General features: G+C 39.1%; 5 pseudogenes; 4 read left to right on the top strand and 1 right to left on the bottom strand.

The window, feature by feature from the left end:
• The first annotated feature begins 5195 nt into the window (after positions 1 to 5195).
• On the top strand, positions 5196 to 6208 carry LOC142433490 (tubulin alpha-8 chain pseudogene; annotated as a pseudogene).
• Positions 6209 to 13807: 7599 nt separating this feature from the next.
• On the bottom strand, positions 13808 to 85964 carry LOC142433489 (bromodomain and WD repeat-containing protein 3-like; annotated as a pseudogene).
• Positions 22730 to 38528, top strand: LOC142434704 (tubulin alpha-8 chain pseudogene; annotated as a pseudogene).
• A 667-nt stretch (positions 85965 to 86631) lies between the features above and the next one.
• On the top strand, positions 86632 to 87599 carry LOC142433487 (tubulin alpha-8 chain pseudogene; annotated as a pseudogene).
• Positions 87600 to 109602: 22003 nt separating this feature from the next.
• LOC142433486 (tubulin alpha-8 chain pseudogene) lies at positions 109603 to 110696 on the top strand (annotated as a pseudogene).
• The last annotated feature ends 12200 nt before the right edge of the window (positions 110697 to 122896 follow it).

Genomic DNA, 122896 nt, shown 5'->3' with positions numbered 1-122896 from the left:
TGTTGCTACTGAGCTAGATGGCGCTTGTTTACCTTCAAGCCTTTAAGACTCCAGATGCTATGCTATATCTTTTGATAGCCAGGCACCATCAGATCACCTTTCTTCACCACAGTAGCCCATGCACACATCTGTCCTGAGTGATCAAATCTGGAAGGTGAGCACACAATGATATGATTTTTTTCTTCCTTGAAGCCTGAAACCTGATCCCTTGAGATCACACAGGCTGGTGTTCTATAACTCTCTTTCGGAGTAGAAAGCCTCATCTTTCTCCCATGGAACTGCCGGCAGTTTGAAACTACTAATCTTGTGGTTAGCAACCCAATTCTAACCCAATAATAGTCACATAATAAATTCACAATTGATATCAGAGCCCACATTATAAATATACTTTAAAATAAATTCCTTAAATAATTTATTTCTAGAGATCTTAATTTTACTGAGTTATAAACACCTTTCAAAGCAAACCAACATAGCTCACTCAGAAATTTTCAAAAATTTATTAATGTATTCCCTGAGATGACAAAATCTATACATTTTTATCAGTCTAGTCAACAAGTAATGCTAGCAAGCCTTTGACTCTACTCAGTTAGGAATTCCCTAAACACTTACTTTTGCATGTTTTCTCCATTTCATCAGTTTCCCAGTACTATTTGTTGTTTTATTTAGATATCGAATAGAGTATTGTGCATTTCCCAATTAATGCATTTAGTTAAATAACATATGTGAATACATATTAAGGGGCATCCAAGTGGGATGACATCATTTAATTCAATTTTTCCATAAACTTTCTGAAACCCCCTTGTATAAAGCACAATCCACATATAAGAAACTATTGTGCAAGGAGGGGGTGGTAGATACATAATCTGGTGTCAATTTGAGAGGATTATGAGAGAAGGGGTGGAATCTGGCATGTCAATCAAGACATAACCATTAGGCCTCTGTGTGGGCATGGCATTCTCCTGAGAATTCTGGGAGCTCCATTATCCTTCTTATAGATGGGAGACACTTTCCGCTCACTCCCTTGGAGACTCTACTGACAAGGCTGACTTCCTGTGAGACATCCCTGAGAGAAGCCACATGACTTTCCCTGATGCAGCCCTAAGACCTGAGGAGCCACATGGAGACCCCTGCCAGCGCTGAGATGCTTCTACAGCCACTGACTTTGCACCCATTTGCCTGTGATCTTCCTGCGTTCAGCATCATGCATGTGTTTCATGAGTCTGAAGAGTACTTTATAAATTGGTATCAGATATATGGGCTATAGTTGGAACTATGGACTTGGACTGAACTGGGCTGGGATGCTTTCTTGATGTACAATTGCCCTTTATATAAAACTCTCCCATATACATGAGTTTCTATGGATTTGTTTCTCTAGTCTACCCAGATTAACAAAGGGGGTTCGAGTTCTGATTCATTATTTGCATAAAAATATGACAGGCAATTCCAGTGCATTACCAGGAATCTTTTCCCCAGTTGTGAATGGCTGATAAATGAATAGAAAGAAACAACAAAAGGGCTCATTTTGACCAATATCTGAATATTCTAATAAAGAGAAGTAGATCTCATCATTCTGGCACACGGGTCAGCAAACAGCAGCTCTCAAGCCATATGCAGCTCTCGCAATGTGCACATGAGGCTCTGAAGTGAAATTGAAAATGAAAATAAATCTAACATAGTTTTATTTATAACATTTAAAAGGATATTATCAGATAATGGTGATTTCATTTGTTTTTAAAAATATATCTTTGGCTCTTGAATAATTTTTAAATTGGTGTGAAAGACAGGATTGCCTCTCCCGTCTCAAAAGGTTGCCTACCAGCAGAATTCTCCTGTCGCTCTTTTGTGGATTGGGAGTGTTCAAAGCTACTCTTTTTTTCTCAAAAGGAACAATAAATGCACACGCACTACAGTGCGTAAGAAATTCTCCATCAAATGCTCTATTTGAGTGACTTGTTTCCTCTTACTTCTACTGTAACCATAATTCACATGGAGACATATAATTTATCTTCCAACGTGTAGCACAGGTAAATGCAATATTCAAGTATGACAACTATGTGTAGGCCCAAGTTACTAATGTTCAACTTACATAGCTACAAACACCCCTCCTAAAACCTGTTACTTAAAAAAAATGAAGTTACATACATTGGTTCATAATTAAAAATGGTGCTACTTTTTGATATGCATAAAAACATTATATTTACTATATTATGTTTAGAATGTTTCAATATATCTGAAGATGTTTCTTTAATGTTTGTCATGCATAGGAAAGTACCTCATTACCTCAATTCTGATGCATGACTCATTCACTGCCATTAAGTTAATTCTGACTCATCGAAATCCTAAAGGACAGGGCAGAATGGCCCCTTTGGGTTTCCGACACTGTAACTAATTATGAGAGCAGACAGCCTTCTCTTTTTCTCAGGAGCACCTGGTGATTTTGAACTGTTGACTGTACAGTTAGTAGCCCATCACATAGTACACTACAACTCCATCATAGTAACCTTATGTGATTTGAAGAAGGGCCCCTTGATGGTCAGCAGTTCAAAACCACCAGCTGCTCCTTGTGAGAAAAATCAGTCTTTCTACTGCAGTAAACAGTTATGTTCAGAGAAATCCAAAGGGGCAGTTCTACTCTGCCTTATAGGGTTTCTATGATAGAAAGACAATATACTAAGACAACAAACCACAATGAACGGTTCTGACTTAATGTACAAACTCAACTTCAAAAGACAGATTTAGGACAGTTACTTGTTCATAACTGAAGCACTTTTTGTACAAATAAATGAGAACATATCAGTGCAACCTTCTGATCTACTTTTATTTCATTGTACTTTTTTATTCCTACTATGAAACCAATTCATATTCATTATAAATATGTGTAGTTATGTAATAAGTTTACAATTTTTGTCGTTAGTTTAAAAGTTTTCTTATACAAGGGGGTACACCCACATAGCAAAATCCCCTCTGCCGAAGCTATGTATTTAAATTTGTTTACAAAACAACCTTATCACCTTCAATGTACTTTCCATCACACTTAATGCAGCTGGAAAATCTAGTATTTGATACTTGGAAGTATTTTTCAAACTCATCAGTTTGAATGACTGACAGGACACCCCCTTGTTTTTTCCTTCATCTCTTCTACGTCGTCAAATTGCTGACCTTTCATGTTCCACATCATTCACAGAAACACAAAGAAGTTTCACATAGCCAGGTCAGGGGAGTACAGTATGTGCAGTATGAGAGGCATAGCATTGAGATGGCTGATTGAGCAGGTGCATTGTGCATTGTCGTTGTGGCAGAACCAGTCCCCCATCTGCCACAAATCAGGCTTTTTTGTCATACACGGTTAGGAAATCTTTTCAGAACCTCGAAATAGAAAGCTTTATTAACAGTCTGACCTGGTGCAACAAACTCTAAATGCACTATGAGTCAATATTTTCATTTATTCGGGAAGTTGGCGGACCTCCAAGATGAGATTTATCATCAACTGCCATTTCACCTTTTTTGAAACAAGAAACCCACTCATACACTTGAGTGTTTTTTTCCCCCATAGCACTGTCCTTGCAAGCTGTGTTCAACATCACAACAGTTTCTGCAGCATTTTTCCCAAGCAGGAAACAAATTTCACAGCCACTTAATTTGGCTATTACAAAAAAAAATGAGGTTTGAGCAAAACTGCTTTTGCGAAAAAAATAAATTCACTGTGACCAGAGAGAACCTTCCCAGGCAACACCACAGAGTGCCCTAACTCAGAGGGATTTGCTTGATGTTAGCTTAGTGGGAAAAATTCATACTCAGAAAGCTCTGCTCCACCCAGCACAATTCCATTTTGGGGGGTTACCAACTCATATGTACACCTCACTGCTATTTCAAATTCCAACTTTGAAAAAATTCTGAAGTAGATCCTCCAAATGGACTGGGCCCTGTGTGAGGATGCCACAAGGCCTGGGGCACCATGGACAGGCTACCCCAAATAAGCCAGGGGCCTCAGTGACAGCCATACCATATGAGGGACAATAGACAACCAGCCACAGAATGCCCTCTCTAGTTCTTCCATGATGCCCTGGTCAGACAAAGAGGGTACAGGGCAATGGTGGGATGATAAGACCTCATTATGCAGACAGGAAGAGGGCAGGTGAGTGCCTAAAGGTGCCTGAGTGAGGCTGTGAGGTTGAAGCCACGGCACAGAGAAGGTGAGTTTACTGTCCAGAAAAATTGGTAGGCAATATCTGACTACCACTACCACCGATAGCCCTTACAAATTACACAGTAGTAGGAAGGCATGGTGGAGACGGAATGCACACCGTCTCACACACACACACACACACACACAAACACACACAGACACACACACACAGATGTAACTGGGTTGCATGACAGGTTAGTGAGCAACCTGAGTAGGGGTTGGAATGTTACTGGGTAAGAGTGTGGGTGGGTGTGCGCATGGACACTAAAGATAAGGACAAACCCCAACTTGGGCATAATGCTGACTTTGTCCAACAACCTGGTCCTTGGTACTTAAACATGGTCATAAATGAGGAATGGGTGTATAATTAGTGACTGTACAGGACAAGGTAGAACTGCCTCTGTGATTTCCCAAGACTAACTCTTTAAGGGAATAGAAAGCCCCGTCTTCTCCCATGGACCAGCTAGTTTCAAACCACTGAGATTACGGTAGCAGCCTACCGTGTAACCACTACACCGTCAGAGCTCTTTATGGGAAATACACAGGCTGTGTATTAAGAAACATCTTCATTGGGAAGATGGGGAAATGCTATGTTTGAAGATTAAGCTTGACCTCCCTCCAGTGTACCAGTGACATACATATGTATCCACTAAGGGAACCATGACTTTCTCAGGCAACTTGACATGCAGTTATTAGTGATTCTTTAGAACCTTAATGGACAGATGGGTGGATAGTTTTAATGTACAGAGGTAATTTTCTGCGCAGTCTGTTAGAATGTGAAAGTCTCTAGTTAAAACCACCTCAGGTCTCACCATAATTTGATTTTTCCCCAACACTGCCATCTACTGGCAGAAACTTTGGCTAAGAGAAAACAAACCACTTTTTCTGAGCAAATTGAATTTTTTATTTCACGACTGCCATCTATTGGCACTACGATTGTCAAAAAATTACAACCTACTACAGCACGGGCGGCCGTATCTGGAACGGTTGAGACAGGAAAGCAGTCGCGATGCGGGAATGCATTTCAGTACATGTGGGCGAAGCAGGAGTCCAGGTTGACAGTGGCTGCTGGGAGCTCTTCTGTCTGGAACAGGGCAACCAGGCAGATGGCACCAGCAAGGTCAACGATGCTGAGTCTTTCACCACTTTTCTCTGGGAGAGGAGCAATGGCAAAGATGGACCCCGGGCCGTCACGGTGGACATGGAGCCGAGCGTTGTGGATGAGGTTCGGGCGGGAACCTACCGCCAGCTCTTCCATCCAGAGCAGAGGATCACAGGCAAGGAAGATGCAGCTAAGAACTATGCCCGGGGCCATTACGCGGTGGGCAAAAGAGCATCTACATGGTTCTGGACCGCAGACGGAAACTGACAGATACCTGGTCGTGCTTGCAGGGCTTCCTGATCTTCCACAATTCGGGTGGGGGCATGGGCTCAGGCTTCACTTCTTTACTGATGGAGCGCCTTTCCCTAGATTACAGCAAGAAGTCCAAGCTAGAGTTTGCCATCTACCCAGGCCCTCAGGAGTACACTGCGGTGATGAAGCCCGACAACCCCATCCTGACCAGCCAACCCACGCTGGAGCATTCCGATTGTGGTGTCATGGTGATCAACAAAGCCATCTATGACATCTGCTGCCGAAACCTTGACGTCAAGCGCCAGACCTGCACCCATGTCAACCGCCTCATCAGCCAGTCATGTCCTCCATCACTGCCTCGTTTCTCTTCGACAGGACCTTCAATATGGACCTCAGCAAGTTCCAGAACAACGTGCTTCCCTACCCCCACATCCACTTTCCCCTGCTTACCTATGCCCCATCATCCCTGCCAATAAAGCCTTTCACGAACAGCTCTCTGTGGCCGAGATCCACAGCTCCTGCTTCCAACCCAACACGCAGATGCTGAAATCTGACCCGAGACATGGGAAGCACATAGCCTGCTGTCTGCTCTACCGGGGGATGTGTTGCCCAATGATGTGAATGCCTGTTCTATCAACACTGTCTCTAACCTAAATAAAAAAACATAAAAGAAATATCTTCTCTGTAGCCAGGCAGATGAAAGATACCATGATCTATCCTCAACAGTTCTTTCTTCTATGGTCAAACAGATGTAGAATGCAATAGCCTATGCCCGAAAGCTCTCAATATATAGCATTATCAATCAATATTTGCAGGGGACCCTAGAATTGATATGCTTGAGAAAGTTATTTTAAAAGTAGATTTCCAAAAACCATATACTCTTCTTGTCCTGTGAGTATCCTGCAATTAACTAAATAGCACATAATTGCAGCTATGTGTGCTTAACCACTTGTATAACCATATATATTAGTCCACCAATCCCTGTTAACCCCCCCCCTTCTGACTATTCAGTCTTTGCCTCAATGACTGTCATTCAACAAATCATGATTCGGGGCTTGAATTCCTGTTTCAGCTGAACTAGAATGCTTGCTGCTTCACTGTCCATCAGAATAGCCTCCTTCAGTCTCTGAATTTGGTCAACCTTCTAGTCCACACTATCTGTAGATTTTTAATAAATCTCTTCATGTTAACTTTATAGAATGTGTGCTTTCTCTCTAGGACAAAATCTACTCAGAGGAGTGCTGGCAGAATGACCTGGGGATCTACTTCTGAAGAATCCACTCTTGGCAACCCCAGGGAGCACAGATCTACTCTGACACACATGAGGTGTATGAATCATACTCTGTAACTGGTCTAATATTTGATCCTTAAAACTTCTCTCAACATGTGATTCTCTACAGACATAATATCCTGGAACCTCTCTGTCCTACCACTCTCTAACAAAAAATACCCTTTACCAAATCACTGCTGTAAGTATTGTCTTCTGAAAATTCTCTAGTTCATCAAGCACCGAGTCTCTTAAAATTACAATAACAACTGAGCAAAATGTTCCCTTGGTATGAACAGCCCCGAAAGTAGTAAATTATCTCCTTTGATCGGGAAACTATACTTCCATGAACACAGCTCAAGGTTTTAGACGTTGCATTAGGTTTCTTAAAATAGCTGCCTTATAGCATTCGATTATAAAGAGGAAACAAATTTATTTTGACATGACCCTAAGGATGTTTACTTCATTAAATTTGACAGCATTCAGAGACTACAGTTTTGTAAACTCACCTTTGTCGGCATTGACTGCTACCGGATGAAGTTTTGATTCAAGGACACCCAGGTAAAAGAGTAGAATTGTCCCATAGGATTTTCTGCGCTGAAGTCTTTTTAGAAGCAGATTGCCAATTCTTTCACCAGCAAAGCTGCTGAGTGGCATGGAATAGTCAGCCTTTGATTAGCAGTCAAGTACTTAACTATTGCACCATGTGGGTCTTATGAATTTATCTTTAACCCAGACCAAAATTTTAATGTCTAGAAAATGATGATGGCAACATATGTAGATATCAAAATTTGTACAAATATACTTGATAAAATTGATGTCTGGATTGTTATAAGTGCTGTTAGAGCTCCCAATAAAGATTTTCTAAAAGAAATTTTGAACAGGCTAATTTAAGAGGTAGATTGTGTGCTCAGTCAAAATTCCAAATATAACTTTAACTCCCTCAAAACTTTACTAAGAGCCTCTCACTGACCAAAACCTTATGAAGCATATAAGGAATTAACACATTTTGTATATTATATGAATTAAACCTACTGCAACTACATAGAAGCTGCATTTTCAATATGAGATACAAAGGTTTTTCACTGAAAGCAGAAAGGTTTTAATGTCTGATTCTTAAAATTCTTCTTCTGTCATTAAAAAGGGTTTTCACTAGCTTCAGTTATCTTGACATGGCAGGCAACCACCGATGCAGATCTCAATCAAGAAATTTAAATGTCATGGCTTTTCTCTACTTCTTGGGAGCATTTCTAGTATTAGTGTCTTTAGGTGTTCTTCAATAATTGCTTTACCCTCCTAATTTTGATAACCTGGGTGTTTTACAGAAATGTAATCATTTCCTTATTTTATTCATTTCTTTATCGTCCTTTACAGGAACCAACCTACTGTAAAATGGCAAACTTAGCTGCGCCAAGGACTCTGAGGCGCAGTGCTGCACCATGAACCCCTACCTCGTGGCACTTAAGCTTTCTCGATTTGTAGACCATGAAGCCTTCATGGCTGTCTCCTGGATCTGCTCCGCTCCTGCGCTGCTATTCTGAAACTACTACTCATCATGTGTCCAGCATTACAGCTCTTCCTCCTCACTAGTGGTGGTTTCCAGTAGAGATTCTGGGCCAAAGGATGCGCTCCATCCCTAGTTCTTCTTCCTTTCTGCTTCTGGGATGGTTCATTTGAAGCCTGGCAAAATGGTAAGACTGACAAATCCACAAGTCAGGGTCCATAAACGCTATTTGTGTTGTTCCACAACAACAAGGATGGTAGGTACCTTGATTTACATTATTAGCAAGCTATCTCATATCTGGCGGGCCACAAGCACATCACATATGCATCGCCCTACCCCATCATTTGGTGGGAGTAATAAAACTATAGGTAGAAGTGTCATATTAAGTAAACCACTACACTAAACCACTCCATAATTTTAAGACCTGCTAAAATGCTACTGATAGAAAATTTACAACTACTATAGAGCTTTGTCCAGTGTGGCAAAAAATGTACTATTCATATCTTGACTTAGGAGCCTAGTTCTAGACCTTCAAATAAGGTACCCTTAAATAATAGTAAAAAGATAAACGCCTTCCATGAGATGGAATAATGCAATAGCTAACCCCAAACATTGCAACAATTGTGCGGATGGCACATCATCAGGCAATATTCATTCGATGGCAACCTAACAAAGAGAAGGAAGAACATAGCCTATAAGCTACTACGGTTTCCCTTTCTAACTTTTAAACTAGTAACCATTATAGAATTGTGCTAACATTCCAAGGGGCTTTGAAGAGTAATTTTTATCCTAATGCCCAATGTTACACATAATAAAACTAAAATTCATGGTGTTGAAGCAAGTATTTCAAAGTCATAGAGCTAACAAGTGACAGAGAATGGGTTTGAACTTGGGTCCAATGTTCTTTTATCCCATCATCTGCCTCTCAATACTCCATGTTTAACTATGCTGGCGATGTTCACCTCCAACCAAATAAAAGAACCTGATTACATCTAAAGCAGTCAGCCATCTTCCTTGTGTTTCCAGGTGCCACATATTTATCCATTATCCGAATGTCACATGCACACAAACATTTCCATATGTGTGTGGAGGGTCAGTAAGGTAGGGAAATTAAGAGGTAAAACATAGTGATCATCTGGGGAAATTAAAGGGCCGGGCAAGTAGCCCCATAGGTAGAGTGCTAGCACAGCTGTCTCTAGCTTTACTTTGGGAGGATAGTGTGAAAACGTAACAATAGCTCAGAGAAAAGGATAAGTGACCTCAGGGTTGATAAATATAAAAGAGGGATAATAGCACTTGACTTGAGAATTAGGTGAAATGAATTTTGTAGAAAACACTAGCATAGTAGGTACTCATTCAGAAAATCTTATTACCAATTCCTCTTTCCTTTCATTTCCTCTGTGGTCTCAGTCCTCTAAACTTTGAGCATGGAAAGGGATAGAAGGAGGAGAGACAAGGGAGGGAAGGAGGTCTAGTATTAAACTGGTGATCTTAATGGATAGTGATTCTTACACTAAAGAAAATAAATTAAATTAAATTAAATATTTAATCTACTACCCTTCCCTCCCAGGATAGGCACTCTCACCGCTGGTCCTGAGGGGTTCATCTGTCCTAGATTCCCTGCGTTTCTAGTTCCCATCTGTACAGCTGTGCATCCTCTCTCTGGTCTAACAGGTTTGCTAGGTAGATTTGGAATCATGATAGTTGTGGGGAGGAAGTATTTACGAACTAGAGGAAGGTTGTGAATTTCATTGTTGCTGCAGTGAACCTAGAGCGACTCATCTCCTCCCCACTACCCCTCTGCAAGGCAGGTCCAGTTGTCTACAGATGGGCATTGGGTCCCCATCATGCGCTCCCCACATTCACGGTGATATCATTTTTCCCGCCGCCTTTGGTACAAGAAACCTGGTCCCCTGTGCCTTTCATGGTCACACATATTGGTGTGTTGCTTCCATGTGGACTTTGTCTCTTCTGTGCTAGATAGCTACATGTTTACTTTCAAGCATTTAAAACCCCAGACACTATATCTCCTGATAGATCCAGCAATCACACTACTAAGCATGTGTCCTAAGGAAAATATAGCAGGAATACAACCATATATACATGTATCCATGCTTGTTGCAGAATCATTTATAATGGCAAAATGAGAGAAGCAGCTGTGGTAGTTATATAATCTGTCACCAATTTTAGAGGTTACAAGTGAAGGGGTTAAGTCTAGTGTATCAATCGTTAGATAGCCAATGAGAACTCTTCGTGGGCATGGCCTTCCCACGAGGATTCTGGGAATTCCCATATTTCCTCATTGGGGCGGGAGACACACTCTCACTCTCTGCGAACTCCCTGAGAGATGCTCTACTGATAAGACACATGGCTAAGCTGATAGAGCCTGTGGCCTGGGAGCTGGAGAAGCCTTGTGGAGACCCCTAACAGCGCTGAGATGCTTACAACGCTACTGGAACTACAAGACTTCCTAGGTACTGGCCTGTGATCTTTCCACACTCGATGTCATTGCATGTGTTTCGTGAGTCTGAAGAGGTGTTTATAGATTGGTAGTGGACATATGGGCTAATATCAGATTTATGGACTAGATCTGGACTGGACTGGATTGTTTTATCAATATTCAATTGCTCTCATTTATAAACCTCTTCATTAAAGACATATGAGTGCCTATGAATTTGATTCTCTAGTCTATGCAGACTCACACAGCAACCCAAGTGTCCATCAACACATGAATGCATAAACAAAATTATGGTGCATAGACACCATGGAATACTATGAAAAGTTGAAAATAAAGTAATGCTGCATCTCATAATGTGAATGTATCTGAAGAACATTGTGTGAATAACATTAGGCAATCAAACGGACCAATATTATTTCACTATTATATTTCACAGAAAGCTTATACAAAGAAAATACTACTGTTTGATGTTTACCAGGGATAGAATGTAAGAAAAGGGAATGTCATAACTGGATAATGGACACGTATTAACATGGGTGAGTAGAAAGACAATATACAATAAGGGGTGATTAGCACAGTATCACTAATGAAAGGGAAAGTAAGGCAAGGAGCACAAACGTTACAGATAACACAGGTAAATACAATTGTGTACACAGCCCTGCAATGTAAGTAATAATACACATTCATATACAAGTGACTGCATAGGCACACAGCCAAAGCAAACAGGGAGGACCGGACAATAAAGAACTATTAATGACCATATATAGGTTTGGCAGATGATATTTCTATATACATATTTTTATTTACTGAAAATGTGCCGATGTATATAATAGGGCAAACAGGCCATAAAAGTGGATCACCTGGTTAGCCATAACCAAACATATCGAGCTGCTGGGCCTTGGGGCTTGGGAACCTATTCTTGAGGGAGACATCAAAGTCAATTGGTAAAAAACAGTCAAGCAAGAAAATGTTCTACCACATCATACTTTGTTATGTAGTGACCGGGCCCTGTGAGTAGCCATCTAAGGTGCAACTATTGCGCTTTCCATCAGGAGCAAAGAAAGGTGAAAAAAATTAAAAGCACGTGGAAAGTATTAGTTCAAAGTACTAACCGACCACGTAAACCTCAGCTTCCAGACGCTGAGGCCAAAAGAACTCAATGGTGCCCAGCTGTTACTCTGAAAGGGATCACAGTAGAGGTAGTTCTGAATAGAGTAAGAAAAATGTGACACAAAACCCAGGAACATAAAAAGAACCAGCGTTATTAGCCTGAGAAAGAATGGTGAAACCCCCAGTACTGTAACTCTTAATCATAACTCTTCAGGTCCGTAACTGAATTTGCCCCACAGGCTCAACTTTCATTCAAACAGTAGGTCTTTAAAAAGAAGTCTGAAACCAGGGAGATATGCACTCCTTATTACAATCAACCATATGGAATCACAAGGGATTAAAAATTAGAAAATAAGCACAAATGGAAACAGTAAACACTGAAAGGAAGTGGTAAGAGTGAAGTTGCATGGTGGAACTAACCATAAATGCCATGTAACTACATGTGTGCAAGTAGTTGAGTAGAAAACAACTTTAATTTGCTGTGGAAATTTTCACAGAAATCACAATTAAAAGTGAAAAAAGCGAGGGAAGGGGATATACGTAGGTAGCTATTTTAAAAGACTACTACTATCTTGATTGGTGCGATAAAGCCATTATCATACAGAATTCTCAGGCTTTGATTCTCAGTATTTTTATACCTCATCAGAAAAGAATCACAAAGAAGGGAAGAGTCACCAGGTTAATAGAATTTAAATGCAATTTTAATCCAAAGCTAAAGAAAAAAGAGAAAATAAATCCTCTGCCATTGAGTCTATTCTGACTCTAGAGACCCTACCGGACAGGTTAGAACTGCCTCCATGTGATTCTGAGATCATAATTTTTACAGAAATAGAAAGCCTTGTCTTTCTCCCATGGAGCGGTTGTTGATGTCAGACTGTTGATATGGTTGCTAGAAGCGTGATGTGTAGCTGCTATACCCCCAGGGCTCAGTAACTAAAAGAAAGCTATCACTAAATATTAGATATCACTAAATATTAGATGTCGGGTTTTACTTAGTTTTTTTGTATGAAAACACACTCTAAACATCGTGGACCTGACTCCAAACTAACTGCGCATTAAGTCATTACAGTAGAAACAACTCAGTACTCAGGTAGCATACTTGTATTTTCATTTCTGATGTAAAAGAACCCTACACCAAAAAGTGTAATGCATAATCCAGGGCAAAAGTTTGCATACCCAGGTTGCTCCCTGTTTAATTGAATAAAGTCTCATTGGGACAGTCAATGTTTTATACCCATTTCTTATAGCTATTTTTGAACTGTATGTTGCAACAGACTACAAGTCCTAAAAAAGTCTAAAATATAAATTTATCTTGACAATTAAATATAAAATGGCATAATTTTACTAAGTTTCAAGAAATTCTGAGACTTTATAACTTCTATGTCTCATCAATCACAAGGGGTAGTTTAGTCCATTAATAATAGAACCCTAATTGCGTTGACTCCAACTCTTTGCAATATCATGCATGAGAGAGTAATAGGGTTTTCTATGGCTGATTTTATTTTTAAGTAGGTCACTTTTGCAAAGCACCTCTTGGTAGACTGCAATCTCCAACCTTTTGTTTTACATGAACCAGTGACTGACTCCTGGCCTATTAAAATGTACCTTAATTGGATGTTTTTAAAATGAAAAATCATGTTGGAAATGGTGGTTGGGCTTTTATATCTAATGTACAATGTAATATATTTAATATAGAAAATTTATGAAATACGCAATAACAAGTAAAATTACTTATTGATAATCACTACAATTATATGATCTCAACTTTGTTAAGAAAGGAAGTGATGTGAAAGGTAGGAAAGGGAGGGGAAGAGGTGGGAACTAACGTGGGAAGAAAAGAAATTTGGGAAGACAATATCCAATAAATTATAGCCCGTCAATAAATAATAAATAAATAATGTGTATAGTATGCAAAATACCCATCATTGCTATGCACAAAAATAAAACTAAGAAGGAGAAAAAGAGAGTTATAAATTGAAACACGAAAATCAAACAAATAAATTCACTACCATCAAGTCAATACCTAAATATATTTACCCTATAGGACAGAGTAGAATTGTCCCTGTGCTTCTGAGATTACCACTCTTTATGGGAGTTGAAAGTCCTGATTTTTCTCCCAAGGAGCTTTCAAATTGCTGATCTTATGTTTAGAAGGCCAGTGCCACCACGACTTGTATAAATTGAAATATGTTGCCGAAAAATATTTTTTGTAAATCCTAACTTCTATGTCTGTGGTTTTAATCTGATCTGGGAATGGATAGTCTGTGTTATGTAAATCAATCAAGATTAGTATAGGTATAGTGTAAATTAACCTCTTTTGAGATAGATTAAATAAGATTAAACAAATCAACCAAGCAGAGATGGGAGAAGAGAGAAACTAACCATATAAAGATCAAACAGGAACAGAAGCTGAAAGAAAGAAGTACCTTATACCAAGAGCCAAGAGAAAAAAAATGCCTTCCTGTAGAGCCTACTCCCTGATCTAGATTGTGATTTTTACCCTCTTAAATGATGAGTCAATGCATTGATTTGTTACAGCCATCCACTTGGGTGTTTTTGTTAGAGTAGCCAATCAGGCGTGGTGTGTGGCTTACAGTTTCAAGTCGAGCACTAAGATGATCTCAGAGAAGGTGTCCCAGAGGCAACACTTACACAAAGTACTTATAAAGTGAAGGGAGGTCGGTGGAAAGCCACGTGGATATTTAAGGATTCTAGAGACAGCAAACAGCCAGCCAAATGGTAGGAAATAGCTAGCGTGTTCAAGATAAAGCAGAGAGGGTAGCAGCTGAAGGAGATTAAGAAAGGGCAAGTGAGTATTGATGAGGCAAGGTCAAAAGGAACAAAGTTTTCTAGGGCCTTGTTGGTCATTTTAAAGACACAGGCTTTAACTCTGAGAGTGGAATCTACAGGGTTTCTGAACAGTAGTGGCATGATCTCCTTTCTCTTTTAAAACCAATCTGACCTCTGAGGAAAGGCTAGATAGAGGCAGGAGCTAAGACAAGAGACATCTTAAGATCACTTAGAAGCGTATTTCAATGTAAAATCTCTAATGGAAAGATTGGTAGAGAAAATATCCGTGAATCTCTACTACACTCCAATATCCAAAGTGTGCCAAAGAAAATGAGAGAAAATTAGTAAACCAAACTATAAAGCCATCAGTTTCATAAATATTTTTCAATGTAACCAAATAGTCATTTTTTCTGTTTTTGAGAGGTTCTCCAGGTTCTAGAAATAAGCAGTCAGATTACATGGTAGGAGCAGAAGAAATTGGTAATCTCCACAAACAAAATCCATGACATAACCTTGTCTGGTCAAATTGTGACATCAATGTTTTTAATTGAATACACATTCAACCCAATTCTTGCTAACTCATCACATAGGTGAAATATTATTTAAGTAATATACAAAAAACATTAACTTGTATACTAATAGGGAAAGTAAATGAAAATTCTCTCATTCCCAAAAGTGATCTTTATGACTTAGATGTAAAAGATCATTTCAGAAAGATTCTTGTTTTGCTCCCAATATCACAAAGATGATGGCAAAGTTCTACTTATTAATTTTATTAAGGGAAATTTTATGTGGTGGTTCCTAAGACTTTTACTATCAATATCTGGTAAAAATATTGTTTAAGTTAGACTCTAAATCTTCTCCAAGAGCTGTTAGTGTGTTTCCTAAAGCATTTATTTACTAGACGGCTCTCCTTTTTACAAACTGAAGAGATATAGAAGTTGTTTCATATTGTATTTGAAGAAGCTCTCTAATCCATTTTCTAATTAATTCTAAATGAATAGATTCAGTGAAAATATTTATTTAAAAATTTGTCTGCAGTCTAGGAGGAATTCTCCTAAGAGAGGATCTTTCTGATGTTGTTATCTGCGCAATGTTTGTGTGTATGAATGTTCATCACATGTTCGAGGTATGGTTTCATTTTTCTTACCTGTATGGAAGTAATAGAAGCTGAATGTCCCTAAAGCACTGCCACTGGTGCACACATTCAGAGACACCACACTCTTACAACCTTATCACAGCTCCCTGCGGCAATCAGGGTATTTTCATAGTTCACAGACATGTCTCAGATATTTTAGCAGAGTGACCTCTAAGTGTAGCAAGGAGACACCCATCATCTGTGGCCCAGATTTTGACCAGTCATCTGAACCCTATAGTAACACAAAAGCACCAGTTTACAGTGAAGCAGAAATTGGCCAACACAGACACACACAAGATACGTCCAACATCGCCCTCAAAATCAAAGAGAGTATTGTATTAAGTTGCATCAAAGAATTTCAGTTGAACTTTCTTCTCTGTATAATATGGATAAAGTCATAAAAATAAACAAACACTAGATGGTAAAGGTGCTATTCAAATTGGCAATGGCATTTATAAAGACTCCTCAAAAATATCACTAGTCCAGATAATTCTAAATTGTTTTAACTAAACTTTAAGTGATTTGGCATTAATTGACTGATCTGAAGTAGTTTTATTTTCATTGCTTGAATATTTGTCTCTATAAATACTTTAAAATGTAAGTAAAATCTACATGCATTTAACAAACCTGAAGCAGTTAAGTAATGACTGTTGAAAATTCTGAATTAAACTTCCTACTGAGATTCTCAAAAGTGTTTTTTAAATTGTAAAAAGCAATTCTCTTCTCATGTGATTGATGGTATTCTATAGTTATCTGTTAAGAAAGAGGGCAATTATCATCCTCATTTTGATCATCAACATGAAAATACTGATGTAACACATTTAGAGTCCTAAAGTTCTCAATGGATGAATTTGTAACGAACTTTAAAGCTACACTTTCGCCAAGTACAAACCACTTATGATATTGTAGCATACCATTGTAAAAAGAAAATTATGACATGTGAACTTCTTTGTTAATTTAGTACTTATGCATTTAGATTAAGCCTCTTGGGAAATGTTAGTGTGCTACAATTCTTTATTCAAAAGCATACAATATTATATGATAAATAAAAAACTTAATTTAAAAAGTAACTCATACTAAAATAAAAATCAATGAAACAACTATAATATTTATAAGTACATAGGTTCAGCTACTCAATAAGAATAATGTAGTTAATTATAAGTAAATTTGGTGGAATTATGCTAAGTGAACTCTTTTTTAATAAACGTTTGCTAAAATGGAATAAAATTCAGAATCTAAACATGTTTCACATAAATTAACAACCTCTATACTATCAATTGATTATATATAGAATATAAAACCTGAAGATTTAATTTTCTTATATTGCTCCCCCAAAGATAGTAGGCATTGTATTATCATTCACAAATTTAACCATACAGTATGAGAAAAAGATTTTCAGTTTCCTGTCATCTTTTTCCACATTCATGTATCCAAAAAGGATAAATTCCCTACCAAGAATAATGCAATGTTATGAAGTATAGATCCCATTGCTACAAATGTCCAATATACTACAGTATCAAAAATGTTAAACTCACTGTGAAGATTCTTCTCCCACTGCAGTCAAAGGCTACACTGTAGACAGACGATAAGTGACCCAGAATTCTCTTATGCATCTTAATGTGCTGGTAAGCAAATGATGGGAAAATATGGCTGAAGCAACTATATCCAGTTAATTTCCTGGCAGAAATGATATTCACTGAAAATAACAAAAGATTCACTTCTCAAAAACTAAAATTTACTTTATAAAGTTAATTAATAAATATTAAGATGAGACAAAACAGGGAACACAACACAGCAATTCTAGCCCATGAAAAGTCTAAATTTCCTTGTTTTATAAATTAAGTACACTATCCAAAAACACTAAGCACAGACTTCTTTTAAATCCCAGGGGTCAGACCTATCATTTTATCTCATTATGTTTTCTTAAGCGCACTCATTTTCTTGATACACTCTAGTATAAAACACTGTCAGTTCAAATGCATAGGTAAATCTTAGTGTACCATGAGAAGTTTTAAAATTAATACTGAATTTGGTTCAACCTTATACAAGGATGTTTTAGTGAACTTGAGCCTCAACCCTGCACATCGGAGAACTACACTTACAGCTTTCCTTAAGCATTACAGACTAGTACAAGAGATCTACACCTTGACAAGGAAGAGAACCCTGGTGGCATCATGATAATGTGTTGGGCTACCTACTGCAAGGATGGCAGTTCAAAGCCACCAGACAGCTCAGAAGGAGAAAGCCAATTATTTTCTACTCTCCTAAAGATTTACAGTCTGAATAACTCACAGAAGCACTTCTACCCTGCCCTATCGGTTTGTTATGAGTCACAATTGACTTGATAGCAGTGATTTCTTTGGTTTTATGATGTTATTTAGGTTTTAAGTAGTGAACAATCCTTTCTAGGATTGCCCATGTGTGCTCCACTTTTGGGTTTTTGAATCTGTAGATATTCTTCACGTTAACAATGAACTTCAGAAGCATCAACTCCTAAAGAGCCATCTTGGGTTCTGCCGCATTATTTTGTTTGCTTTGCCTTCTTCCTCATTTTCTTAAAACGCCACTGAAGTAAAGCATAAGTCTACACAACTCTCCAAATACAGCCTGGATTCTCCTCACTCTCCTGAAATGAAAAACTTCATCCCCATGTCAGGATTTACAACCACCCACTTGTACCATAAAATTTCTCCAGACTTCCCTCATACAATGAAAATATTTAACACCCAACATCTTCTATAAGATTCCCCTAAATTCAGTCACTTTAAACTAAGATCACACCGCATAAATATGATACAAGTGATAATAGCTTTATGTTTAAGCAAGGAACATTAAGGCAAGAGTTGAGTTCTAGCTAGATTAGTACAATCAGAACCATGCCAGAATAAAAAACTATGAAAACTTTCAATGTCTCACAGTCCTAAGAGCAATGGAGTCTTTCTTGCAGGCAAAGGTAGAGCCACTGGCCACTTTAAACTGACAAAATGAAACAATGAATGGTGAATAGCAAAATCAGCAACCCCTTGGGCATAATTCATAAAAACAAGTTAGAGATCTGAGTATTTATGTGATATTGAGAACCTGAGTAAGTAGAATGTGCATAAGAAACAGTACTATCTAAGATTTTCTTGGTAGTGGCTACTCATCTCAAGCCCTAGAAAATTCTATAGCTATAAGGTGAGAAGTGCATGTATCTCACTTTGGAACTTTAGAAATTCTCCTCTCATCAAACATATCTTACTTTTGATTTTCTTTTCTCAGTCTATACTTTGCAGGTGGATGGAGGAAAAAAAATATGTTACTTTAAGTCAGAGTTTCTCAATCTTGAACCTGTTGTTATTTTGAGCTGGAATATTCTTTGTTTTAGGGCCTATATGGCCATTGTATGGGATTTAACCATATTTGAGGCCTACACACTAGATTCCAGTAGCAAAACCCCTTCTCACGTTAGAACAACCAAAATTGTTTTCAGACATTGTCAAATGTCCCCTTTGAAGAGTAAAACTAGCCAGGGCTGAGAACCACTACTTGAAGGTATAAAATAAACCTAAGAAGAACAGGAAAAAGAACACAACAAAAGAGAAAACTTTCAGGAAAAGAAAGAGCGACAGGCAGGAAGGAAGTAAGAAAGGAAGGAAGGAAGGAAGGGAGAAAAGAGGTAAATAGTTACCAGTGAGGAAAGTCATTCATTCATTCACTCACGCATTCATTCATTCATTCATCCAACAAATAACTTGAGTTTCTCAAAGGAGTATAAATTAGCATGTAAACACACAGCTTATAAACTTAGTATATAAACATGAAGATTTTTACCCACAATAATTAGGATCGCAGACTTTCAAATAAGGAACAATTGTTGGGTATTTTGTACATGTTTATAGTACATTTAATTTAGCTTGACTTTTAAAAAATTCCTTTACCAATAAATAATAAATAATTGAAATGAATATTGTGAAATATTTGAAATAAATATAGCAAAATCTTGATATTTAAAATGCCTAATGACTTCCTGGGAGACATCCCTGAGGAGATGCCGCATGACTTACCCTGATGCAGCCCTGAGAACTGGAGGAGCCACATGGAGACCCCTGGCAGCGCTGAGATGCTTCTACTGCCACTGTCTTTGCACCCACTGGCCTATGATCTTCCTGCATTCAGCATCATGTATGTGTTTCATGAGGCTGAAGAGGACATTATAGATTGGTATCAGACATATGGGCTAATGTTGGATATATGGGCTTGGACTGAACTGGGATGGAAGGTTTTCATGATGTACAATTGCCCTTTATATAAAACTCTTCCATATGCATATGAGTTTCTATGCATTTGTTTCTCTAGTCTACTCAGTCTAGCAAAGGGGGTTCGAGTTTTGATTCATTATTTGCATAAAAATATGGCAGGCAATTCCAGTGCATTACCAGGAATCTTTTCCCCAGTTGTTAATGGCTGATAAATGAATAGAAAGTAACAACCAAAGGGGGTTCATTTTTGACCAATATCTGAATATTCTAATAAAAAGTAGATCTCATCCTTCTGGCACACGGGTCAGCAAACAGCAGCTCTCAAGCCAAATGCAGCTCTCGCAATGTGCACATGAGGCTCTGAAGTGAAAATGAAAATGAAAATAAATCTAACATAGTTTTATTTATGACATTTAAAGGGATATTATCAGATAATGGTGATTTCATTTGTTTTTAAAATCTATCCTTGGCTCTTGAATAATTTTTAAATTAGTGGAAACACAGGATTGGCTATTCCGTCACAAAAGGTTGCCTACCAGCAGAATTCACCTGTTGCTCTTTGTGGATTGGGAGTGTTCAAAGGCGCATTTCCTTTTCTCAAAAGGAACAATAAAAGCACATACACGGCATTGCGTAAGAAAGTCTCTATCAAATGCATTATGTGAGTGACTGGTTTCCTCTTACTTCTACTGTAACCATAATTCACATGGAGGTATACAAGTTATCTTCCAACATGTAGCAAAGTTGAATACAATATTCAAATACGACAACTACATGTAGGCCCAAGTTACTAATGTCCAACTTACAAAACTACAAACCGCCCTTCTAAAAACCTATTACATTAAAAAATTAGTCACATACAACGTTTCATAATAACAAGTGGTGCTACTTTGTGATATGCATAAACCATTATTATATTTACTGTATTATGTTTAGAATGTTTCAATATATCTGAAGATGGTTCTTTAATGTTTGTTATGCACAGAAAGCTTCCTCATTGCCTCAATTCTGATTCATGACTCACTTACTGCCATCAAGTTGATTCTGACTCATAGAAATCCTAAAGGAGAGGACAGAACTGCCCCTTTGGGTTTCTGACACTGTAACTATTTAGGAGAGTAGCCAGCCTCTTCTTTCTCTTAAGGAGCAACTGGTGATTTTGAACTGCTGACCTTGCAGTTAGTAGCCCGACACATAGCATACTTCAGTGCCATCATAGTAACCTTATATGATTTGATGAGGGGCCCCTTGGAGGTCAGCAGTTCGAAACCACCAGGTGCTCTTGTGAGAAAGATCAGTAAAGAATTTTAGCCCCAGAAACCCAAAGGAGCATTTCTCTTCTGCCTTATAGGGTTGCTATGATAGAAAGTAAGACAATATACTAAGACAACAAAGCACAAGGAACTGTTCTGACTTAATGTACAAACTTAACTTCAAAAGACAGATTTAGGACAGTAACTTGTTCATAACTGAAGTGCTTTCTGTACAAATAAATGAAAACATATCTGTGCATCCTTCTGATCTACTTTTATTTCATTGTACTTCTTATTCCTACTATTAAACCAAGTCATATTCATTATAATTCTTTGTATTTATGTAATAAGTTTACAATTTTTGTCATTAGTTTAAAAGTTTTCTTATACAAGGGGGTACGCCCCAAATCTGGAATCCCATCTGCCGAAGCTATGTATATAATTTTTTTTAAAAAAACAACCTTATCACCTTCAATGTACTCTCCATTGCACTTAATGCATTTATAAAATCTACTATTTCATCCCTGGAAATATTTTTCAAACTCATCTGTTTGAATGACTAAAAGGACACCCCCTCGTTTTTCCTTCATCTCTTCTGCGTTGTCAAATTGCTGTCCTTTCATGTTCCTCATAATTCATGGAAACAAGAAGAAGTTGCACATAGCGAGGTCCAGGGAGTACAGTGTGTGCAGTATGAGAGGCATAGCATTGAGATGGCTGATTGAGCAGGTGCATTGTCGTCGTGGCAGAACCAGTCCCCCATCTGCCACAAATCAGGCTTTGTTGACATACACTGTTATGCAATCATTTCAGAACCTCGTCTGGAGTGGTGCAACAAACTCCAATGCACTATGAGTCAATATTTTCATCTATTCAGAAAGTTGACGGACCTCCAGAATGAGATTTGTTATCAACTGCCATTTCATCTTTTTTGAAACAAGAAACCCACTCACACACTTGAGTTTTCCCCATAGCACTGTCCTTGTAGGCTTTGTTCACCATCACAAGAATTTCTGCAGCATTTTCCCCAAGCAGGAAACAAAATTTCATAACAGCTTAAATCGGCTATTTACAAAAAAAATGAGGTTTGAGCGAAACTGCTTTTGCAAGAAAAAAAACTCACTGTGACCAGAGAGAACCTTTCCAGGCGACATCACTGCGTTCCCTAACTTCAAGGGATTTGCTTGATGTTAGCCTAGTGGGAAAAATTCATACTCAGAAAGCTCTGCTCCACCCAGGACAATTCCATTTTGGGGGGTAACCAACTCATATGTACATCTCATTGATATAAACTTTGAAAAAGTTCTCAGGGAGATCCTCCAAATGCACTGGGCCCTGTGTGAGGATGCCACCAGGCCTGGGGCACCATCCACAGGCTACTCCAAATAAGCCAGGGGCCTCAGTGACAGCCATACCATATGAGGGACAATGGACAACCAGTCACAGAATGCCCTCTCTAGTTCTTCCATGATTCCCTGGTCAGACAAAGAGGGTACAGGCCAATGGTGGGATGATGAGACCTCATTATGCAGACAGCGAGAGGGCAGGTAAGTGCCTAAAGGTGCCTGAGTGAGGCTGTGAGGGTGAAGCCAGTGCACAGAACAACTGGCAGACAATATCTGACTACCAAAACCACCACCAACAGCCCTTACAATTTGCACAGTAGGAGGAATACATGGTGGAGAGGGAATGTCCATTATCACACACAAACACACACACACACAGACGTAACTGAGTTGCATGTCAGGTTTGTGAGCAAGCTGGGTAGGGTTGGAAGGTTAGTGGGTAAGGGTGTGGGTGGGTGTGTGCATGGGCACTAAAGATAAGGACAAACCCCAACATGGGCATAATGCTGACTTTGTCCAACAACCTGGGCCTTGGGACCTAACATGTCAATAAATGAGGAATGGGTGTATAATTAATCATAGTTCTGCATCCATTAACACCGGCGGCATGTTCTGTGAAATACGGCATTACATGTTTAAACACTGTGCAAGCACCATATCTAACTAGATCTAGATCTACATGTAGTCCCTGGATTACAAATAATTTCCTTTCCTAAATGTGTCTTCAAAATGAAACTGTATTTAAGTTGGGACAGATCGGAAACCATTGTATCTAACTTCAGTTAGGCATATGGTTGTCTTAGTCTGTAGAATGTAGTGTACCATTCTATGCACAAATATCAAAGGAATATGTCCAGAGACATAAACATTTTAACATAATAATGCAACAATAATGCTTTGAGGCCCACACAGAGTAGTGCCATTTATGATTACAAACCATATACTGTGATTTTTTAATGTAATGGGCTTTATGGGGGTTGGGACCATGGATGTATAGTATATGTGTTCTGACACTGCCTGGATGGAGGTTATAATGCCCATGGTTATATTTCACTATTTCAAAATTAACATAAAGGGTGTAATCATTCAGTCCTCTATTTAAGGAATGTAGTTTTATTGTCCTAAAGTCAAATGGCAAACCAATTCCAAAATTACTGGTTACAACAGGGTAACCAAGTACCCTAAGTTTTGTTGCGTTAAAAAAAAGTGTACTTCTCCATCCAATAGTGTTAAGGATCAGGCAACTCTTTTTAAAACAGAGTACATTAAAATTATGAGTTTCTAATAAGGGGTAAGAGATGGTCAAAGTCAACCATCTTTATAGAATATATTTTTTGATGTGGAGATATGAACATAAGTTTATCTTATAACTTCTTTGGAACTTTGTTTTTGACAGAAACTTGGCGTCTAAATATACATTTTTTTGTATATAACAATGTGGACAAGTTTAACTTAGAAAAGCTAATCAGAAGATGGCCGACAGGGACACCGGCATACTCTGAGAGCTCCTCCAAACAAAGCGGGATTGGCGACCAGGTAGCTGAATAGTAAGAGTCTGGTGAGTGAAATATCCCCCTGGGACAGCACCCCAGTCCTACCCCACGTATTTGTCCTGAGCAGGGGTCTAGGTGAAAGAGGACCGGACTAGTGGGACATCTCTGGCCACTAAGCTGCCTTGAGCTCACTGGCGACCGGCCTAGGCTCCATCCCCAAACCGGACGCCAGCCCAGAGCCGCTTGCCTGCCCTGCCTAGACAGGCGCAGCAGGTCACGCTCCCCTTCTCCAGCGGCCCACTCCCCACTCACAGATCCCCACTGGGAGAGAAGCTTTCCTCTCCCGCAGTTCCCCTCTCCCCGCAGGGCAGCGATCTGCCTTCGGGCACACGTCCCTCCCTCCATTCATCCAAGCTCAGGGGAGAGGACCCGCGGGTTGTCTGGCGACCCCCATGGGGGACCATCCACCCACACCGCTGCCGCGGACCTCTCCACCTGCCCTCCGTGCGCCGGCCTCCCACCCCCACCCGCCCCCGCCAGCCCCTGGCAGCCTAGCGCCAGCTCCACTCCTGGCGGGGACCCTGCGCTGAGCACTTCCCGCCAACAGGAGCCATAGCCCAACCCGCGCCTGTCCCAGAACCTGAGCTTCCGCGGAGCGCCGCGCCCCGCGCTGCTGAGTCTGCCCACCAAGGGCCCCTCCCTGCGCAAGGCACAAGAGTAGGTGCCCTCCCCAGGGTGCTGCGGGGACCCCAGCGGCCGCGACTCTGAGCCTGAGCGGAGGAAGGGAGCCATTACCCCCTGCGGTTTCGCGCCAAGCCTCCTTTGCCGGCGCCATTACCCCCTGCGGTTTCGCGCCAAGCCACTACGGTCCGCGGGGTTCTGAGCTCAGAGCAGGGCGGAGAGCAAACACCATTGTTCCCTGCAGTGTCGCGCAGCTGCCTGCGCAGCTATCCGAGGGGCCTCCCCGCGCCCGCTCACAGCCCGGGCAGATCAAACATTCCACCTGCAGTGGAGCCTGGGTCTCGGCTTTGCAGTCCCTGAGGAGCCGTCAGTGAGCTCCAGCCAGCTCTCACCACCTGGGGCCCTGTTGGGTACCCAGTGCCAGCCCTAAGCCTGCCGCAGCCCGCCCCAGCCACCCCAGGAGGCAGCACAGTGGCCTGAGCCTCCACACAATAAGGTTACTCCTGTCTCCCAGAAGCATGGGGCCTATTAAAGGATCAAGGAAAAATCAACAGACCACATCACTCCCAACAAAAAAATCAGAGAAACGAGGCACTTTAACAGACCTAACGTCACTCATAGAAGAAACAGATATAGATCAGCCACAAAAGGAAATCTTCAGAACTCTGCTTGCAGTAATACAGGAGCTAAGAGAAGCAAACCAAAATAAGGATGCAACAATAGAAGGGATGAAATGCACAATAGAGGGGATGAAGTCCACAATAGAGGGGATGAGTACTATCCACCAAAAGGAACTGCAGAAACTAACAGAGGAGGTAGCAGAGGCCACACAAAAGGTCACAGAAGCTATATCTAGGCTTGAGGAGGCTGAGAACCGTATCAGTGAACTCGAGGACACTCAAACCAAACGAAGCAAGCGAGAAAAACAATCAGATAGGAAAATTAAAGAAACAGAAGACAGCCTGAGATCAATGACAGATGCTATGAAGAGGAATAATATTCGAATAATCGGTCTACCGGAACACAACATAACACACAAATCGACCGCCAAGATAGCAAAGGAATTCCTGGAAGAAAATTTCCCCAACCTAACAAAGGAGAATCCGACTCTCATACAGGAAGCAGAGAGGACGCCGGCTTAGCTAAACACCAAGAAGAACACGCCAAGATATATAATTGTAAAATTATCCAACTTAGAGGAAAAAGAGAAAATTCTACGAGCATCAACAGAAAGGAAGACAGTCACATACAAAGGAGCACAGGTAAGAATATGCTCAGACTTATCAGCAGAAACCATGAAGAGGAGGAGAGAATGGAGCAACATCTTCCAAAAACTGAAAGATAAAAATGCCTCCCCCAGAATCCTATACCCTGCCAAGTTATCCATTAAGATAGAGGGTAAGATAAGGGTCTTCCAGGACAAGGAAGAACTCAAAAAATATACTGCAAGTCACCCGACCCTGCAGAACATACTGGCTGACTCACTATGGCCAGAAGATCAAGCTCCAACTAGAACCACCAGGATACCACCATATAGCCCATCTCCATCTAGAAGCCAACATGCCAGCAACACGTACCAGGACAACACGGTCTCAGATGGAAAAGAGGACAGGATAGAAACCCTCCACTCAAACGCAGTACACTGATATGAAGGAAGATAGGCAAAGACCCAAAACACAAAACAGAATATGGCAACCATGAAGCCAGAGATTGTAATAATCACTCTGAATACAAATGGGCTCAATTCATATGTTAAAAGAAAGAGGCTGGAGGATTGGATTAGAAAACATAACCCATCAATCTGCTGCCTGCAAGAGACACACCTTAAGCAAGCAGACAAGCATATGCTGAGAATAAAGGGCTGGCAGAACGATTACCAAGCAAATGGTAACTCCAAGAAGGCAGGAGTGGCTATCTTAATCTCCGACAAAATGGATCTCAAGATCCAAAACATAAAAAGAGACAAAGAGGGACATTACATAATGCTCAAAGGCTCAGTAAACCAGGAAGCAATAAGCATACTGAATATTTACGCACCTAATAATGGTGCGGCAAATTTCGTCAAACAAACTATTAAAAAAATGACAGAAGAAATCACGGAAACAACAATAATAGTGGGGGACTTCAACACTCCACTATCAGAGAAAGACAGGTCACAGGGAAAGAAGCTCAGCAAAGAGGCCAGAGAGCTAAACAATGTAATTAGGCAACAGGGCCTGATAGACATCTATAGAGCCTTTCATCCAAAAGCAAAAGGTTTCACATTCTTCTCAAATCCACACGGATCTTTCTCAAGAATAGATCACATGCTGGGGCACAAGGCCAGCCTGAGTAAATTCAAACACATAGATATTATCCAGACGTCTTTCTCAGACCACCATGCCATAAAGCTGGAGATTAATAGGAGGGCACCCAGAAAAGCAAGGGCCACCAATTGGAGAATAAACAACGATCTCCTGCGACATGAATGGGTTAAGGTCCAGATCAGAGAGGATATCAGGAAATTTCTAGAAACTAATGAGAATGAGCATACAACATATCAAAACTTATGGGACACTGCAAAGGCAGTTATCAGAGGTAGCTTGATATCACTGAATGCATACATGAAAAAAGAAGAAAGGCGTATGACAGATATGTTAACACAAAACCTCCAACAACTAGAACAGAGTCAACAGAACTACCCCTCCAATAGCAAGAGAAAAGAAATAATAAAAATCAGGGTGGAGTTAAACCAGTGGGAAGACAAAAGAACAATGCAAAGGATTAATGCAACTAGAAGCTGGTTTTATGAACAAATTAATAAAATTGACACTCCCCTGGCAAAGCTTACCAAAGATAGAAAGGAGCAATCATCAATAGCCAGGATGAGGGATGAATCGGGGGCAATAACAACAGACCCCAATGAGATAAAAAGGATAATCACAAAGTACTATGAAGGTTTGTATTCTAATGAATTCAGAAACCTGGAAGACATGGATAAATATTTAGAAAAACATTCTATCCCTAGATTATCTGAGACAGAGATCAAGAACCTCAACAAACCCATAGCGAAGGAAGAAATAGAGAGTGTCATTAAAAACCTACCAAGGAAAAAGGCCCCAGGGCCAGATGGCTACACAGCAGAATTTTACCAAACATTCAGGGAAGAGCTGACACCGATCCTCCACAAAGTATTCCATAACATAGAAAAGAACGGCAAGCTCCCAAACTCATTTTATGAAGCCAGCATTACTTTGATACCCAAACAGGGAAAAGACCCCACAGGTGTAGAGAATTATAGACCAATATCTCTAATGAACATAGATGCAAAAATCCTTAACAAAATATTGGCCAATAGAATACAAAGGAACATCAAACATATCATTCACCACGACCAAGTAGGATTCATCCCAGCGATGTAGGGATGGTTTAACATCCGAAAATCCATCAATATCATACACCACATCGAGAAGAAAAAGGATAAAAACCATATGATAATATCCATAGATGCAGAAAAAGCATTTGACAACATCCAGCACCCATTCCTAATCAAAACACTCATGAAGATAGGATTGGAAGGTAAGTTCCTCAAGCTCATACAAGCTATCTATGAAAGACCAACAGCCAACATCATAGTCAATGGAGAAAAGACAAGAACAATACCACTGAAAAAGGGTACAAGACAAGGATGCCCCCTGTCCCCTCTTCTATTCAATATCGTTTTGGAGGTTCTGGCTAACAACATAAGACAGCGGAAGGACATCAAAGGGATCCAGTTGGGAGAGGAGGAGGTGAAACTATCATTATTTGCAGATGACATGATCCTATACATTGAAGACCCCCAAAACTCCACAGTTGGAATACTTACAGCAATAGAGGAATACGGAAGAGTAGCAGGATACAAGATCAATAAACAGAAGTCGGTAGGGTTTCTATACACATCGGACAGGGCCATGGAAGAGGCGATTAAGAGGGAAGTACCCTTCACAGTAGCCAAGAACAAACTGAAATACCTAGGAATATACTTAACAAAAAATACTAAAGACCTTTATAAGCATAATTATAAAACCCTATTACAGGAAACCAAAAGTGACCTTCAGAAATGGATGAAGCTCCCCTGCTCATGGTTAGGTAGGCTGAACATAGTAAAGATGACAGTTCTTCCTAAAGCACTCTACAAGTTCAATGCTATACCAATCCAATTACCATCAACCTTCTTCAAAGAATTGGAAAAACTGACCACCAACTTCATATGGAGAGGGAAGAAACCCAGAATTAGCAGAGAACTCCTCAAGAAGAAGGACACAATTGGAGGACTCGCCCTACCTGATTTTAATGCCTACTACACAGCTACAGTGGTCAAAACAGCATGGTACTGGCACAATGATAGACACTCAGACCAGTGGAAAAGAATAGAAAGCCCAGGAGTAAAATCATCAGCATATAGACAACTGATCTTCGACAAGGGTCCCAAAAACGTCAAGTGGGAAGCAGATGCCCTCTTTAATAAGTGGTGCTGGAAACAATGGATATCCACATGTATAAAGTTGAAACAAGACGTCTACCTCACCCCATGCACAAGAATACACTCAAGGTGGATCACAGATCTAGAAGTCAAACCCCAAACCATCAGGACCATTAAGGAGGGAATCGGGACTAATCTCAGAGCACTGGCCCAGGGAGCACATAGGCTCACTGCAACAGGGAAGGGGACACACACAGGTGATCTGGAAATCGACAAATGGGATCTAATAAGAATAAAACACCTGTGCACCTCGAAAGACTTTGCCAAGAGGGTGACAAGGCAACCCACAGACTGGGAGAAGATTTTTAGTAATGACACGTCAGACAAAGGGCTCATTACTAAAATCTACAACACCATCATGACCTGCAAAAAGAGGAAAACAGTTAACCCCCTAAGGAAGTGGGCAAAAGAAATGAGAAGAACTTTCACTAGAGAGGAGATCAATATGGCCAATAAATATATGAGAAAGTGCTCGAAGTCCCTTGCCATAAGAGAAATGCAAATCAAAACAACCATGAGATACCACCTAACACCCCTCAGGCTAGCCCAGATCAGTAAATCAGAGAGCAACAAGTGTTGGAGGGGCTGTGGTGAAGTAGGAACCCTCCTCCACTGCTGGTGGTCGTGCAGATTTGTACAGACACTGTGGAAAGCAATCTGGCGATACCTAAAGAAAATGGAAATTGATCTACCTTACGACCCAGCCATCCCTCTACTGGGCATATACCCGGTTGAAGCAGCAAATAAAACACGAACAGTCATATGGGCTCCAATGTTTATTGCGGCACAATTCACAATAGCAAAGACTTGGAAACAGCCTAAGTTTCCATCGATAGACGAGTGGATTAGCAAACTTTGGCACATACACACAATGGAGTATTATGCAGCACTGAAAAGCACCAATGAGCACATGAAACACGTTATTTCATGGGAAGAGCTGGAAGGAATTATGTTAAGCGAGGTAAGGCAGACCCAAAGGGACAGGTACAACATGAGTCCCCTGAGGTAAGTACAATCAGCATGACAGAAATGGGGCATTAATCCACCCAAGGGAGGGTATGGTTTATATCTCCACAGGGAAAGTGGGACCAGACTTCAACCCAGTGTCGCAAGGTGTGAATGCAATATCCCGGCGTGGAGGAGGGAACCGGTGGGGAGGTCTGGGAGGCTGGCCCCAGCACCATAAATTAAGTGGATTCCTGCCCCTCCCTCGAAAAGAATTTGTTCCAAAGGACGACATTGACTCTGCAGCTATGGGAGATGGACATATTTGATCAGAGCACACGGGAGCAGATGAAGGGACAGGAGGAGAGAGTGGAGCACAGCCTGGCCCACCAGGCCGTGATGATGATGTTCCTGAGTAGAGCAGCCAGTCCACAGAGAAAACAACATGGCTGGCCCTACTATGAGACATGATGCCCCTCAGTGACTAAGGGCGATACAGGGGACAGCACCGGAGACACAGTGTGGGAATTGCACCTGACCTGATCCCACCACACCGAGGCAAATCACTGGGGGAGTGCAGCAGAACAGCAAGGGAATGGAGTGGCAAGGTCCCCAGGGAATGCTGAAAGTGGACTTTGGGGCCAGGGCGTGGTGCCCCAACAGACTGGACTGGAAAACACTCCTAAGGGCCAGCAAACGATCCCTGAACTAACTACAAGCTTTTCTCTTGTGAACTGTTTTGTTCTGTTCTTTTTCAGTGGTTTGTTTTGGTTGTTTTGTTGTCTGGTTGTATACTGTTGCTTTGTTTTCCTCTGTCTAGTTTTCGTGCATGTTAGTGACTCCACAGGTCTGTCTGAATAGGACAGGCTGGATGAACTATCTGGAGGAAAAACAACGGGACCGACAGTTCCGGGGGGACTTGGGGTGGGGGGGTAGGGTGGGTAAGGAAGTGGTGTTAACAAACCCAGGGACAAGGGAAAAACATGGGACCCCAAATGGTAGAGAAGGGGGAGTGGCAGGCCTGGTGGGAAATGATCAAGGGTAAGTTTGTTTAGAGAAGAGGTATACTCTAGCCCAGGTGGCGATGAAGCATGGTAGTAGGGCAGGAGGAAGGTCAAGGGAGATGGAGGAAAGAGCTAGGAGTCAAAGGGCATTCATGGAGGTCTAGACAAAGACATGTACATGCAAATATATATAGGAGGATGGGGAAATAGATCTATGTGTCTATATTTATAGGTCAAGTATTAAGGTGGCGGAAGGACCTTGGGCCTCTACTCAAACACTCCCTCAATGCATGAATACCTTCTTTTATTAAATTGGAACTCTATGATGCTCACTCTCCCGACACAACGGCTGGAGCCAAAGTGGGTGAACAAGTAAATGTGGTGAAGAAAGCTGATGGTGCCCGGCTATCAAAAGAGATAGTGACTGGGGTCTTAAAGTCTTGAAGATAAACAAGCGGCCATCTAGCTCAGAAGCAACAAAGTCCACATGGAAGAACACACCAGCCTGTGTGATCGAGTGGTCCCAAAGGGATCAGTTACCAGGCATCAAAGAACAAAAAATCATATCATTGACTGCACACCTTCATGATAGGATCGCTGAAGACAAATGGGTGCATAAGCAAATGTGGTGAAGAAAGCTGATGGTGCCCGGCTATCAAAAGAGATAGTGTCTGGGGTCTTAAAGGCTTGAAGGTGAACAAGCGGCCATCTCGCTCAGAAGCAAATAAGCCCACATGGAAGAAGCACACCGGCCAGTGCGAGCACGAGGTGCCCAAGGGACCAGGTATAAGGCATCATGCAAAAAAAAAAGATATAAGTGTGTGTATGTATGTGTATATATGTGTATATGTATATATGTATGTGTATATATATATATATATATCATATTAAATAAAGGGGGAAGTGCAGAGTGGAGACACAAGGCCCAAGTGTCGGCCAATGGAGATCCCCTCATAGAGGGGTTTAGGAGAGGAGATGGGTTAATTAGGGTGTGAGGTAGTATCGATGAAGAACACAGCTTTCCCCCAGATCCTGGATGCTTCCTCACCCCAACTACCATGATCTGAATTCTACCTTGCAGGGCTGGATAGGACAGAGGCTGTACACTGGTACATATGAGGGTTGGAGGTACAGGGACTCCAGGGTGGATGATACCTTCAGGACCAAGGGTGTGAGGGACGATGCTGGGAGATTGGAGGGTGAGTGGGTTGGAAAGGGGGAACTGATTACAAGGATCCACATGTGACCTCTTCCCTGGGAGAGGGACAGCAGAGAAGGGGGGAAGGGAGACTCCGGATAGGGCAAGATATGACAAAATAACGAGGTATAAATTACCAAGGGCATATGAGGGAGGGGGGATTGGGGAGGGAGGGGGGATAAAAAAAAAGGAGGACCTGATGCAAGGGGCTTAAGTGGAGAGCAAATGCCTTGAGAATGATTGGGGTAGGGAATGTATGGATGTGCTTTATACAATTGATGTATGTATATGTATGGATTGTGGTAAGAGTTGTTTGAGTCCCTAATAAAATGTAAAAGAAGAAAAGAGAAAAAAATGATTAGGGCAAAGACTGTACAGATGTGCTTTATACAATTGATATATGTATATGTATGAACTGTGAAAAGAATTGTATCAGCCCCAATAAATTGTTAAAATTAAAAAAAAATAATGATACAATCAAAGTAAAAAAAAAAGAGCCAACTGTTGGAAACAACCCAGCACCCATCAACAAATGATCGAATAATCAAAAATACAGTACACACATAGAATAAATGACTGACTAAACAAAAAAAAAAGAAAAGCTAATCAAGTATATGTAAAAAACGTATTTAAATTTAAAATAATCTACTTGAAATTTATCATGTCTCCTAAATCCTTTGTTATAATATTGAAAATGTGCTTACAAATCGTTCACATATTAAAAACAAGATATGATGTGGCTATGTCAGTGAGAGATCAAAATTACTTTATGATTCAAGTAATGTCTACAATGCAGTGATTTACCTAAATATCGTCCTACTAGCCATAACCCTACATTTTGTGATATACTGCATATCCTAGCCTCTATGCTAAGGATTATAGTGTCATTTTGGAGTGACTTGTCTGTTACTTTAATGATATGGGATATATGCAATAACTCTCTACCATAATAGGCAGATAGCCAGCTTCTTGCTTAACTAAGAGAAGGAGGCAGCTGGGGTTGCAGAATTGGCTAAGATAAGATCCAGCCCACTTAACATGCACAGTAAAGACTAAATGCCCTCATCATGACCTTTGGACATGCAAACCAAAAACAACCAATGCTGACTCACAGAAAAATTCTCCAAATAAGGCTGATCTTCTGCCACATTAGGAACAACCATTTCTATTTACCCCTCACCCACCATGCAAAAGCATTCTTTTCTATATCCATGTAAAAAGACAGCAAAGAAAGACAAGATTACAGTGAATGTCAGAAGAGACTCTGAATCGTGCTTTTAGTTGTAGAGTAGGTAGAGCAAATTGAAGAAATGATGAGACCAAGGAGGTAAACAGAAAATTTCAACGGTCGCCTTGAGAAGACAAAGTCAAATAAAAAAAATGTACAAGAACGTAGAATAAGAAAACCAAAAGGGAAAAACTTTCAGCATATAGGAAAATGAAAGAACTCAAGAAAAATCCAATCTTTGAGGTGCCATTGTAAAAGCTTCTACAGGCAAAATACAGAACAATGCAGGAAGCATCAAGGGGAAATGGAAAGAATGCACAGTCAATGTATCAGAAAGACCTGATTGATATTCCATCATTTCAGGAGGTAAAGCAAGATCAATAACCAATGGTGCTGAAAGAAGAAGTTCAAGCTACACTGAAAGCATTAGCCAAAACCAAAGCTCCAAGACTGGATGGAACACCCATTGAAATGTTTCAGCAAACTGAAGAAGCACTGGGAGCACTCACTGGTCCTCTGCCAGGAAATTTGGAAGACAGCTATTTGGCCAACTGACTGGAAGAGATGCATATTAGTGCCCCTTCCAAAAGAAGGCGAACCAACAGAATGCTCAAACTACAGAATATTATTATTGATATTGCATGCAAGTAAAATGTTGCTTAACATCATCCAACAACAGCTGCAGCAGTGCATTGACAGAGAACTGCCTGAAGATATAAATAGATTCAGAAGAGGATGTCAGACACGGTATATTGTTGTTGAAGTCAAATGGATCCTGGCTCAAAGAAGAGAATACCAGAGATATTGTGCTTCACTGAATGCAAAGGCATTCAACTGTGTGCATCATAATGCTTTGTGGATAACCTTGAGAAGAATGGCAATTCCAGGACACTTCATTGTGCTAATTTAGAACTTGAATATGACTCGAGACACTTGTTCAAACAGAACACTGCATGGTTCAAAATCAGGAACAGTATGGGTCAGGGTTGTATCCTCTCACCATACATCTTCTATCTGTATGCCAAGTAAATCATTAGAGAAGGTGTACTGTATGAAGAAGAATTGGAGGAAGGCTTACTAAAAACCTGTGGTATGCAGGTGACACAACCTTACCTCCTGAAAGTGAGGAAGAATTGAAGCATTTTCTGATGAAAATAGAGGACTACAGCCTTCAGTGTGGATTACAATTTGATGTAAAGAAGACCAACTTTCTCCACATGACCCGACAGACAACATCGTGATAAAGGGAGAAAACATTGACATTGTCAAGGATTTTGTCTTCTTTAGTTGCACAACCAATGCTCATGGAAGCAGAGGTCTAGATATGAAAGATGTATTTTATTAGGTAAATCTGCTGCACAAGACCTCTTTAGAATATTGAAGAGTAAAGGGGTTGCTAGGAGGATTAAGGCACTCCTGACCCAAGCAAGGGCATTCTCCATTGCATGTGAAAGTTGGACCCTTATTCAGTGTTCTTATTCGGGATGTCCATAGAAAATATATGCATTTGAATTGTGGTGTTGGAGAAGAATATTGTAATTACCATTGACTGCTAAAAGGGCAAACTGATCGGTAGTATCAAAAAACCAAGAGTTCCTAGGAGACAAGGATGTCAAAACGTTGTCTTACATGCTTTGGACATATTGTGAGGAGCGATCAGACCCTGGGGAAGGATATCCTGTTTGGTAAAGCGGAAGGACAGCAAAAAGCAGGAGGCCCTCACCAAGAAGGATTGACACCGTGGCTGCATCCATGAGCTCAGGCCTGGGAATGATTGTGAGGACGACACAGACTGTGCAGTTTCGTTCTCTTGTGTATGTGGCCGCTATGGTCAGAGTCGACTCCATGGCACCTAACAGAAGCATGTAACCAGATCACCATTCACTTCTTCCTAAACATTTCTAGGGGAAAGAAAATTGATATTTCTAAAGAATGTTCAATTCTTCTGTTGAACTCTGCTAAGTTCTATGAGACTTGCTCTCATATGGCTGGACGGCTATCCACAAGGTTGGCAGTTTAAATCCACCAGATCTCTGAGGGAGAATGCTGAAACTGCTCCCATACAAATTATAAAGCTTCAGAAAAGTTATGTAGGGTCTCTATGAGGCAAAATCCACTAGATGGCAGTATGTTTTACTTTTCTTGTACATCTTAAATTACAGAGACAAGGATTTAATAGTAGTTATGCTTGTCTTCTCTGAAGGGACCTGGCTCTATTCCTGTCCAATGCACCTCATCCACAGTCACCACTGTTCCACGGTATACGGCATGTTTATCAGACACTGAATAAATTTCAATAAAATTCTTTACAATGGGCTTCCAGAAACAGAAGTGCTTGAGAAACCAATTGTAATGGGAAGTTCCAAGAAAAAATCTGCCCTCCTGTTGTTCTGTAAGCATCCTATAATTAAATGAATTACACGTTCACCGATAGTTTCGTACCCTTAACCAATTATGTAATCCAAAATGGTATCTTCCAGTCTCTGATAAAATCTAGCTCTTAGGCTTTCAATCCATTAAAGTTTTCTGCCCTGGGCCCCTGCTTCAACTATACTGGAAAGTATGATTCTTCATTATCCAATGGAATGGTCATCCTTGCTCTGTGAATTTTAATGTCTTCCCAATATGGAAAATTGCTGTACTTTCCAATAAATCTTTTTTTAAGAATACTTTTAAAAAGAGTGCGTGTCATCGGGATTTCCAAGACATGTCATTTCTGAATGCATCAGTCATTGGATGTAATAATATTAAATCCAACAGTTGTTTATGCTCCAGTCTCCTCTCTGGCACTCAGAAGTACAAGGCGAGTCCTCTAGTAATACTGAGCTTCCATACTATTGTGTTTGAGGCCCTTTTCAAAGTTAAAATTGATCACTTTTTAGCCTTTAGGCTAAGATCAAGTGTAGTACCAAAGTACAGATTCACTGTCATGTCCATTTGCTTTTTTCAAGTTCTCTTTTCAGCCTGTCTGACCATCACTGTAAAGACAAGCGAGGGTCCACTGTACTCACTGACATCTAGTGGACAATAAGTGTCAATGCAGCTGAAATTTTTGCAATTTTCTAATACTCAAAACCCACCGCCATAGTGTTAAGGCCACTTACAGTGACTGTACAGGACAAGGTAGAGCTGCCTCTGTGAGTGCACAAAACTAATTCTTTAAGGGAATAGAAATCCCCGTCTCCTCCCATGAACAGCTAGTTTCAAACCACTGAGTTTACGGGGAGCAGCCTACCGTGTAACCACTATACCGTCAGAGCTAATTATGTGAAATGCACAGGGTGTATATTAAGAAACATCTTCCTTGGGAAGATGGGGAATGCTATGTTTGAAGATTAAGCTTGACCTCCCACCAGTACACCTGTGACATACATATGTATCCACTAAGGGAACCATGACTTTCTCAGGCAGTCAACTTGACATGCAGTTATTAGTGATTCTTTAGAACCTTAATGGACAGATGGGTGGATATTTTTAATGTACAGAGGTAATTTTCTTAGCAGTCTATTAGAATGTGAAGGCCTCCAGTAAAAACCACCTCAGGTCTCACTGTAATTTGATTTTCCCCAACATTGCCATCTACTGGCATAAACATTGGCTAAGAGAAAACAAACCATTTTTTCTGAGCAAATTGAATTTTTTTTTTATTTCACGAGTGCCATCTATTGGCACTACGATTGTCAAAAAATTACAACCTACTACAGCACGGGCGGCCGTATCTGGAGCGGTTGAGGCAGGAAAGCAGTCGCGAAGCGGGAATGCATTTCAGTCCATGTGGGCGAAGCAGGAGTCCAGGTTGACAGTGGCTGCTGGGAGCTCTTCTATCTGTAACAGAGCATCCAGGCAGATGGCACCAGCAAGGTCAACTCTGCTGAGTCTTTCACCACTTTCTCTGCGAGAGGAGCAATGGCAAAGAAGGACCCCGGGCCGTCACGGTGGACTTGGAGCTGAGCGTTGTGGATGAGGTTCGGGCGGGAACCTACCGCCAGCTCTTCCATCCAGAGCAGAGGATCACAGGCAAGGAAGATGCAGCTAACAACTATGCCCGGGGCCATTACGCGGTGGGCAAAAAAGCATCGACATGGTTCTGGACCGCAGACGGAAGCTGACAGATACCTGGTCGGGCTTGCAGGGCTTCCTGATCTTCCGCAGTTTGGGTGGGGTCACGGGCTCGGGCTCAGGCTTCACTTCTTTGCTGATGGAGACCATTTCCATGGATTACAGCAAGAAGTCCAAGCTAAAGTTTGCCATCTACCCAGCGCCTCAGGCGTTCACTGCGGTGGTGAAGCCTGACAACCCCATCCTGTCCAGCCAACCCACGCTGCAGCATTCCGATTGTGTGGTCATGGTGATCCACAAAGCCATCTATGACATCTGTTGCGGGAACCTTGACGTCAAGCGCCCAACTTACACCCACCTCAACCCCCTTATCAGCCACATCGTGTTCTCCATCACTGCCTCTCTCCAATTCGACGGGGTCCTCAATGTGGACCTCACCGAGTTCCAGACCAACTTGTTTCCCTACCCCCACATACACTTTCCCCTGCTCACCTATGCCCCGATCAACTCTGCCGAGAAAGCCTATTACGAAGAGCTCTCTGTGGCCGAGATCCCCAGCTCCTGCTTCCAGCCCAACAGGCAGAAGCTGATGTGTGACCCGAGACATGGGAAGCACATAGCCTGCTGCCTGATCTACTGGAGGGATGTGGTGCCCAAGGATGTGAATGCCTGTTCTATCAGCACTGTCTCTAACCTAACTAAAAACCATAAAAGAAATATCTTCTCTGTGGTCAGGCAGATGAGAGATACTATGATCTATGCTCAATAGTTTTTTCTTCTAAGGTCAAACAGATAAAGAATGTAATAGCCTATGCCCGAAAGCTCTCAAAATAGCACATTATCAATCAATCTTTGCAGGGGACCCTAGAATTTATATGCTTGAGAATATAATTTTAAAAGTTTTTCATAAACCATACATTGTTCTTGTTCTGTGACTGTCCTGCAATTAACTAAAGTGCACATACTTGCAGCTATGTGTGCCTAACCAATTGTATAATCATACATATTGGTCCATCAATCCCCGTTTAACCCCCTCTTCTGACTCTCCCGTCTTTGCCTCATTGACTGTCATTCAACAAATCATGATTCGGGGGCTTGAATTCCTGTTTCAGCTGTACTAGAATGCTTCATGCTTCACTGTCCAACAGTATAGCCACCTTCAGCCTCTGAATTTGGTCAACCTCCTAGTCCACACTATCTCTAGGTTTTCAATAAATGTCTTCATTTTAAGTTTATATAGTGTGTGTTTTCTCTCTATGACAAAATCTACTCAGAGGAGTGCTGGCAGAAAGACCTGGGGATCTACTTCTGAAGAATCCACTCTTGGCATCCCCAGGGAGAATAGATCTACTCTGACACACATGAGGTTGCATGAATCGTACTCTGTAGCTGGTCTATTATTCGATCTTGAAACCTTCTCTCAACATATGAATCTCTACAGACATAATATCCTGGCACCTCTCTGTCCTACCACTCTCTAACGAAAAATACCCCTTTACCAACTCACTGCTGTAGTTATTGTCTTCTCAAAATGCTCTAGTTCATCAAGCACTGAGTCTCTTAAAATTACAATAACAACTGAGCAAAATGTTCCCTCGGTATGATCATCCCAGAAAATAGTAAATTATCTCCTTTGATTGGGAAACTATACTCCCATGAACACAGCTCAAGGTTTTAGACGTTGCATTAGGTTTCGTAAAATAGCTGCCTTATAGCATTCGATTATAAAGGGGAAATAGATTTAGTTTGACATGATCTTAAGTCTTTTAAATTCATTAAAGTTGACAGCCTTCAGAGACAATAGTTTTGTGAACTTACCTTTGTTGTTGTTGACTGCTACTGAGTGAGGTTTTGAGACAAGGACCACCAGGTAAAAGAGTAGAATTGTCTCATCGGATTTCCTGGGCTGTAATCTTTTTAGAAGCAGATTGCCAATTCTTTCACAGCAAAGCTGCTGCGTGGCTTTGAATTGTCAGCCTTTTGATTAGCAGTCAAGTACTTAACTATTGCACCATGTGGGTCTTTTGAATTTACCTTTAACCCAGATGAAAATTTCAATATTTATAAAATTGTAATAGCAACAAATGTAGACAGCAACAAATGTACAAATATTCTTGATACAATTGATGGTGCCCAGCTATCAAATGATATAGCTATCATTTGATATAGTGTCTGGGGTTCTTAAAGGCTTGAAGGTGAACAAGTGGGCATCTAGCTGAGAAGCAATAAAGCCCACATGGAAGACGCTCACCAGCCAGTGTGATTACGAGGTGCCAAAGGGTTCAGGTATAAGGCATAATGCAAAAAAAACCTGAATATATATATATGTGTATATATGTGTATATATGTATGTATATATATATATATACCATAGTGAATGAAGGGGGAAGTGCAGAGTGGAGACCCGAGGCCCAAGTGTCGACCACAGGAGATCCCCTCACAGAGGGGTTTAGGAGAGGAGACGGGTCAGTCAGGGTGTGATGTAGTACCAACGAAGAACACAGCTTTCCCCAGATCCTGGATGCTTCCTCCCCCCAACTACCATGATCCGAATTCTATCTTGCAGGACTGGATAGGGCAGAGATTGTACACTGGTGTATATGGGAGCTGGAGGCACAGGGAATCCAGGGTGGACGATCCATTCAGGACCAGGGGTGTGAGGGGCGAGGCTGGGAGAGTGGAGGGTGAGTGGGTTTGAAAGGGGCAACTGATTACAAGGATCCACATGTGACCTCCTCCCTAGGAGATGGACGGCAGAGAAGGAGGGGAAGGGAGACTCCGAATAGGGCAAGATATGACAAAATAACAATCTGTGGATTATCAAGGGCTCATGAGGGAGGGGGGAGCGGGGAGGGAGGGGAAAAAAAAGAGGACCTGATGCAGAGGGCTTAAGTGGAGAGCAAATGCTTTGAAAATGATTAGGGCAAAAAATGTACGGATGTGCTTTATACAATTGATGTATGTATATGTGTGGATTGAGATAAGAGTTCTATTAGCCCCTAATAAAATGTAAAAAAAGAAAGAAAATGATTAGGGCAAAGGATGTACAGATATGCTTTATACAATTGATGTATGTATATGCATGGATTGTGATAAGAGTTGTATGAGCCCGTAATAAAATGTTTTAAAAAAATGTGACAGACCAAAAAAAGTCACATAGCCAAAGCTATAATTTTGGGGTTTTTGCTTTTAATTTAAATCAGATAATAGAATGGAATAGATGCAAACTTTACATTGTCCAATATGCAGTAAACAGAATTAATTGTCTTGTAAGTGGAGAGGACAATTATCATCCAAGAAATTACTCTGGCAGAAACATTGGGGTGACTTATGAAATTCAGTCTCTAGATTGAAAATACCCAATATGGTTTTCCCACCATTTGTCTTTCAGTTAGTTGTAATGTGGTAGCTTGTGTATTGCTGTGATGCTGAAAGATATGTCACTAGTGTTTTCAAATATCAGCAGGGCCATTCAATGTGAACAGGTTTCACCAGAGCTTCCATAATAAGAAAAGACTATGAAGAAGGACGTATCTTTCCACCTGAGAGAAAGTCATCACTAAACACGTTAGGGATAAAAGCATTACATAATATTAGGATTGTCAGATACTAATAACATCATAATTAGCTGCTAAACATTGTCAAAGACAGTGCCAGAAGATGAGGCCCTCAGTCCAGAAGTCAGCTTTACCAAAAGAGTCAACCATAATGAGGTGGATGGAGGAAAGCCTGTAGGAGTACAACCTCCTGGACCTTCCTTTGCTGATGAGTCACGACTCAAATTGAGAAGAAATGGCTGCCAACGTGCGTTCATGATTGGAACTGGGAATGTGCAGTATATGAATCTGAAAGTTGAAAACCACCAAAAAGGAAATGGAATACATAAAGAGTGATGTTCTACACATTAGTGAGCTGAAATGGACTGGTATTGACCATTTTGAATCAGAAAATCATATGGCTTACTAGGCTAGAAATGACAGATTCTAAAAGAATGGCATGGCATTCATTGGCAAAATGAATTTATTTTGTAATACAATGCTATCTGTGATAGGTAATAACTACCGGCATGGAAGGAAATCTAGTCAATACAAGTACTATTCAAATTATGCAGCAACTACTAAATCTAGTGATGAAGAGATCGAAGAATTTTACGAATGTCTGAAATCGATCAAACATGCAGTCAACATGCACTGATTTCATGTTTTATTCCAGTAATTGGTCACTGGTATGAAAATATTTGAAACAAAGATGAAGAAACTGTAGTTGGAACACATGTACTTGGTGATAGTAATGAAGCTGAAATGGGATGATAAAATTTTATAAGGTCAATGACTTTATTGCAAATACCTTTTTACAACAACATGTGGATGTTTTCAGATGGAATACACAGAAATATAATTGACTATATCTGTGGGAAGAAAAATAGAGAAGCTCAATATCAGTAGCTAATACTAAGGCAGGGGCCAAGGATGGAACAGACCATTAATTGTTCCTATGCAAGATCAAGTTGATGTTGAAGAAAATGAAATGAAATTAATGAAAGTCAAACTAAAACTTTGAGTCAATCCAATTTGAATATCAATAATTTTAATAATAGATTTGATGCATTAAATACTAATAACAGAAAACCTGAGGAGCTGTGGGATGACATCAAGAACAACATTCGGAGAGAAATCAAAAGGTTACTAAAAACACAGGAATTAAGGAGAAAGTCAAAGTGGATGTCAGAATAGGTTCTGAAACTTGCTCTTAATTATAGAGCAGCTAAGGAAAATGGAAGAAATGATGTCAAAGAGCAGAACAGAAACTTTCAAAGGGCAGCACAAGAAGACAAACCCAATCATTATAATGAAAATCACAAAGCTCTAGAGTTATAAAAAAAGAAATATGCACATCATATATTAAGGTGATAAAAGTAAATAAATAACTAAAGCTTCAATTTCCATTATTGAAGACTTTATGGACAAAATCTTGACTTGATTCAGGAAGCATCTCAAGAACATGGAAAGAATGTAGTTACTGTAACAAAAAGACCTGGTCAGCATTCCAGCATTTCAAGAGATGAATGAAAAACCAATGACTCCGGAGAATGAAGTTCAAGCCGCACTGAAAGCGTAGCCAAACACAAGGTTCCGGGAATGGATGGAAACCCAATTGAACTGTTTCCACGTGCACATGACACACTGGAAGTACTCATGGGTCTATGCCAGGGGATTTGGAAGACGCCTACCTGGCCAACTGGCGGGAAGAGATCCAAATTTGTGCCCATTCCAAAGAAAGGCGACCCAATAGAGAATGTGCAAATTATAGAACAATTATCATTATCACTATCACATACAATTGAAAATTGCTGAAGATCTTCCAAGAATAGTTGCAGCACAAAAATAACCTGGTACTGCCAGGAGATTCATAAGTGGATGTGTGACAAAGGATCTAACTGCTGATATCAGAAGGATCTTAGCTAAAAGCAAGAAAATACCAGAAAGATATTTACTTGTATTTTCCTGACTATGCAAAAGCATTCGACTCTATGGACCATAACCAACTATAAAGAGTTTTAGGAAGAATGAGAGTCCTGAAACTCTCCATTGTGATCAATTGGAATCTGTATGTTGATCAAAAGGTAGTTGGGCAACCAGAACAAATGAATATTGCATGATTTAAAATAAATAAATTTCTGTATCTGTGTTGTATTATCTCACTCTACTTATTCAATCTGTATGCTGAGTAAACGACCGGAGAATCACATTCTATGAAGGAGAAAGCAGCAACAGGGTTAGAAGAAGGGTTATTTACAATCTCTTATATGCAGATCACATGACCTTGCTTAGACGTGAAACTTGCTGATGAAGATCAAGGTTTGCAGCCTTCAGTATGGACCACAACTCAATGTCAAGATGACCAAAAGCCTGACACCTGGACCAATAGGTAACATCATGTTAAATGGAGAAAGGTTGAAGTTATCAAGGATCTTTTCTTGCTTGGACCCCCAAACAATGCTCATGGAAGCAGGAGTCAAGAGATAAAAAAGATGCATTGCATTAGGGAAATTGGATGCACTGGACCTCTCTAAATGTTAAAAAGCAAAGATGTTCTTTTGAGGACTGGGATGTACTTGACCTAAGCCATGGTATTTACACTTGCTTCTTATGCATTTGAAAGGTGGACATTGAATAAGGAAGACAGAAAAAGAGTCAATACATTTCAATTGTGGTGCTGGAGAATACAGAAAGTACCATGGTCTGCCACAAAAAAATAAAAAACACAAAAAATACACCAATCTGTCTTGGAAGAAATAGAGCCAGAATGCTCTTTAGAAGCAAGTATCTGGGAGAGAAGCAGAAATCCATGTACTCTAGACATATTAACAGGGACACAAGTGTCTGGAGAAGGATCTCATGCTTGACAAAGTAGAGGGGAAGGGGAAAAGGGGAAACCCGAGGTGAGATGGATTGACATAATGGACTCAAATATAGGAACAATGGTGAGGGTGGCACAGGACGGGCAGGGTTTTGTTCGGTCGTCCATAGGGTCACTATGGGTTGGCACTGGCCCGATAGTACCTAACAATAATGGGATTTTCTTTGGAAGCTTGGTTATGTGCTTCATTCTAAAAGCTCTAGTACCCAAATTAATACAGACAAATATCGTGAAACTTCCACAAATAAATTCATATAAAACCTGGCAACTGCAATAAAAGGACAAAAGAAATGAATTATTTCTTTTGGGATTTTATGTTACTGTGAATGAAATTGTACCTGTAAAATTAATCACATGTACCAAAAGCCATATTGCTTCAACATTCATGCTAATTCTATCTCGTAATGGCAATCTATAGTATCACTTAAATAACACTAGTAAATCTCACAGGGTATTGAAATTCATGGTTATTGAATATAGTAGTGTTAGGACAAAGGATTACCAGTGTTTGCCAGGATACTAGTAAGTGAAATATGGTAAAGACACATTATTTCCAATTCCATTTATTCTTTCTACAAAGTTTATCGAATAGAAGAAGAGATATCCCACATCTTTGTTTTTCTATGCCTTTCCCAACCTAACTTGATCTGGTTTTGCAGAGAGAACATTTTAGACTGCTTTATCCTCCAGTTGAATAAATCTGACATTACATTAGTTTCCTTTTCTGAATATAAAGTTCCATCGCTACTAGGTATGGAGTTAAATGCATAGCAAAAATACCAAGATCCTTTTACAATGCACTTTTGTATGATGATATAAAAGAATGTGGAAATGAAAAAAAAGTTCACAATAGGCTAAACAGAAAGACATTTTACATTAACATTATATAATGTAATTAAAGCCTTGAATAAAAGTCACTTTCTGTTTCTTTACATCTTATTCAGTATTCATAGGAGATTTGCAACAGCTGCATAAGGTTCTTATTCAACTTTACTTTAGTGCAAGCAATAGAGTCTTGGGAGTGCAGTGTATTAAATGTTGGACTATGAATGGCAAGTCCTACTAGCTACTCCAGGGGGAAAAGATGAGATATTTTGGATTAATATTTTCTCCACTATAAAAGTCAAAGAAGCAACATTATTAGTTTTTAATTTAATCAGAAAATAGAATGGCATATGTACAACCTTCTGATTGATTAAAATGCTGTAACCTGATTAATTGTTATAAATAGACAGGGTTATGATAGCCTAAGAAATTCCTGTGACAAAGACACTTCTCTGGTGGCACAGTGGTTAGGCATTCATCTGCTAACCAAAAGGTCAGTAGTTTCAACCCAGCAGGCAGCTGCCTTGTGGAAAAAGACGCAGGGGTCTGCGTGAATACAGATTTGCAACCTTGGAAACGATGCCATCATTCTACTCTGTCCTGTAGGGTCATTATTTATCAGACTCCATTCAATAGCCAGGGGTTTGTCCTTCCATTTGAAAGTCCCTGGGTGTCACAAAGCAGTTATGGTGCAGTAGTGCATTACAAGATGGGCTGCTAACTGCAAGGTCAGAAGTTCAAACCCACAGCCACTCCAGAGAAATATGAAGGCTTTTGTTTCTATAAAGATTTCCAGCCTTGGAGGCAATAAAGGGCAGTTCTACTTGGTCATATAAAATTGCTATGAGTCAGAAACACTGACAGTGGCTTAATTTGGGGTGTGACAAACACTTGACTAGGAACAAAAAACTGGCAGGTCGAACCTGCCCAAAGTTACCTTGGAAGACAGGCCTGCCAATGGAGTCGATTCCCACTTAAAGACATCCTATAGGACAAGATAGAACTGTACCTGTGGGGCTCCTAGGGGAATAGAAGGCCTCATCTAGCTCCAAAGGAAAAACTGGTGGGTTTTGAACTGCTGACTGCACAGTTTGCAGCCCATCGCATAACTACTGTGTCACCAGAGCTCACAGCCAAGGAAACACAAGAAGTGCAGTTCTACTCTACAACTCAAGGGGTCATTATCATGCATCAGAATCCACATTAGGGCAACTGATGTTTTTACATTTAGTAATAGATAATGGTTTCCCAACAAAGAGAGGCAATCAGTGCTAATCTGACGTTTATAGAAATTCATTTAGTTTAAAATAAATGCAGCCTCCTGAGTGTCATGTTGTATAAATTACAGGCCTGCTATGGAAATTACAGGAGTCAAGGTAAAAGGGGAGAATAGAGTCTTCTGGCATCATGACCATGACTGAACTCAGAAGACAAAGCCTGTTCCAGTGCTCCTTGGGTTGTGACTTGGGTATGTCAGTCTCAAATTAGAACAAATAACTTTTTGATATTTCTAAGGGAAATTAAAAAAATTATTTAGAATATCATCATTGGGAAAATTTATGGAATTATTACTATGATGAATAATACTAGTTTTCACAAAAATATTTGAAATAGACCCAAAAAACCCTTTTAAAAAATTACTCCTGATCTTGGAGCACCGGCTTGAAGTCTGGTTCTTCTTTCCCTGTGGCGATAGCAGGGAAACAATAGAAAGGTCTGAAGGCCAGCCCCAATCCCAACTGTGTGGACAGCCCCTCATGCCCCCAGAAGAATTTACTTCAGAGGACAGCACTGAAGCTACAGCTCAAGGAGAGAGCATGTCTGATCAGAGTGAACAGGAACAAGTGAAGGGTGAGCAAGAGAGAGTGGAGCACATCCTGGCCCACCAAGCCTTGAGGATGACATCCCTGCTCACAGCAGCCAATGCACAGAGAGGACCACATGGTACAGTATGGCACTGATGAAATATAAAATTTTCTCTAGTTCTTTAAAGCTTCTCCCCACCACTATTATGATCCCAATTCTACCTTCCAAATCCAGCTAGATTAGAGGATGTACACTGGTACAGATAGGAACTGGAAACACAGGGAATCCAGGACAGATGAACTCCCTCAGGAGCAATAGTGAGAGCAGTAATACCAGGAAGGGAAGGGGAAGGTTGGCTAGAAAGGGTGAACCAATCACAAGGATCTGTGTTTAACACCTAATCCCTGGGGGATGGACAACAGAAAAGTGGGTTAAAGGAGATATCAGACAGTGTAAAATATGAAAAAAAATAATTTATGAATTATCAGGGGGTTTTGAGGTAGGGGGCCAGGAAGGGAGGGGAAAGAATGAGGAGCTGATACCAAGGGCTCAAGTAGAAGGCAAATGTTTTGAGAATGAGGATGGCAACAAATATATAAATGTGCTTGACACAATGGATGGATGGATGGATTGTGATAAGAATTGTATGAGACCCAATAAAATTGTATTTAAAAGAATAAAAATTATTCCTGAAATGACAAAGTAGCCAAGCAGAAAAGTTTTTGTTCAATTTCAAATTCTAGTGTAACTACCACAGAATTTTGCAAACGGATCCTAATTTTCAAATGATCACAAAATAATAGTCCTTAATAAAGACAGTGTAAGATCTAAGCAATTTTACAAATATTAACTATGCATGCCCCAATACTTCACAGAGTTGTGAATTAGTTTTATATTACTTTGAATTTAGTAGAATTTTCTTAGCTAATTTAATTTGGTCATATGTAACACACCTTTGTTACTTAACAGTTAATGAAATGACAAGACTGGACCTGAGAGATCTAATAAGGAAGCATTTTCACTCTTGCCTTAGGGGACTCACTGTAGATAAACTTGAATACACATAAATTTTAAGTGTTACAATAGTGTGGTGAGTGGAATCTGCAAATTAAATCCCAAATAACATCTTAATGATACTTCATCTTCATTTCATTAAATTAATAACTAGCATAGTTGATTAATTGCCCACAGAGTAGTAGAGAATTGCGTACACTATTATCTTAAAAGTAAGTTACTACCCTCAAAATAAGAAAAGCAAAAGGTATTTTCTTAATATAGAGAGCATTCAAAGTTATGTGAGTCATTAGTCAACATATTACCCTATTATGCACATATTTAGAAAATAGCTTATCAGTGTATCGTTCCAGAACTATGCTGCCAATACAATATACACTATCCACGGGTAGTTGGTGAATTTTAAATAACTTAAAATTAAATGCAATTCAAAATTGAGTTCCTCCTTAAAATAGACACATGTGGGTAATAGCCGTTTCACAAATCAAAAGTTGAACATCTCTATCACCACAGAAAGTCCTATTGGATAGCACTGTTTTATGTAAATACCAATTGAAATGAGCCCCAAGATATTACTGTGTAATTCTAAATATACCGGACAAATTAAAAAGTAATATGGACATAGCAACTTACAATAAATATTCTATACAAGAAGAAATTGAAGGAAACATCCTTAAGCTGGGATCTGGTGTTTATAATTTTATTGAAAGATGAAAGACCGCCTACTTTACACAGTATTAAGGTTTATTACAAGAGAAGACATGCCAGCATCACAGCTTCTACTCATCATCATGCTACAAGTACCAGCTAGTTCATTAAAAGAGGAAAAAGAAATATAAAGCTAACCTGATTGGAAAGGAAAATAAATCTGCCTCCATTTGCAGAAAGTTTTATACATAGAAAATCATAATCTCAAAAAGAGCTAACATTAAGGTGCTTCAAAATTTCATTGAAATGGAATTGAAAGATAATGGAAATTTTCCCATGAAATTTTTGAATGTGCCTAGTAGGTCTAGTAAGTAAATGTTTCCTTCTTAGGAGTCATGGACTCAGTTCACACCCTTATCATCCCTATGTACAAAGAACAAAGCCTGCCTGGTCATGCATCACCCTGATAATTGAAGCATTTCGAACTTCAAAATCCTAATTGTGTTTCAATTTAGTAGGAAAGAGCAGTTAAATTAAATTAGCTAAGCTTTGAATTCAAATTCAAAAAAAATCCAACATAACATAGTCTAAAGAACATGAAATCCTTAATGAAAATTTTCATAATAGATGCTCAAGACTGGTACAATGAACATTACAAAACACTATTGTGAGAAAGTAAAGCTCTAAATAAGTGGAAAGATACACTCTGTTCCTGGATTGGTGGGCTCAATTTTAAGAAGACAATTTTCCTCAAATTGGTGTACAGATTCAATGCAATCCAAAATAAAACCCAATAGATTTTCTTTGGTTGATATTGAGAAGTTGATTCAGGTATTTTTATAGAAATGACAAGGATCTAGAAAAGTCTAAATAATTTTGAAACAGTAAGAGTAAAGCTGGAGAACCCACATAGCTGAGAATCCAGAAAGAGAAGTACACATATGGTCTCAGCAAATGTGACCTGGGAACTCAGTTGGTAAAGGTGGGCCATTTCAAAAATGGTACTAGAATAACTAACTATCCACATGCAAAAATATGAACTGAACCTTATACTACACTTCATAAAAAAGTAACTCAAAACAAATCTAAATACAAAACATAAAAATTCTAAAACTTCTAGAAGAAAATTCAGTAGAAATTCTTTGTGATTTTAAAACAAGCAAAGATCTCTTTTATAGATCAGAAAAGTATACACTTTAAGAAAAAATGTATATCTTGAACATAATTAAGATGCTTAAGCTTCTTTTCCTAAAAGTTAAGGAAGTGAACAGGCAAACCTGCAGATTGGGAGAGAATATTTGCAAACATGTATCTGATAAAGTACCTGCATCCAGAAGGTATGAAAACTTCTTAACAGTCAAAAATAAAGAAAAAGCAGCCAATCAGACCCAATCAAGTAGACCATGCTTGCTAGTAACATTTAGAAGACAGAAGAGTATATCTGGTATATATTTCAAAGTGTCCTAGTTCCCTTAAGAAACTTGGTGTATTTTTAATCAATGATCCTCGGTAAATATCTTTTTAATTTATAGCCTCAATTTATTTAATATTGAGAAAAATTTTATATATTGTAAAATAAATATGCTCAGAAAAAGAAAAGGTCTTTATTCATTTGAAACATATCCCTTTCAAAACTTAAAGTATACTCTCTAGGCCCTTTATAAAATTATATAATTTTTTAGAGTGAAAAAACAGGAAGCAGAATGGCAATTATTATCCATATATTTGGGTTTTCACATACCTTGTGCAAACTAATTGCAGTATAAAATATATGTTTTAATTTCTTTGTAAAAGTCAGGTCAGCGTAATCCCAAGAAAACTATGAATAGGAAGGGACTGTTAGGTCTTAAGACATATAAGATATATAAATAACATCATCATAAGTTTAGCAACAGGCATAAGGAAAATATATTTTTGTTTACTTCTGAAAGTTATCTTAGCCTATTTTTACATAGTTTCCTATAAAATCCCTACAAGGTTAAATACAGAGATATGTAAATACCCTGCCATATGGCTTCAAAGACCTGTGCAACATAAGAAAGCAAATATGTCTGCTAAAAAAATAAAGGTCTTGAAAAATGAAAGAAATACAATGGCCAAATCTCATAAAACCACGATTATTAAGTAAAAATGCTTTATAAATCAGGACTAACCATGAAAGTCCTAAATAATATAATCAACTTATATATACTTCAAATTGGATTCTGGTACCTATTTTTGGCTTCCTAGTGAATTTTGGTAGGAATGAATCAAGAAAATGTTTACAACTCACATAAATATTACTTACCCACATTTGGAGGTTTCACATAATTTACAGGGAGTTCTGGAGGCCGGCCTCTATGTAGAGCTGCAAAAGGAGAGTCATTCCAGAGTGTACTCTTACAGTCTATGTAAAAATATCATCAGTTAATCAAAGAATAGAACAATGTTTTGTTTAACTGTGCAACAAAAGCAAAGGGCTGATTCAAAGTGCATTTATGGAACATATTTTTAACTATTAGAACCATGATAAAAATAGCATGCATACTAGTGAGAACAATAAAAATAACATGCATATGTGAGAAACTAAATTATGACTAGTATCAGGCAACATCTCAACATATCACCAAGATATTTTATTTCTTTGTATATAACTGAGCCTTAGGTAAATGTGTCATGGATTAATAAGATTTCTAGTTGGCATTGGGAGTTCCTTGTTGAAGGAGTTAGTTTATGGTTAGTTTATTGTGCCAACCTGGCCTATAAATACATGTGGGATTAATTGAAGGGATATATGGCTCAGTGAGCTTAGCCTTTCTAGTTCTAGGGTCTCTTGCTTTCTGATGGTCAAAGCAGGGTGCACCTGCCTTAACCAGTTCCTTGCTTTCGCTGCCAGTTCCTGCAAGACGTTCCTGAAGAGAAGCTGCATGGACCTACCCTGATGCAGCCCTGGATGCTGGAGCACCCATGGGGAGACCCCTGCCAGTGCTGAGATGCTTACACATTCGCTGACTCGGCTTTCCTCCTGCAGTGGGCGTCATTGCGTCTGTTTTGTGAAATAGAGGAGGAGTTTGGGGATTGGTGTTGACATATGGGTTAATGGGTTAATGTTGGACTTGTGGGCTTGGGCAGCACCGGGTTCGGATGTTTTCTTGATGCACACTTCACCTTTATATGAAACCCTCACTTATCCATGAGTTTCTGTGGATCTGTTTCTCCAAAGTACCTAGACTAGCACATTGACTTTTAGGCTTCCATATATAACATTGTATAAGCAAGTACACTACTATCACACAAATTTGCTAGCAAAGTTCAGACCCAATGATACTTGGTGCCTGTCCATGCCATGAGGTTCCTGATAGTTGTGCCATTACAGATAAGGAGACTGCATGTCAGATGATAACAAACCAAACCCATTGCCCACAAGCCAATTCTGACTCAAAGGAGTCCTGTAGGTCAGGTGAGAACTGCCCCATAGGGTTGTCAAGGTTGTAAATGTTTTTTAAAAGAGATTGCCACATCTGCTCCAATCAAGCAACCAGTAGGATCACACTTTTCAATGAACAACTAAGCACTTTGACCACTGACTTCCAGGGCTCCCTATCACGTGGTCCCTCACTATAAATAGTTGTGAGTGCTTTTACTTTGACTTTTAGGCTTAAGTCAAGTGAAGTAAGTATTCTTTGGCAGTTTTGAAACAAAATATTCTAACATAATTCATTTCAAACTTTCTACATTATTTGAATTAATTTTTTCCTTAAATAACAAGATGAGATGCTTAAAAACTGATATCATTCATGGAACTCTTTCACTCTGTGAATCAGCATTGAAAATAAAACACAATGCTAATAAAATAAGACATCGAATGTAACTGGCTGTTAGAGATAATTATCACTCCAAAATATGTCCTTAACCCCTAATTTCATAGTTTCTTATTTATAAAATAGCACATTATATATCTTATATATTAACGTTCCATATACATTTCTGGTAAAAAGATCTATAAATTGAAAAACACTGCTGTAACGAAATTGTTATGAACCAGTTCATAATGGGTTAGTATTTTTGTTTAAATATTTTCAATTAAAAAGTAAACATATAATTTTCATTTGTGTGAGATAAAATTATAAATATGGTTAGGGAGCAATTATCAAGACTCACAAAGCATAAGAGCATTATAAAAGAATAAGAATGTTTAAAGCATTTATACTGCACTGATCAGCGTGACAAGGAGCCCTGGATGTGCTGTATGGTAAATGTTGGACTGGTAACCACAGGGTCATTAGTTCAAACCATGGGAGAAATTGGTCCATGAAAGGAAGCTGAGGACAGCTGCTCCTGTGCAGACTGAAGAGTCTCAGAAGCCCTAAATAGGGTGTCTGAGTCAGAAGTGACTTGATGGTAGTATGATCTGCAATCTCTACTCCACAGAATCAAAGGAATTTACCTAATCTCTACCATATTCTCCTTTTTTGTGTGTTTGTTTGTTTTTAAAAGGCCCCTAACGATCCCTAAAAATTTACCCATGCATTAAAAATGAACAAAAGCAAGCATTAGCAAGAGATACCAGACGAAAATGAATAGACAGACATGAAAATATTTCCCTAATAAAACAATATTGCCCTTTTCACTATTTTATTTGATAACCTATGCTTATAATAAGAGAAAATCTTACCTTTAGCATCTCATCACAAAGACTGCCCGCCTACACCCAGTAATATCTGCACCCCAGGAACGCTCTGAGGGATCTCCTTATCTAGTAAAGGACCAATTCGCTCACAAAGTTTAAGGAGGTAATCTGGAGGAATGTGTGCATTGGCTGCCACCTAAAAAGCATAAAATAAAAGTACAGAATCAGGAAGATAAAAATGTTAATGTTTCATAATTTAATATTTCACCATATCAGCTTTGTTACTCCCCTGCTCAATGGCCACTTGTTTGACTACAAGTCTTTAAGGCCACAGACACTACATGTTTTAATAGTCGGGCACCATCAGATTTTTTCACCACATTTGCTTAAGCACCCATTTTGTGATCAGGTTTGGGACATGTGTATCATAAAATGCTACATTGTTGGAACAAACTGTTCTTGTAATTAGGTGAGATTTTGGTCAAGGCCCAGAGTCCATCTGATTCCTTATTGTATTTATATATGTGTACATTCATAGACAAATATACCTATACTTATATAATTACATATTTACATAGTTATGCATGTATATTTATATATCTCTTTATAAATGTTTTGCTTTCTTTCCTCCTTTTCTTTTTCTTTCCTCCTGCCCCATTATAATGCTTGCCCATCATTCACCACTCAGTAATTCTTCTCAGACACTCTCCAAATGATCAGAACTGACCAGGAATGCTACACCCTCCTCAACATCAATTTATAACCCTTGCTACAGCCCTGTCCCTGTCACTATTGTCTCACCACTTACCTCTCCCTGACTCCTCCCCTTCCATGCCCCTGCCTCAAATATCCATTGGGAGTGCTTATCCTGCTTATTTTATATAGAGAGACCCCCCGACCCGAAGAGAGGTAGAGAGAGAGAAGAACCCTAAAAATAGTTCCAAGTTTAACTGCTTTCGGAACCCATAGTAGATGAACAGCTCTCTGTTAAAAAGCAGGCAGGCCCTGTTATGATCCCTCAGACTGATCCCCTTTTCTTTCTGAGTGCCGAATCCCAGGACCCACATACCTACCAGCACTTATCCCCTTTTAGGTCTCAGCCTTTGTGTCTGAAAGGTGCGCATCCTACAGGCCCCTATCGCTCTAGAAGACAGATCTTGTAATGTGCTTTTTGAAAATAAGCATACCATCATTCCTCTTCAATTTGTCATTCCCAGCATAGTTAGCTGACCACAAGAATGTCTGATTCTAAAGGGCCAATAGCAGTCCATTCCAGCTCATTAATGCCTATGATATTAATGTGTATGTACTGTTTTATATTTAAAAGTTCCAATTTTCCTATATTTGTAGTTCATATACAGCCCATGTTGTAAATATTAATAGATGCTTGCAGCCATTTCATTTGAGTTGTGATACATAAGCAAATGAAGGTCCCAAAATATTCATGCATTTGCATCTTTAAGGTCAACTCCAAGGAAGCAGCTATTCCCCAGTCCAATTTTGAAGTCCTTCCAAGCTGAGGGTCTCATCTTCGGACACTCTAGCCGACAACATTGGATCGCTTTTCAGAAGCTTTTCAGTGGCCAATTTTTTCAGAAGCAGATCATCTGGGTTTTCTTCCTAGTCTATTTTAGTCTTCATTTCTACTAAAACCAGTTCCACTTGGGCCACGTTGTGGTTTGTAAAATACCCAGGGCAGAGCGCCCAGCACCAGAGCAACATGCAAGTTTCCACAGTTCAACAAATGAAACATGAGTGGCAGATTTCTGACCACAGTACCAATTCTTTCATATGCTACAATAAAATATTAATATGTGTTACCATCATACACGATCATTGTCACTGAGTCTATTCCAATTCAGAGTAATGAAACAGGCTGGAGCAGATCTGCCCCTGTGAGTTGCTAAGACTATAACTCTACATGAATAGAATGTCTCATCTTTCTCCTACAGAAGAGCTGGTTTCAAACTACTGACCTTGCCGTTAGCCATCCAGCTGGTAACCCACTATGTCGCTAGAGCTCATATTATTAAGAAATTGCTCTTCAAATCCAGCGAAACCAAGTTCCCTGCCATTAGTTGATTCTGATTCACAATGACCCTATAGAACAGTGTAGAAATGCCCCAGGAGTTTCAAAGACTGTAACTCTTAGCAGTAGAGAGTCTTCCCTTTCTCCCAAGATATTATCCTCAAGTAAAAAATAATACAAGACAAAAGAATAATTTTATAAATCAGTCCTACAGAACACCATAAGGTTTTGTATGCTCTGTCCCCCCCCCCAGAATGTTGAGCACCCAGATAGTGCCTGGCATGAAGTAGGCAAATCAAGTATTTGTTGAGTGATTCACTGAATGACTACAAATCAAAGTGAAATTTAAGTACAATGTTTATTTACAGTGCAAATTCTTAAGATTTAGAGCAAAGTTCCTCTGTTTTCTTAGAGAATTCAGGTTTAGGAACTACAAGCAATGTGGAGTCAACATTCAAGAAAAAGGTGATGCTACTGTGAGATTTTTAAAACCTAAAAATCACCAACATTGAGTTGATTCCAACTCATAGGTGTCCCATAGGGCGGGGTAGAAATGCCCTTGTGAGAACTTCTGAGAAGGGAATTCTTTATGGGAAAGAAAGCTTTGTCTTAATTGCACAGAGTGGCTAGTGGTTTCAAACTGAGATCTTTGTGGTTAACTGCCCAACGTGTAACCACTGCACCACCAGGGTTCCTCTTACTTTGATATTATTGTCAAAAAAGTGTGTCGTGCCAATTTTCTTAAAAAAACAACTATTGAGGCTGGGACAACTGATATAATGCGAGGAAGAATGGTACTTTAGACCGTTTATTTTAGATTTCTATCTACAAAGTTAAGGTTCTTGTTTGGAACAAAAAAACACACGAATAAATTCTTCCATTTACTGCTCACACATCTAGTTTTGTTTCTAAAGCAAGTACATAAAATTATCTTTTAGCAAAATGCATAGTGAATATTACAGTCAAACTAGATGATGACTTTATCTAAAAAAGATTTCAAATTTTCTTTAAAAATCATTTTATTGGGGGCTCTTACAACTATTTTTAAAATCCATATATCAATTGTATCATGATATTTGTACATATATTGCCATCATTATTTTCTAAACATTTTCGTTCTGTTTGAGCTGCTGGTATTAGCTCGATCATTGCTGATATATCAATGCAGTTATTAAATTTAGAAAGCAATATTACATGCAGTAAGAATAGTAATAATCACAGTAATATTTAATGCATATATTGAATACCAGTTTAGAGTTTAAAGAGAAAAACCTTACAAGTACTCCATATTAACAACTAGGCTGTTTTGTTATGACCATTGTCCTATATACACGTCTACATCCAGTATTTTGCATCAAGTAAATGCTATATAAGGGCGTTAGGTAGGGTTGTAGTTGATGTGTTTCATGAGAAATTTTCTTTTCTTCATTGCTTGAACAGGGAGCCCTGGTGGTGTAGTGGTTATGCCTTGGGCTGCTAACTGCAAGGTCAGCAGTTCAAAACCACCAGCTGACCCTCAAGAAAAGACTAGGCTATCTACTCCCATAAAGAGTTACAGTTTCAGAAACTTACAGGAGCAACACTACCATATCCTACTGAGTCAGAGTGAGTCGGCACCAACTTGATGACAGGTTTTGACCAACTGCAGTCATTCACTTGGTGCCAAGAGCTAACCCAATACAGTAGATTTGCTTCACCCTCCTGGTTAGTAGAAGATAGAGTAGAACTCCCCCCATAGGGTGTCTCAGGTTGTAAATCCATATGGAAGCAGAGTCCCACATCTTTGAACCACCAATCTTTCAGTTAGCACTTAAGCATTGTGCCACCAGGGGTCCTACAAGAAAACTACCCTAGAAATAGCAATGTGTCTAGTAAATTGTCTCTTTAGAATTTTTAGAATTACCATATTCAGAAACCATGTGGAAATGATATCTTAAAGTGACATCTTAAGACTGCTGGTTCCCTCAGTTTCTATATAAAATCTCCACCAATTCCTTTAGATTAATTTAAAAACATTAATGGTTATAAAAACTGTATATACAGTGTTCAGCAACTAAAATAATTCTTTTCTACTCCTAAGTTTTCCCCTTTGAAGTTTTGTAAAATAAATTAATAGCTAAATCTGACAAGTGTATATTTCCACCCTAAAAAAAACTTCATTACTAAGCAGTCCCATTAAAAAGTCAATTTCTCAAAAATAAATAAAATCGTTGAATATGACACAATAGTAGAAACACGTAAGTTCTACCAACATTATTGCATGTCAAAATTCCAGTTTATCTTTGAAATATTAACAGGTTCTGAAATTATATTTGGGTCATCTTTTCAATAACAGTTGTACGTCAAATTCAGAACATATTACTTATGCTTATTTTTTCATTAAATTAATGTTTAATTTTGATTAAAGATAGATGAAAGCAGGGCTTTCTACTCTTGTAAAGAGTTACAATCTCACAAGGGCAGTTCTACCCTGTCTTATAGGGTTGCTATGAGTCGACATAAACTTGATGGCAGCGACTTTACTATTTTTTGTTTTTTTATTAAAGATGGTCTTTTGTAACAAAAATTCAGTACCTACCTATTTCAAGTATTTAAAAATAATTTTCACTAAAATTACATATAAATATAATACATAATAAATATTAGTAAATGTTCTAAAATTCTCCACTAAATTCACAGTTTAATCTCATAAACAACTCTTTTACGTAAAAGTGTATCATTATAAGTTTAATTCATCTAAGTTAGTATATTATGTTAGGCAACAAAAAGTCACTTAATCACACATTTCTCACTATGTAACACAATGTACCAAGCAACACTTAACAAGTTTTTTGAGATCTGCAAAAGAAAAGCATTCTCTAAATACAAAGTTCAAAACAGGAGATCTATAAATCTATGTAAACTGAAATAAAGTAAATTACCGTATGTGAGTCTAATTCTGCAACTCTTTCAGGCATCTCGGAACCCAAATAATATATTTGAATCACATGATTAATTCTCCCTGTTGTGATAAAAATACCACCTAGAAGATTAAAAGAAGATTAACAAGAATAACCGCAATATTTTAATCATTTTTAGTTCTTTTTTTCCCTTTTTTTAAAAAACATTTTATTAGGGACAAAACAACTCTTATCACAATCCATACATACATCAATTGTATAAAGCACATATGTACATTCTTTGCCCTCTTCATTTTCAAAGTATTTGCTCTCCACTTAAGCCCTTTGCATCAGGTCCTCTTTTTCCCCTCCCTCCCCACTCCCCCCTCTGTCATGTTCCCTTGATAATTTAAAAATTATTATTTTGTCATATCTTGCCCTTTCTGGCGTCTCCCTTCACCCCCTTTTCTGTTGTCCGTCCCCCAGGGAGGAGGACACATATAGATCCTTGTCATCAGTTCCATCTTACCAACCCACTCACCCCCTACCCTCCCAGTATCACCCCTCACACCACTGGTTCTGAAGGTATCATCTGCCCTGGATTCTCTGTGCCTCCAGCTCCAATCTGCACCGGTGTACACTTCTGCTCTGTCCAGACTTGCAAGATAAAATTCGGATCATGGTAGTTGGGGGGGAGGAAGCATTTAGGAACTGGAGGAAAGCTGTATTCTTCATCGGTATTACATTGCACCCTGACTGACTCATCTCCTCTCTTAGACCCCTCTGTGAGGGTATCTCCAGCGGCGGACAAATGGGCTTTGGGTCTCCCCTCTGCACTTCCCTCTTCATTCACTATGGTAAGATTTTTTTTTTCTGATTATGCCTTATACCTGATCCCTTCGACACCTCGTGTTCGCCCAGGCTGGTGTGCTTCTTCCATGTGGGCTTTGTTGCTTCTGAGCTAGATGGCCGCTTGTTAACCTTCAAGCCTTTAGACCCCAGACACTATCTCTTTTGATAGCCGGTAACCATCAGTTTTCTTCGCCACATTTGCTTATGCACCCGTTTGTCCTCAGCAATCCTATCATGGAGGTGTGCACCAAATGATATGATGTTTTGTTCTTTGACGCCTGATAACTGATCCCTTCGGAACCTCGTGATCACACAGGCTGGTGTGTTCTTCCATGTGGGCTTTGATGCTTCTGAGCTAGAAGGACGATTGTTTTTCTTCAAGTCTTTAAGACCCCAGACGCTATATCTTTTGATAGTCGGGCACCATCAGCTTTCTTCCCCACATTTGCTGGTTCACCTGCTTTGGCTTCAGCAGTTGTGTCGGGAGTATGAGCGTCACCGAATGCCAATTTAATAGAAGAAAATATTCATGCATTGAGGGAGTGCTTGAGTAGCGGTCCAAGGTCCTTCTGCCACCTAATACTAAACCTATAGATATAGGCACATAGATCTATTTCCCTATCCTCATATATATTTGCATATGTACATGTCTTTAGCTAGACCTCTATAAATGCCCTTTGCCTACTAGCTCTTTCTTCTATTTCCCTTGACTTTCCTCCTGTCCACTATCATGCACCGTCCCCATCTGCGTTACAGCTATACCTCTTCGTTACCTTACCCTTGATCATTCCCTACCAGGCCTGCCACTCCCACCTCACCACCAATTTGGATCCCTTGTTGTCCCATTGTCCCTGGGTTTGTTAACACTACTTCCTTACACCCCACCTCCCCCCATCCAACAGCAACTTTTTAAAGAAACCTTTGTGATTATTTCATTATTTGTAAGCTATCTTATATTAATCAAAGGGTTTTAAAGAAATACAAGGTTATATTCTAACCATTAAAGAATTACTCATTTTTAAAAGAAAAATTATAGACAATTATTCAAAGAATATTTATATCATTCATCCAAAAAAAATCTACTACCAGTACACCAAATACAAGGTTTTGGATCTTAAATACTGAGATCACAGGCTTAGATATTCTATGCAGAAAACACTTGCCATTATTTGTTGGCATGGGTCAAATGATCTCTATCTACAATTCCCTTTCTGTTGGCTTCTGGAGTTCAATTTTAAAAACTCAATTACAATTATATGCTCATAAAAGTCTAAAATGTTTTTTCTTTTAACGGTACATTTTTGGCAGGTTTCTATTATCACTTACACATATATTTTTCACCAAACAGTTAAGAAATATATCATTTACATCTTGATCATTTAGTGTTTTGGATACTCAAAACATATTCAACTTTTATACACACCAGAACTGAAAGATGAACAAGATATCTGAACTCCAGGTCTGGATCTCTCAGTAAATTTCACTGTGCGATCTCTAAAGAGAAAAGTAAGGGGTTTATATTTTCCATCTTGCTCATCTAATGAATAATAACCTCAGCACAATGGTGGATATGAGCAAATTTAGTGTCAATATAATAGACACCACAAAGGTGAAGTGGGACCTAACTACTATTCCCATCACTCAAGTAAAAAGTGCATTTAACCTTAAAAACTCTACATCAGTATTAGCAAGAAAGAAATTCTCATATTCCTCACTATCATCATGAGAAGTTCAGTCTTTTCCCCAAACAACAAATGAAACTGCTACTCCTTATAAAATCTGTGTGCATGAATTACTCTTTAACAGTGATTGAATGAAAATTTCATTTTAAAAACTCTAATATCTAACTCAAGTATGATATGAGTGTAGATAAAGAAGTATTTCTATAAAATCATAGAAGCATTTCCTAAAACAAAAACATCAAAATATGCGGCTATTTTTTTCGCAATATACCCTTATTCTAGATCTATGTACTTTTGAAGGCAATACTTATTTACATCTCGTGAAGCCTTCCCTGGAGAATCCTGTGCTCTTCTGTATTTGCCATTTTGACATACACACCTTCACAAATTGGCAGTGTTGACATCCTTAATGGATACAAATTGTGTTCCTTTTAAGTTTTGAGTTCGGGGAACAAAAACAAACTCCGAAGGGTAAGGTCAGGGTTGTAGAGGTAAGGTTGCTCAACAAAGTTCTCACAGGATAAGCCTTGCTGGCCTGAAAGAGTGAGTAGGTATATTGTTGTGATTAGGAAAAAATACCTTGTTGTAACTTTCCTACCATATTCTCACCAATGTAGCTTTCCATCTTCCTAAAAACCCATAAACTTCTCTCACCCCGTGTCTCCCAAGAAAATCTCTCAAGATGATGCCTCTGGAATCCCAAAGGCAATTGCATAACCTGAGCTGATCTCTGTGATTTGAATTCAGCTGGCCTAGCAGATCTCAGCCTGGTCCTTTTTTTCCCCTGAAGCTACCCGAACAAAACTAAGAGAATTGTCAACAGCTACTCACTACTCAAGGAGACATGGTAACACACTAATCTTGGAATTAACCGGTACATATGAACTAGAATCCTGTTAGCACTAATTTTTTTACTTCTCTGTATGTATATACAGATACATACAAATATATTTCTCTTTATATATGTAAGTACACCACTCAAAATCTCTCAAAGTAAAGTAATGTTTTGCACAAAATTTAAACTTTCAGATTTACCTAAACTTCATTGTTTTCACATGCCATTGCGAGAAGCAGATTTTTCCATCAACACCAGTAGAAGTGAGGTATCTGGTTGTGCCTGTAGTTCATGGACAAAATTTTAAAAAAATTAATTTAAGGAGTTTTAAGTACAAACTTATATTTCAAACACATCATGTTTTCCGCTAACTCCTGCCATAGTGACCTTATAGGACAGGGTAAAACTGCCCCCTGTGGGTTTACAAGACTATAAATAACTTTAAAAAATCATTTTATTGGGGCTCTTACAACGCTTATCACAATCCATACATACATCCATTGTGTCAAGTGCATTTTTACATTTGTTGCCATCATCATTCTCGTAACATTTGCTTTCTACTTTAGCCATTGTTATCAGCTCCTCATTTCCCCCTCCCTCCCTACTACCCCCTCCCTCAAAAACCCTTGATAATATAATATATAAATTATTATTATTTTGTAATATCTTTCACTCTCTGAGGTCTCCCTTCAACAACTTTTCTGTTGTCCATCCCCCAGGGAGGAGGTTATATGTAGATCATTGTAATCAGTTCCTCCTTTCTACCCCACCTTCGCTCTACCCTCCTCAAATCGCCACTCTTACCACTTGTCCTGAAGGGTTCTTCTGTCCTGGATTCCCTGTGTTTCCAGTTCCTATCTGTACCAGTGGACATCCTCTGGTCTAGCCAGATTTGTACAGTAAAATTTGGATCATGATAGTGGGTGGGAGGAAGCATTTAAGGACTAGAGGAAAGTTGTATGTCTCATCATTGCTACACTGCACCCTGATTGGCTTGTCTCCTCCCCACGACCCTTCAGTAAGGGGATGTCCAGTTTCCCACTGATACCCCAATCTGCACTCCCCCCCATTCACAATGATATGATTTTTTTTCATTGATGCCTTGCACCTGATCCCTTTGATATCTCGTGATCACACATGCTGGTGTGCTTCTCCCATGTCGGCTTTGTTGCTTCTGAGCTAGATGGCTGCTTGTTTACCTTCAATCCTTTAAGACCCCAGACACTATATCATATGATAGCTGGGCACCATCAGCTTTCTCCACCACATTTGCGTATGCACCCATTTGTCTTCAGTGGTCACATCAGGAAGGTGAGCACACAATGATATCATTTTTTTGTTCTCTGATACCTGATCCCTTCAACAACTCATGATCATACAGCCTGGTGTGCTCCTTCCAAGTGGGCTTTGTTGCTTCTGAGCTAGATGACGCTTGTTTACCATCACGCTTTTAAGACTCCAGATGCTATGCTTTATCTTTTGATAGCTGGACACCATCAGATCACCTTTCTTCACCAAATTTTTCCACGCACACATTGTACTCATCGATCGTACCGGGAAGGTGAGCACACAATGATATGATTTTTTTCTTCTTTGATGCCTGAAACCTGATCCCTTTGACACCTTGTGTTCACACAGGCTGGTGTTTTATAACTCTTTATGGGAGTTTAAAGCCTCATCTTTCTCCCATGGAACTGCTGGCAGTTTGAAACTGTTAATCTTGAGGTTACCAACCCAATGCAAAACCAATAATAGTCACAAAATAAATTCACAATTCATATCAGAGGCCACATAATAAATATACTTTAAAATAAATTCCTTAAAGATTTATTTCAAGAGATCTTAATCTAAATTCTACTGAGTAATAAACACCTTTCAAAGCAAACCAACATAACCCACGGCTGTCACGTTTATTTGCACTCACAGAGACCTTTAGAACAGAGTAAACCTGGCCCCATAGGGTTCATAAGCATGTAAAGTTTTACATTGACAAAACTTTCTCCTGCAAAGCAGCTGCTGGTCTAACTACTGACCTTCATATGTTAGCAGCTGAACCCTTTAACCACTATTCCCAGTTCCTCAAATGTTTTCCTTAAAGTTAATGTATTGAGAACTGTAGAAAGAGTAAGTTAGTAAATGAGTGTAAGATAGAATATTTTAGTCCTAAAATGAATTATTCTGCACTCATTTGACATCACACTCTAATGGAATTATTCACCTACTTTTAGTTCAATAAACACACTGACATTACTAGTAAAGACATTGCAAGCTTGCTAATTAGGCTTATAGAGAAAAAAAATTTAGAATTTGCATAGCTTCTATGGGACAACCTTTAAAACTCTATGAGGCAGTTCTACTCTGTGAGTCAAAATCAACTCGAGGACAGCTGCTTATGTGCTTGAGATATGAGTAGAAGATTTATGTGACTCTAAAAATAATGCCTACCAATTGATTTGTATATTTTTGCATTTTCATATTTTGATTTTATACTTCAACTGCAATAACTATGGTATTTTTTATTTTGAAATTTAAATGATATTAATTTGTCACCATGGACAATGCATAGTAGGTGAAACATATGCTCATATCATATTGGGGATAAGATTAAAAAAAATAATATACTACAATTAGACACTAAGATAAAACCAAACTAACTGCCATTGAGTCACTTCTGCTACGTTGCTACCCTACCGGACAGGGTAGAACTTCCCCTGTGGTTTTCCAAGACAGTAACTCTTCATGGGAGTGGAAAGCTTCATCTTCCTCTGTGGAGAGGCTGGAAATTTCTAACTGCTAACCTTGCTTTTAGCAGCCTAATGTGTATCCACTACACCACCAGGGCTCCATAAGAAATTGAGACATACCTACCTAAATGAATGAACATACCATGTTCATGGATAGGGGAAAAAATGAATGAAAACATTGTGAAATAGAGGAAACACCTGGGAGGCAAAGGATATTTAAAGAGGTCAAAATAAAGGCAAGTATGCTTGGAAACACATTTATATACAATGAAAGGGGAATGACATGTATTTATTTATAAAACATTATGGTAGCAGATTTACATTAGGCCTTCACTCAAGGACTCTCTCAACACAAGAATAATTTGTTCTGCTAACACTGCACTCTGGGATGTTCACCTACCCTGACATGATTGCTAAAGATAAAATGGGTTCATAAGCAAATGTGGTTAAAAAACTGATGGTGCCTGACTATCCAAAAATATAGCATTTGGGTTCTGAAAGACTTGAAGATAAACAGGTGGCCATCTAGCTGAGAAGCAAGAAAGTCCACATGGAAGAAACACAGCAGCCTGTGTGATCATGAGGTATTGATGGGATCAGGTATCAGGCATCAAAGAACCAAACCAAAACAAACAAACAAACAAATAAAAAGAATATCAGTGGGAACGAAGGGGAGGGCAACTGGAGACCCAGAGAACAGCGGTAGTCAATTGGCCAGAAGGAAGAGAAGAACCAGTCAGGATGCAGTATAACACCGCTGATATACACACCCTGCCTCTAGTTCCTTACTGCTCCAACCTCGGCATTACCATGACCCCAATCCTATCTTGCCAATCTGGCTAGACCAGAACATACATACGGGTGCAGATAAGAGCTCACCACACAGGGAATCTAGAGAAGATAAGCCCCTCATGACCAATAAGGGGGGCAGCAGTACTAGGACAGTAGATGTGGGGTAAGTGGGAACCTATCCCAATGATCAACCTATGGCCCCCCCTCCCAGGGGGAAAGACAGCAGAAATGTGGGTGAAATGGGACAGCAGTCAGTGTAAGACATGAAAAAAAGGGAATTTATAAATTGCCAGGGGGATATTGGAGGGAGGGTAGGTGAGGGAGGGAGAAAAAAAGAGGAGCTGATGCCAGGCACTGGAGTAGAAACAAAATGGTTTGAAAAAGATGATGGCATGGGAAAAAGCTACTGTATACAAACATTTTAGGGGTGAAGACTGTGTAGTATGGAAGAGACCAGACCAAAACCAGGGATGTACATGGTAGACAATGGTGGAGGGGGGGGGGAAGGAAAACAAAAGGATGAATATAAGGAAGAAAAGGGTAGTGGGGTCATGGGGCATTAATCCACCCAAGGGGAGGGTATTGTTTATATCTCCACAGGGAAAGTGGGACCAGACTTCAACCCAGTGTCGCAAGGTGTGAATGCAATATCCCGGCGTGGAGGAGGGAACCGGTGGAGAGGTCTGGGAGGCTGGCCCCAGCACCATAAATTAAGTGGATTCCTGCCCCTCCCCAGAAAATAATTTATTCCAAAGGACGACATTGACTCTGAAGCTATGAGAGATGGACATATTTGATCAGAGCACACAGGAGCAGATGAAGGGGCAGGAGGAGAGAGTGGAGCACAGCCTGGCCCACCAGGCCGTGATGATGATGTTCCTGAGTAGAGCAGCCAGTCCACAGAGAGAACAACATGGCTGGCCCTACTATGAGACATGATGCCCCTCAGTGACTAAGGGCGATACAGGGGACAGCACCGGAGACACAGTGTGGGAATTGCACCTGACCTGATCCCACCACACCGAGGCAAATCACTGGGGGAGTGCAGCGGAACAGCAAGGGAATGGAGTGGCAAGGTCCCCAGGGAATGCTGAAAGTGGACTTTGGGGCCAGGGCGTGGTGCCCCAACAGACTGGACTGGAAAACGCTCCTAAGGGCCAGCAAACGATCCCTGAACTAACTACAAGCTTTTCTCTTGTGAAGTGTTCTGTTTTGTCCTTTGTCAGTGGTTTGTTTTTGTTGTCTGGTTGTATACTGTTGCTTTGTTTTCCTCTGTCTTGTTTTCATGCATGTTAGTGTCTCCACAGGTCTGCCTGAATAGGACAGGCTGGATGAACTATCTGGGGGAAAAACAACGGGAACGACAGTTCCGGGGGGATGTGGGGTGGGGGGTAGGGGAGGTAAGGAAGTGGTGTTAACAAACACAGAGACAAGGGAACAACATGGGACCCCAAATGGTAGTGAGTGGGGAGTGGCAGGTCTGGTGGGGAATGATCAAGGGTAAGGTTGCTTAGAGAAGAGGTATACTCTAGCCCAGGTGGCGACGAAGCATGGTAGTAGGGCAGGAGGAAAGTCAAGGGAGATGGAGGAAAGAGCTACGAGTCAAAGGGCATTTATGGAGGTCTAGACAAAGACACGTACATGCAAATATATATAGGAGAATGGGGAAATAGATCGATGTGTCTATATTTATAGGTTAAGTATTAAGGTGGCGGAAGGACCTTGGGCCTCTACTCAAACACTCCCTCAATGCACGAATACTTTCTTTTATTAAATTGGAATTCTATGATGCTCACTCTCCCGACACAACAGCTGGAGCCAAAGTGGGTGAACAAGTAAATGTGGTGAAGAAAGCTGATGGTGCCCGGCTATCAAAAGAGATAGTGACTGGGGTCTTAAAGGCTTGAAGATAAACAAGCGGCCATCTAGCTCAGAAGCAACAAAGTCCACATGGAAGAACACACCAGCCTGTGTGATCGCGTCGTCCCGAAGGGATCAGTTACCAGGCATCAAAGAACAAAAAAATCATATCATTGACTGTACACCTCCATGATAGGGTCACTGAAGACAAATGGGTGCATAAGCAAATGTGGTGAAGAAAGCTGATGGTGCCCGGCTATCAAAAGAGCTAGTGTCTGGGGTCTTAAAGGCTTGAAGGTGAACAAGCAGCCATCTAGCTCAGAAGCAAAAAAGCCCACATGGAAGAAGCACACCGGCCAGTGCGATCACGAGGTGCCAAGGGACCAGGTATAAGGCATCATGCAAAAAAAATATATGTGTGTATATATATATATACCATATTAAATGAAGGGGGAAGTGCAGAGTGGAGACCCAAGGCCCAAGTGTCGGCCAATGGAGATCCCCTCATAGAGGGGTTTAGGAGAGGAGATGGGTTAATTAGGGTGTGAGGTAGTACCGATGAAGAACACAGCTTTCCCCCAGATCCTGGATGCTTCCTCCCCCCAACTACCATGATCCGAATTCTACCTTGCAGGCCTGGATAGGACAGAGGCTGTACACTGGTACATATTAGGGCTGGAGGCACAGGGAATCCAGGGTGGATGATACCTTCAGGACCAAGGGTGTGAGGGGCGATATTGGGAGGGTGGAGGGTGAGTGGGTTGGTAAGGGGGAACTGATTACAAGGATCCACATGTGACCTCTTTCCTGGGAGAGGGACAGCAGAGAAGGGTGGGAAGGGAGACTCCGGATAAGGCAAGATATGACAAAATAACAATCTGTGGATTATCAAGGGCTCATGAAGGAGGGGGGAGCGGGGAGGGAGGGGAAAAAAAGAGGACCTGATGCAAAGGGCTTAAGTGAAGAGCAAATGCTTTGAGAATGATTGGGGCAGGGAATGTATGGATGTGCTTTATACAATTGATGTATGTATATGTATGGATTGTGATAAGAGTTGTATGAGTCTGTAATAAAATGTAAAAAAAGAAAAGAGGAGAAAAATATTATTAGGGCAAAGAATGTACAGATATGCTTTATACAATTGATGTATGTATATGTATGATCTGTGATAAGAGTTGTATGAGCCCCTAATAAATTGTTTTTTAAAAAAAACAAAACAAAAAGAAAAAGATGATGGCAACATATTACTGATTTGTGTTGCACAATGGATATGTATGGATTGTGATAAGAATTGTAAGAGCCCCCACAAAAGAAAAAAAGTGCTGGTGAGGGGTTAGAGAGATTGGCACCCTCACACCCTAATGGTAGGACTGTACAATGGAGCCAATATTGTGGAAAATGGCATTTCCTTTTATTTAAAAAATCATTTTATTGTGGCTCATACACCTCTTATCACAAACCATATATGCATCAGTTGTATAAAGCACACTTATACATTTGTTGCTCTCATCATTCTCAAAGTTCCTTGAATCCTGGGTTACTGGAATCAGCTCATTTTCCATTTTACCCCTTCTCCTCCCTCCCTGCTTCCCCCTCCCTCATGATCCCTTACAAATTCATAAATTATTATTTTATCTTATCTTACACGGCCTGTTGTCACCCTTCACCCACCTTTCTGTTGCCCATCCCCCAGAGATGAGGTTATATGTAGATCTTTGTGATTGGGTTCCCCTTTCTATCCCCGCTTCCCTCCCAGTATCGCCCCTCTCATCGCTGGTCCTGAGGGGTTCATCTGTCCTAGATTCCTTGTGTTTCCTGTTCCCATCGGTACCACTGTGCATCCTCTGGTCTAACCAGGTTTGCAAGGTACAATTGGGATCATGATACTTGAGGTGGGGGAAGAGTTTTAAGAACTAGGGTTTCATTATTGCTACACTGAACCCTGAGTAACTCATCTCCTCCCCACTCCCCTCTGTAAGGGATGTCCAGTTGTCTAGAGATGGGCATTGGGTCCCCATCATGCGCTCCCCTCATTCACGATGATATGACTTTTCGCCCACGCCTTTGGTGCTTGAAACCTGGACCCCTCGGCCCTTCATGATCACACATGTTGGTGTGCTGCTTCCATGTGGACTTTGTTGCTTCTGGGCTAGATGGAGGCTTGTTTACTTTCAAGTATTTAAGGCCCCAGACACTATATCTCTTGAAAGATTCAGCAATCACACTACTAAGCATGTGTCCTAAAGAAAACAGCAGGAATACAACCATACATACATGTATCCATGTCCGTTGCAGAATCATTTATAATAGCAAAATGAGAGAAGCAACTGTGGTAGTTATATAATCTGTCACCAATTTGAGAGGATTACAAGTGAAGGGGTGGAGTCTACTGTTTCAATCATTAGATAGCCAATGAGACCTCTGTGTGGAGATATGCACTCCTTATTACAATCAATCTTATGGAATCAAAAGCAATAAAAACTAGAAAATAAGGATAAATAGGAACAGTAAACACTGGAAGGAAGTGGTAACAGTGAAGTTCCATTGGGGCACCTACCATAAATGTCATGTAACTAAATGTATGCGAGTAGTTGAATGGAAAAACCACTTTAATTTGCTGTGTAAATTTTTACAGAAATCACAATTAAAAGTGAAAAAAAGAGAGGATGGTAGATATGTGTCAGTAGCTATTTTAAAAGACTACTACTACCTCGATTGATGCGATAAAGCCTCTATCATACAAGCTTCTCAGGCTTTGATTCTCAGTATTTTTATACCTCATCAAAAAAGAATCACAAAGAAGGGAAGAGTCACCAGGCTAATAGAATTTAAATACAATTTTTATCCAAAGCAAAAGACAAAAGAGAATCCAAATCCGCTGCCATTGAGTCTATTCTGACTCATAGAGACCCTACCGGACAGGTTAGAACTGCCTCCATGTGATTCTGAGATCGTAATTTTTACAGAAATAGAAAGCCTTGTCTTTCTCTCCCATGGAGCGGTTGTTGATGTCAGACTGTTGATCTGGTTGCTGGCAGCGTGATGTGTAGCTACTCTACCCCCAGGGCTCAGTAATTAAAAGAAAGCTGTCACTAAATATTAGATGTCGGGTTTTCCGTAGTTGTTTTCTATGAAAGCACACTAAACATCGTGGACCTGACTCCAAACTAACATTAATACTGCGCATTAAGTCATTACGTAAAAACAAATCAGTACTCAGGTAGCATACCTGTATTTTCATTTCTGATGTAAAAGAATCCTACACCAAAATGTGTAATGCATAATCTATGGCAAAAGTTTGCAAACCCAGGTTGTTCCTTGTTTAATTGAATTAAGTCTTATAGGGATCGCCAATGTTTTATATGTATTTTTGAACTATATGTTGCAACAGACTACAAGTCCTGAAAAGTCTAAAATATAAATTTGTCTTTAAAATTAAATACAAAATTGCATAATTTTACTAAGTTTCAAGAAATTCTGAGACCTATATAACTTCTATGTCTCATCAATCACAAGGGGTAGTTTAGTCCATTAATAATAGCAACTGCATTGAGTTGACTCCAACTCTTTGCAATATCATGCTTGATAGAGTAATAGGGTTTTCTATGGCTGATTTTATTTTTAAGTAGGTCATTTTCAAAGCACCTCTTGGTAGACTGCAATCTCCAACCTTTTGTTTTGCATGATCCAGGGACTCCTGGCCTATTAACATGTATCTTAATTGGATGTTTTCAAAATGACAAATCATGTTAGAGATGGTGGTTGGAGGTTTTATATCTAATGTACAATTTAATATATTTACTATAGAAAATTTATGAAATATGCAATAAAAAGTAATATTCCTTATTGATAATCACTACAATTATATTGTCTCAACTTTGTTAAGAAAGGAAGTGATGTGAAGGGTAGGAAAGAGAAGGAAAAAGGTGGGAATTAAAGTAAGAAAATTGGAAAGACAATATTTGATAAATTACAGCATGTCAATAAATAATAAGTAAATAATGCATACTGTATGCAAAGTGTCCATCATTACTATGCACAAAAATAAAACTAAGAAGGAGAACTAGAGAGCTATAAATTGAAACACCAAAAAAAGACAAATAAACTTACTGCCATCAAGTCAATACCTACATATATTGACCCTATAGGACAGAGTAGAATGGTCCCTGTGCTTCTGGGGTTACCACTCTTTATCGGAGTAAAAAGTCCTGATTTTTCTCCCAAGGAGCTTTTGAATTGCTGATCTTATGTTGAGCAGGTCAATGCCACCAGGACTTCTATAGTTTGACATATGTTGCACCAAAACATTTTTTTAATCCTAACTATAATCCTGTGGTTTTAATCTCATGTGGGAATGGATTATCTTTGTTATGTAAATCAGTCCAGATTGGTATAGGTGTACTGTAAATTAATCTCTTTTGAGATATAAGAGATTAAATAAATTAAGCTTAAACAAATAAACCAAGCAGAGATGAGAGAAGAGAGAAACTAACCATATAAAGATCATCCAGGAACAGAAGCTGAAAGAAACCTTTTATGCAGAGCCAAGAGAAGACAATGCCTTCCTATAGAGTCCACTCCCTGAATCTAGATTGTGATTTTTACTCTTTTAAATGATGAGTCAATAAATTTATTTGTTAAAGCCATCCACTTGGGTATTTTTGTTAGAGTAGCCAATCAGATGTTGGTGTGTGGCTTACAATTTCCAATAGAGCACTAAGATGATCTCAGAGAAGGTGTCCCTGAGGTGACCCTTACACACAGTACTTATAAAGTGCAGGATGGAGGTGGAAACCCACATGGATATTTAAGGATTCTAGAGACAGCAAACAGCCAGCAAAATGGTAGGAAATACCTAGCGCGTTCAAGATAAAGCAGAGAGGGTAGCAGCTGAAGGAGATTAAGAAAGGGCAAGTGCGTATTTATGAGGCAAGGTCAAAAGGAAGAAAGTTTTCTAGGGCCTTGTTGGTCATTTTAAAGACACAGGCTTTAACTCTTGAGAGTGGAATCTACAGGGTTTCTGAACAGTAGCGACATGATATCCTTTCTCTTTAACATCAATCTGACTGCCGAGGAAAGGCTAGATAGAGGCAGGAACAAAGACAGGAGACACTTTAAGATCAGTTAGAAGTGTATTTCAATGTAGGCCTAAAACCTACAATGGTAGCAATGATTGAAATCCTGAGAATTTGTCAGAATCTGAATATATTTTGACAGTAGAGAAAATATCATTTGTTGGCCAATTAGAAATGGGGTGAAAAAGAAAAAAGCATGAGATGACCCAAAGGTTTGATATTCGGTAATTGGAAAAAATGAAGTTTGCATTTGTTGACATAGGGCGATGCAGATGTGAGCATATGCAGGGAAGAAATGGAGGAGTGAATTACTGAATATGGTAAGGTAGAGATGCTTCAGAAACAAGCACTTGATGACATGCAAAGATTGAACACACCAGTATGTAGCTAAAAAAGAGGTCCAAGGTGGATATATATACTATATGTACGTATTGTACTTGAAACCTTGAGATTCAGTAAAATCTCTAATGGAGAGATTGATAGAGAAAATATCCATGAATCCCTGGGATACGCCAATATCCAATGTGTGCCAAAGAAAATGAGAGAAAACTAGTAAACCAAACTACAAAGCCATCAGTTTCATAAATATTTTTAAATGCAACCAAATAGACATTATTTTCTGTTTTATGAGAGGGTCTCCAGGTTCTAAAAATAATCAGTCAGATTAGATGGTAGGAACACAAGAATTGCTAATCTCCACAAACAAAATCCATGACATAATCTTGTCTGGTCAAATTCTGAAGTCAATGTTTTTTAATTGAATACACATTCAACCCAATTCTTGTTAACTCATCATATAGGTGAAATATTATTTAAATAATATACAGAAAAAACATTAACTTATATACGAATAGGAATAGTAAATGAAAATTCTCTCATTCTCAAAAGTAATCTTTTTGCCTTTCATATAAAAGAGCATTTCAGAAAGATTCTTGTTTTGCTCCCAGTATCATAAAGAAGATGGCAAAGTTCTACTTATTCAGTTTTATTAAGTGAAATTTTATTTGGTGGTTCCTAAGACTTTTACTATCAATATCTGGTAAAAACATATTTTTTCAAGTTAGAATCTATATCTTGTTCAAGAGCTATTAATGTGTTTCCTAAGTCATTTATTTATTAGTCATCTCTCCTCTTTACAAACTGAAGAGATACAGAAATTGTTTCATATTGTATTTGAAGAATCTCTCTAATCCGTTTTCTAATTAATTTTAAATGAGTATATTCATATGAAAAATATTTATTTAAAAATTTGTCTGCAGTCTAGGAGGAATTCTCCTAATAGAGCATCGTTCTGTTGTTGATATCTACACAATGAGTGTGTGCATGCGTGTGTATGAACTTTCATCAAATGTTGGAGGTATAGTTTCATTTTTCTTACCTGTATGGAAGTAATAGAAGCTGAATTTCCCTGAAGCACTGCAACTGGTGCACAAGTTCCAAGACACCGCACTTTTACAAACTTATCACAGCTACCTGTGGCAATCAGTGTATTTTCATAGTTCACAGCCATGTCAGATATTTCAGCAGAGTGACCTCTAAGTGTAGAAAGGAGACGCCCATCATCTGTGGCCCAGATTTTCCCTAAACAGTCATCTGAACCCTATAGTAACACAAAAGCACAGGTTTACAGTGAATCAGAAATTGGCCAACACAGACACACACAAGATATGCACCCCCCATCCCCCACAAAAAAATCAAAGAGAGTATTGTATTAAGTTCCATCAAAGATTTTCATTTTAAGTTTCTTCTCTGTATAATATGGATCCAGTCATAACACTAGGTGATACCACTAAAGGTACTATTCAAATTGGCAAAGGCATTTATAAAAACTCCTCAAAAATATCACTAGTCCAGATAACTCTAAATTGTTTTAACTCACTTTTAAGTGATTTGGTATTCACTGACTGATCTGAAGTAGTTTTATTTTAATTGCTTGAATATTTGTCTCTACAAATACTTAAAACGTAAGTAAAAGTCTATATGCATTTCTTAACAAACCTGAAGCAGTTAAATAATGGCTATTGAAAATTCTGAATTAAACTTCCTACTGAGAATCTCAAAAGAGTTTTTAAAATTGTAAAAAGCAATTATCTTCTAATGTGATTGATGGTATTTAATAGTTATCTGTTAAGAAACAGGGCAATTCTAATCCTGATTATGATCAAGAGCATGCAAATATTGACGTGACACATTTAGAGTCCTAAAGTTGTCAGTGGATGATTTTGTAATGAACTTTAGAGCTACAATTTTTCCAAGTACAAACCACTGCTGATATTGTAGCATACCGTTGTAAAAAGAAAATTATGACATGCATACTTCTGCGTTAATTTAGTATTTATGCAATTAGATTAAGCCTCTGGGGAAATGATATTGTGCGAAAATTCTGTACTCAAAAGCATACAATATTCTCTGATAATTAAAAAAACTTAACATAAAAAGTAACACATACTAAAATAAAATTACATGAAACAACTATAATCTTTATAAGTATATACGTTCAGGTACTCAATAAGAATAATGTAGTTAATTATAAGTAAATTTGGCAGAATTATGCTAAATGGAATCTTTTTTAATAAATGTTTGCTAAAATGGAAAAAAATTCAGAATCTAAACATGTTTCACATAAATTGACAACCTCTAGACTATCAGTTGGTTATATAGAGAATATAAAAATAGAATATTCAATGTTCTTATATTTCTTACTCAAAGATAGTAGACATTGTATTATCATTCACCAATTTACCCATACAGTATGAGAAAAAGATTTTCAGTTTCCAATCATCTTTTTCCACATTCATGTATCCAAAAAGGATAAATTCCCTACCAAGAATAATGCAATGTTATGAAGTATAGCTTCCATTGCTAAAAATTTCCAATGTACTACAGTGTCATTAATGTGAAACTCACTGTGAAAATTCTTCTCCCACTGCGGTCAAAGGCTACACAGTAGACAGATGATAAGTGACCCAGCATTCTCTTACGTATCTTAATGTGCTGGTAAGCAAATGAAGGGAAAATATGGCTGAAGTGACTACATCCAGTTAATTGCCTGGCAGAAGTGATATTCACTGGAAAAAAACCCCAAAAATTCCACTTCTTAAAAACTAAAATTTACTTTATAGATTTATTTAATGATTATTAAGATGAGACAAAACAGGGTACACAACACGGCAATTGTAGCCCATGAAAAGTCTAAATTTCCTTATTATATAAATTAAGTCCATCATCCAAAAACACTAAGCACAGTCTTCTGTTAAAACCCAGGGGTCTGACCTATCTTTTTGTCCTATTATGGTTTCTTAAGCACACTAATCTTTCTTGATACACTTTAGTAAAAACACTCAGTTAAAATGCATAGGTAAATCTTACTGTACAATGATAAATTTTAAAATTAATACTGTATTTGGTTCAAACTTATACCAGGATTTTTTAGTGAACTTGAGCCTCAACCCTTTACGTTGGTGAACCACAGTTACAGCTCTCATTAACCATGACAGATTAGTACAAGAGATCTACACCTTGACAAGAGAAGACAACCCTGGTGTCATGATAATGCACTGGGCTACTAACCACAAGTTCATCAGTTCAAAGCCACCAGCCAGCTCAGAGGGAGAAGGCCAATATTTTATACTCTCCTAAAGAGATACAGTTTCAGTAACACAGGAATCAGTTCTACCCTGCGCTATAGGGTTGTTATGAGTCACAATTTGCTTGATAGCACTGATTTCTTTGGTTTTATGATGCTATTTAGGTTTTAAGCAGTAAACAGTCCTTTCTAGAATTGCCTAGGTGTGTTCCACTATTGGGTTTTTGAATCTGTAGACATTCGTCACGGTAACAATGAACTTCAGAAGCATTAACTCCTATAAAGACATCTTGGGTTCTGCTGCATTATTTTGTTTGCTCTGCCTTGTTCCTCATTTTCTTAAAAAGCCACTGAAATAAAGCATAAGTCTGCACAACTCTCCAAATATAGCCTGGATTTTCCGCACATTTCTGAAGTTAAAAACTTCTTCCCTGTGTCAGGATTTACAACCACCCACTTGCACCATAAAATTTCTCCAGACTTCCCTTATACCATGAAAATATTTAACACCCAACATCTATTTGAATCAAAATGCAGATCCCCCTAAATTCAAAGTCACTTTGAATCAAGATCACACCGCATAAATACAAGTGATAAGAGCTTTATGTTTAAGCAAGGAAAATTAAGGCAAGAGTTGAGTTCTGGCTAGATTAGTACAATTACAATCACAGCCACAATGAAAAATATGAAACCTTCCAATGTCTCACAATCCTAAAAGCAATGGAGTCTTTCTTTCAGGCAAAGGTAGATCCACTGGCCAGTTTAAACTGACAAAATGAAACAATGAATGGTGAATAGAAAAATCAGTAACACCTGGGACGTAAATCATAAAAACAAGTTAGAGATCTGAGTACTTATGTAATATTGAGAAGCTGAGTAAATGATGGTAGAATGTGCATAAGCATCAGTACTATCTAAGATTTTTCTTGGTAGTGGCTACGCATCTCAACCCCCAGAAAATTCGATAGGTATAAGGTGAGATGAACATGTATCTCACTTTGGAACTTTAGAAATTCTCCTCTCATCAAACATGCCTTGATTTTGATTTTCTTTTCCCAGTCTATACTTTGCATGTGGATGGAGGAAAAAATATGTTACTTTAAGGCAGAGTTTCTCAGTCTTGGACCTATTGATATTTTGAGCTGGATTATTCTTTGTTTTAGGGACTGTATGGCCATTGTAAGGTATTTAACAAAATTTGTGGCCCACACACTAGATGCCAGTAGCAAATCACCTTCTCAAGTTAGAACAAACAAAATTGTTTCCAGACGTTGTCAAATGTTCCCTTAGAAGATGAAACCTACCCAGGGCTAAGAATCACTACTTGAAGTTATACAAGTAAACCTACGAACAACAATAACAACAGGAAAAAGAAGAAAATAACAACAAACAATTTCAGGGATAGAAAGAGCCACAGGCCGGAAGGAAGGAACGGAAAAAAGAGGTAAACTGTTACCAGTGAGGAAAGTCATTCATACATTCATTCATTCATTCATTCATGCAACAAATAACATGAGTTTCTCAAAGGAATATAACTTAGCATGTAAACACACAGCTTATAAACTTAGCACATAAACATGAGGATTTTTACCCATAATAATTAGGATCGCAGACTTTCAAATCAGGAACAATTGTTGGGCTTTTTATACATCTTTATAGTGCATATAATTTAGCTTTCCTTTAAAAAAAAAATCCCATTACCAAAAATGAATAAACAATTGAAAAGAGAATTGGGAAATATTTGCAATAAGTATAGCAAAATCTTAATATTTAAAATGCATATATAACTTAGCAACCATCAAGCGAAACAGATAATGGGTAAAAAAATGAACAATAAGGCACAGTAGAGAAAATATGAATAATGACCAGAATCACAGGAAATATTTCTATTTTACCCATCAAAGAAATCTAATTGAGAATAAGGTGTAGTTTTGATCCACTATAAGTTAACATTGAAAAACATTCTAAAACCTAATGCTGGTAATGAAAATGGAAATGGCCCACATCTGCTCGTCGACTAGCACTGTGGACTAAAGTGAGCCACTTGGAAAATAATTGGGCAACACATTTCTTGAATCATGAAAATGCAACATCCACTGTCTCATCCCTGGGAACCTATCCAAGAATTACATATACCAGATTATCGAGAAAAAAATGTATATACACTACATATTTACCGTTGTGTTCATTAAAATAACTATGAGTTCAGTTAACAGGAATAGATAATTAAAGAATATACAATGAACTAATATGTAAGCATTAATAGTGAAAATATACAAAATTATAGCAATGTAGGCATTTTTAAGAATTCTAAAACAAGGTATATAAAACAAGATTGGATGTGGACTATGGCTTAAATTATGTAAAATTATGTGTACATAAATGGATAAAATCTAGAAAGAAAAAAAAGAACCAAATCTCTTTGGGTTGAAAGTGTTTAAAATTTTTCATGAACTATTTTTTCATATGTTTGAAATAAATTTGTTTGTTACTACAGACTCCATGTCATTTTAGTTCTACTTTTCCTGAATTTTGTAGTTTGTTACACACACTACTATTTAGGTAGAATAGGTAAGGAATCCGTAGGTGTTTCTTGAGGGAGGTCGTTAAAGAAGCAGTGTATATAGTTACTAAATACTTTCAGGCATACTGTTTATCTTACATGTATGCTTTCCATTAGAGTCTTCCCCTAGCCATCAATGCCAGTGCTCTGGTGGTGTAGTGCGTCATACACTGACTGGGCTGCTAACCACACAGTCTGCAGTTCAAAACCACCAGCTTCTCCATAGAAGAAAGATGCAGGTGTCTGCTCTCCCACAGGCTTACCGCCTCAGAAACCCAGAGCAGCAGGTTCTACACGGTCCCACATGGTTGCTATAAGGCTGAACGGACTTGTCAGAAGCAGGTTCGGTTTTGATTTTGAGTCATCACTGAGCCACCACAGCCACTGAGTGACTCCGTCTCACAGCAACGCCATCTATATAACTTCCCCACGTGGTAGCTGGGGACATTGAACCACCAACCATTCAGTCAACACTTCAACACTTACCCCAACAGTGCCACTGGGGTTCCATGTTACTCGTAACAATTACAAAATGTTCTCATGTGTTACACCTATAAACTCAGAGTTTTTAAAAAATGTATTTATGTATTCCCCGAGATGACAAAATCTATACATTTTTCTTAGCCCAGTCAAGCCTTTGGCTCCACTCAGTTAGGAATTCCATAAACACTTACTTTTGCATGTTTTTGCCATTTAGTCAGTTTCCCAGTAGTTTATTTTTATTCAGCTATCGAATAGAGTATTGTGCATTTTACAATTAATGCACTTAGTTAAATAACATATGTACGTACATATTAAGGGCCATCCAAATGGAATGACATAATTTAATTCCATTTTTCCACAAACTTTCTGAAACCCCTATGTATATAGCACATACCACATATAAGAAACTAATGATCAAGCAATGGGTGATAGATACATAATCTGGTGTCAATTTGAGAGGATTATGAGAGAAGGGGTGGAGTCTGGCCTGTCAATCAAGACATAACCAATGAGGCCTCTGTGTGGATATGGCGTTCTCCTGAGAATTCTGGGAACTCCTTTTCTCCTCCTTGGAGGTGGGAGACACTTTGCTCTCACTTCCTTGGAGGTTCTTCTGACAAGACTGACTTCCTGTGAGTAATCCCTGAGAAGCCAAATGACTTATCCTGATGCAGCCCTGAGAATTGGAGGAGCCACATGGAGACCCCTGCCAGCGCTGAGATGCTTCTACCGCCACTGACTTTGCACCCACTGGCCTGTGATCTTCCTGCATTCAGCATCATGCATGTGTTTCATGAGGTTGAAAAAGCCTTGTAGATTGGTATCAGACATATGGGCTAATGTTGGAACTATGGGCTTGGACTGGACTGAGCTGGGATGCTTTCTTGATGTACAATTGCCCTTTATATAAAACTCTCACATTTACATATGAGTTTCTATGGGTTTGTTTCTCTAGTCTACCCAGAATAGCAAAGGGGGGTTCGAGTTTTATTACATTATTTGCATAAAAATATGGCAAGCAATTCCAGGACATTACCAGGAAACTTTTCCCCAGTTGTTAATAGCTGATAAATGAATATTAAGTAACAACAAAAGGGCTCATTTTTTACCAATATTTGAATACTCTAATAAAAAAGAAGATCTCATTCTTTTGGCACACGGGTCAGCAAACAGCAGCTCTCAAGCCATATGCAGCTCTCGCAATGTGCACATGTGACTTTGAAGTGAAACTGAAAATGAAAATAAATCTAACATAGTTTTATTTATAACATTTAAAAGGATATTATAAAATAATGGTGATTTCATTTGTTTTTAAAATAGATCGATATAAATTTGTTTACAAAACAACCTTATCACCCTCAACATACTCTCCATTCTACTTAATGCATTTGTAAAACCTACTATTTCATTCTTTGAAATATTTTTCAAACTCAGCTCTTTGAATGACTGACAGGACACCCCCCGTTTTTCCCTTCATCTCTTCTATGTCGTCAAATTGATGTCCATTCATGTTCCTCTTCATTCATGGAAACAAGAAGAAATTGCACATAGCGAGGTCTGGGGAGTACAGTGTGTGCAGTACGAGAGGCATACCATTGAGATGGCTGATTGAGCAGGTGCATTGTCGTCATGGCAGAACCAGTCCCCCATCTGCCACAAATCAGGCTTTTTTGTCATACACTGTTATGTAATTTTTTCAGAACCTCGAAATTGAAAGCTTGATTAACAGTCTGACCTGGTGCAACAAACTCCTAATGCACTATGAGTCAATATTTTCTCATCTATTCGGGAAGATGACGGACCTCCAGAATGAGATTTGTCATCAACTGCCATTTCACCTTTTTAAAACAAGAAACCCACTCATACACTTGAGTTTTTTTCCCCATAGTGCTGTCCTTGTAAGCTGTATTCACCATCACATCAGTTTCTGCAGCACTTTTCCTAAGCAGGAAACAAAACTTCATAGCAGCTTAAATCAGCTATTGCAAAAAAAAGAGGTTTGAGTGAAACTGCTTTTAAAAGAAAAAAAATCCCTGTGACCAAAGAGAATCTTCCCAGGTGACACCACTGGGAGCCCTAGCTCAGAGGGATTTTCTTGATGTTAGCCTAGTGGGAAAAATTCATACTCGGAAAGCTCTGCTCCACCCAGCACAATTCCATTTTTGGGGGTTACCAAATCATATGTATGCCTCACTGATGTTTCACATTCCGATCTTTGAAAAAAGTTCTCAGGTACATCCTCCAAATGGACTGGACCCTGTGTGAGGATGCCACCAGGCCTGGGGCAACTTCGACAGGCTACCCCAAATAAGCCAGGGGCCTCGGTGACAACCATACCACATGAGGGACAATAGACAACCAGCCTCAGAATGCCCTCTCTAGTTCTTCCATGATGCCCTGGTCAGACAAAGAGGGTACAGGGCAATGGTGGGATGATAAGACCTCATTATGCAGACAGGGAGAGGGCAGGTGAGTGCCTAAAGGTGCCTGAGTGAGGCTGTGAAGGTAAAGCCACGGCACAGAGAAGGTAAGTTAGTTTACTGCCCAGAAAAATTGGAAGTCAATATTTGATTATCACCACCACCTACAGCCCTTACAAATTACACAGTAGTAGGAAGGCATGGTCGAGAGGGAATGCCCACCGTCTCACACACTCACACACACACACACACACAGATGTAACTGGGTTGCATGACAGGTTAGTGAGCAAGCTGGGAAGGGGTTGGAAGGTTAGTGGGTAAGAATGTGGGTGGGTGTGTGCATGGGCACTAAAGATAAGTACAAATCCCAACTTGGGCATAATGCTGACTTTGTCCAACAACCTGGTCCTTAGGACCTAAACATGTCGATAAATGAGGAATGGGTGTATAATTAATCATAGTTCTGCATCCTTTAACAACCAGGGTATGTTCTGTGAAATACAGTATTACATGTTTAAACACTATGCAAGCTCAATATCTACCTAGATCTAGATCTTTATGCAGTCCCTGGATTACAAATAATTTCCTTGCCTAAATGTGTCTTCAAACTGAATCTGTATTTAAGTTGCGAGAGTTAGGAAACCATTGTATCTAACTTCATTAGGTATATACTTGTCTTAGTCTGTAGAATGTAGTGTACCATTCGATGCACAACAAATATCAAAGGAACATGTCCAGAGACATAAAACATTTAACATAATAATGCAACAATAGTTCTTTGAAGTACACACAGTGTACTGCCATTTATTATTACAAACCATATACTTTGAATTTTTAATGTAATAGGCTTTATGGTGGTTGGGACCATGGATGTATAGTATATGTGTTCAGACACTGCCTGAATGCATGTTACAATGCACATGGTTATAGTTAATCAGGTCAGAAGCATCATAAAGGGTATTATTATTTTGTCCTTTATTTAAGGAATGTAGTTTTACAGACCTAAAGTCAAATGGCAAAACAATTCCAAATTACTGGTTACAACAGGGTAACCAAGTAACTTAAGTTTTGTTGGGTTAATGAAAGTATACTTCTCCATCCACTAGTGTTAAGGGACAGGTACCTCTTTTTAAAACAGAGTTCGTTAAAACTATAGGTTTCTATTCTGGGGTATTGTTCAAAGTCATGTCCCAACCATCTTTATAGAATATATTCTTTGATGTGGAGATGTGAACATAAATTTATCTTATAACTTCTTGAGAACTGTCTTTTTGACAGAAACTAGGTGCCAAATACATATTTTTGTATATAACAATGTGGAAAAGTGTAAGTTAGAAAAGCTAATAAAGTACATGTACAAAACATATTTAAATTTAAATTAATCTATTTGAAATTTATCAAGCCTCCTAAATCCTTTGTTATAATTTTGCAAGATGTGCTTCCAAAGTGTTCACTTATGACACAGAAGATATGATGTGGCTTATGTCAGTGATAGATCAAAATTACTGTAGGATTCAAGTAATGTCTACAATGAAGTAGTTTACATAAATATTGTCCTTCTAGCCATAACCCTACATTTTGTGATATACTGCATATCCTAGCCTCTGTGCTTAGGATTATAATGTCTTTTTGGAGTGACTTGCCTGTTATTTTAATGATGTGGGTATTATCCAATAACTCTCTACCATATGAGGCAAATAGCCAGTTTCTTGCTTAATTAAGAAAAGGAGGCAGCTGGGGTTGCAGAATTGGCTGAGATAAGATCCAGCACCCCTAATATGCACATGAACGGCTAAATGCCCTCATCGTGACCTTTGGACATCCACACCAAAAACAACTAATGCTGACTCATAGCAAACTCTACAAGTAAGGCTGATCTTCTGCCACATTAGGAACAACCATTTCTATTTACCCCTCACCCACCATGCAAAAGCGATCTTTTTTATAACCACATAATAAGACAGCAAAGAAAGAAAAGATTACAGGATGTCAGAAGAGACTCTGAAACGTGTACTTAGATGTAGAGTAGCTAGAGCAAATTGAAGAAAAGATGAGGCCAAGGAGGTAAATAGAAAATTTCAAAGATCACCTTGAGAAGACAAAATCTAATAAAACAAAATCTGTAACAAACTCGAATACGAAAACCAAATGGGAAAAAAGTTCAGCATATATGAAACTGAAAGAACTCAAGATAAATCCAATCTTTGAGGTGCCATTTTGAAAACTTCTATGGGAAAAATATTGAATGAAGCAGGAAGCCTCAAGAGGAAATGGAAAGAATGCACAGTCACTGTACCAAAAGGAGCTCATTGGTATTCCATCATTTCAGGAGGTAACACAAGATCAAGAACCAATGGTGCTGAAAGAAGAAGTTCAAGCTACACTGAAAGCATTAGCCAAAACCAGAGCTCCAAGAATGGATGGAACACCCATTGAAATGTTTCAGCAAACTGAAGAAGCACTGGGAGCACTCACTCGTCCTCTGCCAGGAAATTTGGAAGACAGCAATTTGGCCAACTGACTGGAAGAGATGCATATTAGTGCCCCTTCCAAAAGAAGGCGAATCAACAGAATGCTCAAACTACAGAATAATATTATTGATATAGCATGCAAGTAAAATATTGCTTAACATCATCCAACAGTGGTAGCAGTACATTGACAGAGAACTGCTGGAAGATTGAAATAGATTCAGAAGAGGATGTCAGACAAGGCATATTGTTGTTAATGTCAAATGGATCTTGGCTCAGAGAAGAGAATACCAGAGAGATGTTTACTTGTGTTTCATTAAGTATGCAAAGATATTCATTTTGTGGATCATAATAATTAGTGGGTAACCTTGACAAGAATGGCGATTCCAGGACACTTCGTTGTGCTAATTTAGAACTTGTATATGACTCGAGACACTTGTTCAAACAGAACAGGGAAACACTGCATGGTTCAAAATCAGGACAGGTATAGGTCAGGGTTGTATCCTCTCACCACACTTGTTCTATCTGTATGCCGAGAGAATCATTAGAGAAGCTGTACTATATGAAGAAGAATTGGAGGAAGTTTTACTAAAAACCTGTGGTATGCAGGTGACACAACCTTGCTTGCTGCAAGTGCAGAGGATTGAAGCATTTTCTGATGAAAATAAAGGACTACAGCCTTCAGTGTGGATTACAAAAAGAAGACCAACATTCTCCCAAATGACCCAACAGAGAACATCATGATAAAGGGAGAAGACTTTGACATTGTCAAGAATTTTGTCTTCTTTGGTCCCATAATCAATGCTCATGGAATCAGCAGTCTGGAGATAAAAGATGTATTGTATTAGGTAAAGCTGCAACACAAGACCTTTTTAGAGTATTGAAGAGTAAAGGGGTTGCTTGGAGGATTAAGGTGCTCTTGACCCAAGCAAGAGCCTTCTCCATTACATGTGAAAGTTGGACCCTCAATCAGTGTTCTTATTTGGGAAGTCCATAGAAAATAGATGCGTTTGAATTGTGGTGCTGGAGAAGAATAATGAAAGTACCATTGACTGCTAAAAAAGGCAAACGGATCATTAGTGGTAAAAGGTCCAATGGTTCCTTACAGAAAAGGATGGACAACTTTGTCTTACATGCTTTGGACATATTGTGAGGAGCGATCAGACCCTGGGGAAAGATATCCTGTTTGGTAAAGTGGAAGGACAGGAAAAAGGAGGTGGCCCTCAACAAGAAGGATTGACACCGTGGCTGCATCCATGAGCTCAGGCCTTGGAATGATTGTGAGGATGACACAGACTGTGCAGTTTCGTTCTCTTGTGTATGTGGCCGCTATGGTCAGAGTCGACTCCATGGCACCTAACAGAAGCATGTAACCAGATCACCATTCACTTCCTCCTAAACCTTTCTAGGGGAAAGAAAATTGATATTTCTGTAGAATGTTCCATTCTTCTGTTGAACTCTGCTAAGTTCTTTGAGACTTGCTGCCATATGGATGGACGGCTATCCACAAGGTTGGCAGTTTAAATCCACCAGATCTCTGAGGGAGAATGCTGAAACTGCTCCCATAAAAAATTATAAAGCTGCAGAAAATTATGTAGGGTCTCTATGAGTCAAAATCCACCAGATGGAAGTATGTTTAACTTTTCTTGAAAATTTTAAATTACAGGCACAAGGATTTAAAAGTAGAAATGCTTGTCTTCTCTGAAGGAGACCTGGCTCTACTCCTGTCCAGTGCACCTCATGCACCGTCACCTGTGTTCCGTGGTATACTGCATGTTTCTATGACACTGAATAAGTTTCAATAAAATTTATTTACAGTGGGCTTCCAGAAACAGAATACCTTGAGAAACAATTTTAATGGGAACTTCCAAGAAAAATCTGCCCTCCTGTTGTTGTGTAAGCATCCTCTAGTTAAAGGAATTACATATTCTCTGAGAATTTTGTATCCTTAACCAATCTTGACATTCAACATGTTTTCCACCAATCTCTGCTAAAGTCTAGCTCTTACAATTTCATTCATTTACAATTTTCTGCTTAGGGTACCTGCTTCAACTATACTGGAAAGTATGATTCTACATTAGCCAATGGAATGTCCATCCTTGCTCTGTGAATTTTAATCTCTTCCCAATATGGAATATTGCTGTACTTTCCAATAAATGTGTTCTTAAGAATAATTTTTAAAGAGTGTGATCATTTTAGAACATTTACATGGAATAGTCATCATGATTTCCAAGACATGTCATTGCTGAAAGCATCAGTCATTGCATGTAATAATATTAAATCCAACAGTTATTTATGCTCCAGTCTCCTCTCTGGCACTCAGAAGTACAAGGCGAGTCCTCTAGTAATACTGAGCTTCCATACTATTGTGTTTGAAGCCCTTGTCAAAGTTCAAATTGACCACTTTTTAGCCTTTAGGCTAAGATCAAGTGTAGTACCAAAGTACAAATTCATTGTCAAATCCATTTCCTTTTTTCTCATTCCCTTTTCAGCCTGTCTGACCATCACTGTAAAGCCAAGTGAGGGTTCACGGTAATGACTGACATCTAGTGGCCAAGAATTGTTAAAGCAGCTGAAACTTTTGCAGTTTTCCAATACTCAAAACTCACCGCCATCGGTTAAGGCCACTCACAGTGACTGTACAGGACAAGGTAGAACTGCCTCTGTGAGTTCCCAAGACTAACTCATTAAGGGAATAGAAAGCCCCGTCTTCTCCCATGGACCAGCTAGTTTCAAACCACTGAGATTACGGTAGCAGCCTACCGTGTAACCACTACACCGTCAGAGCTACTTATGGGAAATGCACAGGCTGTGTATTAAGAAACATCTTCCTTGAGAAGATGGGGAATGCTATGTTTGAAGATTAAGCTTGACCTCCCACGAGTGTACCAGTGACATGCATATGTATCCACTAAGGGAACCATGACTTTCTCAGGCAGTCAACTTGACATGCAGTTATTAGTGATTCTTTAGAACCTTAATGGACAGAGTTGGGTGGATATTTTTTAATGTACAGAGGTAATTTTCTGCGCAGTCTCTTAGAATGTGAAGGCCTCCAGTAAAAACCACCTCAGGTCTCACTGTAATTTGATTTTTCCCCAACACTGCCATCTGCTGGCAGAAACATTGGCTAAGAAAAAACAAACCATTTTTTTCTGAACAATTTGAATTTTTTTTTATTTCACGAGTGCCATCTATGGGCACTACGATTGTCAAAAAATTACAACCTACTACAGCACGGGCGGCCGTATCTGGAGCGGTTGGGGCGGGAAAGCAGTCGCGATGCGGGAATGCATTTCAGTCCATGTGGGCGAAGCAGGAGTCCAGATTGGCAATGGCTGCTGGGAGCTCTTCTGTCTGGAACAGGGCATCCAGGCGGATGGCACCAGCAAGGTCAACGATGCTGAGTCTTACACCACTTTTGTCTGCGAGAGGAGCAATGACAAAGACGTACCCCGGGCCGTCACGGTGGACTTGGAACCAAGTGTTGTGGATGAGGTTCGGGCAGGAACCTAACGCCAGCTCTTCCATCCAGAGCAGAGGATCACAGGCAAGGAAGATGCAGCTAAGAACTATGCCCGGGGCCATTACGCGGAGGGCAAAAGAGCATCGACATGTTTCTGGACCGCAGATGGAAGCTGACAGATACCTGGTCGGGCTTGCAGGGCTTCCTGATGTTCCACAGTTCGGGTGGGGGCACTGGCTCAGGCTTCACTTCTTTGCTGATGGAGCACCTTTCCATGGATTACAGCAAGAAGTCCAAGCTAGAGTTTTCCATCTACCCAGCCCCTCAGGTGTTCACTGCAGTGGTGAAGCCAGACAACCCCATCCTGACCAGCCACCCCACGCTGGAACAATCCCGATTGTGAGGTCATGGTGGTCAACAAAGTCATCAATGACATCTGCCACAGGGACCTTGACGTCAAGCGCCAGACCTACACCCACATCAACCACCTCATCAGCCAGTCATGTCCTCCATCACTGCCTCTCTTCTCTTCGACGGGACCTTCAATATGGACCTCAGCGAGTTCCAGAACAACTTCCTTCCCTACCCCCACATCCACTTTTCCCTGGTCACCTATGCCCTCTTCAGGTCTGCCGAGAAAGCCTATCACGAACAGCTCTCTGTGGCCAAGATCCACAGCTCCTGCTTCCAGCCCAACAGTCAGAGGGTGAAGTCTGACCTGAGACATGGGAAGCACATAGCCTGCTGTCTGCTGTACCGGGGGATGTGGAGCCCAAGAAAGTGAATGCCTGTTCTAACAACACTGTCTCTAACCTAGCTAAAAACCATAAAAGAAATATCTTCTCTGTGGCCAGGCAGATGAAAGATACCATGATCTATCCTCAACAGTTCTTTCTTCTATGGTCAAACATATGTACAATGTAATAGTCTATGAAAGAAAGCTCTCAATGTATAGCATTATCAATCAATCTTTGCAGGGGACTCTAGAATTGATATGCTTGAGAAAATTATTTTAAAAAGAGATTTCCAGAAACCATGTACTGTTCTTGTCCTGTGAGTATCCTGCAATTAACTCAATCGCACATACTTGCAGCTACGTGTGCATAATCACTTGTATAGTCATACATATTTGTCCACCAGTCCGTGTTAACCCCCCTCTTCTGACTATCCAGTCTTTGCCTCAATGACTGTCATTCAGCGAATCATCATTCGGGGCTTGAATTCCTGTTTCAGCTGTACCAGAAAGCTTGTTGTTTCACTGTCCATCAGAATAGCCACCTTCAGCCTCTGAATGTGGTCAACCTCCTAGTCCACATTATCTCCAGATTTTCAATAAATGTCTTCATTTTAAATTTATAGAATGTGTGTTTTCCCTCTAGGACAAAATCTACTCAGAGGAGATTTGGCAGAAAGACCTGGGGACCTACTTCTGAAGAATCCACTCTTGGCACCCCCAGGGAGCACAGATCTACTCTGACACACATGAGGTGCATGAATCATATTTTGTAACTGGTCTAATATTTGATCCTTAAACCTTCTCTCAACATGTGATTCTCTACAAACATAACATCCTGGAACCTCTCTGTCCTACCACTCTCTAACAAAAAATACCCTTTACCAACTCACTGCTGTAGTTATTGTCTTCTGAAAATTCTCTAGTTCATCAAGCACCGAGTCTCTTAAAATTACAATAACAACTGAGCAAAATGTTCCCTTGGTATGATCATCCCAGAAAATAGTAAATTATCTCCTTTGTTCGGGAAACTATACTCCCATGAACACAGCTCAAGATTTTAGACATTGCATTAGGTTTCTTAAAATAGCTTCCTTATAGCATTCGATTATAAAGAGGAAATAAATTTAGTTTGACATGATCCTGAGGATGTTTACTTCATTAAATTTGACAGCATTCAGAGACTACAGTTTTGTAAAATTACCTTTGTCGGTGTTGACTGCTACCGGGTGAAGTTTTGATTCAGGTACCCCCAGGTAAAGAGTAGAATTATCCCTTGGATTTTCTGGGCTGTACTCTTTTTAGAATCAGATTGCCAATTCTTTCAACAGGAAAGCTGCTGAGTGGCATGGAATAGTCAGCCTTTTGATTAGCAGTCAAGTACTTAACTATTGCACCATGTGGATCTTATGGCTTTATCTTTAACCCACACCAAAATTTTAATGTTTAGAAAATGATGATAACAATATATGTAGATATCAAAATATGTACAAATCTACTTGATACAATTGATGCCTGGATTGTTATAAGTGCTGTTAGAGCTCCCAATAAAATGATTTTCTAAAAGAAATTTTGAACAGGCTAATTTAAGAGGTAGATTGTGTGCTCAGTCAAAACTCCAAATATAACTTTAACTCCCTCAAAACTTTACTAAGAGCCTCTCACTGACCAAAACCTTATGAAGCATATTAGGAATTATTTTGTATATTATATGAATTAAACCTACTGCAACTACATAGAAGCTGCATTTTCAATATGAGATACAAAGGTTTTTCACTGAAAGCAGAAAGGTTTTAATGTCTGATTCTTAAAATTCTTCTGTCATTAAAAAGGGTTTTCACTAGCTTTAGTTATCTTGACACGGCAGGCAACCACCGATGCAGATCTCAATCAAGAAATTTAAATGTCATGGCTTTTCTCTACTTCTTGGGAGCATTTCTAGTATTAGTGTCTTTAGGTGTTCTTCAATAATTGCTTTACCCTCCTAATTTTGATAACCTGGGTGTTTTACAGAAATGTAATCATTTCCTTACTTTATTCATTTCTTTATCGTCCTCTACAGGAACCAACCTACTGTAAAATGGCAAACTTAGCTGCGCCAAGGACTCTGAGGCGCAGTGCTGCACCATGAACCCCTACCTCGTGGCACTTAAGCTTTCTCGATTTGTAGACCATGAAGCCTTCATGGCTGTCTCCTGGATCTGCTCCGCTCCTGGCGCTGCTATTCTGAAACTACTACTCATCATGTGTCCAGCATTACAGCTCTTCCTCCTCACTAGTGGTGGTTTCCAGTAGAGATTCTGGGCCAAAGGATGCGCTCCATCCCTAGTTCTTCTTCCTTTCTGCTTCTGGGATGGTTCATTTGAAGCCTGGCAGAATGGTAAGACTGACAAATCCACAAGTCAGGGTCCAAAATGCTATTTGTGTTGTTCCACACCAACAAGGATGGTAGGTACCTTGATTTACATTATTAGCAAGCTATCTCATATCTGGTGGGCCACAAGCACATCACATATGCATTGCCCTACTTCATCCTTTGGTGGGAGTTAAGAAACTATAGGTAGAGTGTCATATTAAGTAAACCACTACACTAAACCACTCCATAATTTTAAGACCTTCTAAAATCCTACTGCTCAAAAAATTACAACTACTATAGAGCTTTGTCCAGTGTGGCAAAAAATGTACTATTCATATCTTCACTTAAGAGCCAAGTTCTAGACCCTCAAATAAGGTACCCTTAAATAATAGTAAAGAGATAGACACCTTCCATGAGATGGAATAATGCAATACCTAACCCCAAACATAGCAACAATTGTGAGGATGGCACATCATCAGGCAATATTCATTCGATGGCAACTAAAAGGAAGGAAGGACAAAGCCTACAAGCTACCATGGTTTCCCTTTCCAACTTTTAAACTAGTATCCATTATAGAATTGTGCTAACATTCGAAGGGGCTTTGAAATGTAATTTTTATCCCAATGCCCAATTTTATACATAATAAAACTAAAATTCATGGTGCTGAAGCAAGTATTTCAAAGTCATAGAGCTAACAAGTGACAGAGAATGGGTTTGAACTTGGGTCCCATGTTCTTTTATCCCATCATCTACCTCTCAACACTCCATGTTTAACTATGCTGGCGAAGTTCACCTGCAACCAAATAAAATAAACTGATTACATCTAAAGCAGTCAGCCCTCTTCCTTGTGTTTCCAGGTGCCACATATCTATCCATTATCCGAATGTCACATGCACACAAGTATTTCCATATGTGGGTGGAGGGTCAGTAAGGGAGGGAACTTAGGAGGGAAAACATAGTGATCATCTGGGGAAATTAAAGGGCCAGGCAAGTAGCCTCACAGGTAGAGTGCTAGCACAGCTGTCTCTAGCTTTACTTTGGGAGAAGGATATTGTGAAAATGTAACAATAGCTCAGAGAAAAGAATAAGTGGCCTCAGGGTTCATAAATATAAAATTAGGGTAATAGCATTTAACTTGAGAATTTGGTGAAATGAATTTTGTAGAAAACACTAGCATAGTAGGTACTCATACCGAAAAACTTATTACCGACTACTCTTTCCTTTCATTTCATCTGTGGTCTCAGTCCTCTAAACTTTGAGCATGGAAAGAGATAAAAGGAGGAGAGACAAGGGAGGGAAGGAGGTCTAGTATTAAAGTGGTGATCTTAATGGATAGTGATTCTTACACTAAAGAAAATAAATTAAATTAAATTAAATATTTAATCTACTACCCTTCCCTCCAAGGATAGGCACTCTCACCGCTGGTCCTGAGGGGTTCATCTGTCCTAGATTCCCTGCGTTTCTAGTTCCCATCTGTACAGCTGTGCATCCTCTCTCTGGTCTAACAGGTTTGCTAGGTAGATTTAGAATCATGATAGTTGTGGGGAGGAAGCATTTAAGAACTAGACGAAGGTTGTGAGTTTCATTATTGCTACACTGAACCCAGAGCGACTCATCTCCCCACTACCCCTCTGCAAGGCAGGTTCAGTTGTCTACAGACGGGCATTGTGTCCCCATCATGTGCTCCCCACATTCACGGTGATATCATTTTTCCCACCGCCTTTGGTACATGAAACCTGGTACCCTGTGCCCTTCATGGTCACACATATTGGTGTGTTGCTTCCATGTGGACTTTGTCTCTTCTGGGCTAGATAGCTACATGTTTACTTTCAAGCATTTAAGGCCCCAGACTCTATACCTCCTGACAGATCCAGCAATCACACTACTAAGCATGCGTCCTAAAGAAAATATAGCAGGAATACAACCATACATACATATATCCATGTTCGTTGCAGAATCATTTATAATAGCAAACTGAGAGAAGCAGCTGTGGAAGTTATATAATCTGGAATTCCCATATTTCCTCATTGGGGTGGGAGACACACTCTCACTCTCTGCAAACTCCCTGAGAGATGCTCTACTGACAAGACACATGGCTAAGCTGATAGAACCTGTTGCCTGGGAGCTGGAGAAGCCATTTGGAGACAACTACCAGCGCTGAGATGCTTACAACGCCACTGGATCTACAAGACTTCCTATGTACTGGCCTGCGATCTTTCCACACTCGATGTCATTGCATGTGTTTCGTGAGTCTGAAGAGGTGTTTATAGATTGGTAGTGGACATATGGGCTAATATCAGATTTATGGACTTGATCTGAACTGGGCTGGATTGTTTTATCAATATTCAATTGCTCTCATTTATAAACCTCTACATTAAAGACATATGAGTGTCTATGAATTTGATTCTCTAGTCTATGCAGACTCACACAGCAACCTAAGTGTCCATCAACACATGAATGCATAAACAAAATTGAGGTACATAGACACCATGGAATACTATGAAGTGTTGAAAATAAAGTAATGCTGCATCTCATAATGTGAATGAATCTGAAGAACATTGTGTTGAGTAACATTAGGCAAATCAAACGGACCAACATTATTTCACTATTATATTTCACAGAAAGCTTATACAAAGAAAATACTACTGTTTGATGTTTACCAGGGATAGAATGTAAGAAAAGGGAATGTCATAACTGGATAACGGACACGTATTAACATGGGTGAGTAGAAAGACAATATACAATAAGGGGTGATTAGCACAGTATCACTAATTAAAGGGAAAGTAAGGAAAGCAGCACAAACGTTACAGATAACACAGGTAAATACATTGTGTACACAGCCCTGCAATGTAAGTAATAATACACATTCATATGCAAGTGACTGCATAGGCACACAGGCAAAGCAAACAGGGAGGAGGAGACAAAAAGAACCATTAATGACCATATATAGGTTTGGCAGATGGTATTTCTATATGCATATTTTTATTTACTGAAAATATGCCAATGTACATAATAGAGCAAACAGGTCAGAAAAGTACATAAACTGCTTAGCCATAACCAAACATATCGAGCTGCTGGGCCTTGGGGCTTGTGATCCTGTTCTAGAGGGAAACATCGATTGGTAAAAATAGTCAACCAAGAAAATGTTCTACCGCATCATACTTTGTTATGTAGTGACCGGGCCCTGTGAGCAGTCATGTAGGGTACAACTATTGCGCTTTCCATCAGGAGCAAAGAAGGGTGAAAAAAATTAAAAGCACGTGGAAAGTATTTGTTCAAAGTACTAACCGACCACGTAAACCTCAGCTTCCAGGCGCTGAGGCCAAAAGAACTCAATGGTGCCCAGCTGCTACTCTGAAAGGGATCACAGAATAGAGAGTTCTGAATAGAGTAAGAAAAATGTGACACAAAACTCAGGAGCATGCAGCTTTATTAGCCTGAGAAAGAATGGTGAAGCCCCCAATACTGTAACTCTTAATCATAACTCTTCAGGTCCGTAACTGATTTTGCCCCACAGGCTCAACTTTCATTCAAACAGTAGGTCTTTAAAAAGAAGTCTGAAACCAGGGAGATATGCACTCCTAATTACAATCAACCATATGGAATCAAAAGGGAAAAACTTAAAAAATAAGCACAAATAGAAACAGTAAACACTGAAAAGAAGTGGTAAGAGTGAAGTTGCATGGTGGAACTAACTATAAATGTCATGTAACTACATGTGTGCGAGTAATTGAATGGAAAACGACTTTAATTTCCTGTGTAAACTTTCACAGAAATCACAATTAAAAGTGAAAAAAGAGAGGGAGGGAGATATATGTAGGTAGCTATTTTAAAAGATTATTACAATCTCGATTGGTGCGATAAAGCCATTATTATACAGAATTCTCAAGCTTTGATTCTCAGTATTTTTATACCAAATCAAAAAAGAATCACAAAGAAGGGAAGAGTCACCAGGCTAATAGAATTTAAATACAATTTTTATCCAAAGCAAAAGAAAAAAGAGAATCCAAATCCGCTGCCATTGAGTCTATTCTGACTCATAGAGACCCTACCGGACAGGTTGGAACTGCCTCCATGTGATTCTGAGATCGTAATTTTTACAGAAATAGAAAGCCTTGTCTTTCTCCCATGGAGCGGTTGTTGATGTCAGACTGTTGATCTGGTTGCTCGCTGCGTGATGTGTAGCTACTCGACCCCCAGGGCTCAGTAACTAAAAAAAAGCTACCACTAAATATTAGATATCACTAAATATTAGATGTCGGGTTTTCTCTAGTCGTTTTCTATGAAAGCACACTGTAAACATCGTGGACCTGACTCCAAACAAATATTAATACTGCACATTAAGTTATTACACTAAAAACAAATCAGTACTCAGGTAGCATACTTATATTTTCATTTCTGATGTAAAAGAACCCTACACCAAAAAGTGTTATGCATAATCCAGGGAAAAAATTTGCAAAGCCAGGTTGTTCCCTGTTTAACTGAATAAGGTCTCATTGAGACGGCCAATGTTTTATACCCATTTCTTATAGCTATTTTTGAGCTGTATGTTGCAACAGACTACAAGTCCTAAAAAAGTCTAAAATATAAATTTATCTTGACAATTAAATATAAAATGGCATAATTTTACTAAGTTTCAAGAAATTCTGAGACTTTATAACTTCTATGTCTCATCAATCACAAGGGGTAGTTTAGTCCATTAATAATAGAACCCTTATTGCGTTGACTCCAACTCTTTGCAATATCATGCATGAGAGAGTAATAGGGTTTTCTATGGCTGATTTTATTTTTAAGTAGGTCACTTTTCAAAGCACCTCTTGGTAGACTGCAATCTCCAACCTTTTGTTTTACATGAACCAGTGACTCCTGGCCTATTAAAATGTATCTTAATTGGATGTTTTTAAAATGAAAAATCATGTTCGAAATGAGGGTTGGGTTTTTATATCTAATGCACAATTTAATATATTTAATATAGAACATTAAACACGCAATAACAAGTAAAATTACTTATTAATAATCACTACAATTATAGTATCGCAAGTTTGTTAAGAAACGAAGTGATGTGAAGGGTAGGAAAGAGAAGGGAAGGGGTGGGAACTAACATGGTAAGAAAAGAAATTTGGGAAGTCAATATCCGATAAATTATAGCCCGTCAATAAACAATAAATAAAGAATGTGTATAGTATGCACAATGCCCATCATTACTATGCACAATAATAAAACTATGAATGAGAAATAGAACGTTTAAATTGAAACACCAAAAACAAACAAGTAAACTCACTACCAACAAGTCAATACCTACATACATTGACCCTAAAGGACAGAGTAGAATTGTCCCTGCGCTTCTGAGATTACCACTCTTTATGGGAGTAGAAAGTCCTGATTTTTTCTCCCAAGTAGCTTTCGAATTGCTGATCTTATGTTTAGAAGGCCAATGCCACCACGACTTGTATAATTTGAAATATGTTGCCCAAAAATATTTTTTGTAAATATTAACTTCTATGTCTGTGGTTTTAATTTGATTTGGGAATGGGTTGTCTTTGTTATGTAAATCAATGAAAATTAGTATAGGTATACTGTAAATAAACCTCTTTTGAGATAGAAAGATTAAATAAGATTAAACAAATTAACCAAGCAGAGATGGGAGAAGAGAGAAACTGACCATATAAAGATCATCCAGGACCAGAAGCTGAAAGAAAGAAGTACCTTTTACCAAGAGCCAAGAGAAAACAATGCCTTCCTGCAGAGCCCACTCCCTGATCTAGATTGTCATTTTGACCCTCTTAAATGATGAGTCAATGCATTGATTTGTTACAGCCATCCACTTGGGTGTTTTTGTTAGAGTAGCCAATCAGGTGTGGTGTGTGGCTTACAGTTTCAAGTCGAGCACTAAGATGGTCTCAGAGAAGGTGTCTCTGAGGTGACCCTTACACACACTACTTATAAAGTGCAGGGAGGTTGGTGGAAAGCCATGTGGATATTTAAGGATTCTAGAGACAGCAATCAGCCAGCCAAATGGTAGGAAATAGCTAGCGTGTTCAAGATAAAGCAGAGAGGGTAGCAGCTGAAGGAGATTAAGAAAGGGCAAGTGAGTATTGATGAGGCAAGGTCAAAAGGAACAAAGTTTTCTAGGGCCTTGTTGGTCATTTTAAAGACACAGGCTTTAACTCTGAGAGTGGAATCTACAGGGTTTCTGAACAGTAGTGACATGATCTCCTTTCTCTTTTAAAACCAATCTGACCTCTGAGGAAAGGCTAGATAGAGGCCGGAGCTAAGACAGGAGACACCTTAAGATCACTTAGAAGCGTATTTCAATGTAAAGTCTCTAATGGAAAGATTGATAGAGAAAATATCCATGAATCCCTAGGACACTCTAATATCCAAAGTGTGCCAAAGAAAATGAGAGAAAACTAGTAAACCAAACTATAAAGCCATCAGTTTCATAAATATTTTTCAATGTAACCAAATAGTCATTTTTTTCCTGTTTTTGAGAGGTTCTCCAGGTTCTAGCAATAATCAGTCAGATTACATCATAGGAGCAGAAGAAATTGGTAATCTCCACAAACAAAATCCATGACATAACCTTGTCTGGTGAAATTGTGACATCAACGTTTTTTAATTGAATATGCATTCAACCCAATTCTTGCTAACTTATCACATAGGTGAAATAGTATTTAAGTAATATAAAAAACATTAACTAGTATACTAATAGGGAAAGTACATGAAAATTCTCATTCCCCAAAATGATCTTTTTGGCTTAGATGTAAAAGATCGTTTCAGAAAGATTCTTGTTTTGCTCCCAATATCACAAAGATGATGGCAAAGTTCTACTTATTAATTTTATTAAGGAAAATTTTATGTGGTGGTTCCTAAGACTTTTACTATCAATATCTGGTAAAAATATTTTTTCAAGTTAGACTCTAAACCTTCTCCAAGAGCTATTAATGTGTTTCCTAAAGCATTTATTTACTAGACATCTCTCCTTTTTACAAACTGAAGAGATATGGAAGTTGTTTCATATTGTATTTGAAGAAGCTCTCTAATCCATTTTCTAATTAATTCTAAATGAATAGATTCGTATGAAAAATATTTATTTAAAAATTTTGTCTGCAGTTTACGAGGAATTTTCCTAAGAGAGGATCTTTCTGTTATTGATATCTACACAATGTGTGTGCGCGTGTGTGTGTGTGTATGAACGTTCATCAGATGTTGGAGGTATGTTTTCATTTTTCTTACCTGTATGGAAGTAATAGAAGCTGAATGTCCCTGAAGCACTGCCACTGGTGCAAGCGTTCGAAGACACCACACTCTTACAACCTTATCACAGCTCCCTGCGGCAATCAGTGTATTTTCATAGTTCACAGCCATGTCTCAGATATTTCAGCAGAGTGACCTCTAAGTGTAGCAAGGAGACGCCCATCATCTGTGGACCAGATTTTGACCAGTCATCTGAACCCTGTAGTAACACAAAAGCACAGGTTTATAGTGAAGCAGAAATTGGCCAACACACACACACACAGATACGCCCACCATCACCCCCCAAAAATCCAAGAGAGTATTGTATTAAGTTCCTTCAAAGATTTTCAGTTGAAGTTTCTTCTCTGTATAATATGGATCGAGTCATAAAAATAAACAAACATTAGATGGTAGCACTAAAGGTACTATTCAAATTGGCAATGGCATTTATAAAAACTCCTAAAAAATATCACTAGTCCAGGTAGCTCTAAATTGTTTTAATTCACTTTTAAGTGACTTGGCATTAATTGACTGATCTGAAGTGGATTTATTTTAATTGCTTGAATATTTGTCTCTACAAATACTTAACAAACCTGAAGCAGTTAAATAATGGCTGTTGAAAATTCTGAATTAAACTTCCTACTGAGATTCTCAAAAGAGATTAGTACAATTAGATCCATTCCACAATAAAAAATATGAAACCTTCCAATGTCTCACAATCCTAAGAGCAATGGAGTCTTTCTTTCAGGCAAAGGTAGATCCACTGGCCAGTTTAAACTGACAAAATGAAACAATGAATGGTGCATAGCAAAATCAGCATCCACTGGGACGTAAATCATAAAAACAAGTGAGAGATCTGAGTACTTATGTAATATTGAGAAGCTGAGTAAATGATGGTAGAATGTGCATAAGCATCAGTACTATCTGAGATTTTTCTTGGAAGTGGCTACACATCTGAACCCCCAGAAAATTCGATAGGTATAAGGTGAGACGAACATGTATCTCACTTTGGAACTTTAGAAATTCTCCTCTCATCAAACATGTCTTGCTTTTGATTTTCTTTTCCCAGTCTATATTTTGCAGGTGATGGAGGGAAAAATATGTTATTGCAAATCAGAGTTTCTCAATCTTGGACCTATTGATATTTTGAGCTGGATTATTCTATGTTTTTGGGACTATATAGCCATTGTAGGGTATTTAACAATATTTGTGGCCTACATACTAGATTCCAGTAACAAATCCCCTTCTCAAGTTAGAACAACCAAAATTGTTTCCAGACATTGTCAAATGTCCCCTTAGAAGAGAAAACCTACCCAGGGATGAGAACCACCTCTTGAAGGTATACAGGTAAACCTAAAAACAACAATATCAACAAGAAAAAGAAGAAAACAACCGAAAAGAAAACTTTCAGGAAAAGAAAGAATGGCAGGCAGGCAGGAAGGAAGGAATGGAGAAAAGAGGTAAAAAGTTACCAGTGCAGAAAGTCATTCATTCATTCATTCATCCAACAAATAACTTGAGTTTGTCAAGGGAATATAACTTAGCATGTAAACACACGCTTATAAACTTAGCATATAAACATAATGATTTTTACCCATAATAATTAGGATCACAGTCTTTCAAATCAGGAACAATTATGGGGCATTTTATACATCTTTAAAGTGCATGTAATTTAGCTTTACTTTAAAAAAATCCCTTTACCAAAAACTAATAAATAATTGAAAAGAAAATTGCGAAATATTTGCAATAAGTATAGCAAAATCTTAATATTTAAAATGCTTATAAAACTCAGCAAAGATTAAACCAAACAGAAGATTGAGTAAAGAAATTAACAATAAGGCTCAGCAGAGAAAATATGAATAATGAGCAGAATCATATAACATGTTCGATTTTACCTGTCAGAGAAATCCAATTGAGAATAAGGTATAGTTTTGACCCCGCTAAGTTAACATTGAAGAATAGTCTAAAACCCAATGTTGGTAATGAAAATGGAAATGGCCCACATCTACTCTTCCACTAGCACTGTGGACTAATATGAGCCACTTGGAAAATAATTGGGCAACACATTTCAAGAATCATGAAAATGCAACATCCACTGTCTCATCCCTGGGAACCTATCCAAGAATTAAATATACCACATTATCAAGAAAAAATGCATATACACTACATATTTACTGGTGTGTTCATTAAAATAACTATCAACTCAGTTAACAGGGATGGATAATTAAAGCCTATACAATGGACTAATATGTAAGCATTGATAGTGAAAATATACAAAACTATAGCAATGTAGACATATTAAGAACTATAAAACAAGGTATATAAAACAAGATTGTATGTGGACTATGGCTTAAATTATGTAAAGTGTAAATTATGTCATTGTGTAAATTATGTAAAGTGGACTACGGCTTAATTTATGTAAAATTATGTGCACATAAATGGATAAAATCTAGAAAGTACAAAAAGAAATTAAACAAATCTCTTTGGCTTGAAAGTGTTTAAAATTTTTCATGAAGTATTTTTTTTCATACATTTGAAATAAATTTGTTTGTCACTACAGACTCCATGTCATTTCAGTTTTACTTTTGCTCCATTTTGTAGTTACTCAGACTAATATTTAGGTCGACTGGGTAAGGAATCTGTAGGTGTTTGTTTGAGGGAGGTCGTTAAAGAAGCAGTGTATATAGTTACTAAATACTATCAGCCATACTGTTTATCTTACATGTATGTTTTCCATTAGAGTCTTCCCCTAGCCATCAATGCCAGTGCTCTGGTGGTGTAGTGGGTCAAACACTGGGCTGCTAACCACACAGCCTGCAGTTTGAAACCACCAGCTCCTCCATAAAAGAAAGATGAATCTGTCTGCTCTCGCAAAGGCTTACCGCCTCAGAAACCCAGAGCACTAGATCTCTTTTGTCCCACACGGTTGCTGTAAGGCAGAACAGACTTGTCAGCAATAGGTTCAGTTTTGATTTTGAGTCATCACTGAGCCACCACAGCCACTGAGTGACTCCGTCTCACAGCAACCCCATCTATATAACTTCCCCACGTGGTAGCTGGGGACTTTGAACCACCAACCTTTCAGTCAACACTTCAACACTTACCCCAACAGTGCCACTGTGGTTCCTTGCTACTCATAACAATTATAAAATGTTCTAATGTGTTGCACATATAACCTCAGAAATTGTCAAAATTTATTTATCTATTCCCTGAGATGACAAAATCTATACATTTTTCTCAGTCCAGTCAAGCCTTTGGCTCCACTCAGTTAGGAATTCCATAAACACTTACTTTTGCATGTGTTCTCCATTTAGTCAGTTTCCCAGTACCATTTATTATTTTATTCAGATATCAAATAGAGTACTGTGCACTTCACAATTAATGCACCTAGTTAAATAACATATGGGCATACATATTAAGGTGCATCCAAATGGAATGACATCATTAAATCCAATTTTCCATAAACTTTCTGAAACCCCCTTCTACATAGCACATACCACATAGAAGAAACTAATATTCAAGGAGAGCATGGTAGATACAAAATCTCGTGTCAATCTGAGAGGAATATGAGAGAAGGGGTGGAATCTGGCCTGTCAATCAAGACATAACCAATGCGGCCTCTGTGTGGATATGGCGTTCTCCTGAGAATTCTGGGAACTCCTTTTTTCCTTCCTGGAGGTGGGAGACACTTTGCTCTCACCCCCTTGGAGACTCTACTGACAAGGCGGACTTCCTGCAAGACATCCCTGAGGAGGAGCCACATCACTTACCCTGATGCAGCTCTGAGAACTGGAGGAGCCACATGGAGACCCCTGCCAGTGCTTAAATGCTTTTCAGTGTCAATGCATGGGTTTCATGAGTCTGAAGAGGACTTTATAGATTGGTATCAGACATATGGTCTAATGTTGGACATATGGGCTTGAACTGGACTGGGCTGGGATGCTTTCTTGATGTACATTTGCCCTTTATATAAGACTCTCCCATATACATATGAGTTTCTATGGATTTGTTTCTCTAGTCTACCCAGACTAACAATGGGGCGTTCGAGTTTTGATGCATTATTTGCATAAAATTATGGCAGTTAGTTCCAGTGCATTAACAGGAATCTTTTCCCCAGTAGTTAATGGCTGATAAATGAATATAAAGAAGCAACAAAAGGGATCATTTTTGACCAATATCTGAATATTCTAATAAAGAGAAGTAGATCTTATCCTTCTAGCACACGGGTCAGCAAACAGCAGCTCTCAAGCCATATAGTTTTATTTATAACATTTAGAAGGATATTATCAGATAATGGTGAATTCATTTGTTTTAAAAAATATATCATTGGCCCTTGAATAATTTTTAAATTGGTGTGAAATACAGGTTTGGTTCTTCCATCTCAAAAGTTTGCCTACAAGCAGAATCCTCCTGTAGCTCTTTTATGGATTGAGAGTATTCAAAGCCACTTTTTCTTTGCTGAAAAGGAACAATAAAAGCACACACACTACATTGCGTAAGAAAGTCTCCATCAAATGCACTATTTGACCCAATAAATTGTTAAAATTAAAAAAAATAAAAGCACTATTTGAGTGACTTGTTTCCTCTTAATTCTACTGTAACCATAATTCAGATGGAGACATACAGTTTATCTTCCAACATGTTCCAAAGTGGAATACAGTACTCAAATACGATAACTATGTGTAGGCCCAAGCTACTAATGTCCAACTCACATAGCTACAAACCCCCTCCTAAAAACCTATTACATTAAAAAAAATGAAGTTACATATAATGATTCATAATAACAAATGGTGCTACTTTGTGATAAGCATAAAATATTATTATATTTACTGTATTATGTTTAGAATGTTTTAATATATCTGAAGATGGTTCTTTAATGTTTGTTATGCATAGAAAGGTTCCTTATTGTCTCAATTCTGATTCATGACTCACTCACTGACATCAAGTTGATTCTGACGCATAGTAATCCTAAAGGAGAAGGCAGAACTTCCCCTTTGGGCTTCCAACACTGTGACTATATACGAGAGTAGACAGCCTCTTCTTTCTCTCAAGGAGAAACTGGTGATTTTGAACTGTTGAACTTACAGTTAGTAGCCCAACACATAGCATATTACAGCGCCATCATTGTAATATTATATGATTTGAATTGGGGCCCCTTTGTGGTCAGCAGTTCGAAACCACCAGCTGCTCCTTGTGTGAAAGATCAGCCTTTCTACTCCAGTAAAGAGTTATAGCCTCAGAAACCCAAAGGAGAAGTTCTATTCTGCCTTATAGGGTTCCTATGACAGAAAGTAAGAAAATATACTAAGACAACAAGCCACAATGAACTGTTCTGTATTAATGTACAAACTCAACTTAAAAAGACAGATTAATAACAGTAACTTGTTCATAACTAAAGTACATTCTGCCCAAATAAATGAGAACATATCCGTGCATCCTTATGGTCTACTTTTATTTCATTGTACATTTTTATTCCTACTATTAAACCAATTCATATTCATTATAATTATTTGCAGTTATGTAATAAGTTTAAAATTTATGACATTAGTTTAAAAGTTTTGTTATACAAGGGGGTGCCCCCCCAAAACCAGAATTCCCCTCTGCTGAAGCTATGAATTTAAATTTGTTTACAAAAAAACCTTATCACCTTCAATGTACTCTTCATTACACTTAATGCATTTGTAAAATCTACTATTTCATTATTGAAAATATTTTTCAAACTCATCTGTTTGGATGACTGACAGGACACCCCCTTGTTTTTTCCTTCATCTCTTCTATGTCGTCAAATTGCTGTCCGTTCATGTTCCTCTTCATTCATGGAAACAAAAAGAAGTTGCACGTAGTGAGGGCAGGGGAGTACAGTGTGTGCATTATGAGAGGCACAACATTGAGATGGCTGCTTGAGCAGGTGCATTGTCGTCGTGGCAGGACCAGTCCCCCATCTGCCACAAATCAGGCTTTTTGTCATACACTGTTATGCAAACTTTTCAGAACCTTGAAATTGAAAGCTTGGTTAACAATCTGGACTGGTGCAACAAACTCCAAATGCACTGAGTCACTGTTTTAATCTATTCGGGAAGTTGACCTACATCCAGAATGATATTTGTCATCAACTGCCATTTCACCTGGTTTGAAACAAGAAACCCACTCATACACTTGAGTTTTTTTTTTCCCATAGCACTTTCCTTGCAAGCTGTGTTCAACATTAGAACAGCTTCTGCAGCACTTTTCCCAAGCAGGAAACAAAATTTCAAAACCGCTGAAATTGGCTCTAACCAAAAAAAATGAGGTTTCAGTGAAACTGCTTTACAAGAAAAAAAATCACTGTGAACAAAGAGAACCTTCCCAGGTGACACCACTAGGTGCCCTAGCTCAGAGGGATTTGCTTGAGGTTAGCCTAGTGGGAAAAATTCATACTTGGAAAGCTCTGCTCCACCCAGCACAATTCCATTTTGGGGGGTTACCAACTCATATGTACGCCTCACTGCTATTTCAAATTTCCAACTTTGAAAAAGTTTTCATGTAGAACCTCCAAATGGACTGGGCCCTGTATGAGGATGCCACCAGGCCTGGGGCACCATCCACAGTCTACCCCAAATAAGCCAGGGGCCTCAGTGACAGCTATACCACATGAGTGACAATAGACAACCAGCCACAGAATGCCCTCTCTAGTTCTTCCATGATGCCCTGGTCAGACAAAAAGAGTACAGGGCAATGGTGGGATGATAAGACCTCATTATGCAGACAGGGAGAGGGCAGGTGAGTGCCTAAAGGTACCTGAGTGAGGCTGTGAGGGTGAAGCCACGGCACAGAGAAGGTAAGTGAGTGTACGGCCCAGAACAATTGGCAGACAATATCTTACTATCGCCATGACCTACAGCCCTTAAAATATCACAGTAGTAGGAAGATATGGTGGAGAGGGAATTCCCACCGTCACACACACTCACAGACACGCACACACACAGATGTAACTGGGTTGCATGACAGGTTAGTGAGCAACCTGGGTAGGTGTTGGAAGGTTAGTGGGTAAGGGTGTGGGTGGGTGGGTGCATGCGGACTAAAGATAAGGACAAACCCCGACTTGGGCATAATGCTGACTTTGTCAAACAATCTGGTCCTTGGGACCTGAATTTGTCGATAAATGAGGAATGGGTGTATAATTAATCATAGTTCTGCATCCATTAACACAGGCGGTATGTTCTGTGAAATACGGCATTACATGTTTAAACACTGTGCAAGCACCATATCTAACTAGATCTAGATCTACATGCAGTCTCTGCATTACAAATAATTTCCTTTCCGAAATGTGTCTTCAAACTGAACCTGTATTTAAGTTGGGACAGGCAGGAAACCATTGTATCTAACTTCAGTTAGGCATATGCTTGTCTTAGTCTGTAGAATGTAGGGTACCATTCGATGCACAACAAACATCAAAGGAACACGTCCAGAGACATAAACATTTTAACATAATAATGCAACAATAATGCTTTGATGTCCACACAGAATAGTGCCATTTATTATTACAAACCATATACTTTGATTTTTAATGTAATAGGCTTTACGGGGTTGGGACCATGGATGTATAGGTGTTCAGACACTGCCTGAATGGATGTTATAATGCCCATGGTTGTAGTTAATCATTTCAAAAGCATCGTAAAGGGTGTTATTTATTTAAGGAATGGAGCTTTACAGTCTTAAAGTCAAATGGCAAACCAATTCCAAATTACTGGTTACAACAGGGTAACCAAGTAACCTAAGTTATGTTGGGTTAATAAAAGTATACTTCTCCATCCACTAGTGTTAAGGATCGGGGAACTCTTTTTAAACAGTGTACATTAAATTCATGAGTTTCTATTCTGGGGCATGAGATGGTCAAAGTCAAGTCCCAACCATCTTTATAGAATATATTCTTTGATGTGGAGACGTGAAGATAACTTTATCTTATAACTTCTGGAGAACGTTCTTTCTGACAGAAATTTGGTGTCAGTGTATATATGTTTTGTATATCACAATGTGGACAAGTTTAAGTTACAACAGCTAATCCATTACATGTACAAAACATATGTAAATTTAAAATAATCTATTTGAAAATTATCATGCCTCCTAAATCCTTTGTTATAATTTTGCAAGATGTTCTTCAAAATTGTCCACATATTAAAAGTAAGATATGATGTGGCTTATGTCAGTGCTAGATCAAATTTACATTATGAGTCAAGTAATGTCTACAATGCAGTGATTTACCTAAATATGGTCATTCTAGCTATAACCCTACATTTTCTGATATACCGCATATCCTAGCCTCTATGCTTAGGATTATAGTGTCATTTTGGAGTGACTTGTCTGTTACTTTAATGATGAGGGATGCATCCAATTACTCTCTAACATATTAGGCAAATAATCAGTCTCTGGCTTAGTTAAGAAAAGGAGGAAGCTGGGGTTGCAGAATTGTCTGAGATAAGATCCAGCCCACCTAACATGCACAGTAAAGACTAAATGCCCTCATTGTGACCTTTGGACATCCAAACCAAAAAGAACCAATGCTGACTCACAGAAAATTCTCCAAGTAAGGCTGATCTTCTGCCAAATTAGGAACAACCATTTCTATCTACCCCTCACCCACCTTGCAAAAGAGTTCTTTTCTGTAACCATATAAAAAGACACCAAAGAAATAAAAGATTAGAGTGGAATCAGAAGAGACTCTGAAACGTGCTCTTAGTTGTAGTGTAGCTGAAGCAAATTGAAGAAATGATGAGACCAAGGAGGTAAATAGAAATTTTCAAAGGTCGCGTTGAGAAGACAAAGTCAAATAAAACAAAATGTGCAAGAACCTAGAATAAGAAAACCAAAAGGGAAAAACATTCAGCACATATGAAACTGAAAGAACTCAGATAAATCCAGTCTTTGAGGTGCCATTTTGAAAGCTTCTACAGGCATAATACAGAAAAAATGCAGGAAGCATTAAGAGGAAATGGAAAGAATGCACAGTCACTGTACAAAAGGAGCTGGTTAATATTCCATCATTTCAGGAGGTAACACAAGATCAAGAACCAATGGTGCTGAAAGAAGAAGTTCAAGCGACACTGGAAGCATTAGCCAAAACCAAGGCTTCAGGAATGGATGGAAAACCCATTGAAATGTTTCAGCAAACTGAAGAAGCACTGGGAGCACTCACTCGTCCTCTGCCAAGAAGTTTGGAAGACAGCTATTTGGCCAACTGACTGGAAGAGATGCATATTTGTGCCCCTTCCAAAAGAAAGTGACCCCACAGAATGCTCAAACTACAGAATAATCTTATTGATATTGCATGCAAGTGAAATTTTGCTTAACATTATCCAACAACAGTTGCAGCAGTACATTGACAGAGAACTGCCTGAAGTTTGAAATAGATTCAAAAGAGGATGTCAGACAAGGCATATTGTTGTTAATGTCAAATGGATCCTGGCTCAAAGAAGAGAATACCAGAGAGATGTTTACTTGTGCTTCATTGAATGCAAAGGCATTCAACTGTGTGGATCATAATACTTTGTGGATAACCTTGAGAAGAATGGCAATTCCAGGACACTTCGTTGTGCTAATTTAGAACTTGTATATGACTCGAGACACTTGTTCAAACAGAACAGGGAAATACTCCATGGTTCAAAATCAGGACAGGTATAGGTCACGGTTGTATCCTCTCACCATACTTGTTCTATCTGTATGCCAAGCAAATCATTAGGGAAGCTGTACTATATGAAGAAGAATTGGAGGAAGTCTTACTAAAAACCTGTGGTATGCAGGTGACACAACTTTGCTCATTGAAAGTGAGCAGGAATTGAAGCATTTTCTGATGAAAATAAAGGACTATAGCCTTCAGTGTGGACTAAAATTCAATGTAAAGAAGACCAACATTCTCCCAAATGACCCAACAGATAACATCATGATAAAGGGAGAAAACGTTGACATTGTCAAGGATTTTGTCTTCTTTGGTCCCACAACCAATGCTCATGCAAGCAGCAATCAGGAGATGAAAAACATATTGTATTAGGTAAAGCTGCTGCACAAGACCTTTTTAGAGTATTGAAGAGTAAGAGGGTTGCTTGGAGGATTAAGGCACTCCTGACCCAAGCAAGAGCATTCTCCATTGTATGTGAAAGTTGGACACTTATTCAGTGTTCTTATTCGGGAGGTCCATAAAAAATAGATGCATTTGAATTGTGGTGCTGGAGAAGAATATTGTAATTACCATTGACTGCTAAAAGGGCTAAGTGATCAGTAGTGGTAAAAGGTCCAAGTGTTCCTTAGAGGCAGCGATGGTAAAAAGTTGTCTTACATGCTTTGGACATATTGTAAGGAGTGATCAATCCCTGGGGAAGGATATCATGTTTGGTAAAGTGGAAGAACAGCAAACTAGGAGGAGTCCCTCAACAAGAAGGATTGACACCGTGGCTGCATCCATGAGCTCAGGCCTGGGAATGATTCTGGGAATGACAAAATACTGCGCAGTTTCGTTCTCTTGTGTATGTGGCCGCTACGGCTCAGAGTCGACTCCATGGCACCTAACAGAAGCATGTAACCAGATCACCATTCACTTCCTCCTAAACCTTTCTAGGGGAAAGAAAATTGATATTTCTATAGAATGTTCAATTCTTCTGTTGAACTCTGCTAAGTTCTATGAGACTTGCTGCCATATGGATGGACTGCTATCCACAAGGTTGGCAGTTTAAACCCATCATATCTCTGAGGGAGAATGCTGCAACTGCTCCCATAAAAATTAGAAAGCTGCAGAAAAGTTATGTAGAGTCTCTATGAGTCAAAATCCACTAGTTCACAGTATGTTTAACTCTTCTTGTAAATCTTAAATTACAGACACAAGGATTTAATAGGAGAAATGCTTGGCTTCTATGAAAGAGAACTGGTTCTATTCCTATCTAATGCACCTCATGGACAGTCACCACTGTTCAGTGGTATATGGCATGTTTCTATGCACTGAATAAATTTCTATAAAATTCTTTATAATGGGCTTCCAGAAACAGAAGTGCTTGAGAAAACAGTTGTAATGGGAAGTTCCAAGAAAAAATCTGCCCTTCTGTTGCTGTATAAGCATCCTGTAATTAAATGAATTACATATTCTCCAATAATTTTGTAACCTTAACCAATCATGGAATCCAACATGATATCCACCAATCTCTGCTAAAGTCTAGCTCTTAGACTTTCAGTCCATTAAAATTTTCTGTCCTGGGCCCCTGCTTCAACTATACTGGAAAGTATGATTCTTCATTATCCAATGGAATGGCCATCCTTGCTCTGTGAATTTTAATGTCTTCCCAATATGGAATATTGCTGTACTTTCCAATAAATCTTTTTCTTAAGAATACTTTTAAAGAGAGTGTGTGTTCATTTTAGGACATTTACATGGAATAGTCATCAGGATTTCCAAGACATGTGATTGCTGAACGCATCCGTCATTGATTTCAATACTATTAAATACAACAGTTATTTATGATCCAGCCACCTCTCTAGCACTCAGAAGTAAAAGGTGAGTCCTCTAACACTACTGAGCTTCAATACTATTGTGTTTGATGCCCTTTTCAAAGTTCAAATTGATCACTTTTTAGCCTTTTGGCTAATATCAAATGTATTACCAAAGTACAAATTCATTGTCAAGTCCATTTCCTTTTTTCAAGTTCCCTTTTCAGTCTGTCTGATCATCACTGTAAAGACACCTGAGGCTCAACTGGACTGACTGACGTCTTGTGGATAATAATTGTCAATGCAGCTGAACTTTTGCACTTTTTTAATACTCAAAAATCACCGCCATATGGTTACGGCCTACTCACAGTGACTGTACAGGACAAGGTAGAACTGCCTCTGTGAGCTCCCAAGACTAACTCTTTAAGGGAATAGAAAGCCCCGTCTTCTCCCATGGACAGCTAGTTTCAAACCACTGAGTTTACGGTAGCAGCCTACCATGTAACCACTACACCGTCAGAACTAATTATGGGAAGTACACAGGATCTGTATTAAGAAACATCTTCCTTGGGAAGATGGGGAATGCTATGTTTGAAGATTAAGCTTGACCTCCCACCAGAGTACCTGTGGTATACATATGTATCCACTAAGGGAACCATGACTTTCTCAGGCAGTCAACTTGACATGCAGTTATTAGTGATTCTTTAGAACCTTAATGGACAGAGTTGGGTGGATAGTTTTAATGTACAGAGGTAATTTTCTGCGCAGTCTGTTAGAATGTGAAGGTCTCTAGTTAAAACCACCTCAGGTCTCACTGTAATTTGATTTTGCCCCAACACTGCCATCTGCTGGCATAAACATTGGCTAAGAGAAAACAAGCCATTTTGTCTGAGCAAATTGAACTTTTTTATTTTAAAGAGTGCCATCTAGTGGCATAAGAATTGTCAAAAAATTACAACCTGCAACTGCGGGGGCGGCCGGATCTGGAGCGGTTGGGGCAGGAAAGCAGTCGAGATGAGGGAATGCATTTCAGTCCATGTGGGCGAAGCAGGAGTCCAGGTTGGCAATGGCTGCTGGGAGCTCTTCTATCTGTAACAGAGCATCCAGGCAGATGGCACCAGCAAGGTCAACCATGCTGAGTCTTTCACCACTTTTTGCTGCAGGAAGAGCAATGGCAAAGACGTACCCAGGCCATCATGGTGGACTTGGAGCCGAGCATTTTGGATGAGGTAGGGCGGGAACCTACAGCCAGCTCTTCCATCCAGAGCAGCCGATTACAGGCAAGGAAGATGCAGCTAACAAATATGCCCGGGGCCATTACGCGGTGGGCAAAAGAGCATCAACATGTTTCTGGACCGCAGATGGAAGCTGACAGATACCTGGTCGGGCTTGCAGGGTTTCCTGATCTTCCACATTTCGGGTGGGGGCACGGGCTCGGGCTTCACTTCTTTGCTGATGGAGCGCCTTTCACTGGATTACAGCAAGAAGTCCAAGCTAGAGTTTGCCATCTACCTAGCCCCTCAGGTGTTCACTGCGGTGGTGAAGCCCAACAACACAATCCTGACGAGCCACACCTCTCTGGAGCATTCCAATTCTGCGTTCATGGTGATCAACAAACCCATCTATGACATCTGCCCCTGGAACCTTGACGTCAAGCGCCCGACCTACACTCACCTCAACCCCCTCATCAGCCAGATCGTGTCCTCCATCACTGCCTCTTTCCTCTTCGACGAGGCCCTCAATGTGGACCTCACCGAGTTCCACACCAACGTGGTTCCTTAACCCCGCATCCAATTTCCCCTGGTCTCCTATTCCCCCATCAGCTCTGCTGACAAAGCCTATCACGAACAACTCTCTGTGGTCGAGATCCCCAGCTCCTGCTTCCAGCCCAACGGTCAGATGCTTAAGTCTGACCCGAGACATGGGAAGCACATAGCCTGCTGTGTGCTCTACCGGGGGATGTGGTGCCCAAGGATGTGAATGCCTGTTCTAACAAAACTGTCTCTAACCTAACTAAAACCCATAAAAGAAATATCTTCTCTGTGGTCAATTCTCAACAGTTCTTTTCTATGGTCAAACTGATGTGGAATGTAATAGCCTATGCCTGAAAGCTCTCAATATATAGCATTAGCAATCAATCATTGCAGTGGACCCAAGAAATGATATGCTTGAGAAAATAATTTTAAAAGTAGATTTCCAGAAAACATGTACTGTTGTTTTCCTGAGGCTATCCTGCAATTAACTAAATAACTCATTCTTGCAACTATGTGTGCTTAATCAATTGTATAATCATACATATTTGTCCACCAGTCCCTGTTAAACCCCCTCTTCTGACTATCCAGTCTTTGCTTCAATGTCTGTCATTCAACGAATCATGATCCGGGCCTTGAATTCCTGTTTCAGCTGAACTAGAATGCTTGCTGCTTCACTGTCCAACAGTGTAGCCACCTTCAGTCTCTGAATTTGGTCAACCTCCTAGTCCACACTATCTCTATATTTTCAATAAATGTCTTCATGTTAATTTTATAGAATGTTTTCTCTCTAGGACAAAATCTACTCAGAGGAGCTTTGGAAGAAAGGCCTGGCGATCTATTTCTGAAGAATCAACTCTTGGAACCCACAGGGAGCACGGATCTACTCTGATAACCATGAGGTTGTATGAGTAGCACTCAGCAACTGGTTTATTACTTGATCCTTACATCTTCTCTCAACATGTGATTTCTACAGACATAATTTCCTGTCATTTCTATGTCCTACCACTCTAACGAAAAACACCCCTTTACCAAATCACTGCTGTAGTTATTGTCTTCTGAAAATGCTCTAGCTCATCAAGCACGGAGTCTCTTGAAATTACGATAACAACTGAGCAAAATATTCCCTTGGTATGATCATCCCAGAAAATAGTAAATTATCTCCTTTGATCGGGAAACTATACTCCCATGAACACAACTCAAGATTTTAGACGTTGCATTAGGTTTCTTAAAATAGCTGCCTTATAGCATTTGACTATAAAGAGGAAACAAATTTAGTTTGACATGATCATAAGAATGTTAAGTTCATTAAAGTTGACAGCCTTCAGAGACTATAGTTTGGTGAACTTACCTTTGTTGTTGACTGCTAACGAGTGAGGATTTGATACAGGGACCTCCACATAAAAGAGTAGGACTGTCTCATAGGATTTTCTGGGCGATAATCTTTTTAGGAGCAGATTGCCAATTCTTTCACAGCAAAGCTGCTGCGTAGCTTTGAATTGTCAGCCTTTTGATTAGCAGTCAAGTACTTAACTATTGCACCATGTGGATCTTTTGAATTTACCTTTAACCCAGATGAAAATTTCAATGTTTATAAAATTGTAATAGCAACACATGTACAAATTACTTGATACAATTGATGGCTTGATTGTTATAAGAGATGTAAGAGCTCCCAATAAAATGATTTTCTAAAAGAGATTTTAAACAGGCTTATTTAAGAAGTAGTTTGTGTGCTCAGTCAAAACTCCAAATATAACTTTTAACTCCACCAAAACTTGACTACTAAGAGCCGCTCACTGACCATAACCTTATGAAACATATAAAGAATTAACACATTTTGCATATTATATGAATTATACCTACTGCAACTACATAAAAGCTGAATTTTCAATATGAGCTACAAAGGTTTTTCATTAAAAACAGAAAGGTCTTAATGCCTGACGTTTTACAATTCTTTTTTCTGTCATTAAAATGGTTTACACTAGATTCTGTTATTTTGACATGGCAGGAAACAGCTGATGCAGACCTCAATCAAGCAATTTAAATTTATTTACAATGTCATCGGTTTTCTCTTCTTCTTGGGAACATTTCCAGTATTAGTGTGGTCATAGATCACACAGAATTGAGTACATCACACAATGTTTTAAACAACACTCATGTATACACATTTCAAATTACTATTGTTCAAAGATCAACTCTATAGCCATCTTGGCAGCATCATAGTTAAAGGACTCAGCTACAATGCCAAAGGCCAGAGGCTCAAAACAACCAGCCGTTTCTTGGGGACAGATGTGGGTTTGTCTCCATGAAGACCGTCGCCTTGGAAACCTTATATGGCGCTTCTACTCTGTCCTTCTGTGTTCCTCTGAGTAGGAACCAAATCAATGTCAACAGGTCTGGATAGCCTCCTTACAACACTTTAAACAGTATCCCCATTCCAAGTTTTTACACATCTTTATGTTAAAGTTTCTAGTTCATTTAGATCAATTTGTTGCATTATAATTAATATTTATAAATCTTGTACCTAATCTTTAATGTTCTCCCATGTGAATTACTAGTCACTTCTCCATTATAGACCATTTTGTTACATTTCTATCCTTCATCCTAACATTTAAAAACACATTAATTTTACCAATATCCCTAACAAAGAGGAAAAATCAGCTCATTTCTATTTAATCCCTATCCTTTGTCAACACTATTACAGGGTGCTAGTTCTGAAGGAACCAGAAAAAGAATAGCTCATAGAGTCATAGTTATCTGATAAGAAGTCTCCTCTTACGCCAAGATTCACAAATTAAATAATTAGCAAGTGACAAAATTCGTGTACAGATTCCAATGAAATTGATCTTTTCTAGTAACATTTTAACAATACAATGGAGTAAACTTCAGCAATTTAGGATTCTGAATATTCTTTACAAAATACAGAAAAATATTAAAAGCTAAATTTATGTATAATGATGTACCATTTCATTATTATACAGCCTGTTTCAAAATCTATGTTTCATAATTACAATATGGCATAAACCAAGTCAATCTTAATCACTATCTCAAGTCAATTCCAATTCATAGGAACACTACAGGACAGGGTGGAACTGCTCCTTTGGATTTCTTAGACTGTAACTTTTACAAGAGTAGAAAGTTTCATCTTTATCCCACTGGAGGGGCTAGGGTTTTAAACTGCTAACCTTGCAGTTATCAGCCTACATGTCACCACTACGATGGCCCAAACAAGAAAACCAAACCAGACTGTAACTGTCTTCAGGTATTCTTCAATAATAGCTTTACCCTCCTAATTTTGAAAACCTGAGTCTTTTACAGAAATGTAATCCTTTCCTTACTTATTAATTTCTTTATCGTCCTCTCCATGAACAAACCTTCTGTAAAAATGACATTACTGTGGTATCTGACCTCTTCCAACTTCACAAGGGGACAGGAAATAAAAATCACAGATCATGCTCAATTTCTATGAGGTGGAGTTTTGACAGGACTCCATCTTCTAATTTTTTTTTTTTTTACCCAATCTGATGCATTTTCCCACACTACTCTTTCTTTCTCTATTGAGGCCTTTGTAGTGACCACACCAAACTCAGACAAAGCTCATGATGATGGAGTTTCTTAGGGAAGTAAGAAGGTACAATTCATGAACAGAAGTGACTCAGTATAAAGTTCTTCCATCAAAACCACAGGAAATGAAAAAAAAAAACAACACTTTACAGTTGTTCTATCATGTTTGGCTAATGGAACTAAGCTGCGTCCTGTCATTATTTTAAAAGAAAGTCCTTTCCTAAAAAGATCAATTTCCCACCAAGAATTACTGTGCGTGCACGTGTTAAAGGCTGGATGCATGAAGACAGAACAAAAAAATGGCTGGAAGAAATTTGGAACTGACGACCAGGAGCAGCCTTAAAGAAAAAGCCATCGTTATTTGTTTGGGATATGTTCAGAGCCCACTTATCAGATGACTTAAGTTGGCAAACTCTAGTAAAGTTACTTTAGCCGTTATTACAGGTGAACTTACATCTGTACTCCAGCCTCTGGATATATCTTTGAATAAGTCTTTTAAAGACCGTGTACAAAGGATGTGGCATGAATGGATGTCATCTGGTCAAGCCCGACTAACAAAAGGAGGAAATCTCATGAAGCCTGACATAGAGTTAATAGCAAAGTGGGCTTGAGATGCATAGGAAGACATTCCAGAAGACATGCTGTGACGTGCCTTCCAGAAATGTAGTATTAGTAATGGTATGGATGGCAGTGAAAACTGCGCTTTGTATGAAAATGACAGCAGTGATGGTGATGAAGGCGATCTCAGTGAGGACAGTGTCTATGATGACCTCACACCAGCTGAAGCTCTGCATTGGGATATGGATGATGATGAGGATTACAGTTTGGAAGGATGTTAACTCTACATTTTAGCTTGGTTGCTGATTGAGCTCAGGGCATACTACTCTTAGGGTATCATTGTTGATACCTTATTGTTTTTGTTGAACCTATTTTCCACTTACTGTGATGGTTTACTAATGTTAAATGACTTGAACTTTTATTTATGTTTTTTATTTAAATATTTAAATACATTACCCCACTAATGTCTCAATTTTTAGTAATTTTATTTTCATTTGTTTTGATTATCAAAACATCAATAGCTTCTACATTTTCCACCCTAGGCTTATACTTGAGTCAATCACTTTTTCTGGTTTCCCAGATAATAATTAGGTACCTCGGCTTATACTTGGTTTCGCCTATATTCGAGTATATACTGTACTTTTTAAAAAGGAAATACTATTTTAATTTTATTTTTATATAGTTTAAGTCATTTAATTGGGGGCTTGTACAACTCTTATCACAATCCATACATACATCCATTGTGTCAAGCACATTTGTACATATGTTGCCATTATTGTTTTCAAAGCGTTTTCTTTCTACTTGAACCCTTGGTATAACCTCCTCATTTTTCCCCTCCTTCCCTCCCTCATAAACCTTTGATAATTTATAACGTATTATTATTTTTCATATCTTGCACTGGCCAGTGTGTCCCTTACCCTCTTGTCTTTTGTCCATCTGCCTGGGAGGGGGTTATAAGTAGGTCATTGTGATAGGTTCCCACTTTTGCCCCCCACCTTCCCCTTCCCTTCCAAGTGTGTCTACTCTCAATATTGATCCTGAGGAGCTTATCTGTCCTGAATTCCCTGTGTTTCCAGCTCTTATTTGTACCCATATACATGCTTTGGTCTAGCCAAATTTCTAAGGTAGAATTAGGGTAATGATAGTTGGGGGCGGGGGGGAGAAGCAATATAGAACAAGAAGAAAGCTGTATGTTTCATTGGTGCTACACTGCACCTGACTGGCCTGTCTTCTTCCCATGGCCCTTCTGTAAGGGGATGTCCAATTGCTTAAAGATTGGCTTTGAGCCTCCACTCCGCAACCCCACCCCTACCCCGCTCATTCACATGATTTTTTGCTCTGGGTCTTTGATACCTGATCCCTTCGACACCTCATGATCACACCGGCTGGTGTGCTTCTTCCATGTGGGCTTTGTTGTTTCTCAGCTAGGTGACCGCTTGTTTATCTTTAAGGCCCCAGATGCTGTATATTTTGATAGCTGGGCACCATCAGCTTCCTTCACCACATTTGCTTATGCACCCATCTGTCTTCAGCAATCATGTCGGGAAGGTGAGCATCTCAAAGTGCTGGATTATTATAACAAAGTGTTCTTGTGTTGAGGGAGTACTTGAATAGAGGCACAATGTCCATCTGCTTCCTTAATACTAAAGCTATAAATATATGTACATAGATCTATTTCCCCATCATTATATATAAATACATTTTCATATGTATGTATCTGTATTTAGATCTCTATAAATGCCCTTTGCCTCCTAGTTCTTTCCTCTATTTCCTTTTACTTTCCTCTTGTCCCACTGTCATGCTCAGCCTTCATTTGGGTTTTAATAAATCCTCTCGGTTACAATGCCCTTGATCAAGTCCAGCAGACCTCCTACACCCTCCTCACCATTGATTTCCAGTCACTTGTTGTTCCATTGTCCCTAGGTTTGTTGACACCCACTTCCTTTCCCCTGCCTCCCCCTCTCCCATGTCCTGGACATGGGAGACATAAGCAAATGTGGTGAAGAAAGAGAACTGTCATCCCATTGTTCTCTGTTCCAGCTTGTTTATCTCACCGATCCCATTCAGATAGATGTGCAGAGACAACAATATGCACAAAGGCAAGACCGAGGACAACAAAGCAACAATAGGCTATAAAAAATAGTTACAACAACAAAAATTCACCAACAACAAAAAAAGAAAAGCCTATAAATAGTTTAAGTTCTATTTGTTGTCCTTTACGAGTGTTTTCCAGTCGAGTCTGATGGTTTGTCACGCCTGGTCCCACAGTCTACTTTGGTGTTCCCTGAGGACTTCATTGCTCTTCTCTCCTTTCTGGTCTGTTTCACACCCCCAATGTCTCACCATGGTGTGTGTGGTCGGGCCAGGGCAGGCACAATTCCCGCCATTTGTCTCCAGTGTTGTCTTCCGTGGTGCTATGGGTTAGTGAGGAACATCTTGTCTCATGGTGGAGCCGGCCCTATGGTCCTCTCTGTGCATTGGCTGTGGTGAGCAGAAATATTGTCCTCAGGGCTTCGTGGGCCAGGATGTGCTTCATGTTTTTTCTTCCCCCCTTGTTTGCTCCTTTGTGCTCTGATAAGACACATCTCTCTCATTGAGCTTGAGCTTCAGTGCTGTCTTCTGAAATGAATTCTTCTGGAGGAAGAGGGGAGATGTCCACTTAGCTGTTAATAGGGCTGGCCCCTCAGACCTCTCTATTGGTTCCCTGCTTCATGTCAGTGTGTTGCGTTCTTGTCTTGGAACACCAGGTTGAAGTCTGGTCCCTCTTTCTCTGTGGAGTTATAAATGACACCCTCCTCTTGAATGGGTTATAGTGTCCTGTTCCCCTGGCTACCGACACTTACTTGTATTTTTACACCCTCCTTTTTAGTTGGCTACCATATTTATCCCAGGGTTTAGTCTGGCCCCTGCTATATTAGCTGGACCTCACCCCAGGGATGTATGTATACATTAGCTTCTTCTCTATGCCCCTTTTGCATTTTTAAGCTTACCTCAGCGGACTCATGTTGTACTTGTCCTTTTGTGCTTGACTTACTTCGTTTAGCATAATTTCCTCTAGTTCTTCCCATGCAGTGATGTGCTTCATACATTCATCACTGCTTTTGAGGGATGCATAATTCTCTATTGGATGTATGTATGACAGTTTTTTAATCCATTTGTCTGTTGATTAAAATTTGAGTTGTTTCCAACTCCTTGCAATTGTGAACTGTGACGCGATGAACACTGGAGCACAGATGTCTGTCTGTGGGTTGTTTTTTGCCTCTTCTGGGTATACGCCCAGTAGGGGGATTACTGGGTCTTATGGTAGCTCAATTTCCATCTGTATCACCAAATTTCCATAATGGCTGTACATACCTACAGGTCCACCAGCAGTGGACAAGAGTTCCAGCCCTCCACAGCCCTCCAACAATTGTGACTTTCTGATTTTTTGAATTGGACTATCTTTGAGGGTGTTAGGTCGTATCTCATAGTTGTTTTAATTTGCATTTTTCTATGGCTAGAGATCTGGAACATTTTCTCATATATTTATTGGCCATTTGGACTTCAGCCCTTGAGAAACTTCTATTTCTGGGACCTTTGCCTACTTCCTCAGGGAGCTATTGGTTCTTTTCTTGTTGTACGTTAACAAAAGTATTTTAGATTTTAGTAATAAGGTCTTTGTCTGATGTGTCATTGCTAAAGATGTTTTCCCAGTCTGTAGTCTCTTTTATTAGTCTCTTAGCCAATTCTTTTGATCTACACAAGTGTTTTATCTTTAGTATAGGTCACTTGTCAATTTTGCCTCCTCTATGTTTGTCTCCTTCCCTATTTCTGATAACCTATGTATTCCCTGAGACAAAATTCTCAGATTTGTTCCAATTACCTCACTGATAGTCCTAAGAGTTTGGGGTTTTACCTCTAGGTCTGTCATCCTCCTTGGTTTTATTCTTGTGCGTGGAGTGAGTCTAGGGTCTTGCTTAATTTTTCTGCAGATATATATCCCTTTTTTAGCACCACATATTAAAGAGGGCATTGCTTCCCATTCAATATTTTTGGGGCCCTTATCAAATATCTGTTATCTGTATGCTGATGATCTTATTTCTGGGTTTTTAATACTTTTCCCTTGGTCTGAATATCTATCATTATACTAATACCCCACCGTATAGTAGGTGCTACAGTTGGGTACAGCCAGTCCTCCAACTTTGTCCTTCTTCTTGAGGAGTTCTCTGCTAATTCTGGGTTTCTTCCTTCTGCAAATTGATGTTGCTACTTTTTTTCCCAATTCTTTGAAGAAAGATGTGGGTATTTGGATCAGGAGAGCATTGAACTTATATAGTGCCTTGGGTAAAACTGACATATTTACTATATTGAGTTTTCTGATCCACGAGCATAGGATATTCTTCCAATTGTTGAGGTCACCCTTGGTTTCTTTTTATTTATTTATTAAAAATCATTTTATTGGGGCTCATACAACACTTATCACAATCCATAGATACATCAATTGTGTAAAGGACACTTATACATTCTTTGCCCTCATCATTCTTAACATTCGCTTTCCGCTTGGGTTCCTGGAATCATCTCCTCATTTTCCTTCCCCCCTCCCTCCCCACTCCCCCCTCCATTTTTTTCTTATCTTACACTGCCCGACATCTCCATTCACCCACACTCTGTTGCCCATCCCCCAGAGATGAGGTTATATGTAGAGCCTTGTGGTCAGCTCCCCCTTTCTATCCCCCCATCCCTCCCAGTATTTCCACTCTCCCCACTGGTCCTGAGGGGTTCATCTGTCCTGGATACCCTGTATTTCCAGTTTCCATCTGTACCGCTGTGCATCCTCTGGTCTAACCAGGTTTGCAAGGTAGAATTCTGATCATGATAGTTGGGGAGAGGAAGCGTTTAAGAGCCAAAGGAAGGTTGTGAGTTTCATTATTGCTAGACTGAACCCTGAGTGACTCGTCTCCTCCCCACTACCCCTCTGCAAGAGATGGCCAGTTGTCTACAGATTGGCAGTGGGTTCCCATCATGCCCTCCTCTCATTCACGATGATGTGATTTCCCCCTGCCTTTGGTGCTGAAAACTGGTCCCCTCAGGCCTTCATGGTCACACATGTTGGTGTGCTGCTTCCATGTGGGCTTTGTTGCTTCTGGGTTAGAGTGCCGTTTATTTATTTTCAAGACTTAGTGTTTTGTATTTTTCCTCGTTCAGATCTTTTTTTTTTAAGTCAGGTTTATCCCTAGATATTTGGATTTGTGTTTGGCTATTGTGAAGAATACCACCTTTTTTTATTCCCTCTTCTGTGGCCTTGTCTGATGTGTATAGTAGTACAATAGACTTCTGTTTATTGATCTTGTAACCTGCCACTCTGACATACTCCTCTATTGCTTCCAGTACTCCTTTCATGGAAATTTTGAGATTTTCCGTATGTAAAATCATATCAACTGCAAATAATGATGGTTTCACTTCTTCCTTCCCCAGAAGAATACCTTTGATGTGTTTTGTTTGCCTTATACTGTTAGCCAAGATCTCCAGTATGATGTTAAATAGGAATGGGGACAAGGGACATCCTTCTCTAGTCACCTTTTTTGGAAGGATTGAGCTCGTCTTTTCTCCATTGACTACCACATTGGCTGTTGGTTTCTCATATATAGCATGTATTATATTGAGGAATTTTCCTTCCATTCCTATCTTCCTGAGTGTCTTAAACAGGAATTGGCGTTGGATGTTGTTGAATCATTTTTCCGCATCTATCTATATTATCATGTGATTCTTATACTTTTTCATTTCAATGTGAAGAAGAATATTAATGGTCTTTCGTATGTTGAACCATCCATGCATCCCTGGTATGAATCTCACTTGGTCACGGTGAATTATTTGTTTCATATACTTTTGTATTCTGTTGACTAGTATTTTGTTAAGGATTTTTGCATCGATATTCATTAGGGAAATTGGTTTGTAGTTCTTAATTCTTGTGGGATCCTTGTCAAGTTTAGGTATCAGAGTTATACTAGTTTTATAGAAATAATTTGGGACTTTGCCATCTTTTTCTATATTCTGGAAGAGTTTGTGGAGGATTGGTATCAGTTCTTCCCTGAATGGTTGGTAGAATTCTTCTGTAAAACCATCTCATCTGGTTCAGTGGATTTTTTTGTTAGTAATCCCTTGATAACCTTGTCTATTTCTTATATTGATATGGGTCTGTTGAGATTCTTGATGTCCATCAGGGATAGTTTAGGGAGCAACTGCTTTTCCAAGAATTTTTCCATGTCTTCCAAGTTTTTGAGTTCTTTGGAGTACAGTCGTTCATAGTACTGTGTAATTATCCTTTTGATCTCCCTAGGGTCCATTGTAATGTCTCATCTATCATCCCTCATCCTTGTTATTGAAATTTGTTCCTTCTTTCCATTGGTTGAGTTAGCCAGAGATCTGTCAATTCTGTTTATGCTTTCAAAGAACCAACTGTTAGCATCATTAATTTTTTCCACAGTTTTCATATTTTCCCTCTCCTGAATCTCAGCCCTAATTTTAGTGTTTCTTTTCTTTTGCTATTAGTTGGATATCTTGTTGACGCTGCTCTAGTTGCTGTAAATTTTGTGCCAATGTATCAATCATAAGTCACTCTTCATTTTTTATGTGTGCATGTATTGCTATGAAACAGAGTTCCACTGCCTTTGCTGTGTTCCATTAGTTTTGGTATGTCGTGTTCTCATTCTCATTGGTTTCTAGAAATTTCCTAATTTCATCTCTGACCTGGGCCAGTACACACTCCTTTTGCATTAGAGTGATTCATCCTCCAATTGTTTTCCCTTGTTTTCCTCATCTCCTTTGTGTTGATTTCCAGCCTTATGTCACAGTGGTCAGAGAGAAAAGTAGGTATGATATCAATGTGCTTACATTTATGCAGAATTGATGTATACCCTACCATGTGGTCTGTCTTTGAATATGTGCCGTGTGGGCTTGAAAATAATATGAATTTATTTTGTGTTTGGGTGGAGAGCTCTGTAGATGTCTATGAGGTCAAGTCATCTGTATATAGTGATTAGATCTTTAGCCTCCTTGTTGAGTTTCTTTCCCAGTGATCTCTCTTTCTGAGAGCAGTGCATTGAAGTCACATATTATTATTGTTGAGGCAGTGATTTCTTTTGGAGCATTTGATTGACATATTCCTCTGAAGACTTGTTCAGCGAGTAAATGTTTAGAATTCTTAGTGGTTCTTGGTCTATGGTTGCCTTGAGCATTATATAATCCCCCTCCTTATTTCTTTTTATGGTTTGCATGTTGAAATCAATTTTATCCGAGATTCGGATAGCAACTCCTGCTTTTTCAAAATTGCTAATTACTTGTATATTTTTCTCAAGCTTTTGATTCTAAGCCTATTTATGTCTGTAATCTTGAGACATGTTTCCTGTAGGCAGCAGATCAAGGATTTGTGTTTTCTAAGCCAATCTGTTAGTCTCTGTCTCTTAAGGCCCGAGTTCATTCCACTGATATTCAGAGTTATTACTTCTATCTGTGGACTCTGTAATGTCATTTTATCCCTCTTGTATTGGGTGGTTTCCTACCTCCATTTCTTTTCCATGGGTTGTGTATATATGTGTTTGTGGTTCATTCTTACCTTCTTTCTATCATTGAGCCAGTGTTATCTTGTGGGCTGTTTCCTTTTGATGGTCTCTGGGTGGAGTTGTTCTGTGTGGTGGTCTCTTGTATGTGCTTCGTGAGTGTTGTTCTTCTGCTCATACTGGATCGATGAGAATCTTTTTTAGCACTGGGTTCCTTTTAGCGTATTCCTTAAGATTTTCCTTGTCTGGGAAGACTCTCACTTCTCCATAAACTTTGGTAGATAATTTGGCTGGATGGAATATCATGGGTTTGGTAAACAAGGGACCATTTAGCTCAGAAACAACAAAGCTCCCATGGAAGAAGCACATCAGCCTGTGTGATCACAAGGTATCAACGGGATCAGGTATCAGGCATCAAAGAACAAAAAATCAAATCATTTTGCATGAGGGGGAGTGCAGATGTGCGACCTAAGATCCATCTGTAAACAACTGGAAATCCCCTTATAGAAGGGTCACGGGGTGGAGATGAACCAGTTAGGGTTCGGTGTAGCAACAATGTAGGATACAACTTTCCTCTAATTCCTAAATGCTACCCATTATCATGATCCCAATTCTAATTTACAAATCTGGCTAGACCAGAGAATGTACACTGGTACAAATAGGAACTGGAAACACAGGAAATCCTGGATAGATGATCAGTTCAGGACCAGTCCTGAGAGTGGCAATACCGGGAGGGTGGAGGGAGGGTGGGGTGGAAAGGGGGAACAACTACAAGGATCTACATATAACCTCCTCCCTGGGGGATGGACAACAGAAAAGTGAGTGAAGGGAGACATCAGACAGTGTAAGGTTTGACAAAAAGTAATAATTTCTAAATTATCAAGGATTCATGAGGGATGG

The sequence above is a fragment of the Tenrec ecaudatus genome, chromosome X (assembly GCF_050624435.1).
Source record: "Tenrec ecaudatus isolate mTenEca1 chromosome X, mTenEca1.hap1, whole genome shotgun sequence".
Classification (NCBI taxonomy): domain Eukaryota; kingdom Metazoa; phylum Chordata; class Mammalia; order Afrosoricida; family Tenrecidae; genus Tenrec; species Tenrec ecaudatus.
This window is presented reverse-complemented; position numbering and strand designations above follow the sequence as displayed.